This window comes from Misgurnus anguillicaudatus, chromosome 1, assembly GCF_027580225.2.
Source record: "Misgurnus anguillicaudatus chromosome 1, ASM2758022v2, whole genome shotgun sequence".
NCBI lineage: Eukaryota > Metazoa > Chordata > Actinopteri > Cypriniformes > Cobitidae > Misgurnus > Misgurnus anguillicaudatus.
The window spans coordinates 31,360,080-31,479,783 of record NC_073337.2 but is presented as its reverse complement, the minus strand read 5'-3'; the positions used below and the strand labels follow the sequence as shown (position 1 = coordinate 31,479,783).

Below are 119,704 nucleotides of genomic sequence, written 5' to 3'. Positions count from 1 at the left end.
ATTTGTCCAAAACAATGAGAATTTGCTTTTAATTTGTGTACAACTAACTTTATTATGTGGAGGTTGAAAAATGTATTTCTGATCTAAGGAACTCTCTAAAGCCACTAAGAAAAACTGTAAAAATGTACTTCTCCCTGAGAACTATACGTTTTGAACAATGTTTTTTCAATTTTTTTGGTGTATTGTTTACTGACAGTTTGATAGTGTATTTTGATCACTTTGTTTATGATTTGAGAGCAGTGTTTGATTGACCACAGGTAAAATGGGGAGAAAGTTTAATTTTCAGAAGGAGTCGGAGATTTTGCAAATAGTGCTTGAAGAGAAAGTTTTGTGTTTAATGTTTAAAGAAAATGGAGCAAGGTTTTAGAAATGGCGTTTTAGCAATTGAGAAAAACTGTAATATATCAGCGATGTATATTTTATATTTAATCAAATCAATTTATTGTCTAGATTGTTTATCATTACACATTTTCTTTTTACATTCTTTAAATGTTTCTACATTCAGTTAATTAAAAAAAAAAAAATCCAGAAACATCAACTCACCAATAAGAAGAAGTCTGAAATAAGGAGTTTGATCCATTTCTGTGGAAAAAAGAAAATCTCAGATATTCATTTTGTGCAGTTTGTTTTATTTACTAAATAATTATTAATAATTTAATCAATGTCATTTCTGTTTATTACCAGCAGGTATCACTAGTCATGACTCATGGAGTGAAGCTAAGTTTACTCTGCTGTCAAAATATTTTTTTTTTCTCTTATGTGATTCAGGTCTGTTTGTCTGCAGTGTTGTGTCGATCAGTTTAAATCAAATATCAGATCAAAGTATCGTGAGAGTGAAGTCAGTTTACAAATACTTTGATGCACTTTTACTCTTGCGGTACTTTGATGTCATACACTGATCCACATGAAGTCAAAGACTTACAATAATATGACAATGTGTAGCTGTGGTTCTGCACTAAATGATTTCCAGGTGCACCCGCCGCTGGATCTCATGTAGGGTTGGGTGTTGAATTTTTTTGTCAGAATAATTGAATGCAGAAAATGTATTAATATGAATAAAGTTAAGTGTGTTAGGTAACAACATCATCACTCTGTCTATATGAACACAAATGAACACAGTTGAAGAGTAAAGAGTCAACATTTAATTTACTGGATCTCTTCAGTAACTCTTCATCAATTCTTTATAAAGTTTCATAATCATTAAACATTAAAACACAATCCTTATAAAACACTGTTATATCATAAATATTATTTTAAAGTAAATCAAGTTCTTACTTTTGAGTTTGTGTGTTTCTCTCCTGAATCTTCTGTTTCTCTTTCTGTGTGTTCATCAGTATGTCATTATATTATATCTGTGAATCATTTTCATATTTTACTTCCTTGTAGATGTATTTTTCCACATACCCTTACTTTTGCATGTTTTTACTGTAATGATAAACAACTTAAAGTCACAGAAGTGAGGCACCAGTTCGATTTGCATATTAACATGAGTGTCAGCCACTGTCAGTTGTACATTAACATTAGTATTCACTTCTTTAACTTTAGCACTATAACATTATAAAAGTCAATTTCTTTATTTCAGAGACAATATTGTTGTTTTTAAAATATCGCACTTATTGATCTATCACAGTAAATAATGTTGGTAACTGTTGTAGGATAGATCATCTCAAAAAGTTTATCAGTTAAGCTGTTACAGTGCACAGCATAAATGACAGCCATGCATGCCTCTCCTCTTAATTTTCAAAGAGGGTGTACTCATTTATGCTGTGCACTGTACATGGCATCAGAAGAATGATATAGGACACATATCATATGGTTTTTAATCGTAAATGTTTAATGGTGATTTTTGAAGCTCAACAGCCTTTGGTCCCCATTGAATTTTATTTCATATTCATTGAATATTCAGCAAAACTAGGCCTGATTGGGCTGTTGTTTAATTTATTTTGACCCATGTGACAAATAAGAACAAATTATCATCAAATTATGAGCAATAGCACAAGTAAATACAACAAAACAAACTTGCAAATGAAATAAAATAAAACAAAACAGTGCTGTACAGAATTATTAGATTGATAACACTACTGTACAATACCAGCTTTGCAGACATTTTCAATAGGTCACTGAACTGTGCAAAGTTCCCCCCTGCTAAACGCTCCACCATCATCCCCATACACCAAAGAAAACCAAAATCACAGGATTAAATGACTACAAACCTGTTGCTTTAACATCTGTGGTAATAAAGTCATTTGAAATACTTGTATTGGCATATCTGAAAGACCACCTGCAGTTTGCTTACCGTGCAAACAGGTCCATTGATGATGCAGTTAACATGGGACTGTACTACTGTCACGTTCCTATCTGTGTCCATTGCATGTTTTGAGTTTCACCTTCCTAGATTAGTTGTCCTCTGTTAGTTAGTCATCATCCTCTGTTCATCTGTCTAATTGTCAACACCTGTTTATCCTTAATTATCTAGTTTAGAGCCCTATTTAAGTTGTGCTTGTCTCAGTCTTCCTTGTCCGGTCTCAGTCGTGTTAGTTAGCAAAGTGTGTTCATGCTGTGTTGTGAATTCATCCTGCTTTTGAAAGTAAAGTTTATATGTTATTTGGAAACTACTTGTCTTCTTCTTCTTACCACGCACACGTATGTGACAGAAGACCGGACCAAAAACTGGAATGAAGATGGATATTGCTGCCATCAACATTCACCCTGGAGGTAAAGCAAGACATTCCTCAGAAAGAATCGTCTTTCTCTTCCAGAACGGCAAGAGTCTAGAAGAATATGTGGAGGAGTTTCTAGATATCTGCCACCACACCACTTGCAGTGATCTTACCCTTATGGAGGGGTTCTGGGTTGGACTGGACGAAGAGTTGCGGTTTGTAATACCACAAGCAAATCCAGTATGGTCATTGTCAAGTTACATTAATATTGCTTTGTGTATTACACAATCATCTTTCATCGTCTCCCCCGTAGAAGAATATGACCCAATCGTCCAATCCAACTCAGCACCAGCGAGACAGCCTACCTCAGAACCCGATCCACCACCCATGGCCGCGAAGATATCATGTGAGCCCCCCGCAGACGGAGAAGGACTACCTGCCACGATGAGTAAGCCAGATCCCAATGAGAAGAGGACTGAGGCTACTATCGTACAGGACGAAGAGCCCACTCACCAATCTGACCAGGGATGTGAGGCCGTGACTTCAGTGGCCGAAGGGATTTTGGTGGATATTGAAACTGAGGACTGGCTTATCGACTGGAGCAGTGAGGTCCTGCTTCCCACCCATCTGTATCTGTCTTACCATCACCTAGTTTAGTCAAGTCTCAGTTCACGTCTTTGTTAGATGTCTGCAGCCCGGCGCCCAGTGACGCTGTATCGCCGGCCATGCAACCTACAGCAGCATCTGGATGCGAGGATCCTGCATTCACACCGTCATCCTCTGTTCCCTGCACTCCATCCTGTCCTGTCGACCTATCGACTCAGCCTCAGCTCTTCCCTCTTTCGGTCTCACCCGAGACCCGCAGCCTTGTGGCGTCACCGGGTTCCCTCGTCCTACCGGCTCCCCTTTGGTCACTCGTCACTCTACTTCCACCTCGGACTTGCGAGTCGGCCGCTACGCTCTGCCTCTCCACCCCTCTGGTTACAGCGGGTTCCTCCTTCCCTCCGGGATCACCTCTGTCCTTGGTCTCTCCAGCTCCCCCTCAGTCCTTGGGCACTCTGGCTCCACCTTCAACGCTCATCACCTCGACTTCACCTGGGTCTCCTAAGCCAGAGATGTTGCTTGTCCTCATCGTCTCTCCATCTGCTCACTTGTTCTCCTCCAACTGGTTTCCGTTGGTCGTAGCATGGAGGCCATCCTGCCGTCGTCCTTCACTGCCCGTTCCATGGCTCCTCCCTCCGTCCATTCCTCCATGGCTCATTGCATCTCCCTTACCACCATGGACTTTAATGTTTATCTGCCTGTTTATTTGTGTTTCAGTTTTTTGCCCATTCCTCCTGTGTCCCAGTCCAGCATCTATTCTGTCATCATCTGTCTTCCACAGCGCGAGGTCGCGCTTTGCCGGAGGGGGGCGAACTGTCACGTTCCTATCTGTGTCCATTGCATGTTTTGAGTTTCACCTTCCTAGATTAGTTATCCTCTGTTAGTTAGTCATCATCCTCTGTTCATCTGTCTAATTGTCAACACCTGTTTATCATTAATTATCTAGTTTAGAGCCCTATTTAAGTTGTGCTTGTTTCAGTCTTCCTTGTCCGGTCTCAGTCGTGTTAGTTAGCAAAGTGTGTTCATGCTGTGTTGTGAATTCATCCTGCTTTTGAAAGTAAAGTTTATATGTTATTTGGAAACTACTTGTCTTCTTCTTCTTACCACGCACACGTATGTGACAACTACATCCTGCAACATCTGGACAAACCAGGGATCCTTTTTTATGTGGACTTCAGTTCGGCCGTTAAGACCATCATCCAAACATCTTTCTGTCCAAATTAAACCAGCTCTTTGTGCCCACCTCCACCTGTCATTGGATCATCATCAGCTTCCAGACAGACAGACAACAGCTAGTGAGACTGGAAACATTTTCATCCAACACCCACACGATCAGCACTGAAGCTTCACTGGAGCAGGGATGTGTGCTGTCACCACTGCTCTTCTCCCCCTATACTAATGACTGCCCCTCTAAAGACCCCTCTGTCAAGCTTCTAAAGTTTGCAGATGACACCACACTCATTGGCCTAATCCAGGATGGTGATGAGTCTGCTTACAGACAAAAGGTTAAAGAGCTGGACGTCCGGTGCAGTTACAACAACTTAGAGCTTAACATGCTCAAAACAATGGAAATGACTGTGGACTTCAGGAAAAGACGCGCTACTCTTTCCCCACTCACCATTAGGAATAGCACTGTTACAGCAACGGAGGCCTTCAGGTTCCTGGGCACCACCATTTCACAGCACCTGCAGTGGGAAGCTTACATAGACTTTATTGCCAGAAAAAAACAGCAGAGACTGTACGTTCTTTACCAGCTAAGGAAGTTCAAACCACAAGAGATACTGATACAATTCTACTCATTAGTTATCAAGTTAATCTTCTGTACTTCTAGAAGGGTCTTGTTTATGTAACCCCATTGGAAAATGGTCCTTACGATAAAGAGTTAAATTTTTTGTTTATATCTCTGTTAGTCTGTAACATACAGGACAATCCACCAATCATAGTTAGGTGTAAAACTGAACTCTGTAGATCTGCTTAGCGATAGCTGAGTGAGTTATGAAGGGGAAAATTGTGATTGGTTCAAAAATGTTATTGAAATTGTTAACTTCCAAAATGCTGACATTTTGAAATACAACTTTGATGTGCATTAGTACAAATGTTCACAACAGACTGTGATGAATGTAATAGTGATGTTTGTTCCTGTTTTTGTGCAGGCCAGGTTTTTTGATTGAATTGATTTCTCTTCCGGATGGAGGATGGCCAGCCAACCAGCTTGATTGTTGAAACTTTCAGCAGATCTCTATGTTCAGGCAACTCCTGATAACCAGTGCTGTTGTAGGACAGTATAAAACACAATCTGCAACTTATGGATAATCAATAATTTATTCTAATTGTTTATTTTATTCATTGTTGAGTTAATACAAGTTACGTTTCCAAATGCATTTTACTTGTTGTCTTTAATTCACATTCAGAGTGCACTACAGAGTAAAGATAAAGCGTCAGGTGCATTACGCTGCTCAGTGTCTGTATGAGTGCATGCTACAGAGCGAATAAAGCTCTGTGTCAAACTGTACTTTGCAAGGCTGTGCAGTCGCATACAGTACATGTATATACACAGTGTTCACACATTCACTTCTTTCCCTCATTCAAATGAAGTTTATCTTAATACAAACAAAATGAATTTTAATACTATATATTTCCAGGAAGTCTACACTATTCCTGCATCCCAAAAAAAACACCTTTGGATTTCCTGGAAAAAACACAGGTGGGTAGTGTTGTAGTCAAGACCACCTAAATCAAGACCAAGTCATGACCAAGACAGGCCGAGACCGAGACAAAACCAAGACTTTAAAGGGTCGAGACCAAGTCAAGACCAAGACCAGTGCAAGTCACTGCATTAAAACACTTATGATAAAATGTGGAATATGCATATGATTAGGCACTTCTTGTCTGTGTGTGTGTGTGTGTGTGTGTACCTGGTAATTATCACATTGTGGGGAAAGATAGGAATACCAGTGTTTTTGTGACCTTGTGGGGACATTGTGATGTCCCCATGAGGAAACAAGCTTATAAATCAAACAAAATTATGTTTCTTGAAAATGTTAAGTATTAGAAGGGTTTCTGTGATGGTTGGGGTTAGGGAATGGGGTAGGTAAGGGGAATAGAAAAGAGGGTTCGGACCAAGATGGCCGCCTGAACTGACACGATTTGTCGAGCTCTTCATCACAAAGTTAAATGTGTTAGCCTAAATTGATGTAAACTACAGTTTTACCTGTTTGGTAGTGCTGTATGCTAAGCATAACATCTGTAGTGGTTTTTAAAATCACCTTGGATGGGAGGTAAGAAAAGAAACAGGAAAATGCAGTCATCTTCAAAGCAAGACAGGGACAGTGAAAACACGCTGCTTAGTATTGGTCACGATTACAGTTTAAACGGGACCGAAGGGAATGACCTAGCAGAGATGATTATGGATGAAAAAGAATTCCCGAAGTTACCGGTGACCCCGAGCGAATCACCTGCAGCTAAGAAGAAAACAATGAAGTCAATTAAAACCGCCTCTTCCAATGCTGAAGTTATCGCCACACTCTCTCAGCTTATTAATGAACGGTCTGATTGCATTGAAAAGTTGGTGAGCGGCAATACCGAGAGAATTGATGAGTTGAGTAAGAAAATTGACACCGCTTTTGTTGAAATGAAAGAAATGGAGAATAAGATGTGTAAGATGGAGGGTCGCGTGCTTGCCCTGGAAAAGCCAGTCAAAATGCTCGAACAGCGAATGGATGAGATGGAGTCTTATTCCAGACGATGGAATTTAAGGTTGTATGGTGTCTCTGAAGACAGGGATGAAAACGCGCGTTTGCAAGCCATCAAGATCTGCCAAACTTTACTTCCTGAAGACTCCGGTCGGCTTTCGGAAACGATTGACATCGCTCATCGCCTGGGCAAGAAAAGCGCAGCTGACACCCGTCCACGACCCATCATTATTTGGTTTACATCCCGAATGTTGAGAAACGAAATTTGGAAGCGGGCCAAGACTTCTACCTTTCTACAAGCTAATGGTCTTCTTTTCAAAGAAGACTTCTCCAAAGGAGATCGTGAAAGGCGCTCTAAATTGTGGCCGTTGGTGAAACAGGCACGAGATGCGGGGAAAACGGCATTCTTCGCAGGTGCTCGCGCGTTTATTCACGGCGAAGGAGGAATCAAGATATGATATTTATGCCGTTGATATCCACTATCTAGAACAGGTGATGGTTTTCACGTCTTTTCCCTGTGTGCAATAGTCCATCAGAGATGGTTTAAATTGCTGTTTACTTGAAGTTGCTGTTTTAAGTGCTAACTTTGACAGATCTTGTGTTAAGGCTACTCCTTGTTTTGCACGTGATGTTGCTCGGACAATCAACATTTTTTTCTCGTTTATTCACTGAACTCTGATCTGTTCCTTACTATTTGTTCTGTTCTTGCATGTCCTTATCACTAGTTTCTCTTAATACTAGGGGGTTGAGAGACATTGTTAAAAGGAAAGCTTTATTTTTATTTGCAAAGCAACTTAAAACTGATTTTGTTTTCTTTCAAGAGTCACATTCTGTAACTGGTGATGCAAAATTCTGGAGATCGCAGTGGAACAACGATCTCTGGTTTGGTCATGGTTCTGAGAGATCTGCAGGGGTAACGGCTTTAAAAAATACTTTTTCTGGAAATGTTTTGGAGACATTCTCAGATACTTATGGTCATTTTTTATGTTTACTTATATCTTGGAATAATTTTATCTTTATACTAGTTAATGTTTATGGGTACAACCTTAATTCAGAGAATGACAAACTTTTTGAATCTATAAAAAAGTATAATTTCTGTTTGGTTTCAGAAATATCCACAAGCTTTTTTGATCGTGGGTGGAGATTTTAATATTACTTTAAATGATATGATGGACAGATGGCCCCCTAAGCAGTCAGGTTCTTCATGTTATACTTTAAAAACATTTATGCAAAAATACAATCTTGTAGATATTTGGAGGGAGATGCACCCGAATCAAAAAACTTATACTTGGAGTAATAAAAATGGAATCAGGCAGTCTCGCATAGACTTTTGGCTTCTCACAGACAGCATTCCCAAAGAGAATGTCTTAGTAAATATTCTTGTTACTCCTCTTACTGATCACAAGGCAATCTCTATTAATATTAGATTCTTAACCTCTGTAGCACCATCTCGTAGTTCTTTTTGGAAAATGAACGTTTCTCATTTAAGACATGATTCAGTTAATTTAGAACTCAAGAAAATATATCTATTGGGACTTAGCCCAAAAGGAAGGAGCCTTTGGTAGATATTGGGAACTCCTAAAATATGAAGTCAGTAAATACTTAAGGTCTTATGGTAGTTTGTGTCACAGGTGACGTTTTGTAAGGGCGGAACCAAAAGTGTGGAAGACGGGTTCCGCCCGACGATGGTTCCGCCCGGACGTTTTATTCTAAACACCTGAATTTCCGGGGTTTCCCCGATTACGAAATCAAGCCTGATTTCGCCCAGGTGAGGGTAATCTACACAGCGGTTGCTGATAGGCTGATGAAGAGAAGAGGTAGAGGATATAAAGACCTTTGAAGACATCAAACGGTGTGCTTGTTATGTACTTTGTGTACGCTGTGTTGCTGCTTTGCAGACGCTCTGTGCTGGCCTGATCGTTCCCTTGGGGAAATAAAGGAAGGAAAGACAGCTAGCAAAGGAATATTGGGAAAGTTTCACTCGTGAGTAAGATTCAGAGCAACGGGATTACAGACACAGGAGGCTAATGACAACTAAGAGTGAGTAAACAGCAATTGTGTCTACCGTGTACTACGTTGAAGAGGAGTTGCTTGGTGTGTGTTTTTCTTGTGTTTGAGGTCCCTGGCCCCACCGGAGAGGGAAGCGTGGGCGAGCCGTGGGTTGACCTGAAACACGGATGAGACATTTGGATAGGAAGCGTCGTCTACGAATCGATCAGTGGCCCTGCGGGACAAGAAAGCGTGGGTGAGCCAGAGAAGAAACAAACCACACATCAGGGCCGTGAGTAATACAAAACCTATTCTCAACAGTGACCAAAACATCGCCCAACCATCCTCCCGAGGGAATCGAAGCTGGTGGCTAAGTCCATATTTTATATCACGTGAAGTGTGTACAAGAGTGCTGTGGGTGAGTTTCACTTATTACTTGGTGTTGCGCTGTACTTGCTGTGTGTATGCTGTGCTTGTAGCGACCAAACTGCCGGCCTCGGACGAATCGTGAGATGATTATACCTGTTGTGGCCTGAGTCCTACGAAGAGAGTGCAATTCAGCCTTGGCCCTGGGTGTGTTGGAGAGAGCTTCACTCCTCGATAGAGCGGACAGTGGTGAAGCCCAGTGGTGGATAGGAGTGAGTAATTTTCTGAAGTGCACTGTGCGGATTGAAGGTCATAGTTGTGTGTGTGTGTTCGACCTAACCAACAGAAACTCGTGGTGGCGGAGCCTCAACGAAAGTTTGCCCCAACTCGGGACCCCGGTTGTGGAAACAGGAGGGGGAGTTCGGGAAGCGTTCGGCTCAGTGCCACTGGACCCATCAGTCCCCACGACGCCCGAGAAGCTTGAGCGGACGGGTGAAGGAACACGGTGCACCAACGTTGTAGCGAAAGTCCACTGTCTAAGAGTGAGTACAAAGATTCCCAGTGTTGTGAGTAACATACCTCTGTGTAGTGCTATCGACTTGTGCTTATAGCAATCACTTACCTGTGTCTAAACGAAAGCTCTGTGTGAACAAAGATCCCCAGTGTTGTGAGTAACATACCTCTGTGTAGTGTTATCGACTTGTGCTTACAGCAACCACTTACCTGTACCTCAACGAAGGCTCTATGTGGAACGAAGATCCCCAGTGGTGCGAGTAATTTACCTCCTGTGCAGTGACATCAACCGGTGCTTATAGCAATCACTTACCTGGGCCTGAACGAAAGCTCTGTGTGAATGAAGACCCCCAGTGTTGTGAGTAATTTACCCCCGGTGCAATAATACTGATCTGTGCTTATAACAATCACTTACCTGTGTCTCAACGAAGGCCCTGTAGGAAACGAAGATCCCCAGTGTGGCGAATAACTTACCTCTGTGTAGTGTATTGATCTGTGCCTCCAATGACCACTTACCTGCGCCCCAGCTAAGGCTCTGTCGAGTAAAAGGACCTCCAGTGTTGTGAGTTGTTTCCCAGCATGGCCCACTAACGTTCTCTGCTTCCAGTAGCGGCTGTAGAGCGACGAACCTAAGGCACAGGAGAAAGAGGGAAGATGGAGGACTAGAGTAGCAGTAAGACCACATTGAATCACATTGTGATAACTCGCCTTTTTGATTCTGCCTCCAGGAAGAAGCGGAGCGCGCCACGGATTCTAGGACCAGAGCCCTAAAGGAGCCCCTGTCCCCCAGTCCTTGTCCCAAGTGGCCCTGGAGGCGAGAAGCAGACCCCTTTAGTTTTAAATTGCCCTTTCCCCTTCCCCCCTTTCCTTTTAAATATTTAATAAAGTTCATTTTAACTGTAGTTTACTCGTCTGTCTGGTCATTGGGGTGGTCTTGGGAAACTCCTCGAGGTGGAAGAGTTGAGAGGGGCGTGACCTTTAGTATAGTCGGGTCCTCCCCCGTTGTGTGACATTTGCTTTCCAAACTCAATAGAGCTTCAGAGGAGCAAATTGTGTCTGAAATTACCTCTCTTTCTATGATGCCTCCCGACCTGCTTTTACCTGAAGAGAGCTTGCGATTGAATGAGTTGCATTGCAAATTAGATGAGATTTATGAGTGTAAAGCAGAAGGAGCCTTTGTCAGGTCCAGAGTTAAGTGGTTAGAAAAAGGCGAACAAAATTCTTCCTACTTCTTCAGTCTAGAAAGACAAAGGGGTAATCACAGCACAATTCACCATCTGAATATCAATGGTGTTATTTCTGACGATCATTGTACCATTTCTAATTTCTGTCATAATTTTTTTTCTAATCTTTATAAATCCAACTACTGTGTTGATACTGCCACTTCTTTTTTGGATTCTTTAGTAAATGTACATTCAATTAGTGCTTCAGAGAAAGAAATTTGCAATCAGGATATACTATTAGAAGAGGTTGCTGATGCTATAAAACATCTTAAATTTAACAGATCACCCGGCAACGATGGCATTTCAGCAGAATTCTATCGACAGTTTTCAGATATTCTTGCCCCTTTTCTTTTGAAAGTATTTACTGAGAGCTTTAAAAATCGCAAGCTTCCTCCCACTATGACTCAAGGAATTATTTCCCTTATTCCTAAACAGAAAAGGGATTTGCTCTTTATCGACAACTGGCGCCCAATTAGTTTATTAAATAATGATTATAAAGTCTTGGCTCACATACTTTCTAAAAGATTAAAAAAAGTGCTCAGTTCTATAATAGATGAGGCTCAATCTGGATTCATTAATAATAGGCATATTTCAAATAATATACGTTTAGTTTTAGATGTTTTAGATTACTCTAATTTAATTTCTGATGATAGCTTTCTTCTTTTCTTGGATTTTTATAAAGCGTTTGATACTTTGGAACATACATTTATTTTTCAGTGTCTTGAAAGGTTTGGATTCGGCGATTTCTTTTGTAACGCCATAAAAACTCTATACACAAATGGCAGTAGTTCTGTTATTCTAAAACATGGTGCAACCCATCGTTTTGAAATCTCAAGGGGAATTAGGCAGGGATGTCCCATCTCACCCTACCTTTTTCTTCTTGCAGCTCAGCTTCTCTGTCTTCACATAAAAAACAGTAATCTGAAAGGAATAGATATTGCTGGAAGAGAGGTGATCATCAGTCAGCTTGCTGATGATACAACTCTTTTTCTTAGAAATGCTATGCAGATCCCTCAGGCAATAAATATTATTGAGTCTTTTTCTAAAGCCTCGGGCCTACATTTAAATGTTCATAAATGTGAGCTTTTGGCCATTAAAAGCTGCAATGACCCATTTATTCATGGTATTCCTGTGAAAGAAAAGGTCTGTTATTTAGGAGTTTATATAGTGAAAGACCAAAAAGAAAGGTGTATATTTAATTTTCAACCACTTACGGATAAAATTCAGAAGAGATTAAATCAGTGGCTACAAAGAGATCTCTCTTTGAGAGGTAGGGTACTTCTTACTAAGGCTGAAGGCCTTTCAAGGCTCATTTATGCTGCTCAATCCGTTCACTTGGAGCCAAAGTTGTGTAAAACTATTGACCAGAAACTCTTTAATTTTTTTGTGGAAAAACTTTATTCATTATATCAGAAAATCTGTTGTAATGAACGTTGATGAAAAGGGTGGCCTTAATTTTCTGGATTTTAGTACTTTAAACTATACCTTTAAAATTTCTTGGTTGAAACATTTTAGGAAAAGTCCAGTGTCTTTATGGAACTTTATTCCCAATTATGTTTTTTCTTAGTTTGGTGGCCTTGATTTTCTTCTTCTGTGTAACTATAAAAAGGAAAAATTACCAGCATCACTATCAGCTTTTCATAAACAGGCTCTTTTGGCTTGGTCTCTGATATTCAAGCAAAATTTTTCACCCCATAAGTATTTTATTTGGAATAACTGCAATATTTTGTACAAAAATAAATCTATATTTTTTCAGAATTGGGTTGATAAAAATATTTTGTTAGTTAGCGAATTAATCAATTCTCAAGGGTTTTTATTTTCATATAAGGAATTTCTAGATCATTTTCAGTTTCCTGTTTCTCCCAAAGAATTTTCAATAGTGATGGGTTCAATCCCTTCAGGTGTACTTGCTTTATTGAGAGGTGCTCATTATAATCTTCATCCAGTACCTTTGAATCTGGTTGATACATTTGTTGGAAAATTGTGTTTTTCGTCACCCTACAAAAATAATAACAGATCAATCCGTTCATTATTCCAGCAGGACATTGTTTCTTTGCCATCTGTGACTGCTTATTGGAATAATGTGGTAGAAAATATATGCTGGAAAAAAGTCTGGATGCTTCCACATTTCTATTTCTTAACCAATAAAGTAAAAGAAATTTCCTTTAAAATAATTCATATGCATTACCCTGCAAACCACTACTTAAAACATTTCAAGAAGGACATTTCCTCCAGTTGCTCATTTTGTGACAATTCTGAAGAAACTGTAGTTCACCTTTTTTGGTGTTGTTCATTCACTAAGATATTTTGGCAAGATGTTTTACGATTTATTAGAAAAGAAATTTACAATGAATGTATGTTGTTTTGGAAGGATGTGGCATTAGGTTTTGTGGACTATGATAAATCTAAGAGAAATCAGTATTTTATTATTAATCTGATATTGCTACTTGCAAAGTTCCACATTCATAAATACTTGAGAGCAAAACCTCTTTTTCTTGTTTTTTTGAAAGAGTTTGAAAAATACTTTACTACTATCAGAATGTCTGAGAACAAAAAGCTCTAAAAACTCTATCTGTATGTAATTCCTTTCCTTTCTTTGAGGTCTTATAATTTTATTTATTATTATTTATGATAACACACTTAACCTATACCTCCCCCTAGTTGTTCTATATTGTTTTGTTTTGTTTGTTTTTCATACTCTTGTTGTTATTGTTATAATTTGTCATTTTTGTTATCTGTACATTGTTTTTGAATAAATAAAAAAAAGCAAAAAAAAAAAAAAAGTAGGGGAATAGAATATACAGTTTGTATGGTATAAAATGCATTATGTCTATGGAATGTCCCCACAAATCATGGAAAACCAGAATGTGTGTGTGTGTGTGTGTGTGTGTGTGTGTGTGTGTGCGCGCGCGCGCCATCAGAGAAGTTGATAAAATAATCAAAGGCATTGCGGGAATTTATCTTTGTCTATAAGCAAATAAAAGTGAACAAACACTAAAGAGCTGAAATCAACTTAACCATTTAATCTGAACTGCCTTTCCATGGCTTGCCATCCACTTGCAGGTGTTTTTAGTAAAAAATTTGAAAAATTGTCAATGGGAAAACCTTAAAAAATGCTTAAAGGATAATTCCGGTATTCAACACCCCGAGTCCCACCTCTGGTCTGTCCTGGATGAACTACAGTGATGGACACAGAAACTTTGACAATGGGTCGTGTCTCGACCCCTCGACTCATCTAGAAGCGTCTCCCGACCGCCCCAGAATGGAAGTCAATGGCCATGCACAAACATGTCATCAAAACAACACCAAACGTTAATCTCCAAAACTGTACTACTCACCGAGTGGCCCGTGGTGTTCGTTGACGATTAAAAACAAATATATTGGCGCAATGTATGATTTCAATCCGTGTTATTTGCTATAGTGGAACTATTTTTTCAGATACCTCACAACCGCGTATATACTTCCGCTCTATATTTGAGTCTGAAGCATGAATGAACGTAGTCCAACAAACTGTAATAAAACGGTAGCATACTTTCAAAATCAAGTTTATTTAAAACACTTACACCATCCAATATGTTTTTTCATCAGCAAAACAATAAAGAAGATATTTTTCAGAAACCCCAGTGCTCCGTCATGCAAGTCAACAGATCCGCACACTTTAAGAGCTAAAGCATATATATCCAATACAACAGTAATCCCCCATAACTCCGTGTGACATATTGACGTCTTATGAAGCAAATCAATCAGTTTTTGCAAGAAACTGAACGTTATTTACAACACTATTAGCGTGAATGCCAAAGCAGGAAGCGTGCTTTCCGTTTGAGGTGATCTCTTCCACTAGTGCTGTTGGCTATGGATGTTGGTCTCTCTGCGCCACCTATAGAGCGGGAGCGTGAAGCGCACTTCCTGCTTGGCAAAAGCTCTGCATTAACGCTGTAATATATATATATATATATATATATATATATATATATATATATATATATATATATATATATATATATATATATATATATATATTCGAATCTCAAAACTGAAAATCAAATGTCAACCCACGAATCGAATGTCAGCCCTACAAATATGGGAAAAATTTCTTCTGAAAGTAAACAGACCCTTTTCTGTTTCCCGGCGGCGGAGTGATATATCAGCGAGCAATGCGTCTTCCAAGGGAAGTCAATGGAATTTTACAAAATGCCAAATAAAACACGACAGAAACTGTATTTCGCTACACAACTTGTTTTTAATCATCAACGAACACCACGAACCACTCGGTGAGCAGCACAGTTCCGAAAATGAACGCCAAGTGCTGTCCCAATGACGTGTTTGTGCATGGCCACCGACCTCCACTCTGAAGCAGCCAAGAGACGCCTCCAAACGAGCCAAAAACTCAAGACACGACCCACCGTCAAAACCTCTGTGTCCATCACCGCAGCCCATCCAAAACAAACCAGAAACGAGACCCAAAGCGCCAAACACCGGAATTATCCTTTAAACAATGCCAACATCATATGCCAAACCTGAATACACTGCATAAAATTAATGATAAAAAATAAAGTTGTGATGTGCCATCAGTTGTGGTCTTGACCGGTCTTGAAATAAAATTCCAAGTCTTCTTTGTCTGAGACCGAGACGAGACCGAGTTAAAATGCGGTCGATTCCAAGACGAGACCAAGACCTTTAAAAAGTGGTATTGAGACCGGTCTCGAACTCAGTGGCGGCTCGTGACTTCTCATCCGAGGGGCGCGAATTCAAAATAAGTGTTCGGAGTATCATGTGTGTGGTTCCCTTTTCCAAAATATGTGTCATGGGTGTGGAGAGATCATGTGTGCATCACGTGTTTTGTCAAAATAAGTGCCTGCTGCACTAGCGTCAAAACCGTTTATGATAAAAGAGACGCTCATGTTCCAAAAGGCACTCCCTTAACATTAAACTCTGATTAGGCATGAGATTATGCGAGTATCTGGCAAACATGATCGTCTCTTTTATCATAAACCCTTTGACGCGTCTGCAGCAGGCACTTATTTTGGCATGACACGTGATGCACACACGATCTCTCAAAGCGCAGAACACATATTTTGAAATTACGTACCACACACATGACGGGCAACATACATGTTGTGACGAACTTCGCATCGTGCGCCCTCAGAAAAAGAAGTCACCAGCCGCCACTGCTCGAACTACAACACTACAGGTGGGTCAGTCATGATGTTTCGCTTTATGCAAATTTGTTAACTCACACAATTTTGTGTAGTCTATTATATTATGGAGAAACAAACCTGCAAAATTAAGCATAAATAAATGTAATAAAAGGTAATTAAAGTATTAAATGTCTGAATTAAACAAATACAAGTCACATTACATTTTAATGATTATTTTATATTCATTTAAAAATTGTATTCGTTCATTTATTTTAATATTTTTATGCATTTATTTATTCTAGTTTGTTCAACATTAATGTTTATTTAAAATAAAAATTGAATTGCCTAAATAAATAAATTTATTTAAATAACAACATTTTCTGTACGTTTCACTTCAGACAAATATCAATATTTATCAGTTCCATTTGTGTTAATAACATAAATGCAAGCAAAACATCACTGCCAAATTTAAATGCAAACAAACAATTTTTTTTCATTTCCAAAGTAAAGAAAATCAAGACAACACTAAGCAGTTTATGATGATCGGTTTGGAAAACGAAAGATTAACTTTTCTTTCTCTATTCTTTATAACACCCAACCTGTGAGTGTAATGACATAAAATAAACACAATATTTATAGTTTGGATGAATACGGAAGAGGATTAGGGCCACTGGTGAAAAAAATATTTGAATTCTGAGTTTATTCTCAGAATTCTGACTTTAATCTCAGAATTCTGACTTTAATCTGAGAATTCTGACTTTCTGAGATTAAAATCAGAATTCAAATATTTTTTCACCAGTGGCCCTAATCCTCTTCCGACCGTAGATGGAAGATGTTTAATTTAATATATTATCTTTTAATGGAACAGATATGTCTGTATATTTACCATGTGTGGTTAAATAATTGTCAGCTTTTTCCAAATTATTTACAGTAGATATTTAAACATTATTTTGAGCTTTAATGTTTCAATTCTGGAATTGTGTTTATTGTGGGGGGGTCTTCACGAGCCTTTGGGCCTGTGCTCAGTTTAACCCATTTCGGGTTTTCGCGATCACTCTGTCACACGGACTGGATTCTGGATCGTGGATTGCGGCAGGGATTTGAGGAGTGTTGGGAAACAAACAAGGAGCTTCGCGTCGCGTCGACTGCAGGCCGCTGTGTGTATATATCGCAAAAGCGTTCGTGCAGACCGCGCATTGTTGCGTTATAACACGCGCATTGCAACGCTGAGGACGATATGAACAGCTGATCGTTGCCAAAACCGCGCAATGTCCGTCAAATCCAGCAGCACGCGTTATGTTCACGCTCTGGTCGCAGGATGTAAAATGAATACAACACCACGATATCCTACAATATCGTCCTGAGAGACGGAACCGTCTGCGGCTTTTCTGAAGACTCGAGGCCTGTCATAACGGATTTATCTGTGGCGACAGCTGAGCGACTCCCGCGCGCAGGACGCGACGCGCCGCGTCTCTCTTATTATCGTGGATTTAACCGAATGATCGAGAAGAAATCGTTTCGTTTGAGTCCGGTCACGCCGTGATTTCAGCACCGAAAGTGAGCGCGCATGCAAATGTACGTGTCACCATGGTAACCGCAGCGAATCACCATAGTTACTCCATTGATCATTTAGGCTGTAAGTTACAATCACGTGAACAGATGTCAGTGCGTATTAATGAAGGATAATCTGACTTCTATATGTGTGGAGAGAAGAGTAACGTTAACTCAACTTTTACACAAATACTTCATTACTTATGTAAATGTTTATTCAAATTGTTTCTTTATTTAACACGGTTTTTTTATTTATTGTTCTTGTAATAAGTGTTGACATCATTCGACATCTCAAACCTGAATGTTTGTTCGTCAGGTAAATCTGTGCCATCTCACTTTTGGAAATTATCTTAAAGACCCCCTTTTCCTCCCTATACATTTAGATCATATAATAATAACATAATAAAAAATATACATAACAAAAAATATATAGCTTACACAATATTTGCACTTTCATTGATTTAATAACTATTGTTTGTTTTTTAGGTCTGTACCATGCATCCTCCAGGCAAACAGCTGATGCCCACATAGAGATCTCTGAAGAGAGTCTCTCTGGCTGCAGAGGATGCTGGGAATCTGTCGTGGGCGCAGGAAGTTCCTGGCTGCTTCTCTTGCGCTGGTCTTTATTCCGGCCATCACTTGGCTTTATCTGTCATCTGCAAACTTTACCGGTACGACACCTCTACACACACTCAGTGCAGTACAGACATACATTGAGTCTTACAGATGTGTGACATTATGTGTGGACTCTTCAGTCAAACCGCTGGAGCTTCAGTCGTCGGCACTGATCGGAGCGCTCGGTGAACATCAGTCTTTGGAGCTGAGGCTGCGAGATGCGCAGGACCGGAAACGTGACCTGCAGAGAGAGTTCAGCCCGACATCCAGAACCTCAACCCATAGCAACCGTCACAGCAGCGGTCGTCATGGCAACCAGATACACACCCACTCCACAGAAGAGGGTACGGGTGACAGTGAGGCTAAAAAAGCCGGGAACAGCTCGGACTGCGTGCGTCAGCCTGTGGTGAACAAATGTGAGGTTAGTGTGAGCGCTCGTGCTGTTTATTTGTGGGCTGTTTAACTTTTATTTGCATGATTTATTTGATCAAAAGTGTTTATTTACAGACCATTCATATTGCCATCGTGTGTGCGGGATACAACGCAAGCAGAGATGTGGTCACTTTGGTCAAGTCAGTACTGTTTCACAGGTAAACTAATAATCTGTGATTAGTTAAAGCCTAACCCTAAAATGAATGTGGTGTAAGCTACGGATGTAAGACGACACTAAACGAGTGTAAATGTTTGTCTGTGTATCAGACGAAATCCCCTTCACTTCCACGTCATCACGGACTCCATCGCTCGTAAGATCCTGTCTGATCTCTTTCACACCTGGATGGTCCCGGCCGTTCACGTCAACTTCTACGACGCAGATGAGCTTAAGGTTTGTGTGATGTCATTCATTACTGTTTTATAATAAATCATGCAGTTGTTAGATCGGCGTTGTGTGTTTTTCAGTCCGAGGTGTCCTGGATCCCTAACAAGCATTATTCTGGCATCCACGGCCTGATGAAGCTGGTGCTGACCAAGACGTTGCCCTCCGACCTGCAGAAGGTCATCGTGTTGGACACCGACATCACGTTTGCCACCGATATAGCCGAGCTGTGGGTCGTCTTCCACAAGTTCAAAGGTGCTACTGAATGAAAAATGTTGATGATGGACAGAAATGTTTATTTTATTAATATTGTCAGATATTGTGAATGATTTTCCTTACACTGTAAAACATTATATCAAATCAACATATATTTATTATTATTTATCAGAATCAGAAGAGCTTTTATTGACAGGTTTACACATATGAGGATTTGTTTTGGTGACAGAGTCCTTTGAAGCTGCATTGAAACTGTAAACTGTTGAGGTCCACTAAAGTCCTAAAAAAAACTTCATTTCTTCTCGACTGAGCAAAGAAAGATGCTTTGAATGAAAGCATCTACTTAATGCATAAGCGTAATAAAGACCAGTGGTCGTATCTCTCACATCAATGATAATAGGTTGTCAAATTAGGTATATATGAAGATGTGAAGGACCTGTGGTGAAACGGTCGGGAGGTCATGAGGTTTGTTTACTGTGCTGCTGACATTATAAGACTGTGAGAGGATTTCAAGCTGTGAGAGATCTGAGATTCATGGACAGGTTTATAGTATTGTGCTGTTAATGTCTAGAAAGAGCGGCTGAGATGTGTTATTAGATGTTTGACTGAAACAGTTTGAGGAATAAATCAGTCTGCATTATTTGATTGATGGACTGAAGCTTTGTTCAGGTATATAACAATTATTTAGATTCTCTTTATAGTGACATTCACACAGATCTATAAGTGATAAAGTGTTACAGAATATATGCTTACACTGTATTTAATATACATTGATTTAGACCGGGTGCTCACTGTAAGTTTGTGTCTCAGGTCAGCAGGTTTTGGGTTTGGTGGAGAATCAGAGCGACTGGTATCTGGGGAACCTCTGGAAGAACCATCGGCCGTGGCCTGCACTGGGACGAGGATTTAACACCGGTGAGTCAAACTGGGTTCTTATTAGAGAAGATTAACTTACATGATGACAGCGGTAACTAGTGAATAATTGAGCTGATGATGGTGTGTGTGTCTGTGTGTGTTTGTGTTTTTTAAAGGTGTGATTCTGCTGCTGTTGGATCGTTTAAGGAAGCTGAAGTGGGAGCAGATGTGGAGATTGACAGCCGAGCGAGAGCTCATGAGCATGTTATCCACATCACTCGCTGATCAGGTGAACACATCATCATTTATTTAAATGATCAATATTCCTTTATTCTGATTATTACTGAGTTAAAACATGACATAAGTACTCTTCACACAGGATTAGTATTATTATATTACAGTGGCTAGTCTTAACAGTGTTTGATATTCAGCTCGTCTTGATTTAATTATTTTATTCATCCGAATGGAAAAACATCCATATCTGAATGAATGGGACACAAGAAGTTCAATATATGTGCGTTAGTAAGACATTACGGCAGATCACGTTGGCCAAAACATGAAATGAACCCCGTTTTCAAAAGATATGGCAGAAAATCACAGACATTTACATTGGGACCGTATTAAATTTCTCAAAGGACCTCAGAGTTTGGTGAAAACAGTAGATAAATTGCTCTGGAATTTTTATGGAGGTCGTCAGAGAAAAACACAGACATGGCCGATTCGGACGGGGTTAAAAACACAGAGGACCTCTGAGAAGCACCATTTTCTGAGAGGTCTCCCTGTAAAACTAATCCTGTCAGAATTTCTTTGATGCATCTGCACTTCTTAAAAAAGAAATGGAAAAATAAATTCCAATTCCAGGCACTCAGTAGGATGCAAAAGTTAAAAAGCCTTTATTGATTATCGAGGGCTAAAACAATAATCACCAACACCCTGATGAAGGCCAGTGGGCAGATACGTGTTGGTGTTTTAATGTTTTAGCCTTCTATAATCAATAAAGGCTTTTTAACTTTTGCATCCTACTGAGTGCCTGGATTTGGAATTTGTTTTTCCATTTCTTTTTTATAAACTATTTACCCTTCCAAGAGCACCAGAGGATACCAGCAGCGCTCCAGCTCCCATTTGTTTAACATCTGCACTTCTGTTGACTTTCTGTTGTTTAAGAAATGAAAACACTTGACACGTTTATAATGAATAAGATAATAGTTGAGTGTGATTATAGTAATTGGTTATAATTTGACATAAGTTTAAATCAGGCATGTGTTAGAAAAGGCCTTTTAATGACAATAAATTGTAGAAATGAACTACTATAATTGATGTGTATGTGTTGACATGTATGTGTAGTGTACGGCTGCTAAAGTAATATTGTGTGTATAGGACATCTTTAACGCAGTGATCAAACAGAACCCATTCCTGGTCTATCAGCTGCCGTGTTTCTGGAACGTTCAGCTGTCGGATCACACGCGCTCAGAGAAGTGTTATAAAGATGTGTCTGATCTCAAGGTGAGTCATGTTATTAGATTTAACACATACTGAACACATGATCTCTACACTATATACACTCTTATGTCAACACTTGTTCAGTTTTAGAGAGTCATCCACAAAATATAGTTTATGCTAATGCTCATTTTTATTTAATGCTCATTTTTTGTCCTCAATGTGACATTTGTGCTGGAAAAAATGATCAAGTAGCTGGGTTTCCATTAAAATGTTAAAAACAAAAACAAACATGAACTATGTGCGTTGCCACAAGTTGTTTGAGTGAATAGCAGTGGTATTGGTAATTTAGTAACCAAAAAATAAATAAAACAACCCAGGAAGGACTGCATTTAGTTATGATTACGCAAGTTATTAATTAACTAGCAGTGCAGCTTGTAATTGCCAAACTCAATGCTGTGCACAGAAGAAGGAATGCAAAGTTTTTGAATCAGGCACGAGCAGCAAGGGCATTAAGACGACATCAAGCCTCATATATTTGAATTGAATTGAATATATGATAAAGACAACGACAGCTGATACAGCTAGACCATCAGTCATGTGGGTTTAATCAGCAAATGTGTTTCAATCTCCCATTATTCGAATTTATGCTTTTTTGCACAAGTCAAAAATCTACAGAGCCCCTAAGGGGACATGGAGCAAAAATGAAATAAAGTTTAGTTTTGCGTGCGCATGTGAAACTATCGCATTTAGTTTCGTGGCACTTCTCTGTTATTGGTCAAACTCTTGATGTGACGTGATGTGTGCACGCAAAACGAAACTTCTGCACATGAAGGTTTCGCGTGAGATCATGAAAGTTTCACGTGAGCACATGGAACTAAACTTTAGATTTTTTTTTGCTCCAATGTCACCTTAGGGGCTCTATAAAAATCACCTCAAGCTTGCGTAATTTTTTTTGCAAATTAAAGGGACAGTAAGCATGGTTTTAAGTGTTTTATTAATCAAAATCAATGTCTTTATTCATAAAGATGTCCTCATTGGTGTCAAATGAATGAACTGACTTTTCTTTGTAAGCTTAGAATTTCTTTTCTTTACTTACATTGAATGGGTAAGTCCAAGGATGTTTCCATGTTGTTGTCACTTGTTTCTTATGCGATACTTCAAAATGTGCATAAAATCAGTGTGATTAAAACCCAGTTAATGTCACTGTATGACTAGTGGTATAAAAAAAGGATTGGTGACATCCTCTGAAAAGCAAAATAATTTTGAAACATTGCTTATTGTTTTATTATGTGTAGGTGATCCACTGGAACTCTCCTAAGAAGCTTCATGTCAAGAACAAACACGTGGAGTTCTTCAGAAATCTCTACCTGACCTTCCTGGAGTATGATGGGAATCTGCTGAGGAGGGAACTCTTCGGGTGTCCCAGCGAAACAGACCACAACTCTGAGACCGTGAGTTTCAGAGGACAACACACACACACACACACACACACACACACACACACACACACACACACACACACACACACACATACAGACGCTTTATAGATGATTGAGTCATCAGCAGTGCAGTGCTGTAATAAATAAGATCAGTATGTTCCTGATATCTCCTCAGCTCCAGAAGACTCTCTCTGAGCTGGATGAAGATGATCCGTGTTATGAGTTTCGTCGGGAGCGCTTCACCGTTCACCGTACACACGTCTATTTCTTGCACTATGACTATGAACCCAGCGCTGATAACACTGATGTGACGCTGGTGGCACAGCTCTCTATGGACAGGTAACAGAACCAACATCTGCATGAGGTTTATATAAATAAAGTCTACTGCTAAAGTCGTGGTGATATTTTGTGTGTCAGACTGCAGATGTTGGAGGCCATCTGTAAGCACTGGGAGGGTCCCATCAGTCTTGCCCTTTACCTATCAGACGCTGAAGCCCAGCAGTTTCTGCGATACGCTCAGGGTTCAGAGGTCCTGATGAGCAGAAGTAACGTCGGATATCACATCGTCTATAAAGAAGGACAGTTTTACCCCGTCAACCTGCTGAGAAACGTTGCTATGGGTCAGGTGAACACACCTTACATGTTCCTGTCAGATATCGACTTCCTGCCCATGTATGGACTGTATGAGTACCTCAGGTGAGGGTCTTCATCGAATAAAACTTCGTATTAATCATTCACGCAGAAGTTAACAGGTTATGAGTCATGAGTAATCGTCTGGTTTGTGTCTCAGGAAATCGGTTGTGCAGCTCGACATGGCGAACACTAAAAAGGCTCTCGTGGTTCCCGCGTTCGAAACGCTTCGGTACAGATTGTCCTTTCCCAAATCTAAAGCTGAGCTCCTGTCACAGCTCGACATGGGCACCCTCTTCACATTCAGGTGATGTTTTATTTCATGAAGTCTTTATAATTGCAGATTGTCTAGCAAGGTGTCTGCCGAGAAACTCTGTAACACATGACTGAGATGTCCATTAACTGTTTTATTTAAAGACATTTTAAAAATCTGTCAATATTCTTGACAGATATCACGTGTGGACGAAAGGTCACGCACCGACTGACTTCGCTAAATGGCGGACGGCCACGACGGCGTATCGCGTGCAGTGGGAGGCTGATTTCGAGCCGTACGTGATGGTCAGGAGAGAAAGTCCCGAGTATGACCGACGATTCGTGGGGTTCGGCTGGAATAAAGTGGCTCATATAATGGAGCTGGATGCACAGGTGAGAGTTTACTATCTAATAAAAACTTAACTCTTACCAGGCCATTGATGAGTTATCTAAAATAACGCTTCACAAAAATCCATTACAAAAATTTAATTATCTCAGATTTTTACTTAAAATTTTGTATTTTTTAAAAAAAAGATAAGATTAAAGTTTTTTTCTGTTCTTTCATTTGACATATTGTATGTATATATTTTAATAGAGGAACATTTTCTGGGTGGCATTAAACTTTCGTAAAAGCATTAAAATGCTGGCACTAGCTGGCAACGCTGGCAGGGAAAGAGTTACAAATATCTAGATTTTAAAATTCCCAGATTTGTTGATTTAAATAAAGAGTATGATATCTCAGAAGTCTTTGGGTACGTATAAAGTGTTAATTTCTGTATTTTCAGGAATATGAGTTTGTGGTTCTTCCCAACGCATACATGATTCACATGCCTCACGCTCCCAGTTTCGACATCACCAAGTTTCGCTCAAACAAACAGTATCGTATGTGTCTGAAGACGCTGAAGGAGGAGTTTCAGCAGAACATGTCTCGCCGTTACGGTTTCGCAGCGCTCAAGTACATGACAGCGGATAACAACAGCTAGCCAAGAAAATCCTGGAATAATTCCATCCCGATGATTCCCAGAAGCGCCGGGCAGCCGTGGAGACTGATGTGAAGTTACGGGTGATTCATGAGGACGCACGGCTCGTGATCAGTCACACATTCATTCAGGGATCTGACGTTTATCACTGGTGTTTGACACCAACACTGGGAATTACACTGCTGACTATGATGAAGATGAACAGATTCTTCAAAAAAAAAAAAAACTTACAGAGTAAAGCAGACTGTTAATTTACATCTGATTTGATGTGTTTCTGGATTGAAGGTTTGATTGTGAAGTAAACAGAGCAGTGTTAGGATGAATGTTGTGTGTTGTACAGTAGATGAATTGTGTGTTTATTCTCAGCAGTGTAATAAACAAAGATCTGGACTGACAATAATAACTAATGAGAGGCCAAAGCAAACACTTCATAGACGCTTATAAGACCATCATTCATCAAAGACTAACACACTGATCTTTTCTTCATGATGTGTAAATGATGCTTTTGTTATTGAGAGAATGTGTTTGTTTGACAGTATGGGTTGACTATGGTGATGTGTTGGTGTCATTTGTTATTATCACTAAGTAAAGTTAAAGGCAGATTTACAACACTGACAACGCATCACACATCTGATGTTTGCTCTCTTTCACCTTAATGATATCATATTTTTGTCTCTAAAGCATTCCTAACAGACATTTAACAGATGTTTTAGAGATGTTTATGAGTGTGAGTGTTTTTAAAGTGTTTAATTTCTGCAACATTGGTTTCTTAACTGAATTCCATAAATTATTGTTTTCATATTTCTTTCTAACAAGTCCCAAAACAAACCGAGCCAATGGCTGCTATTATCTTTGCAGCTGGGATACAAGACGATCAGTATTTCAACATCCAAAAATGTACAGTTACACAAAAACAATGTTTATCAGATATTTGTGCCATGAGCCTGAAAGATTTTGTTTTATTATACTGAAGAGATAGATGATCAGATAAACAGAAAGACTAACTACTACTGATCTTCAGCACTTTATTCAGCTCTCATTATTTCTGAGGTTTTTCAGAGATTGTATGCAGTGTTGGGTGTAACTAGTTACTGTAATTTAATAACTTTTTCCCTATTACTCTTATTTTTCCTGTAATTTAATTCCAGTTACTTCTGATGTAATTGAAGTTAATACTGTGTATGGATGTAGATCAATGATATATATAATACAATAGTGGATTTAACATTAGGGGCAGTTTTCCGGACAGGGATTAGACTAGTCCTAGACTAAAATAAATATAAGAGCTATCCAAACTGAAAAAAGCTTGCACTGACATATCTTAAAATACATCAGTGCCCTTTGTCGCAAACAGGTATTGTTTTTAGTAAGGCATGTTTGTTATATAGTTATATTTCATAATTAAACTCTAGTCCTGTCTTAAGATTGTTTGGGAAACCACCCCTTTAGACTTAGACTTTTTATGTAACCTTTTCACTTTAAAGGGGTCATATCATGAAAATCAATTTTTTTCCATGTTTACGTGCTATAATTGGGTCCCCAGTGCTTCAATCAACCTAGAAAATGTGAAAAAGATCAACCCAGTAACTTAGTTTTGTAAACCATTCTCTGCAAGCATGTGAAAAAATAGATCATTAAAATGTGGCTCCCCTTGTGATGTCAGAAGGGGATCTTATTATAATAATACTACCCCTTAATCTGTACCATCCAACCATGGCACTGACATTTAGCGCAGAGTTCAGCTCATTTGCATTTTAAAGGACACACCCAAAAATGATCTATGGGCTATTTTCATCTAAAACTTCACATACTGACTCTGGGGACACCAAAGATTTATTTGACATCTTAAAAAAGTCTTGTAAAATCTCTCTTTTAAATTCTTTGGTGAGATAAAAGAATAGTGGTAACACAATACTAGTGTAGTTTACAATTCTCACTATTAACTGTTTGGTTATTAGCATTAATATTACTGCGATATTGGCTGCTTATTACCAGGTATTAATGTCTGATTCTGCAAAACCTTCTACATTCTTAATCCTACCCAATTCCAACCAATACTTAAACTTAACAACTTCTTTACTAAGTATTTAGGACTTTATTGAGGCAAAACTAGTTCAAAGTGAGTTAATAGTGAGAATTGGATCTTAAAAAGTGTGACCAGAATAATTTATGTAGTTTTATATAATTTACTCGAGTCGTTTCAAGCCGATGTATAATCTACTAAATAGGATTTAGAAAGTCATTAGCAATAATTAACTAAATATTTTTTGGAGAAAATAATTTGTACAGTAATCTAATTTTCCCCTACAACACTTCTCTGTTATTGTTCCAGTTTTGTTGGACTAACTCATTAGCATTTATACAAATTACTATTTTTTGTATATATACATATTATTTTATATAATCCCTGCAGACAAAAATTATTACAAGTTTCTGAAAGATGTTCTACTGCAGAGCTTCTTCTGTGTTTGGTAAAAAAAAGCATAAATAGAATACAAATTTATTATACATCTACACAGTTGATAAATATATATGATTGATATGTATTTGATATGTATGTCTATGTATTTTGCCTTTTTGAGTCAGGTTGTCATCGCTGTGAGCACGTGACTCTCGCGTGCCCTTTAAGTGTGACGTCACCGGCAGCGCACGGGGTGTTCCCGATGCGCCGCGTCGCCAGCTGACGGAAGTGAGGAGCGTTTGTGTCGTCTGTGAGGTTCCTGCGCTCCGCTCGTGTCATGAGATCAGCGCGTTTATTATGGCCGCCGTACCGGGTTTGTGTCATAATGACCGGAGCGACGACGACACCACCGCCGAACCCGACGAGTCTCTGCAGCCCATGCTGAAGGCCATCGCGGACGAGCGGAACCGCCTGAACGTCAGACAGGATCTCAGCGGACTGGGTCAGTACATCAGCTGTCTTCTGTCAAAAAACACAATCATCAATAATAAACATCAATGAAACGTCACGATAATGTGACGGGACCGAACCGCTATCGGCCGCTTTTGTTTTCAGTATAGGTCCTTTTATGACGTCATTGTACATGATTAGCGCCGCCGCGCTCTCTCTGCCCTGACGTCATAGCCGTCTGTTCTTGTTTGAACGTTAGAACTCATTTATCTGTCTGTCTGTCTCTCTATATATCTGTCTATCTGACTGTCTCTGTCTGTTTGTCTCTCAGTCTTTTGTCTTTGTTTGTTTTTTATCCTCTTGTCTGTCTCTCTGTCTATTTGTTTATCTCTCTTGTATGTGTCTGTTTGCTTGTTTGTTTGTTTGCTTGTTTGTTTGTTTGTTTGTTTGTTTGTTTGTTTGTTTGTTTGTTTGTTTGTTTGTCTGTCTGAGGTTGACCTCCAGTCAGGTTGTGTTCAGAGGTCACAGGTTAAATAGCTGTTCTAGATTAAGCTGTTGTGATAAGAGGTCACATGTATGTAAGAGTAGTGACAGGACAGCAGTATACACCATGATCGGTTTCTCCAGGGGTGTATTCCAGTGAAACCCTAAACTTTCGGTTGATTAACCCAAAACCTGCTTACCCTGATCATGTTGGTTTTAGGGGCACCTGTCACCTGATAAGGGTTAGTTCAATCAACCTCCTACTAGTAAACGAGAGTTAATGCTCACACACAGGGAATACATGAAAACATTTTCAGATTTTTTTCATACCCGGGTATAACCAGTTTACTGTAATATCCACCAGCAGGTCTGTGATCACTCGAGCTCTGTACAAGATCACCTCATTTAAATATGACTTCATCATTTCTGTGGGACAATAAGACGTCTGACATTGATCTGACTCTGTTAAGACATCTTGTGACTTTGTTAGGTTTATAATCACACATATGTCACTTTATAAACTCATAAACTCATGTCTAGTGACTCACTCTTCTTCATTTATATTCATCTCATTCAACAACACACAAGCTCTTTTCTATCTTATTTCATTGGTCTATAGTCATGTGATGTGATGTAGGGCTGTGCAAAAATATCGATATTTAAAAAAAAAAATTCAAATCCCTCTGTTTGCGTCAAACAACCTCCTCTGCCGCTGCTGTAGTCACTGTCCAGTTGTCTGCCATATACGGCCAATGTCTCAGAAGTTAGAGGTAGTGAGAAAATGTCAGAAGGCTACGTTTACATTAATGCATATATCCTTTAAAACGCGTTACTTTTGCTACGTTTACGCCTTTCATCTACACTACACCACCGTTTTCGACCCTCATGAACGGATTCATTCGTAAACGCTGCAGACCCTGTTTTAGTTTGAGAAGTCAGACGTTGCTCTGAGTGTAAATGAACGTAGACGGAGTCTTATGTAAACAAACAGCGGATGTTAATGTGACAGCGCATCATTTTCAAAGTAAAAATTATTTTTATTCAGGTAAATGGAGGTTTGCAACTGAGGTTTTGCCAAAAATAGTAAACATCTACCAACCAGCTATTATAAACGCTATATCTGATTGTTTTAACATGTATCATAGATAATGTCTGTTTTATATTTATGTTTGAGTGTTGTTGGGTTTGAATATTGTTGTAATGTTGTTTATGTTGTGTTTAAATTTAGTTACCTTATTACGAAAGATATTTTAAACGCCATATAGGGCGTTGTAAAGGTCAATATGAAGGGATAATTGTAATGGGTCAGACATTATTTTCGAGTTCAATTTAACTTTTGTTTGCTACTATAAAAAGAATTTCGTTTCATATAATTTGTCTCTTAATTTTAATCAATGTGTAAATTAATAAAAACAATACAATCAATGTCATATTAATATTTAATGCTCGTTTAGCCGATTGCGCTTTTTGCTATTTCTGTGATGCTAGTGGAGGACGTGCACGAACCTCGCACACTTTTAAAAATTAATGTCATATTAATTTTAAATTAATTGATCGCACACCGAACAGCGAAGGGTAAGGGAAGTTAAGTTATTTGGTGTTTTTCTGAAGAATACAGTCAGTTTGTACTAAAATTTTCAAATGGACTATAAGATCATAAATATGAACTGCGAACAAGGAACTATTATAAATATAACAGTGTGAAATGGCTGAAAAGGAACTCCCTACATTAAAGCAATAAGCATTTGCTGAAATTTATTTTGCTTCAAGTTCGATACTGTTTAGTACTGTTCACTTGAATGCTTCCTTTTTAAATCATAAAAACCTTTTTGTTTGGTTTAACATCAACATTAACCTATTAATCATATTCATATGTTGTAGGGGGGACCTAGAACAATATAAGACTTTCCCAAACACATTTTTATAGGTTCAAAAATAGTCTCTGTTGTAGTTGCCGGCAAATGATCCAGGTATGAATTTTATGTCAGCCCTGATGTGATGTGATGTGAGGGTCTTTATGTGCCTCTCTTTCATGTTTTGCCCCTCATGAATATTTAATTCTCTGTGCGGCACTGATAAGTTTGACTCTCTAGGTCAAACAAGAGCTACCACAATGAATAAAACAATCTGCAGGGTTACTTTTTTGATATAGTCTACTGCTTTACTTGTTGATTTGATTTTACTTGTTAATTATGTTAATATTAAAATTCAGGCTATTAATGGAATGTGCAACACACCACCAGTAAAACCTGCCAAATATTAATGAGCTGATTTAATTACTTTCAATCTATTGGTTGGTATATCAGCTATAGCAAGAAAAAGGCCAAAATAACAAAGTGATAGTTTAAAAGAAAGATACTGAGTGATATAATGTCAGCTGTATAAAGTTTCTCTATAAGATACATAAATACTTGAAATCTGTAATAAATATATTCCATCATTAGATGTTGAACTGTTAAATGGATCCAATTTATGTTCAGTAAAATAAATTTAATAAAGCAATATTATACCACAGGGCTGTTGAATGCTTTATTCTGATTGGCTGAGAAAGGTGTTGATTATGTTTTGACCTGACCTGTCAAATGTCTTAAAATAACCACCAGATCGATGTCTGTGTTGACCGTGGTGTAGGAGGAGTGATTGACTCCGGTCCTTTGAATTATTTAAAAATAATGCACACCCGCGCTGTAACTCCGCTTCATGTCGTGCCGCATTACCACTGTGAGTGTGCATTATTTTCAAATAAGTCAAAGGACCTTCAGCATTTATTCCTAACATAAACTAGCATACCTCAATGCAAGTGTTTTTTTCTTATTTTATGTATGATTTAAATGACAAATGTTCAAATAAGTGGGCATGTGACAAATATTGAAATTGGCTAGTTGTTGGTTAAAATCAATATCAGCAAATTACATTTATATATTTCTCTATATATGTGCATCCCTACATAAGAGGAAATGATTGTGTAAGTTTTCAGCTGTAGAAGAAGTGAAAGTTTGATGAACATCATCAGGACTTGGAGTGAAGGTTTGTGGTGTGAGCGATGTGTTTCTCTTTAGAGGAAAACTAAATTAACGTCATGTTTGGCCTGATCATTCATTGTTTCTTCTTATGAAAGTTGTTGTAGTTAATTTTCCAAACCAGGCTGACCTTTCACATGTCTAGTGAGTTAGTTAATCTGTCTGGAGACATCAGAATAATCTTCCTCTTTGTCATTGTGGATGTGAAAGTCGTGATCAATCTTGTGTGTTTTATTGAAAATCAAAGAAATCAAATGTCAAGAGATTATTTACACTGTTGACAATGTAAATTCATCCTCGTGTCAAATCTTTGAAGGAACTTCATCAACTTTTCACATAAACACAGTGAGTTAATATGTTTCTCATACAAACACCTGTACGGCTTCTCATGAAGAGACTGCAGAAACCATCATAATATTAAATTATTACTCGACCTGTATGGAAATAATCTATATAAAAATTCTTCACAAATGATTTTGTTTTATGGTCCAGAATACTAAAAATAACAGCATCACTGTTTCCAAACAACATTGTTAAGTTTATTTTTGGATGAAGTGTTTCTCAGTATGAAATGAGTCGAGTGGTCTGTCATCTCTTTATACGTACTCAACTTTACAAATAAAAACAAGAGAAATATCTGATTCTCACTTCCTGGTTTATGTTACTTTTTAACTATAAAAATTGTGCAAATACAGCCGTTGTGCCTTTAGATGATAAATGTAATTGATGCATTTGCTATATCATGATTAATGTTTTTGAAAATACATATATGTGTGTGTATATTTTACAATGTACGTATATATTTAAACTGTAAGATGTTTGTTAACATGCCACTAACTGTGTTTTTAGTTTAGTATTGCATGACATTATTACCATTTACACAAATCAGCATTATAGACACACTTTTCTCTCATAATAAAAACAATCAATAAATAAATAGTAAAAAAGATGTAGGGCAGACTTGTGTTTATCCATCAAATTGAATTAGCGAATATAAAAGTGAGCTGTGATATGATTGGCTAATAATGTCTGTATGACTTTGATTACATCAACAAAATTAACTTCAGTGAAGATCATTTTACACTAAAAACATTATTATTAAATCATCAGATTATTATTTCGGTTGTCCTTCATTGAGATGTTTTGGTTTGTTTTAGGTTGCTTTAAGGATGACCGTATAGTCTTCTGGACGTGGATGTTCTCCGTATACTTCATGGAGAAATGGTCTCCTCGTCAGGATGATATGCTCTTCTATGTGAGACGCAAGCTCGCGTACGTCAGTGAAGACAACACTGAAGGGAAGAAGGTAAGATGAAGTTTAAGTCAATTAAAAGACATTTAAAATTTTGAGGAAAAATTATATGATGTCACCGGAAGTTGTTTTGAGATCTTCTGTGTTTTGTTTCATTCAGGCTTTTTCATATTCATTAAACATGTTTTTATATTGAGTATTTGAGCACTTGTTAGATCCCAAGGAAAAAAACGATCTATCTATCTATATCTATACATCTTTAGTTGGCCACATATAAATCACTAATGTTTTAGTAGATGTCAAAAACAATTAAAAGCATGACAAATATTTTTCAATTTTTTGCTCTAAGACGTTGTATTCTGAAGCAATAAGTCACATGACAGTAATTGGCTCAGATATATATATTGGGAAAGACCGAGTGCTCATTAGCAAGATGCTGCCGTCTGAACAACTCATTGAAATGAATGGGAATGCTAACAAATAGCTCGGTCCAGACGCTAATCACAGATCAATAAATATCCACAGTGAAGGTGAGATGATCCTCAAAAACAAACTGATCCCAGCACAGCAAACACGAGTTCTTGTGTCTGATTTCTGTCATCTTTCTTGTATGTTAAGGTGGAGGTTGAGGTTTACAGAAGAGACTCCAAAAAACTTCCAGGTCTGGGAGATCCCGACATCGACTGGGAGGAGAGCGTTTATCTCAACCTCATCCTGCAGAAAGTAAGAAGACTCTTCATCAGTATCATCTCTGGTGCATTATAATCGTATCTGATTTATCATCCTCCCCTAAGCTGCATTATTGGTGTAATTTGTCTAAAGTGTTGATGTAGTTTATAGTGTTTTTTGTTATCCTCAGTTGGACTATGTGGTGACATGTGCAGTGTGCACACGCTCAGATGCAGGAGACATCCACATCCACAAGAAAAAGTCTCAGGTAAACAACATATGATGTGTGCATTGATCTGATTGTGCAACTTGGTCATTCTCTGACATAACTGCATTAGAAAAAGTACATCTGAGACATTTTAAACTTTCTATCAGAAATACATCGCTGTCAACACGTCACGCTGCATTAATGCGTTATTAATGCGTTATTAATGCGTTATTAATGCGTTATTAATGCGTTATTAATGCGTTATTAATGCGTTATTAATGCGTTATTAATGCGTTATTAATGTGTTATTAATGTGAATTTAAACAGCATATCTTTATTTTGCAGCAAGTGTTTGCGTCTCCAAGCAAACACCCCATGGACAGCAAAGGTGAAGAGTCCAAAATGAGCTACCCCAACATCTTCTTCATGATCGACAACTTTGAGGAGGTAACCCCTAAACCCCTCACTAAATCCTCAAATCACATAAAGCAAAGATTGAGTAACGGGAGACTCGTGGTCACAGGTCAAAGTATCGTCATGTGTGTCTGAAACAACAGATCTGTGATCAGATTAGAGTCTGTATTGAAGTGTTAGCTCAGCAGTATTTTGTATCTTTCACAGAGATATGTTTCTGTAATGTTTACACACGGGTTAAAGCAATAGTTCAGATATTTGTGCTTTTTGGAGCTTAAATATTTTGGATCCTATATGAGAAGATAACATGATGACATTTTAATATAAAATTCATTTAAAATTTTGTTAAATGTCTGTGTAAGAGTGAATTATGAGAGATGCAGTTAAACTATTCATTTAACTCTTGTCCTAAAGAGACCATCTGTATTTCTCTAAGTGCACTTAATAATATCAGTCAGTGGACCTCAAACAGGCCATATTACACCTAATCTGAAGATATGTTATGGAAATATGTTTTAGTTTTAAGTATTTGCAGTGCATATATGCTTATACACACATTTATAGATTGAATGCATGGATATGTGTCTATGTGAAATGATTTCATGTGTTGATTCAGATGATTAAAGTATATACTGACTCATTAATGAACACTTAACAGTATTGATAAAGTCCTGATGAAGTTGAAGTTGATTGTGTGTTTTGAGGAGGTGTTCAGTGATATGACTGTTGGTGAAGGTGAGATGGTTTGTGTTGAGTTGGTGGCCAGTGATAAAAGCAACACTTTTCAGGGCGTCATCTTCCAGGGCTCCATCCGTTACGAGGCCCTCAAGAAGGTTTACGACAACCGGGTACGATAACAGACAACTAAAGTAATGCTGACCACACACATGCTTTTGCATAGGTTACACAATGTTTCTGTTTCAATTACTCAGACTTTAACTCTTAAAACATCAATTGATTTCTTTTGTAAGGTTAAGAAACGCTAGCATCTTAAGTTCCATTGGATAAAATCGAATTGATAAGATGCAATACATCAGGAAGTATTAAAGCACAAATACATCACATGTTCTGTGGCTGACCAATCACATTCATTAGTTCATATGGCTTTAATAGTGACACACACACAAGTCATTAAATGCAGATTTGTCTCGACAGGTAAGCGTAGCCGCTAAGATGGCCCAGCGGATGTCATTTGGTTTCTACAAGTACAACAACATGGAGTTTGTAAGGATGAAGGGTCCTCAGGGCAAAGGTCACGCTGAGATGGCAGTGAGTCGAGTGCCCACCGGAGACACGTCACCCTGCGGGACGGAGGAAGATCAAGATTCACCACTCCACGAGAGAGTCAGTCAAACCATGTTTTATATGTGCATTCACACAAGCAGCTTATATTCCCACACAAATAGATTTACAACTGATGTTTGAGAGAATAACGAAATTAAAGCACATGACTCCATTAAATAAATGCACTGAATTGCAAGAAAAAGTTTTTTTTGGTTAATGTCAAAATTCCCCTGTGGGCAAACCTGTGGCAGGGAACTAAAACTTTATAAAGGTGAAGTGGTTGAGGAATAAACGGGCACTGTTGAGAGACACTTCTCCTCTTGATAATCTTTACAACTTATTGTTCATTGTTTATTTTATACAGCACAGTGTAGACATCGATTACCAGCACTTGACTGGTGAAGGAATGTTGTGGGTTTATAACAAGTTAAACTTGATCAACAATACTTCTGGCACAAAGTTGATTATGACAGCGAACTCGGTTAATAACTGACACTAGTAAACATTAAACTACAGAGTTTTAAAAGTCACATGACCTAAACATTACACCAGCTGACATGAGACTAGTATGATAGAAGCACTAAGGCTGGATTTACTCTGCAGATCTCGATGCCCAATTCAGATTTGAAGCCCAATTCAACCCGCTTACATCATCTTTGTTAAAGCAACTCGTATCTGATATCTGCATTACACTAAACACTTTGCAAAACAATTCAAGGTAGACATACTGACCCAGAAAAGCTTAAACCACAGAGGAGAGGACAAACACAAAATGATTATACAAGATTATATCGCTTTATTTCTGTAACAAAACATAAAACTTTAATATTACTCCACTAAGAGGAGCCGTCGTCCTCCATTGGGCTGCTAGAAGAGTCATGTGATGATCACGGGTGCTGTCCACTTGGGTTGACGTCATTTACCAGCGTCACATTTTTAATGAGGAATGGGAATATCCAATCTGTTCATTTATATTGCGTGTATATCCAATTTATTTCCACATATGAATGAGGTCTGAAACCGATCGACGTCCGTCATTTCCAATCTGTGCCACATGAAGGGGAAAATCGTGCAATGTTAATGTGGCCTTAGTGACCTCATTTGAATTTACACATAATGATAAGAAACATGACACAACTAGCTGCCCATCACAACTGCTGCTGTTGTTGTTTTGAAGCGGTGAGATTCCTTTAAAATAGATTTGGTTTAAAATGCATCTTGTTTGTGTGTCAGGTGACATCATTCAGCACCCCGCCCACCCCAGAGAGAAACAGACCCTCCTTCTTTTCACCATCACTGAGGCGCAAAGTTCCCAGAAACCGAATCGCAGAGATGAAGAAATCTCATTCAGCCAATGACAGCGAGGAGTTTTTCAGGGAGGATGATGATGAAGGTAACCTTACTCAGTCTGTTATTATTCATCAGCATCAGCAGGTTTGGGTTAGTAAAGACATGACTGAGCAGTCCTGACTCTTTAATGTGTTTTAGATGATTGAAAAATGATACTGACTTCTCTGAAGCATATATCCAAATAAATCCTCAAACTGTAATTCTGGCTCCACTACTTTAATTTACTTTTTATAATTTTTACATGATGATAGCATTAAACTGAGATCACTAAAGTCGCATTTACATTGCATGTGGCACAGATCAGATATGACCCAGTAATGTGTAAGCAGGATAATCAGTTTCAAGCTTCACCCTATTCATATGTGGAAATAAATCAGATACATGCATTCGTGTCTGCAATGTAAGCGGACAGATCGAATATTCTCATGTCAAGACGTGTTGTGTGTATTAGATGCTTCTTGAAGACAGGTGGACTCTCCTCCTTGTGAAGACTTTAGTCAGGACAGTCGTTGTTTTATGCTTTGTTTTACACAACATGGATGTCTGACATGTGATTTTCTCTCTCTTCAGATCTTTGCAATGCCACAAACCTGCGCTCTCGATCTCTGTCGGGCACGGGTCGCTCGCTGGTTGGTTCTTGGCTGAAGTTGAACAGAAAGGAGGAATATTTCCTGCTGTATTCTCACCTCACATATGTGACTCTACCCCTACATCGCATCACCACAGGTACGCCAGCGTGAAAGGGATAGTTCACACAAAAAATTTATTTTTTCCTCCTCATGTTGATCTAAACCTATATGAATTTATTTTTTCTGATGAACACAAAAGAAGATATTTTGATAAATGATTGTAGGCACACACCTGATTGTCCACTAGATGCCGCTAAAATTTACACACCACACACGCACACACACACACCACCTTTATATTACAAAATCCTAGACTGTAAAAAAGATGGACGCTAGTCTCCGCTTCCATTGTGAAAAAATGAATGAAGCCACAATATCTTAAAAATGCCCGCTGTCATCTTGACATCATTTGGAGGTAGACTCTGCATTGTGAGGTGGAGCCTCGGTATCAAAGCCCCGCACATTTCCCTGTTTGACTCCATAACAAAACACACATATCAAGTTTTCACACCCCTTCTTAATAACATCTAATAACCAATTTAAACCAAACATAAAAAAGGAACACTTAAAAGTACATAAACATGTAAGAAATAACAAAATAACAGTAAGCATTATTATGCTGCGTTTACACCAGCCGCGGTAGAGGCGTGAAGTGCGAGTGATTTCAATGTTAAGTCAATGTGAAGACGCGTTGACGCACGTCTGGAGGTCTCGCGGATGAGGCGTTTGGCGCGGCGCGGAACACGCGATTCCGCCTCATTTACATGTCTAGTTCACGCAAATGGCGTGAATTGAGCAGCTGGTGCGGAACGCGCGAATGGTGCATTTTGCGCTTGACGCGGATTGCCTGGTAACGCCAGAGTTGAAAAATTTTAACTTTGGCGCAATTTTGCGCCGCATTAACCAATCAGGAGTCACTCATTCAACCTGAAGGAACGCTTAATATTGTCCGTAAGCAGTCACCCGGAGCTATACAACACACGTTCTTATTTCTATAAAGACAGGAATAAAAAGGACCTCACTTGGAAGAGTGTCAGTGAGGACATCGGCAACCTGGTAAGTTGTAATACAGATTTAACTTTTGAGTCACGTGACTTTTATCAACCCGCGCCGTTTATTTTCCCCCTATAGACGGTTTCATTGTAAGCACGTAATACACGTATGGATCCGAACCTTACTTCCGGTTTCATTTTTTTAATGGTCTGACTAGTTGCTAAACTAATCTCTTTAACAAATGCCTCGTCGAAAATAACAAATGTTTTGGTTTCGTAGGTAATCTATGTGTTGTTTTTTGCTTGTTATATAAATAAACTACGTTTAAAGTACTTTGTTGTTATTTATTCTTAGCGGAGTTTACCGGAAGCTACGTGCAGCCGCTTGTTTATGTTGTTACTGCTGAAACGGTCTATAGTAAGGTGACCAAATACAAACCGGTAACTCTGTCGATAAAAGCACAATCAACATCAGTCATCTTGCAAACAGACAACCCCATAGAACTTGCCCCTCCCACAAGAAGCAGATTTTGCCTCTGACACACATCAAATGCTTGCTTTTTCCCCGCGTCTACTTCGCTTTAGACGCGCGAATGCATTTAAGCTGTTCAAGCGGCAAACTAGGCGTGGTAGACGTGATTTTGACGCCTCAAACGCGCCTGTAAAAGCAGCATTAGGAAAAATTTATTTTAGGTTGAAATGTAAGTAGAGATTGTCTTATTTGTCCTATGATGACGTATAGCTGAGTGAAACGGCTTCTAAAATTAAACAAGGTAAAGCTGAACTTGAATTAGTTTATTGAGAACTGATTGAATCATTTGAAGTTGGGTCGTGTTGTTATTTGCTAATCGCTGCATCTTCTCCTGGACCCCGCCCACCTGCCGTACCAAATGACCGGAAGTAAAGAGAGATCGTTTCCAGGAGGGGAGGAGATTTGAGTTTTTGATTAAAGATTATGAGGGCAAATTAATAAAAAAAATACCACAATATTCCAAAACATAAGTTTAAAAGGACTTTAAAGTGTATTTGTTTTTTTTACTTTGGCTCACATTCAATTTGTTTACATGGAGAGGTCAGAGTTTATGACCTTTACTGCAACCAGCCACTGGGGGCCATCAAAATGTTTTGACATCAGTTTTAAAGATGAGTGCATCACTCCTGGATTAAAATTGGGGTTTGTCCACCATAGATGAAACTTCAAAATCTGCTTACATTTGTTTAATTTCGTAGTTTTAATTCTTATTTTAATAATAGTGAAGTTATTATGTGTTTTTGTGTCCAAACACTTAACTGTTAGTATGAGTAATGATTAATACAGTATAATCCATGTTTTGTAGATATTCTGGAGGTGAGACAGAAGCCCATTCTGATGACATAACATTTCCTGACTTGAGAAAACTAAGCTACCAAGTGCCTCCTCACATCAGGCCCTGAGCATCGGTCATCTGATGTCTGGACAAACAACCAAAAACTACAAACTACACAACAGCGTAAGAGAAGAGGATAAGATTAAAGTCCATCAGAAGTGCCTCTTCCACCTCAACATCTGTGTGACCGGCCCAACAGAAAGAAACCTGACGCTGACACAAGAAGGGAAATGTTTATAAGAAACTGAATAAACGAATGTGGTTCTTGTAAATACACCGCTGCTTATATACTCAGTGAAATGGATCGACTCCACCCCCCTCTCTCTCTTAATCCCGCCCCCTTCCCGAGACACTCGTAGGTTTCACGATATTGCCGATTTTGTGCATAGTATATTTTGAAGAAAGGGAAGTTCCTGCAGCTCATAGGCCTTAATACGTCGCTAACCAGCTCATATATAACAAACATCGTCCGTGTGACGACTTTTTTAAACGCTGTGTCCAGCTGTGTCTGTTACTCATTGTGTTTGAGGATCTTTGTCATATCCAGATACTAGTGAAGATGATGTGTTGACTGGAGGAGGATGGACGCCCGCTGTGTGACACTACCATCACAAACACGTCTGATCTTTCATTTCTCTGTGAGTGTTTGTAGAGATGAACATCAGTTTAGATTCATCTGTTGCTATGAACTTTTTGCACTAAAGGGCTTTTGGATTTGAAGATGTATAGCCGACCCAAACTGTCTTGTCAGTATTCATGTTTTATATCTGTGTGTGTGTGTGTGTCAGCTGAATGTATTGATCCGACAGCTTTAATATCCATTTGATATTTGATAGGCAAAGAAGTTGCCAGCCATCCAGCCGTATTTTGAAAGGATTTTACGACTCTGCTTTAGGTTAAGAGCTGTTTTTAAGAAAGCCTGTTTAATCGCTTTACATGCGCTTTTGTATTAATGGTACTTCAGCAAAGTTAATGTGCATGTTGTCATATTTATGTTGATGATATATAGCTACACTTTTCTTGAAAATACACATTCCAAAAAAGTTATTGTTGAAGTAAAACATTGTGCACAATTACTGAAAATGTATTGTGGGATATTGACATGAAGATTGTAAAAATGATTTTTAGTTTCCTACAGTGTGACGTCAAATCCGACCGTCGAAATGATTATCAATTAAAATATTTATTACAGATAATGATTCCCGTTCACACTGCAGATCAATTCGGTTGTCACTTCACTTTCAGATCTTGATTTATGAGGTGACAATCGTTTTAGAAGTAAATTTCTCTGTGTAATTTCTCGAATCGCTCTTGTTTGATGGTTTGATGTTGGTTCTTGTGGTACTGATTGAGGTCAAACACACTTTATGAGTTCTTCAGTCAGGATTATGTGATGGATGTGAAGCTTCATGTTCAGATTCAACAACTTCAGGTCCAACATGAGAAGAAACACAAGAGGGCAGCAACGATTCGCATAAAAAAAATGAGTCAAATCAATGACGAATAAAATCTGTTCTGAAAGTGAGATCTTCACATTATTTAATAAATTACTTGATATTAATACATTTCTTTGGATTGTTTTTGGCAATTAACACTAAGGTGTATTAGTAAATAAATCTGAAATTTTTCAGAGATGAACATAAATATTACAAGAAGTTGATCAATTGTTAAACACAATTTAGCTGAAAATCTGTTTACAAAATTATATAGGTCTATAATCAGCAGATAAAAGCATTTTTCTACTATCAGACATCAGCCGATTGTTTAAAACCAGCAGATGATGGGCTGGAGAAATGGATCAGAACTCATGTGTAATTGTTATGAAGTGACTCACAATGAGTATTGCTTTGGTGCCCACGTAGACCACTGGCATAGTTTGCCCGCAAAAAGTCTGTGAGGTGCCCGCCAAAGCACATTCTATGACTAGTCTCAATTTTTTTATGCATGTTAACATTTTAAATGGGTCATATTATGAAATCTGACTTCATGTGCTATAATGTCCCTTATGAACATTAACCATGGTTTTATTGTGGTAAAAGTGTAGTAACCATGTTTTTTTGGTGTATTTATTACTATCAGCAAATCTATGGTTTTACTACACTAACTATGGTTTAACTATGTTTTTTTGAAAACCATAGATCTCAAAACCATGGTTATTTTGTGGTTACCATGGTTTTACAACAGTAACCATAGTGTTTTGGTTTTAACAGTAGTAAAACCATGGTTAATTTTCATAAGGGTGGGTCCCCAGTGCTTCTATCAACCAGGAAAATGTGAAAAAGATCAACCCAGTTACTTAGTTTTGGTAAACCATTCTCTGCAAGCATGTGAAAAAATAGCTCATTGGGATTTATAATACCGCCCCTTAATCTGCATATGAGCATTTAGTACAAAGAGAAAATTATTGACAGCACAATTGAGTTTCAATTTCAACAAACCACCATTATGGCGATCAGTGTTTGCATTAGCATGATCTCATTTGCATTTTAAAGGAAACACCCAAAAATGGCACATTTTAGCACATACAAAGTGTCAATTTTAAAATGTTAAATTATCTGTGAGCTATTTTGAGCTAAACCTTCACATATGCGCTCTGGGGACACCAAAGATTTTTTTTACATTTTTAAAAAATGTCATTATATGACCCCTTAAAACAATGATAAAACTTAAGTAAAATAAAAAACAAAAAAGTTTAGTACAGACTATATCAAAAAGTAGCCATCCAGATTGTTTTATCCATTGTGATAGCCCTTGCTAACAAAAAGGTTGTAAAGTAAAAATACTTCAATACTTTGAAACATGGAGTAAAAATAAATCAGTATCTACTAGTATCTGTAGATGTCAATTTTATATTGGTGCTTCCCTCCCATAATTTGTACGTTTTTTTACTAACACTATCCAATCAGGCAGTAAATGGTTGATGTCTATTACAATTAAGACAAATATCACAAAACATAAGCTGCATGACATCACCAACAACACTTATTCATGGCTTTTCATTTGATTTATTAGCAGTCATTGAATCTATGGTAGATCTAGTGCCACTTAAACACATAACCCAGAATATAAGGCAGTAAAAAGTTCAAAAAGCAAAACTACTCATTTACACAGATCATCAAGGGCTCATCATGGACATCACACGGTTTGGATGACACAAACTCTTCATCCTGAATAAACATTCAGACAAATACAAAACAACATCTGATCCCTGTAATGATCTTTCATGAGGTTGCAACGTAAATCTTTCCATGCATCATTTTGTTCTTGAAAAAATAAAAACTTAAAGGCAACTGAAGATTTCAGCATGTTTAATGTTTAATACTGAGCACTAAATGACGGCTCTTTATCAACATGTGCAAGTATGGAAACCCGTACACAACACATCCCTTACTTACAGATGAATTAAAAATAAACCATCCCACATAAAACTGTCTGCTCCGTCTTAACCTCGGATAATTCCTTAAATAGCAGCTCAATTAAAACTCCAAGGAATGTTGATAGATCCAGACTCGTGTCTTTGTTATAACAAAAGAGAAACTGATGCGATGAACAGCGTTTACAGTAGGACCACAAGTGATTTCACAGTACGTGAGCCGATTTGTTTCACACTTACAGATGATTAAACTGGACATAAAAGAACGCTTTGAGCTCGGACAGATCGAGTGAACTCGGTTACGCGTGTATAATGTAACCGTGGTCGTGCGAACCAAGTTTAGTCCTAAACGCTTATAAACATGAGCACGGACGCTTCAGGCTTTCTTGTCCTGGAGGATCTGATGAAGCTCGTCTGCGTCCTCTGATGTTTTGACGCGTATGAGCACGGGAACGGGCGTGCTGGGGTTCTTCTCGTCCACGGGAGGGTTTGGCACACACACCACCATCACATTGTTTTTGCCAGTTCGTGAGCAAGGCATGGAGGAGGGCACCATGATGTTCAGCAAGATGTTCCCTGGAAAGGATCAGCAAGATCGGTTTTCACTTCCCATAAGTATAAACACAGAGGAAATAACTCTTCAATAATGTTTCCCAGTCACAGAAAGTGTTGCAAAAATCTCTTTTAAATATTTTGAAGAGAGCAGTAAAAGGAAACACTTAACTTACCCAAGTTGGTATCTGCTCGAACTAACAGCTGAAGTTTGCCATCAGTAACCATCTTCAGATGCAGCGTTCCCACACCCTTTTCTTTAAACTCGCTGTCTTTCTTATAAAACAACTTGCATCTGTGACAAAAACAAACATTTATCAGAGGTCTAGCACATACATGTGAATATTAATGATGTATGTAATAATACAAGCGTGTGATTGGCTGTGTACTTTTTGGAGTAGAAGGCGTCTTTCTCCTTGATCTCTTTAACCACAGGAACAGGGGGCTCGTCTGACTCCTCACCGTTTTCATCTTTAACAGAAAAACACAGTCAATTATTACAAGAAACTGTCGTTAATATAGCAGGAAGAGTCATGTGTGTGCGTATAACTATTAATTTCAAATATTTACATTAATATACTCAATATGAGAAAGTTAAACCTGAACAGAAAACTACATTTACTTATGTGAACAATCATTTCTCATTCAGTGGATAAGTGCCTGGATGGGTTACAAAATACTAAATATATTCTCGTTTTGTTAGCAATAGACAATTTAAGATTATTGTGAATATTTTGATAAATTTACTGCCTCATGGTGCGTTCACACCAAACACGGATAAAGCGTTAAACGCGAGTGATTTACATGTCAAGTCAATGCGATAGACGCAATAGACATCATGTGACACGCATGACACGTTTAGCGTTTAATGTGCGTAATGAGTTGAAAATAAAAAAAAACGTTGGCGAATTTTGGCACTGCGTTATCCAATCAGGAGCTTGTGCTAGTAGTGATGTGATTACGACGCAGGGAGCTAAGGCAGAAATACAAAACAACAATGGAGGACAAAATCATTGTCACTGAATGTGGACACCCGGAACTGTACAATACATCTTTGAACTTTTTGAAAAAACAGGAATATAAGGATCTGGTTAATTGTAAAAAACTCTTAATTTGAGTTACATGTATAGACGGTTTCATCGGACCATGTGCGCTGATGTGCGACACGTCTGGATCCGAACTTTACTTCCGGTTTCGTTTTTTTAATGGTCTGACTAGTTGCTAAACTAATCTCTTGAACAAATGTCCAGGGTTTCCGGCAGCACTTTTCAGTTCAGGCGGCCCACCTAAGCTGGGATACTCTACCACCTTAACTAGGTTGTCCAAAAAAAATTTGCTGCACAAATGCTGTCAAGTGCATCTCAGAGAATGGCGTGGACGCGCTTCAGACCACGAGCGGGCACACGCGCCACATGGCCGAAATGAGAGAAAGACATGATCCGTCACTGTCTGAAGGATAACTAGCCTGTTGATAAAACATTTAATTCATTAATAATCTAGTATGTGTTCATTTTCTGTCATAGTTTCTTCAAAATTGAGTTTTATTTGAGTGTTTTAAATAAAAATATTTTCATCATCCCGCGTACGCCACTTTGATTGCCACGCCCCGGCCACTCCCACCTGCACAACCCTACCACCTTAACTAACACATTTTCTACGGGAAACCCTGAATGTCTCGTCGAAAATAACAAATGTTTTGGTTTCCTAAGTAATCTATGTGTTGTTTTTTGCTTGTTATATAAATAAACTACGTTTAAAGTACTTTGTTGTTATTTATTCTTAACAGAGTTTACCGGAAGTTACGTGCGGAACACGACAGCCGCTTGTTTATGTTGTTACTGCTGAAACCGTCTATACATATCGAGACTACAAGCTAGCTAAAGCTGGCAAATTGAGCGTATTCGCACCTGAATTTCATACACAAAAAGCAATTTAATTCAAAATGTTTAAGTGTCCAATGACGCACGAATAGCGATTTATTCACATCTGGTGTGAACGCACAATCAGGATAAAAACTACGTTTGTAAATGCATGCTTTAGAAATGCACAGATTCTAATATGATACTATTTCTATAAACTGAAGTGTTTATGTTTTCACAGTCATGTTTAACACAACAGCTATTATTAAAAATACAATTAATATAGACATTCCTGCCAAGTTCATTTGCATACGTACTACAACATCCATATAAATTATAAATTACACTTAAATACATAACTAGTATAATCTAAGTAAACATCTCTAGACAAACAGCAGAGATTTCTAAAGTAAAGGTGAGCATTCAGTCAGTGTGGATGTTGCTCATGTACCTGCAGTTTGGCTGTTTCCGGCTGCGCTGACAGAAGTTGAAACCGCAGGAGCAGCTGCTCCGAACGCAGACGTGCCTGACGACGACGATGACGAGAAGGAGAAAGACGGAGCTCCGCTGGACCCGAGCGAGCTGAGGACAGAGCTGTCCACCTTCTGTCCAAACTTAAAGGAGACACCCGGAGGAACGGCAGCACGCGCCTCTGGTTTCTCTGCAGCTGCAGCGTCTTTCCCCTTAAACGAGAAGAGCGAAGGTGCTGCACTGCTGCTGGAATCCCCCGCGACAGAAACTGATGCACCGCTCGACTGAAGCCGCTTCTGTTCCCCTCCAAAAGACGTGCTCTCTCCTGCGCCGTCCGACGTGCCGCTGCCGTATTTCTTGTCGATGCTTGCCAAGTGTCGCTCGTAGTCGCGGAAGATGGGGTTAAGGTCACACAGGGGGTTGTCGTTGACGTGCTTGGTGATCCAGTCGCGCACTGAACAGTTGAGTGCGGTGAGCTGGCGATTGTATTCTTTACTGCCACTGCTGGAGGCGGAGCCATTAGAGGTGACATCACCGTCTGTGGGTTTAGAGCTGATGAATGTTGAGAGACCTGGGGATGAAGAATGAATAAATGTGTACATTTATTAAATTCTCCAACTTGCACAGAAGATGTAAATCTTAGACTGCAGATGCTCAAAACAGACTTGAATTAAAATGAAGTCCAAAAAGAGACGACACAAGATTAGGTATGTATATTGAGAACATCCTGAAGTGTTTTAAAACATTTGTACGAGACTTACCGCTGTTGGTCTTAGCTGGCGTGGATGAGTTAAACCCTGTGAAAGATGGAGCGACTGAAGCCACGCTGCCATTGGTCAGACCGGACAGAGGCTTGAACCCAGCGCCGTTACCAAAGCCAGAGAATGATGGCGTCCCTCCTCCCGGGGTGAGCGAGAAGCCCTTGAAGGCTTTAAAAGCTCCTCCGCTCTCTCCCTATGAGAAAACAACAGAAGTCATGTATGATGACAGAGCGTCAAGAAGCGGCTGTGACGATACATCGTATTCCCCGTTAAAAAGACCCGGCTAAAATCGATTCTGAATCGCAAGGCTCCGATTCTGTGTTTCATGCACAGCTTGTACTACAGCTCTGTGATCAGTAAGAAGTCCTAATCAATCTAAAATCACTATGAGTTTGAGTCGTTTATAATGTGCATTTAAAAAAGCAAACACAATCATTATAAATATTCTTTATTATCATGAAAAGACCTGAAAAGTTTTGAAGAACGGTGATATAAATATTATTTTAGAAATTTCCTGGAATTTACTTCTTCTGTGGCACAAATGACGTTTCTACACGAGAGCGCCCTCTGGCTTTTGGATGTGGTGGCATTTCACCCTAATTCATTCAAATTCATTCATTGAGAAAATGCGCATTTGCATGATTAATCAGCACAGCCCTAGCGTCAAGGGGGCGTCACAGAATGCATGCTGGGAAATCTGAGGGCCGTTACCTCTGAACCTGTATTACGACGCTTGGCCTTCTTGATGGAACGATTCTTTATCACATCTTCACTTGCTAGAGAAAACATTCCTGCCTGAGAACAGAAAACAATCTCATGTTGGCTTTTTTGGAATTTCAAAAATTAAAAAGTCAAGCAGAGATGACGGATTATTCAAAATCACTCCAATTGAGTTCAACTGAGTAAAAGACGTCATGTACGTCTGCGATGACATGAGAATGAATCAAAACACAGAAAAAAAGTTTTCATTGAAAGTATGATCATCACCTCCTCATTTTCATCTTCCTGGTCCCAGTTCCTGTCCGTCAACTCTTTCTCTGCGATCCGCTTGGCCATCACAACTTAACTGTCAAAACAACAACAACAACATGGGATTGGATGAGAACGATTGAAAATTGACATTTGTTGTCATCAACATCAGAACCAACCAATCAATCAATCAATCAATCAATCAAATCACAAACGATTTAACCCTACATTTATTTTAGAGTTATGCTAATTCTAGTCGTAGACTTTATTTAAGAGTTGTATAAAGTTAAAGGTCCCAAAGAATGCATTGTAATAATCTGTTAAATTATTATCTGATATCTACATAAAAGGTTTGTGGGTTTATTAAGTGCAAAAATGATCCAGAGTCAGTTTTACATGTCCATTTAGGATTTGTCTTTATAATGAAATGGTCTATTATTATCTTATTTGAAAGAGTCATGAATAATAATGTTGAGCTCTGCTCTGATTGGCTGTTTCTCCTTCAGTAGCTCTGTGTGTGTGTAAACAGATCTTATGCTTGAGTCTGTATCAGATGAAGATACAGATTTTGATGAATAATTAATTGTTTGGAGATTGTTAATGGACGTTACTTTCTGAGTTATGCAAAACGTAACTTTAACATCAATAGTAGAACTTCAGCCTAAACGGTAGCATATAGCGCTAACTATGATATAGCCTTACCATATAATGCTTACTCAGCAGTCACAACTTTATTTTTAACAACATTGTACATATTTTAATGTTGTGGGTGTACATCTGGAATGTAACGTCACAGTTGGTGTTATGTTGTGATTGGTCTGTTTTTTAGTGGTCTTTTGAGGTTTACATAAGGAGGACACAATCGTAAATGTCATTATCATACAGTTTTACACTGTATGGCACCTTTAAAGTTTTAGAAACACGTTCTTCTCTCTTGATTGCTTGTATCATCAAGGTCATCGCATTAAAGCCCTCTGTCAAGATCACATAATAAATATAATGAAGATAACTGTTGAAATTCACACATGTTTGAGTGATCACGACTCATTTAAGAATCATTTCCGTCACTTTCCATTGAATGACTACCGGCAGATGAACATTAACGACTCGATCGCGATTTATCGCGGTTTGTTTTAATCTTGAATCTTGATATTGGGCATGTGAAACGCTTGGGAATTCTTACACGTTTACATGTTATGATTAAACGCAGGTTATGTTTAAAAAGGCGCGAGTCGCGGGCCGGCACTTCAATAAAGGTAAATATACCGTGACGCGTGACAATGTGTAATTTATCACTGTTAAATATCGTTATAATCGTACCTTACACTTTTTCCCGCCAGCCGCTCGCGCCAAACCAACAGTGTCGAATGTTCGAGTGATGTTCGCGGGATCCTCGCGCATACAGGAAGAGCAGCAGCAGGCCGCGAGTTCACACCGCCATCTTACAAACGGAATATTCGCGCGTCCACATGCAGCATCGCACATGCGCGGAAAGCCGCAACGGACTCTGGGACATGAAGTCCAACGGCAGTTTTTTTAAAGGTGCCTTAATCGTTAATTTTCCTAAAACCTTTCATTTTTTTATAAAGACTTTGTTTCAGAAGACTTTCAGTCATAAAATATGAAATTTATAATTTAAGAAATACAATTTGAATACTTTTATACAGAAATAGGCTAAACTATCTCAGTTCCATAACCAACAGTTTTTTCCCTTATTGGGTTTATTTAAAATGCGACAGCAAAAGAAAAACAAATATATATAAATCATACTATATAGAGTAGATTAGGTAAAATGGGAAATGTGTGTTTTTGGAGACCAGGAGCATGAGCTGGTAGGTGGTTTAAGCGGGTCCTCCCAGCTTGGCAAAGCTGGTCAAGCTGTTGGGTCAGCTGATCTCAGGTAAAAACTTAAAAATTGACCAAAAAAGTAACTTAAAAAGGTGACTAGACCAGCTGGCTACACCTGCAAAACCAGCTACCAAGCTGGGAGACCAGCTAAAACCAGCTCACCAGCTTATGGTGGTTTTAGCTTTTTTCAGTAGCGTATAGTTTTCATTTTTTATTTTATTTATTTATTTATTTATTTTTTGCTGAAGATTTTGCAATATAAAATTCAAAAGAACATACTGCAGCATTAAATCGTGTATCAAAAACAACAATTGTTTGAAATAAATGGAGATCATTTTCGATACCAAAGATATCAAACAAGTATTTTCTTTGATACTTTTTCTTTTAACTTTATCCCTTCCCAATCCAAAGTTAACATAACAAAAAAAAATCATAATAAAATTTCCAAATGTAAAAAGGACAAGGGTAAAAAGTGTGGCTTTTATCATTGATAGTATATTTTAATATACTATCAATGATAAAAGATGGTAACATTTCCAGGTAAGTAGCCTACACATTTTAATTAAATGTACACACCATGCATCCCAATTCACCTGTCCGTTTTAAATAATATTCAAAATAAGAATAAGTATGTCCCAAATGGCCGTATATGTATGTTGAAATGAGTTTCCGGATGGTCTGCTATTTCTAGCCAACATCCTGCACATCCATGTACAGTAAGTAAGTAAACATTAAACATGTAAGTTGATCTGTGTAAGATGCCTCTTAAATGTGCAGGTTAGTGTGGGTGGAGATATTTTGAGTCTTGTGTTCCCTGTAGTGTGCACTAGATTGAAGAACAGGTTGAAGAACAGATGGCTGTGCTCCAATCTATCTGAAACTTGCACTTCTAGAGTCTTGAGCATCTGTTCAGGGTACTGTACGCAGTTTAATGTGTGACATGACATACTGTATCCCACAATGCAATGCAACACACTTTATTTTGACTCTTTCTGTTCCAAATCTAGTCATGATTTATGACCAACATGAATTGAAGGCTAAAGGTTGATGAAATATCAGCATGCATGCTATTTAGTTTGTTAGTTCAGACACGTACAGTAGGAGCAGTAAGTTATGAGTTATTCAGCGATCCCGTGGGCATCAGGGAATTAATGTTTTACAGGCATGGAAAACTTAATTTAACTCTAAAAACGTGAACAAGATACAAGAACAGGCTACCTGAACACATCTAAAGTCTTCTATTGGACAATGCACTGTATGTTGATATTAAAAGTAAACATGGTAATAATGCCACACAGCCTACATGACTGACCTGCACAGAGCTGGCATACAAGCAAATATTTTTTATTGAAATCATTTTACATAATCTATAAAACGTCATGGAAATATTCTGAAATATTTTGTTGGTTGGAAATACAATCACTACAAAATGATTTTCAAAAATCATTATTCAAATGTGACCAAAAGAAAAGAGTGAAAAGAGGTGAAAGCTGAATGTAATAATGGACATCATGGTGCTAGTTCAAAGCTTTGTCAGACTTTTATAAATGTAACAATTATATTTAATAATTAACTGAAGAGAAAGACTGAATAACATTTATAGAAATGATTCATATTCCCAGCAATCCCATTAAGGTGCAGATTTATCAAAAGAGGTCTACATTTGCCATTAAAATAAAGGTTTTATTTGTTCAATGTATGACATTGGTTCACAGACATTTTCTCTAGATCACACATCACTGCACAGAGAACAGCTATTGACATCATCTTTGATTACATGTTAGATAGACAACTTTTTTATTATTACTCTAGAAATAAGCCACTCGGAGCATGTTGTAGTGTACTATAAATAAAGTTGTGAAGTGCACAGAAAAAAAATGATTCATTGATTTTTTTAAGGTAAGTGGTTGCATGCAATTAAATTGTTTTTAGTTATCTTAGCAAAATTTAATTGAGTTTATCTGAGTAAAAATGAGTTAAATTCAGCAATGCTACTATTTTCTAATCATGTTAGTTTTACTTAAATATAGAAATACAAAGTTATTATAATACAGCAACAACACACTGCAAGCTAACTAACTAACTAACACTAAACTGAAACAGAAGATTACATCTTCAATGTAAATTCTTACAAATCAAGTCATTTACACTTAAAGAGTAATGATCTCTGATCAAAAACAACACAATACTCAACACGTCTGCAGAATAGTAACCCAATAAAAAAACAGAAACTCTTTCAAATACTAATATAACAACATATTAAACATGAATAAGTCCCCTCTTTTCTTATCTTAAATTAAAAATGCATAAAATATTTTGATATTTACTCGCAAAGCATGCTGGGAACTGAAAATCCCCACCCATTTTTAGCAAAATAATATTTTTTCAGTAAAACCAAAAACGATATTGTGATGGATTAAATGAACAAATTATTTAATTATGTTAAATTACATTTTAAACAATTTTCAAATAGTATGTATCTTAAACACATGGTTTAGTTTTTTAAATTTTACATATTTCAGATTTCATTTTCAGCATCTTTCATGGCCTTTTAAAAACAAAATCACTTTATTGCGTACAATAGTGGGATTGTGTTTGATTTAGAGTTTTCGTATTTTTTTTATCTCCTAGTATGAATAACAATCATAAAATTGCTTGTAGTTTCAAAAACACTGATATCCCAGCATGCCTCACTTTGGTATGATCACGTGAACACTTGTATTTAAACTTATGATGATTCTTTAAGTCAGATATGAATCAGCAATGCTGGATAAAGTCACGAGGGATAATGATCATTATTTACTGCACTTGACGCGTGTCTTAATAGCTCATTTGTTCGCATGACATATTTAAATGTCAATCAGGCAGCACAGATCGGTGCGAGTGTAATTATGCAGATTTAGTTAACATGCTGTAATTAGTGCAGTGAATGGATTAATGAACAGGGAATTTAATTGGTTACTCTTAATGGAGATGTCTCTCTGTTATTATCTGTCTTTGGCCAACCATTTCAGCACCATAAAGAATTTACTGTACATACTGTAACTATACCTTTTAAAAACACTTATACAGGATTTGACCTTAAATAAGATTAATATTTATCTTAAAGAGAACAGTGATGTAAAGTCATCTAGATACTGTAGTGGTTATTAAAAATAAACTGAAATATTTGAATATGTAAATCTTTGTTCTAGCATGTTTTCATTTTGCACTTTCATTGACACATGGGCCTTAGATCTTTCAGAAATACCAGCTTGTCTAATTAATTAAAGATGCTCATTTATAAGACAACATGTCAGATGCACTTAGAGGGTTTTGCATCCGAGATCTATAGTTGACAGATCAGATCTGTCTGTTTATCTGCTGGAGTGACACGAAGGAAACTCAAATATTGTGTTATTAAAGTCTGAGTGAGATTCAGGAAAGAGATCTCTAATATATGATCACAACAGGAATGTTCAGATCTCAGGCATAAAAGAGACATGAAAGGAGACAACGGCCTTCAGAAGGCATTCACATTTGATGTTTGCAGTAAATATTGAGTAATATTTCTCGTCAACATAATTCAAAAAGTTTTTATTTCATGTTCCTCTGTTTCACAACCCAGTGAGCTGGCAGAATTTTAAGAGCTTTTTCATAAGATAAGCAGCTCAAGTCGCCTTTAAGATTATATTTTTAAGCTTATTTTGGCTAATTTTAAGTCAGCGTTGCTGAAAAAGACAATCCCATAATGCACTGCAATGAAGCAAATGAATGTCAATTATAAATGCACCAATCCTGTATCACGAAATTATGTACGTATAGTCACGTAAATTTGTGAGTCTTTTTCGTGACACTTACACGTTTTCCCTCTTTTTGCGTGAACATGTCACGTATTTCTATTTACGGGTCACTGTCACGTATTTGTTACTCAACTGTTTTGTCCTATTTTTAAACCATTGATGCTTCTATTTAATGTTAGATTTGGTGTTTGCGTTACGATGTCACTTTAAGTATTGGTTTATACCTTTTTTCATGATTTATTTTTTATATTTTATGATTTTTAAACATTGTTGCCTGGCATTAGGGTTAAAGTTGGGTTTGGGTAAGAATGTAATTTTATGTAAACCCTAAACCGAAGCGACAATGGTAAGAAAATAGGACAAAACAGTTGAATAACAAATACGTGACAGTGACATGTAAACAGAAATACGTGTTCACGCAAAAAGGTGGAAAAATGTGTCAGTGTCACGGAAAAGACTTTTACGTGACTATAGAAACATCATTTTGTGATATGAGTTGCATGCACACACAATTCATTAAATATCATTAAGTATTGATAAAAAATATGAGTGTTTTATTAGTGATGAATCAAGACAAAAACTCATGAGGATAGTGTTATATATATATGTTTTATATATATAGTTAAAAATATTACAACAGCTAATTAATGTTTTAAATTTAAAAAAATATTTTTTTGTTCAACAAAGCTGTTTGCTGCATTGTGACATGCCAAATACAACATAAACTGTATGACATTTTAATAAGAATTACCCCAAAAGAATAACGACCCCAAAACACACTCCTGTAAATGCACACTCCCTTTAATACACAACTCAAACAACCTAAACTTAACCTAAAATATTAGCTGAAGAACATTTCATGCTTCAACTACATAATTATTAGCATTACGCCATCTGTGACCCTGTTGGTTTAATATCTGAAAGCATAAGTCATGCATCTGTAGCTATAAGCACTGCTTAATCACATGTTACATAAGACAGACATGACTTAGTATCTAGTATGTTTTTGATGAGTTTAACCTAACAACACATACACGCTTCAACAGAACATACATGTTTACATGAGAGCACTGAATCACATTAACTTACACATCACGTTCACTCTCTCCTGAAAGATGATTGGCTGTCTTGAGGCACGTGTCACACATAACCTACAACTCCTGATTGGACGCCACAGCTGAGAGCGCCTCTTGATGCTCCAATGTCATTGTGCCTTGTGTTTGAGGGACCAGAGGGGCTGATGGGGCAGGTGGTGGATGGGGGGTTGGTGTAGGGCAGTGTGGGATAAAACCCTTGAACGATAAAGCCAAGAAAAAGGAAAGTGTGCTTTTAAACTCCAAACATATCAGGATGAGTGCTCATTTTTATATTGATTCTAATAACAGTACGAGTTTGGGTTCAGGAGGTAAATGTAAACAAAATCAACTTTTTTAGCCAGATTTGACATTAATGAATGATGACAGTGACAAAATATATATCAAAAACTTCAAGTTGCACATATGACCAAAACAATACAAACCCTAGGAGCACTAATAAAAGTCAGTGAAGCGGGGCATATTTGCATCTTAATAGCTGGAGGGATTTGTGTTCATTTAAAGTATGTGGGGGTGAAACAGAGGTCTGGGGAGGGGGGTTCTGTCTATACACAAACCTAATCCCCCCAACACACATTCGCTCATTTATATACAGCAATCAACTATAGTCAACCCATCTACTATTCACCAAGAGAGGACACAACAGACTCCTCATAACCATTCATGACTTTTAAAGAGATAGTTCACCCATAAATGAACATTTTGTCATTTTCTCATAATCATGTTGTTCTGAATTTCTTTATTTTGATGAACACAAAAGATATTTTATAAATGATGATAAGCACACAGTTTGTTATCATTGACTTCCATAGTAGGAAAACAAATATTATGAGAGTATTGTAATAAATGATGAAGAACATATTTTAATAAATGATGGTAAGCACAAAGTTGACGGTACCCAATGAATTCCATCATATTTGTTTTTCCTACTATGGAAGTCAATGATTACAATCAAGCTTATAATTTATCAAAAAATCTTCTTTTGTGTACGTTAGAAAAAAAGAAATGTCATTTTTTGGTGAATTATCCCTTTAATGCACATTAATGAGAGTTTTTTGCTTACACTTTTTATTTGGAGGTTTAGGGTTTTGTCACTTGTAATAAGGCTATTCTTTATAATATTGTTATTACTACCTATATAAAACAAGGACACTGTCACATAAAGTTAGATTTAATTTATTTATTAGATATAAAAATTAATTCTAAGAAAGATTAACTTTAATACCATGCAAACATCGGTAATATAAATACATTAATAAATAGTAGCTCATTGAATACAATAATAGCATTTCTATTTTTGTATAAATTGTAGGCGTCTATAAAAACAAATCTAATTGGACACGAATAATTAAAGCACATTTTTACAATGAACTTTTTCTACACTTTTCTTACTGTTTGATGGGGACGCGCGTAAGACTGAGGAAGCGCGTTCACGTGCCGGAGGAAGGGAGAGTTCTCTTTCACTGTTCCATCCGGGAACTTTCCGAATTAGCATTGACAACCGAAGCGCAACTTTTTCCTCAGGCAAAGTGAAATCAAGCCGCGCACTCGGACAAAATATAGTCCCACGATTTTCAACTCAAAGTCGCGCAAATTGACCCTCGCGTTGAGCATCGCTCAGACACGCGCTCGCGGCGTCGTTTACCGAGCGGATTTGCGTGAGCGTCGACGTCTTTCGCTCGCCTTTTGAGCACTTTTGTTTATACTGGCGTAAAGTGGGTGATGAGTCTCGCGGCCAGTAAAGAAGCGAGAACTTGCTGTGCAGCTCGAGTAGTTCTTTCGATTGTTATTGTTGCTTTTAAAAATATTTGGACTACGCCACAAATAGCGCGGATCGCGTCGAAAGTGGAAGAAAAGTGCTTCTGAAGTCAGAACATGGAGCTACAAGGCCTTCAAGAGGCATTGAAAGTAGAAGTCCAATGTCATCAGGTAAAGAAAATGGCATTATTGTGGGAGCTTTTCTGGGCATTTTAAGGCGACTGTGTGTCGGCAGAGAGAAATCCGACGCGGTTAAATGTTTACATTTGGTTGTAATCGTGAAGCGTTCAGAGCGATATAACGGTAACATTCTTTCGCCTTTATGACGCCATCATTACTTTAAAGGCAGATGCTTAAATGCTCTTTGATGCACTTTCGCGGCCGCGCTGCGATATATTTGCGATTTGGACTAATGATGCGGCGGTTTTGTGTAGCGATCGGGACGAGACTTGAATATTTATGAGCTTCAAACTGACTCGCTGCTTACCGCTTTGTTCCTCCCTCACATCGTAACTTAAAACACTTTACATGTAAGGCATTTACTCTCTTAACTGCGTTCAGAAACTAGTTACACAGATGAAGCAAGACCCACAGGTAATTATTTTTGATTTGAAGCTTTGCCAGCCGGGGCTTTACATCGGGCGAAAAACTTTATCAGCATCAATCTACCGCTGCTTTGTCCTTAGCGTGACTTTGACAAATAACGCAAAGGGTTTTATTCACTTTAGAAAGTGTCCACTTGCTTATTTCCCTTGCTTTTGATCAGAAATGATAGTGGTTTTATATGTGTAATGTATGACTTAGTACAACTTCACGAAAAGCAGAGAGTGACAAACAAGTAAGAAGTAGTGAAATTTCTTAATAAATGGACAGTGATTCATTTTAATTTCACTTCACGAGTGTATGTTTTGCACGTCACGTTTGACTGGAAATGTTTTAAAGTATTAGACGTGATCTGTGGATTGGTGTTTCGTGAGGTTTTTATATTAACAATCAGATATTGCACTTTTGGTAAAGTGTGAAAATGTTAGCGTCCATTTTGAGTTGGTCGATATGTTTCTGGAGAGTTTTGTACATAAAGTTACTCAGTTTATTAGGTTTAAATATTGACATTTATCGTTTCTGGTGATGGCTTTGTACCTTATTGAACATTAACTCGTTTATTGCTAACTTTATTCTGAACTGTGTGTTTCTGAGGAGGTTTATTTCTTGAGCCGGTCACATGACGACGTGGTAGAATTTGATTCGATCTCTGCACTTCCACTTTTTTCTGTACAATCGCGCATCAAACACAAGGTCATCTATCATCTTCTCAATGTTTTATTGGTGATTCGTCTGTTTGTCCTCAGTTTGAAGAACGATGCTCATTTATCATTCCCTTCACTGAATGAGTCGTACTGAACGATAAATATAGCGACTTTAACATCCGCGTTCAGCACCTCGGACAGCGACACGCGGCTGTTTTACAGTCTCTCGCGCATCAAACGTTGCAGTTTGTGTTGATATTGCGATCGTTTGGTGTTTGTTGTGAAGGTTTTCGGTGTTTGGTAGTGGAAGCTTCCATTTTGTGACGAAGGGGTGTCGCTTCCTTCCTAACATGGAGCAAAAGTCTGCAGAGTTTCGGGCTGGGGGGAGGGAGGGAGGGGAGGCCTCATTCATGGCCTTTCTCAAGAGGGGGAAGGGTGCAGAAAAACCAAAGTCAGCATCATCACGCGGCCTTCAAATTCACATCATAAACAGTTGCATTAATAACCATTATAAGAGTTACACGCATTAGTATTCATTACAATACGTGAACAACACCATGTTTTATCAAGCTACAGTAATCTGTAAATGTATAAAGATGTAAAATATACATGTAATATAAATTTTATAGCTATAATTATATAGTCAACACCACAATATTTCAAAGCAGTTGAACAGTTAACTTTAAAGAAAACAAGGAAATATTTAAAGTGCATTTTGTCTTATAACAAAGATTACAGCTCTTCTGGACGATTAATAATCATTCATTATCAATCCCTTACGAAAACTAATCATGGTTTTACTACAGTTAAAACCAAAACACCATGGTTAGTGTAGTAAAATCATGGTTTTGCTCATAGTATTCAATACACCAAAAAAAAAACATGGTTACTACCCTTTTACCACAATAAAACCATGGTTAATTATCGTAAGGGATTGTTAAAGTTTTTTCCTGGGAATGCTTTTATAGTTTTTTAATAGACAGATGTGTGATGGTCTTTAATTTTAAAGCAAAGAAACAAAGTGTTGCAGCGCCTGTATTTGAATCAGATCACATTTGTGTAGGGTTGCAAAATTTTGTGAATTTTCAAGGCTGAAAAGTTTCCATGGGAACTAAGGGGAATATATGGGAATTAATGTGAATAAACTGGGAATTAAAAAAATTGCAGAGTTGCGGAAAGTTAAGTGTAGATAAAGAAATTCAGCATCATTTTGTTTAAAATAACAATATTTTTATGCTGTACATTCCTCAGTCACATGCACACTGTTTACTAAAGGGCCATTGAGGCCACACCCCCTCCATGTACTTGCATTCATCCATAACATGCACACAAAATAATCTCAAAATGTCACTATTATAATAACTATAATAATGTTTATTATGCTGTTGTGTTACTCAATGAAATAATCTATTAAAGTTTTATTTATAATTCAACCAGTCAAGACGTCATTTAAAAAATTTGTATTACCTTGCATGCATGTCTGCTTATGAACAAACACATTTTTATTTATGTCTGTATACATTTCCAAATAATTCCCGTTAAGTTTCCAATTTGGAATATTTCCAAAAATCCCCAGAATAAGCTCCTGTGGAAAGTTTCTGCCTATTTGCAACCCTACATTTGAGTAAATGTTGGAGTATTGTTAAAAGTCAGATCACGAAGTTTAAACCGTACAGATCCACTATTGAGCCAATAGACACAACATTACACAATTTGATATGTATCATTCCTATGAGTTTTGGATAACACTAAGGTGAAACTTTAAATTGCATTAGCACAAATACATTAAAATGGTACTGCAGTTTTGTGTAGTCTAAGTGGAAATATGTTGAATTAAACAGTTCACTAAAACATTGTTTCTGTATCTGTCCTGTTATTTATTATACCAGGCACATTATGGCCCACCATATTTCACTGAAACGTAAATTTTAAATAATGCAGATGAACACAAACCCTCCAGCTTCTGTTAGCTGACAACATTATAAATGTGTAAAGGTTTTGTTAGTAATCTTGTATTTCCCATAGGGTTAAAAGTGCTCTGTCCATATGTATGTCTTTCTTTTCTGGAGAGTTTTTAATACGTGTTGCGTGAGAGTCTTTCTGTATTGTTGTGTGTTATTGCTCTGGGTTGCATCACTGAAACACTCATAAAATCTCTGCTTTGATTTGCTCTGTGCTCAAATATATTTCTCTGTCTTTTTCAAAGCTTGCAACATCTTTCCAAAAATGATCATGGTGTCTGTTTATGTGCACAATGCAAAACAAACATTAGCACAACACTTTTTGTTGTCTCTGTCTAGCACAAGTTGATAACTAAATAAACAGATGTTATTTTTTCATGTTACACATAGTCTTGTGTAGTTTAAAGTAGGGCTGCACTATAAATCGCATGCGATTGTCACGCGCATCTCGTCAGTAATGCCGGTTCCTTGATTAGTAGTAAATCGCCATCATTTTACTACACAGAGCCGTAGTTCACTTACAATCAGGGCAATTTCGCATTAATTATCACGGACGATAATTAATTACTGACGAGATGCGCGTGGTATCGCATGCGATTTATCGTGCAGCCCTAGTTTAAAGGGACGGTTTAACCAAAAGAGTAAAATCTGCTCCAAATCATTTATCTGTAATACACATATTGTGATTAAATAAACCCGGACACATTGAATTTACTTTTTTATTTACTTCAATTGGAGGAAAGTTGTTAACCTAAAAAAAGAAGTAAAGTGAACTAAAACAAGAGCGCATTTAATTTAAAGAGCAACTATCATCCGATTCACGTTTTAAATTTCCTTTGGTGTGTAAGTGTGTATTAGTACATGTTAACAATATGCAAATTGTACAAAACCCAAAGTAAACAATTATGCGAGTTATCATCTCCAAAGTAAATCTCTTTTCTTGGACTACAACAAACACATGGATTGTAGGCAACAGTTTACAGTGCCATTTGTTTGGCCTCAAAGTGCACACAAGTAATGTTTTTAGTAAGACCTGTTTGTTAAAACTAGTTATATTTCCTAATTAAACTAAGGCCTGGCTTAAACTAATCCTTGTCCGCGAAACTGCCCCTTAGTGTTATAAATACTATTAGATCTAAATATTCAGGCACAAAGGATTATGGGTATTCCTTACAACATGTACTGATAATTTTAAGTTTATGTCACTTTAGTGTTTTAGTTTAATTCCTTTTAAACGCTTAAAAGTTAAATGTACTAAGATTTAAGTATATTTCCCAAACTCAAAATATTAATGTTAAATAGTGAATATCTGGGTTAACAGCCAGTGTTGTCCATATAATGAATATGAATGGGCTAGAGAGCATATACTGATGTGTGATTTGAGTTTGACACCCGAGTCCTCATTCACTTTCATTAAACACAGAAGAATGTGTTATTATTGGGTGACCTCTTCCTTTAATAAATGCAGAACCTTGAGAGAAACAAAAGCAGAACACGTTTAGTACGGCTTGCATAAGTTCAATGTATAAGCACAGATGTGAGTTGGCTTGCATGTCTTGGACTGAAAGCAGCTCAGTGTTCTGTCTAAAGTGATTTGTGTATCTCTGTCCTGCAGGCCTTTAAGATTAATACACAAATACAAAAGGAAAAAAAATGACTTAAAAACAGCTCATACGTGTAAGAATAGCTGTCCTGATGTCCAGTGAAGTGGCGTCAGAGGTTCAAGTTTATTATTTGTAAGATACTGACTGTATAGAATATTCAGATATGAATATACGGTATACAGTATAAGAGAGATTGCAGATAATTATACAGCCTCTCATCTGATCTCAAAACGTCCTTCTTTTGATTTATTAGGAGCAGAATATCATGGAGAATGAAGCACTCTTCCTTTCTTTTTAAAGTGCATGCCATCAATTTCTATTGGCAAAATTGATATTTTGTAAAGTTCATTTAGATTTGATTACTGGCCGTATCCAGTGGCAACCACGCTTGATGTTATGGCCAGCGATATCAAGAGTCATACATATCTATCATTTTAACTCCAGAAACTGAATGTGTTTATATAAAGACTCAGAAATATTTCTGTTGAAATCTCCTAAAGCTTTTTAAACAGAAACAAAAGATGGACGGCCAATAAAAGCTTTCTTTAATGAATATAATCGCTTTTTAACATTTTGATCTGCTCTGTTTCATGGCAACGCTGCCTGCGGTAAATAACATCAGCAGCACTTCACTCAGATGCAAAGATGACTTTGACTCGGCTGTTTTTTATGTTTTGTTAACAGATTGCACAAGGTGATGATGTTTATAAGTTGTGTTTTATATAGTTTAGACCGTTCATTCATTTTACTCAACGGGCTTTTAACATGTTTTGCATTAGCTTGTGATCCAGACCAAGCATCTTTGGGATCAATCGTGAGGACAAAAGTGTTGGAAGGTCAATAAAATACAAAACATTCAGATATATTTGTAGTTTAAGAATGTAGGGTGACAGCTTTAAAAGTGTAGTTTTTGTTTCCATGGAAACAAGTTAAGTGCAATCCTTCACTTTGTTTTTTAAATCAATCTATGAAGTTAATTTGACATCATTTGTCAGCCTGTAGGATTCTTGTGGCTCGGGCGTTTGTGATGACATGTACACGTGTAAAAGCAATGCTATAATACTGAACATATTGAAGTATCAACCATTAATCGTTTGCTATTTGCTAGTTGGTAGCTGGTGATGTTGGAGGTGGGACTATTCACTCAAGGGAGAATCTGATTGGACAAAAATTTGTGCAGCACAGGATATGTCAAATATTTCAGGATTTTTTAAAGGATATTTCAAACACGTCGGAGGGGGGATGTGGTGGGCGGTGCTCTGACATGTGGTGCAACGTACTTCCAGCGACCCGAGTTCGAATCCCATACCCCTCTCTCCACCCTCTACTTTCCTGTCGTTTCTGTCTATCAATAAACGGCATTATTGAGGATATTTCAAACAGGTGTGTGCAAATAAATGGATATTGATACAACGATTACATTTCTAACGACACGATGCGTCCGCATTCCTTGACATAACGTCCATCTACGCATTTCTCCCACTTTCGTTTATTTTCATCTGCTAGTGTCAGCAAGTGAGCAAAGTTTATTTTTTCCACAACTACCTCAGTGATTGGTACTGTTGCACATTTTGGCACAAAGTACTGAAAGACTTTGACTGTTGCCTTCATAAGCTTGATTTTGTTTGACATTTTCCCCTCATTATTTATTTTTCTTTATTTAAAAAAAAGTGTATTTCTGTTAATTTGTTCTTGTAAATGTTTTAATTGGGACAGAGATTGTGCGATTTTCAAGGAGTTTAAACGTAATATAAAAATTATTTATAAATTAATCTGTGTTTGATGTATTGGCAAATATTGCATCGTTGGTGGAGAACATCGATATTGTATCGTAATCAAATGTTTACAGACACTCGAGGAAACAACAGATGACCTCAAAAACACATTGATCAAAATTCAACTTGACGTTAATGTGTTATGATGTCATCATCATCATCATCATCATCATCATCATCATTATGATATACAGTTGAGTAATAAAATTGCTGATGAATTCAGTAAATGATTCGCTGAAATGATTCAAGGTTCATCCCATCAGAGTTTAGAGTAAGATCTGTCTTTTTTTTAATTCAAGCTTCTGACAGTGACAGGGTTTCAACACGGTCGCCTTGATGTCAGAAAGTAAGATGCGATCCTGGGGTGCGTTTCCCAAAAGCATCATTGCTAACCTGTTAGCAACTAAGTTGGTTGGCAATGGGAAATTGCATTGCAACCAACAAAGTTGCTAACTTAGTTAGCAACGATGCTTTTGGGAAAGGCACCCCAGGATCAACATTTTTGTTGATCCTGGATCAACGTTTTAATCAAAGATACCCCAACTTACCCATAACTTAAACCCTAACCATTTTAAACCCTCAAATTAGTGTGAAATAATAGTTTGAGTGGTATTTTTAAAAGCTCCTGACCCAATCCTGAACCTAAATCTAACAAACACCCTAATCCTAATCTTGCAATCTTATTGGTTAATGAAAATGTTGGTCCTACTTGGTGAAATCATGTTCACCATTTAGGTCCAGTTGGCACATCTGAGCTAATACAAAATGCCCAGGTGGCTATACATTTCAATTCTCTACAAAGTACACATTAAAGTGCATTAAAAATAATAATAAATAAATATAATTCTATAAGAAAAATAAAATAAATTAAAAAACAGTGTAAAAAAGCATACCAATATATTATATGACCATTGGGTAGATATTTAGTCCATGCCAGGTTCTGTATTTCCAGCTTTAGCAGATGTGTCTGTCCTGCCCCAAGATCATTGAAGAAGGGGGTCCCATATTTTATACAATGTAAAAAGTTTCTCCTTTAATGCTGTTGAAAAAGCTTCATATGGAATAAGGCCTTTGACCGTGTTAATCTATTGTGTTATTGATGGTGCTTGGTCTGTTATCCAACAAACAAGTATGCATTTGCGGGCACAGTGGAGTAGGATTTGAAGAAGGTGGGCCCCTTGGAATTTGGACGGGTATCATTAGTTTTAATAGCCAGTTACATACTTATTCTTAAATGTTTTATATCATTAAGAGTTTTTAAGCTTTAGCTGAAATTAAATCTTTGACATTTGACTCTATGCTTTACGGCTTTCTGTGCTATGAGACGGTAATGATGTAATGAGATTAGAGCACGTTAGATGACCAATAGGATTACTTGATTCGGACTAAAGCTGACACATCCAGCGATGACTTCATTGGCTCTGTTCCAAACACATTTGTGAGCTGTTCACAGAGCTCACCTTATATATGATATGATGATAACAATGATGGACGTCTGTAAAAGTGAACTTTCATCTTTGATTTGTCATTAGATGTGGTTGATTCATTTACATTCATGCATTTGGCAGACGCTTTCATCCAAAGCGACCTTACAAGGTGTATATTTGATCAGTATGTGTTTGAACCCATCAGTATATGATGCAATGCTCCACCACTGACTGATCTATACAGGAACACAGTTATTCATAATTAAACAGTGCTCTTCACATCAGCCGTTGTTATTTATGTTGCAAAGCAATCTTCTGTTAATGTCTAGGTCTATATCTTAGTAATAGAACATTGTCATATGGTAACCATAGCGATAAGAGGCTGTACAATATATTGTTTACGTGCCTTCCAGCTGTGATTATATTTACAATAAAGAACAGCATTGTACCTAATTGGTTAAAACCTCAACCAGCTGTAAACTGAAATATTGTCCAGACTGATTAATTGACCAGGATGCCAATCCTAACATATATTTATATATGTTTTAGCCTATAAAGCATGCCATTGCATTGCACAGAGGCAACCAGGAGAAAGTCTGGAGTAACTTTAACTATCTGCTATTATTAGTTTACTGTAGACTAGTATACAGCTGATGGCCGCTTCCTGATCTTCTTGAGGTGATGTCGCGTCTTTAAGCTCTGGTATCACGGAGCAGGTGTTAATGGCTTACATTGTACTGTAATTCCAAACCCGTGCTGGAGTTTAAAGCTGTCCACGGCCACTTTAAGATCCAATAAGTGCTTGCTGCAATCCATGATCTCATTTCCAGCAGAAGCACTGATTTAGCCTTGAAATGGGCATTTTCGGATTTCTGTGGCTCTTTTGAAATGAAAAGATATTTACTGAACATACTGAAATTTAAAACGTCCTTCTCATTCTACAAATAACATTAAACACATGCTTAAATCTAAAATAAAATTATGAAAACTTAATTTTTCACATTCTGAAACCATTTTCAATCGAATCTGTATGACCAGTTCTGAAGTCAGATTAGTTTAGTTTGTTGATTCCCAGGTCTGATCACAGTCAAGTCTGATGATGGCCTGTACTGTTGCTCCAGGCGTCATTCCTTATCATGTGTATCAAAACTAATCGTTCAGCATCAGATCTTCAGTGAACAGTGCGTCAGCAGTGAAGGAATGCTGGAGGTCGTGGGCTGGTTTTGGGTTTGATTTTTTTTAAAATGGTCGATTCAAAATCGATTCTTAAAGCCCACAAATAATTTTTTTTCCATATTTATTTCCGCAAACATTGAACGTAAGATTAACATTAATCTAATTACTAGTCTTCTCCACTAGATCACCCTCTTTTTTTTCTTGCGCGATGTTACCAAGGAACGAGAGGCAAGCCTGTCGTTCATCCATTCAGTCTTTATTTAATATATTCTAATATAATATAATATTCTATATAATCTATATTCATTGAGTTGAATCAAAAACCGAGTATAAAAATCGACCCGAGAATCGGAATCGAATCGAGAATCGACACCGAACCGTCTTGATAGCTTGCGAATCGAAATCAAATCGATCTGGAACATCTGAATTGATACCCAGCCCTAATGACCAGTCCAGTTTATATAACAATTAATGAACATCAGATGAGTTATCTCGTCAATTAAGAGAAAACATTTGCATAAAAAAAACGTGTTTTTGAAGATTTTTTGTTAATCTGCAATACCCCGATTATCCACTAGATGGCAAATTTATGAAAAAACTGAAGCCAAAACGTTATTTACTCATTTTAAACTCTGTGTATGTTTTGATAATCGTTCTGAATCTGATCTCTAACAAAATTTCTTTACAAAAATCCAATTATTTAAACTTTTTGTTAAAAAAAATATTTTTTAAGAAAAATACCCATATTTAAGATTTTATAAGCAGATAAAAAATATAGATAGGACGAAACATTTCCATTTTGTTTGTTTGAAAGCAGAGGGTCTTTTCTTTCATTTGATATATTTGTATGTTTATATATTTTTAGAAGAAAATGTTCCTGGAAGGCATTTTGTAAAACTTTTGTTTAAATCACAAAAAAATGCTGGCGGGACACTTAAAAAAGGCTGATGGGGAATGATTTAAAGAGACCCAAAAATGAAAATTTGGCTATCACCATCATTCTCTTGGGGACTAACGTTGTCATTTATAAAAATCTCCATTTTTGTTTCATGAAGAAGAAAAATCACATGAGTTTAGAGGATGAGAAAACTAATTTAAATAGTTTTGGGTGAACCCATTCCTCTCATGGTCACATAAACAGCATGAGTTTTCAGAAAGTGAACATTGGCAAGTGTTGTGAAAAATGACTTTTAATAAATGTTTCTGTCTGTAAAATGACTTGGAAGTCAAACTAATAATAATTGTATGTCATTTTGCTTTATTGAGCTTTCATAGCTCCATGATGAAATATTTACAGATTTGTTAACTTCATTGTATTAAAGATCTTGAGCTAGTCTGAATACATCCACTAAAAACCAGCAGGTTAGCATTTATTACAGTGATATGAGAAGTTTTCCGTGTGATCTGCAAAATTGAGTGTTGTGTTGCAGTGGATGTGGATGTGTGAGGTTGCAGGTTCAAATCCTATCATTAATTATAAACGATTTGTTCAATGTCATTACAGCCTTGCATACGTAATGTTCTTCTGCGTTTGACCTGGTGTCGTTTGTGCTTAGTAACCAGAAGGTGGCACGCTTTATATTCATCCTGTACGGATGAAGTGCTGGAGCTATTAATAGCCTGAAGACAGTTAAACAGCCAGGAAAGAGTCAAGAGGGAACTGAAGTCATTTTCTATATTCATGCCCATGATCCATGGGTTCAAGTGTGACTGGAAGCCTTTAGATATTTATTAAAGTCCGATATTAAATGTGTTCTCAGTTTATCACACCACACGTGTTATTAACCACCCAGACAAATTTGAGTGATAAAAAAAGTAAATAAAATAAGTTATCAAAATCTTGGAAAAACAGGCAAGATTATCTGCTCTCAAACGCTGGGGGCGTGTCCATTGTCGGCGCTGAAACCACGCCCATTTGCGGAAAATTAATTTAAATACCGCTACAACCTGAAGGGAGGCTTGCGATCGTGTTAGGGGCGGGGCCATGCTTTTTGGCTCTAGTGTGTCATCGAGCCACCGTTTTAGCCCCGCCCAAATAATCATAAACACAGAAATGGTGAAAAACTGTTTAACAATCTTACTCCACGAGTCAGTACAACATAGTTTAGAGTCTTTGTAACGTGTTTCAGCAATACATTTATAACATTTATGATGGGTCTGAAATGACTTTACACAGACTTTAAAGATACTGAAATATATCCGCATCACAGTGACTCAAGATTTATTATGACACGGTGTGCAGTTTAGCTGGAAATGAAAATGAAATAAGCAGATGGAGTTGTTCAAAAGAAGTAATTTATGGTTTCCATTTTTGAAATTTGAGCTTAAATGATATTGTATAAACCAACTGTAGTGTGATACTCGTGTTTGATCTCCAGTGGGTGGACATCAATGTCTCGTGTATTTGGGCCGGATCTCCTCTCATATGGATCTTGGATCCTTAGAGAATTCCCAGGAAGCAGAGGGATCCGTAGGAATTCTTTAAACCGGTGTAATCCGACCATGTTAACTGGTTAATCAATAAAGGGACATCAGCTGGGCACATTTTCCTCTGTACAGAAAAGTTTCTTAGAGAGCATTATTCTGATCATGTTAAACATTATTATGAAGTATGAGAGTCGTGCTTAGGGTGGCCATTCGTGCCAGTTCCGCCGGACACGTCCCGAACATTTTTCTCCAGAAGTCGTGTAACGGTTGCTTTCCTGAATTTAAACACGAAATATTAAACCTTGATGACGTATGCGGTCGACCAACGCGACTTCCGGAGAACGAACCCGAAAACATGTTTGAGACGTGTCCGGTGGAACTGGCACGAATGGCCACCCTAGTCGTGCTACATCACAGTTGTTTTGTTAATGATTCGCACAAAAGCAAACTAATAATCAAACACACTTTTCTAAAACGTCTGCTCTTATTTATAGCGCTTCAAAATTAGCTAGTGCATTTATTTCGTAATAAAAACTAAATTAGGTGATCATTTTTATTACCAGAGTATTACGATTTTTATACTATTTTTATAGTCAGGTTTACAATTATTACTTTTTTAATTGTTGTTGGTTTAGTTTATTTTCTTAACTCTAATTAATAGCCAATTTTAAAAATGCTAACAAAATTGATATGTGCTTAAAAAATGATTTGACTGAAGTTCACACAAAGCTCAGTTTAAAAGTCGCTTCACAAACACTGTTTAAGACTTATGTCTTTAGTAGGTTGGCAATAAAAAAGAGAGGAAAGATGACAGAGAAGGCCGTCCTTGAGATGTCACTCAAACACACGGACCGCCCATTGTAATGAATGAGGCTGTGATTGGCTCCTGACAAGGTCACTGTAAGAGATGTGTGACAGACAGACAGAAATAACAGACACGTTTATGCACATTTGCTTCCACTGTTTAATGCAAGAAGCTTTGCTTTAACCCCGATCAAACACCTGATCCAACAATAACATCTTTAGGATAACAGGCTGGTGGTTCAATCTAAACTCTGGAGTATAGCAACCCACCATTATAGTTTTTTTTTTTTGAAGAAGAAGAAGAAGTATGAATCTGAATGATCTTGAGCTGTATGGAAAATAAATGCACAGTAGTTTGCTTTGTGTCTGCATCTGCACTTTGACCCTTGAAGGCCATAGACAAGATCCCTTTATAGTGTATGAATGAGGAATAAAGCAGAGGTCCTCTTCATATGTTTGGAAAGTTAAGATCTTATTTCGGTGTAAAGATTAAAAGAGAAATACAGTCCAGTAGAAATCCAATACTGCAGCTATTCAGATCTCTTCCTGTAGCGCCACATCCTGCAGAGTTCAAGCTTTTAAACTCTTGCCTGTTATTATCCAGTAATCCAGAAGGCCTTTATTAGATGCTTTATTCATGTTTGATCGGTCTTCAGCTCGCCTCTCAAAGAATGAAGTAGAAAAAACACTGAAATAACATTCAAGGAGCTCTACGGCTCTTCTTTTGTTTTCTGAGAGCGATCAACTTTCACACGTGTGATATACGTGTAATATATCCTCTGTGCTTCCTGTATAAATACTTGAAGATATCAAATCTAAATAATTCACGACACTGACCATCTAAAGGGCCTTTTTAAAGTTTGATTGTTGCTTTTTAAAACCTAGACTTTATTAAGACTTTGTTTATTGAATGCATTAATAACTTTCCTCCACTCCTGCTGAACAACTAAATAAAAATGTCTATCATACTGGGAATGCAAAACAAGAAATGTTAAGCACACAGCAGCACATTTTGACCCAAAAATGTTTGAGTTTGTTGTTGTACGGCGTGCAGATACGCAGTGGTGAGATTTGTCTGTGATAGTTCAGCAGAGATTGATTTCTCCAGCTGTGGTATCTTGTGCGTGGCATTTCATTTGCTTGCGTGATAAAGTAGCGTTTCAGTGCAGACACGACTCCGCTCCCGCCGTTGTCTCGTCATTGATCTGCTGGTGAATTAAAACAAGAAAACCGTCAGCTTCAAACTCGCTTTCAACGCTCACAAATGACATTTTATCGATTAGATGCACAATGAAAGAAATGAAGATTGAGGATTTGTGATCATTAAGATGTAACGCTCTCAGGCGTTAACGCTTAACAGAATTTGATTTTGGTTGATGAAACCTTCAGTAGTGTGCATTGTATATTATCCACGGGGAAGTTCCTGCTTCAGTATCATTTGAGTTATGCAGCATTTCTGCTATAATGTTGATTGCTACAGAAAAACTGAGTTACAGTAACACGTGAGTGTAAACAGGCCCAGATGTTTACTGGAAGGTAGAAGAAAGAGTTTTATTGTGGATGGATGTAAGATCTGCTCTTTGGTATCCTTGTATCATAATAAAGTGACTTGCTTTATGTCACCATGACAACAAAGAAGATATCACAGCTAGGTTGAATCACACCCGTCTAACTTTAACAGGTATAAGTCATGTAATGTTTCCTGCATGACCACGTTCACTTGCTCTTTGAGTTGTGATTTTTGAACAAAAATTGAGGGACAGAAAACTTTTTAACAGTGTTGACACATAAATCATCTGTGTTAATCTGGAGATATCAGTTTTTACTGGAGCATTTCCACATTATTTCCTCATCCCTTCAGATGTCATGTGTCGTGACTGTGAAAGAATAACATTACAATTAGATAATATCAAATATGTATTAGAAATTATATTCAATTATACATGATAGTTTGAATAAAAAATACACACTTTCCATCTCACACACTGTGCAAATTATTAGTATGTTGTGTCCGGATGGAGGATCATTTTAAACAGCTTGTGTTATGAGCGCTTGCTACCCACAATCCCTTGCGCTACACATAAGAACAGTTTGCAGTGTTATACAAGATCCGTTCATGTTTCCTTACACTGACTGTATCAGGCAGTATTTATGTTGGACTTTGCTCTTTTAAATTATATAATACCTTTATAAGTGTTTATGTGTAGAATTAATGTGACATTAACAGTGCATGATGATGCTCTGAAGTGTTGTTTGCATTTTAATTTTGCCACTTTTCTTTTTATACTTTGGAAATTTCAACTAAGTTGAGGTATTTAATAGAAAACGATAAGCCACCTTTCCGCTGTACAGGAAATTTGGACACGACCGTCAGAGTTCGCCCCCTAGTGGCAGTTGTAATGAAGTGTGTTTATTCGTAAATCTGTGCCACAATGGGATGAAAGCTCATTCCAGTGAAAGAGACTTTAATCTGTGAATATTCACTTTATGGAATTAATAAATGAATACAAATGAATTAAACGATTAACAGCTAAGCATATATGACAAAGACTGACAATATTTTTGGAGAGAACATCTTGAAACATGATTAAAAATAATAATAATAATTAATTAAATTAATAAAATGTATTATCACTTAAGCATTAAGTGTTACTGATAAAGTCAAACAGAAAAGCATGAATAATTGCACCTCACAGTTTTTGATTGGAATACACTGAAATACATTACTTCTGGTCGGCGTATGGCATGCTGTGTTGTTGCAAAGTAATACATTTTTAACGGATCCAATGCTCAAAACGGATCTGAAAATTACGCATCTACAGATGATTGGTACCTCAAGCAGCCCCTTTGTGACGCTCCATAGAGACTTGTGTTTTTTGGCCATCATTTGTCATGTACAACAGAAAAGCTATACAGTAAAAGTTTGAAATACTTATGGTAGATGTTCTTATTATTTATTGTCAGATTTCGCAAAGGATTAATCATCTAATCAAAAACCATCTCAAGAAACAAGTTCATCTTCTCAACAAATCAAAAAAGAATCAATAGATGAATGTGTCAGCGTGTCCAGCTGTATATGTGATAAGACGTGAATCTGTTCTCTCTGCAGGAATGTGTGTAGCTGCTGGTTTAGTTGTTTGTGTTGTGAATCTTATCTGATGGCCGCAGGCTCGCCGACGGGTGACAGGTGGTCTGTGTTTCACCTTTGTGACTTTTATGAGGACACACAGGAACAGCCTGAGGAGAAACTGATTGTATAGCTGATAAACGGCTAGATTCAGATCTCGCTGTAGTTTGCGTGTAATATGTAATATTGTAGTGGCAGAATGATGTAGCTGTGACTAATATTCTAGTGAATCGATGTGAATCGACCTTCAACATGAAAAGCATTGCCCATCTTCAGCCGTGTCATTGCAGCAGACAGGATTGGCTCAGGATTGCCTAATATTCGGCAGGAGGTTCTTACGGTCCGGCTTGAGGCCGTTGGCAAACACAGCATGCGTGCACATAACACTGCCGGCTTATTGAGTTCTCCAGTGGATCACCTCATGTTTAAGGAGCGTGAGCTCAGGTCATCTGGATGAAATCAACTTTACGTCTTCTTCATCTGGCTGTACGTGTGGCATGAGTACTCGAATGTGGAATTGATGATCGATCACGAAAATGATGATCTTGTGGGTTTATTTATTTATTTTTTGTGGTTATGACGCCATTTGGAGGTCAGCGTTACAAGCGCATGTGGTCCATAGTAAAGACTGGTGGTGTGTTGGGCTGCGCAAACCAAATGGCGTATGACGTCATTACCATGATTCAAAAGCAAACAGTCCGCTCCCAAAGTGCACCCGTAGCGGCACCTCGGCCGGTTCCGTGCAATGCTGCACATCTAACATATCAGTCTGGATACAACATACATTTTTTATACAAGGTGCAACTAGTTGCACAATATGCAAGACTTTTGTTTAACTCGTTGTGGATGCTCAACATTATAACAGTGCACTTTAAAACATGTCCAGTCAAAGCAGTCTTTTGCTATCATTTTATCGCCGCTGTATATTTTCTGTGAAGTTATTATTTGCGGCACTGGCCACAAAAGGACTGTCTTGGAGACTGACGGTTAACGGTCCGACCGATAATGCATAAAATCGGCCAATCCAATCCAAAGTCTGTGTCCGGTTGATCGTTGGATTTCTAGTTAATATCCTAAGGCACTGTAAGGGGGCGTGCACACCAAAGCTTTTACACCGGCGGCCGGCGCATGTTTTCAATTGTTTCCAATGGAAGGTCAGCGTTTTTCAAATAAGCCAGCAGCTAGCGGTTTTCTTCCGCGCTAAAAAACTGGCGCTCTGCATTTTTTCTGCGCTCAGTGCTGAACGGCGAGAGTTGAAAAATATTCAATTTTGGGTGAATGTCAGTTCTCACATGGCTGTCCATGCACAGTGGAGGAGAGGTGGGACATTACCACAGCAACCAACCGGCTCACAGCTGAAGTATCAGAGCTACCAAAGCGCTTAGCTGAAGAAAGCTGGCATTCGCCATCCTCCAGGCGTTTTCAGCCGCGTTTAAAAGTTTTGGTGTGCACAACCCCTAAGAACTGGATCTTACGCATTTGCGTCCGTCAAACAGTCGATCAAACCTCTCTCAGGTCTGCAGGTGAGCGCTCGTCCTTCAGTCATTGAGCACAACACAATAAAACAGGAAGCTGAATGTTGACAGGAAAAACGGACTGAATGGAGGGAGTCGAGCAGTTCATTACAGCGCTTTAAAAGTCTTTCATGAGTGTTTGTGTGTCAAAGACCCCCATTCAAAAACCCCATCATCACCAGAACAACTCTCTCCTGCTCGGCATGCTGGGAAATAACTCCTGATGTGTCAGATATATTAGTTTTGGCACGTGATCGTAAAGAAGTGCAGTTTCCACAGACCAGATCAAATATGAACCAATCATTTCCACCCAGTTTAACCCTTTCTATTCTGTTTGTTGTACTGTATGTGGGGGTGACCTTTGAGACAATGAGCTGTGTGAAGCTGAAAGGGGCTTCGGGGTTAAAGGTGGTGTCCAGATGCGAGTTGTGAAGGTGTCTGTGGATTACATTGATCTTTAGAAACAATAAAGCCAGCGCATGCATTGTGAGGGTATTAATGAGTAACGACACAGCAGTAATCTCCTCGCGTGCGGCATTCACACACTTAAAATGACTTTTACTGCACCTGTTCTATGGCTCTGGATCAGGGTTTATTCACGGTTCATGCTGGTCAGCAGCTTTCGCTGTTGTAAACAGAAGAAGGACTTTATCACGCTCTGTGTTGTTCACCACAAATCAGTTGTTTGGCAATAACAGTAAATGCTTATTCGCAGTATGACAAAACAGATGGCAAAACGGTAACTGCCAGAGACTTCCTGCAACAAAACTATTCACAGTAAAGATGGCACCAGAACATTAGCATGATTTCCAGAAGAACAACCTCTTGAATCACAGGCCAAATCTGGAAATGTTTATAACAGTTTCTTTAATAATAATAATGTGTCAAAACACCACGACTGATGGCCATGACAGCAAACAAATCAACAAATGTTCTGAATAAATGTCAGGACTATACCTGAAACAAACCTCATGTGCATATACTGCTATTTATTCTTCATATTTCTTCAGTCCCTTTAAATCACACAAAAAACGATATATATATATATATATATATATATATATATATATATATATATATAGAGAGAGAGAGAGAGAGAGAGAGAGAGAGAGAGAGAGAGAGAGAGAGAGAGAGAGAGAGAGAGAGAGAGAGAGAGACTGCTGTGATGGTGCTGTATTAGCGTTCCTGTTCGACATGCTGATTTGAGAAGAATGTTGAGAAAGCCAGAATTTAGTTTTCATGGAGATCAGCTGCACCCCTCCACCCGCAGTGAATGCGACCGCCGTGCGTGTGTGTGTGTGTCGCATGTTATTGTGATGGGAAGAGTCTCTTGCAGTCTTGTGGTCTCCTCTGCTGCACTGATTGTGACTAATGTTTGTACTAGTAAGGATATAAAAACACTATCTGGGTTTCTATCCAAACGCGAATTGATTTTTTTTCGAAATTCGCAATAAAGAAAACATGAAAATTAGGTGCGTTTCCATCAAGTTGTTTGAGCAAATGACGGTGGTGTTAGTAACCAAAAGTAAATTTAACAAGGCATGCTTAGAAAATGAAGTCAGGACTGCATTTAGTTACAATTTGGCATGTTATAAATTAACTAGCAGTACAGCTTGTAATTGCCAAACTGAATGCTATGCACAGAAGAAAAAAAGCAATTTTTTTATGCAGGCACTAACAGCTAGGGCACTAAGACAATGTTGAGCCCCATATATGATAAAGACAACGACAGCGGAAGTTAGACGATCAGTCACATGGGTTTAATCTTCGCTGTGTCAAAATTTATTTGGCAAATGTGTTTCCATCTCCCATTATTCACATTTACAAGTCATACCTCAAGCTAGATAAAAATTTGTTTGCAAATTAAGGGATTTTTATTAGAAATTTGGCATTTCCATTACTCGTTTTTGCAATATTTCAAAATGCGCATAAAATCAGTGTGATGGAAACTCGGCAAAAAAAAAGGAATAAAAGACAGAATAAATTTATGAAGACAGAAAAAATGGGGGAAAGCACTTTTAAAGAAAGATGATGTTTTGCTTTTATTGGCTGAATAGTTTATATTGCCGAACATTCTGTGAATCCCTTTTAATTCAATGTAGACATGCAGTTGGTTCTTATTAGGTGTTGCATTGAGTCTTAAGTTTTAAAACGATGATCAAAAGACCCCTGTGCCCCTGTGCTCTTTTTCATCATGCTCAATTCATGAATGTTACATCTGCAAATTGTATTGTTGTATAATGGGTGACTTTTATTATATTACATTTTATTGTATTGAAATTTACTATTTGCATTTTTATCTTGCAAAGTTTACACTGAATATTTAAATGTTCACATGATAAAAGACTTTTCTCAGAACACATCATCACGCCTGAATTTGAAATGTGTTTTGAGTCTAAAGGGTTTGATTCTTTCATCATAAACTGAGTGTCTGTGAGAAACAACATTATGAATACAAGTGACTGTCAGGATATATTGACTGTTTACGCTCTGAATGAAGGACTTTTCAATATGTCCTTCATATCTAAGAGACAATCTCTCTCTTTCTCTTTCTCTGTCTCTGAATGTCTCTCTCCCCCTCCCCCAGCTCTCACAAAACCATAAAAGCAGTTCAGAAATGAGAACGAAGTATGAAATATTAAGAGCAGATGTGCTATGAACTCTACTGTGAAAAAAGCAAACAGATTCAGATGATAAAGTCCTGTCTTAAATAAGGTTACGTATTACTAGTGCGGTGTCTTAAACTTAATTCAAGACTATAAAAACTAGTCCCTGAAGTTTAGATTAGAGAATCACAGCGAGCAGACACTTTAGATTTCATCTTTCTTCTATTGGTCTTATAGTTCTGCTGTGAAACATGAATAAGTTTGTACACAAATGGAGTGAAATCACTGATTCAGAATCAGAGCCCTCGGCACATTGAATGTTAATTGTGTGCTGCCGTTTGTGTGTTTTGTTTGATAGAAGCTCGCCGTCAGAAGTTGTCCTGTGGGGACGGCCGCCAAACCCCTCGCCCTCATCAAGCCGCCCAGTCAGAGCATCGCCATCTCCGTGGTGCCGGCCAAGAATCCCGTTACCATGGTGACAGCACACATTAATGGACAAAAGACGTCGAGTTCCGAAGTGCTCCAGACGTCCCCTATCAACCTCCAAACGCCCACCGGACAAAACATCAGCCGCTCACAGGTACAACAATACTAAACAATCACACAACGCTACACAAACATCAGCCACTAACAGGTACAACAGCACCAATCCCACAACGCTACACAAACATCAGGCACTCGCAGGTACAACAATGCTAAACAATCACACAACAATACACAAACATCAGCCGCTCACAGGTACAACAATACTAAACAATCACACAACGCTACACAAACATCAGCCACTAACAGGTACAACAGCAACAATCGCACAACGCTACACAAACATCAGGCACTCGCAGGTACAACAACTCTAAACAATCGCACAAACACTACACCAACATCAGGCGTTTGCAGGTACAACAGCACCAAACAATCACACAACACTACACAAACATCAGCCACTCGCAGGTACAACAGCACCAAACAATCGCACAAACGTCAGGCGCTCGCAGGTACGACAGAGCACAACAATCGCACAAACGCTACACAAACATCAGCCACTAACAGGTACAACAGCACCAAACAATCACACAACACTACACAAACATCAGGCGCTTGCAGGTACAACAGCACCAAACAATCGCACAAACGTCAGGCGCTCGCAGGTACGACAGAGCACAACAATCGCACAAACGCTACACAAACATCAGGCGCTAACTTTCTATGTAATTTCAACATGTCAAGGTATGATTGGCTGTGCAGTGCGATATTATTATACAAGCAATAATACTACTACGAATTATTGTGATGCACAATCGCATAGCCACCAAAACATTAATGTTGTGTTTAGTCAGCAAACGTTTGTGTTTTCATTGTTGCCATTTTAGTCAGTGTTATGAAATGGTGCTCATCTCTCGCTGGTTTGTTTTTGTTTTCAAGCTGAACATGTTGTCTCCTCTGACGGGACTCTCTGCCAGTACAGGACTTTATAAATAATAGCAGAGTACTTCCCAACAGAAAGGACTCTTCATTCGCATGAGTAGTCACCCCCCTCCACCGCTCCTTTCACTCCTCCACCCCCTCCTCTCCTTCCCCTCCCCCTCCTCCTCCTGCCCGGAGCGCCGGGATTGTTTTACTGCCTTTTATGGCTGTATTGTTTCAGAGATTTGAAGCTGTTTTCTGCTCCTCCAGCTGCCCACTGATTCAGACCCTAAAACACCCATCACACGGCAGGAGAACAGCCAATCACAGGCTTTCTGTTGTGTTGGGAACATGGGAGGGGGGCAGACATCTCAGACCACCTGGCTAGTCATGTGGAGCTGGATAATGAGGGGTTTGCGGTCCGGTGTGGATGCCCATGCTAATGGCATTATTATACTTACACAAGCTGTAAGTTTGTCCAGGACGGTTCTGAAGAGAGCTTATGGTGGGGTTCTAACAATGTGTATTAGTTGCTTAGTTGAATGTTTAACAAATTGCAGCGTTTTGAATATTCAACCGTTTTTAAAGTCCCTGTTAAGACAGTCTTAAATATTGTTTTTGCACACATTATAAATGTTAGAACCATATTGCTGAAACACCCCAAAAAGATTGGAGTTCATGGAGTTAGATCGTTATTCTCTTAAAAAAGCACCCCCACTCTGGCCCAAACCATGAAAAGACCTACTTTCACTAAAATGGTTGTTTTTACTAAACCATTTAGAGTATACACATAACTATGGTATCATTAGAGAGAAGATGCTGTGAGCTTCATTTTCCAGGTTTCAACATTAAGTTAAAAATTTAAAAAGTTAGAGAGGCTGAAGTACTTTGGAATAAAACTTTTTTTTCATAACATCTCTTTATTACTAAAAATCTTAATGATAAATATGTGAGTGAAACCTAGAAATGCAATGATGCCAAAGCCACAAGTCTAAGAAAGTTATGTTTCACGTTTGTAGGCCCAAAAAAAAAGGGTTCTTGTAGGGGTTTTTGTAAGCCTTTTCTAAGTGCCAGTCAGCCCCAAAATAAAAGTCTTTTGTTTACATGCAGACACGTTCGTTCTTATTATTATTTATACTTATGTTAGCGTATAAAATGCCGTTTCCACACCAAGAAATAAAACGTCACACAAAGATCGTTGAATTCGTTATCTAATTGGCTATACATTTTGTCTATCAATATTTTCCATGTAGTCATTGGAGGAACAAGAGAGCCAGATGACATCACGGTATTTGACAGAGCTGTTTGGATATTATGTATTAAACTTCCGCCAACTTTTAAAAAACAAAGTTTGACTGCGTGTTTATGTGTTTAGCAAAACCTAAAGTGTAATCTCATATACAGTGTTTATGACGCAAATAGTCCGCAGATTGTATATTATATTCTATTACAAGATCTTAATGCAAAATCTGATGTAAACAACAGGCTATGTATCTATATTTCATGGATTACATTGGATGTATTTTATTAGACGGTTTTCATGGGTTATTCACACAACATCTGAAACGGACTGGATTCGACTTGCTATCGTTATATCAACACAAAGGTAAAAAGTCCCGTTTATATTCTGCATGTTGTCATCTGGACTTTTATCACAAAATTCTACACTCAGGATGCTAGAGCATCTGTATCTCAAAACAGAGACCATACGCTGATGCTAAACCCTTAGATCTTTTAAACGATGTATATTTTATTAATGTTTGTAGACAGTAGGCAATATAGATATTGTTAGCAGCTTTAAAAAGACTAAAAAATCATCCTGCACATGAACTAGTGCACAACGAGAGGTTAAACAGTTTCTTTGTTCAAGATTATTTGGGCGGGGCTAAAACAGTGACTCGATGATGCACTGGAGCTACCGAGCATGGCCACGCCTCTAACCCAATCACAAACATTCATTTAGGTTGTAGCAGTATATGAAAGTTGAGAGAATCGGCAGCTTTCCCGCCAGTGGGTGTGGTTTCCACGCTAACAGAGGACACGCCCCCAGCGTTTGAGACCGCCTGTTTTTCCAAGATTTTAATAACTTGTTTTATTTACTTGGCATTTTTTTCCATAATTTAAATTTCATCGCACATTTTTCTGTGGTGTCCCAAACTCAGAACACATTTAACATCTTACTTTACAGGGACTTTAAATATCAATGTCTGAGTGCTACAACTTTCAAAGTGAGATTTTGTTTGATTTTTACAGTACACAAATTAATGTAAACACAAAAAAGTCAGAATTGCTCAAGTATTCATTTTAAGATTTAAATTTTGACTCCATAAAACTGCAGCTTTGTTGTCTAAAACACCCCTTGCATTTTTGTAAAGATGTCTTGGCGTCTATTTTTACTGGATCCCAGCGGTGAGGTTTCTATTTCAAGCAGAAACTCTAGCAGTTAGTTTCCAGGAATCTCTTGAATCGACTTTATTGCCTATATTGAAACCCAACAATTTTGCGACTCAGAAACTTTGTACTTTGTAAAATATGAAACTGTTAGTGCTTAAAGCCTTTTGAATAATGACGTCAGACTGCCAGCGCAAGGTTAATGCCGGCAAATATTGAATGTCTTTCATTATAAACAGCTGAGTGCCTGCACTAGACATTGAAATGCATCTTCAGTCGACGTTTCTATTTTTGAAGACCCGCATGCCTGCTATGGCCACTTCATTTCCACATCTGAGTAAAATCTCAAATAAAATGATTTTTGTTATGTGCTATATTTGTTATATCAAAACGATGCTCCTGTATAGCTCAGTAGTAGAGCATTGCTTTAACAGAGCAAAACGTCACACATATGTCAACCTTATAATGCTCTGTAAGTCACTTTGGATAAAAGCATCTGACAAATGCATAAATGTAAAATGCAAACGTGTTGTGTAGGATTAAAAAACACAAGATTTTTCAGGTCTTCCCATCAAAAAGTGTATTTATTATAATTATTTTGTATTTGTTAGTTGTTGTAGACAGTAGCAGATTGTCAACGGTGCAGATGTGGCGTGAGACCTCACAGATGTACGTGAATGAGGTTGATGTTTTCATGGTTTGGTGTGCTGCAGTCACGGCAAACATCAAGTGTTAATTGAATCACATACGGTCTCTATGTGAAGAGATCTGAGAACAGTTTTGATGTCATATTGTACTTATTTTTTGCAGTAACAAGTTTTTAGTGCTGTAAAATATCTGATCGCTTGTTACAGTAAATCTCTGAGGTTACCGTGTGGTTCTGCGGTTCAGGGGAGCATTCATTGAAATAAATAGTTTTCCCCCCTCCATTCATCTCCTGCTGAAGACAGCGGGGCAATCAAGTGGATTATTTTAACTGCTTACAGCACCACCATGTGGTGTACATTGTTATCTGATGAGAAAGGAAGAAACCATCATCTTAAAAGATCATCATCTAGATCTCCGGCTGACATTAAACCCAGATAGCCATTATGCAGTCTTACTGTAAATAATCCTCTACTGATTCTGTCTGCAGATTTATGTAGATGTGTAACTGACAGTTTCATTAACCAGCTGTCAGAATGACCTCAAAGCAGCTGTTAACTGCCTCATTGAACCCTAACAGACCACCTGTAACAAGCCTTTAATCCAGAGGTCAAACTTAAAGGTCATGACCCCCACTTGGGGTCATGGATGATTTCTATTAACTGTATCACATTGCTGGTGTTTTACATTTTGTCAACACAAATAAGCTAATGTATAAGAGACAGACATCATTTGACAGTAAAGTAAACTGCGAGAGGACGCACACTTAACTGAGAGAGGCGCACGCTAAACCGCAAGGGGATGCGTGCTAAACCGCAAGGGGATGCGTGCTTAACCGTGGAGTATGTGCGCTAACCCGTAGAGTATGTGCGCTAAACCGCAAGGTACGTGCGTTAAACCGCAAATTACGTGCGCTAAACCGCAAGGCGATGCGCACTTAAGCACAAAGTACGTGCGCTAAACTGCAAAGTACGTGCCCTAAACCGCAAGGGGATGCACGCTAAACTGCAAAGGGTGTGCGCTAGACAGCAAAGGATGTGCGCTAAAGGGATGCACGCTAAACCACAAAATATGTGCGCTAAACTGTGAGGGGATGCGCACTAAACCACAAAGTACGTGCGCTAATCCGCAAAGAATGTGTGCTAAACCGTAGAGTATGTGCACTAAACCGCAAAGTACGTGCGTTAAACCGCAAATTACGTGCGCTAAACCACAAGGGGATGCACACTAAACCACAAAGTACGTGCGCTAAACTGCAAAGTATGTGCGCTAAACCGCGAGGGGATGCACGCTAAACCACAAAGTACGTGCGCTAAACTGCAAAGGATGTGCGCTAAACCGCGAGGGGATGCACGCTAAACCGCAAAGTAGGTTTGTTGTTAATGTTAATATTAAGTTACAGTAAAAAACATTTATTACATTTTAATTACCAAAAAACTAAATGTTTTTGCAAATGTTAAACAAAGTAAACCTTTAAATTTTTCTATTAGATTCTTATGTTCTGTTAATGAGTGTAATTTAACAAATGAACACAATCAGGTTTAAAATGCTATAAAGACATTCAGTTACAACAATTACAATCTCCTGAGGTTGACAATGAACGTTAAGTACTTTATTTTTCTTTTCAGTTTGGGTTTTGTAAAGTACCAAGAATACTACAGTCGTTTCATTGAACCGTTGGCAGGACCTTCAGTCATTCTTTGGTCTATTTTAAAATACTCATAGCACATGTGAATGTACTGACGGGAACTTAACCTCATGCTGTTTAATTCAGATCTTTCACAAAATAATCCAGAATAAAAGGAGCTCAAGGTTACGGCTCAGGCTGCCGGGATTCAGCAATTACTAAAATCACAGCCCTGACAGAGTAAGACATTTCATCTGAGCTGTTGTCATGGGAACAGGCCTGAGGTCTCCTCGCCTCCTCGCGTCAGCCTGCCATCACACAATAAACAGAGATGGAGCTCAAACTGTGGTCTCGTTTCTTTAAGTTATATAAAAACAGGAAACACAGTCAGAGTTCAGCTCATATCTAACTACATAATAAAAGTAGCATTCAGCATGACTCTTAAAGTTACAGATTATACTTAAATACAGGATTTATGATCTCTGATGTGCTTTATCAGATTTGCATCTATCTGTCATAGAGATCAAAAGGCAAACGATGTGGCAAAAACAATGAAGTGGTGATGACCACAGAACATAAAATCCATCATTTTCACTCAACATGTGAAGTAAAACAGGTCCCATATTTTTTCCTCACATTTATTTTATTAAGTTATTTTAAAATGGACTGTGCAAAAATGAAGATCATAAGTTCTCCATCATAAGATTCTGAGATAAAAATTGTATATTATCTTATACTTTATATTATTTTTTATTTTATTTTTTATATTATTTTATTTTTTATATTATTTTATATTTTATATATATATATTTTTTTTATTATTTAATACTTTATATTTATATTTTATATTATTTTATATATTATTTTATAATATTTATTTATTTTTATTTTATATTTTATTTTAAACAATTATGGTTAAAACATTAACTTGATGACATTACAATTGCCTAACCTAAGGGTTATGTGTTTGACTGGTTCAGCTAATATTTGTGGTGTGATGAGTATCTTTCTCATGAAGTTTAACCTTTATTTCTCTCTCTCTCTCTGTGTTGTTCTCTGTCTCTCTCCCTTCACAGATGTTGGGAGCTCTCACTGCGATCCCCATCAAGGTGCCTCACGTGAGCTCTTTGCAGAGGCTGGCGGGACACTCCCCCAGCGTGCTACCTCAGGTATCGCACTATACTTAATAAACTTTTTATGAAATTAAACTTATGCATCGTTTACACGTCACAAACAGCCTCATTTATCTTAGATTTCTGTAGTGTAAAGGAAAAAAACAGTAATTGTATAGCAACTTACAATGAAATGAATGCACATGAGTAGTTAATGCAGATTTTTACTGTTGTTTATGAGTCACTAAGATTTACACTGACATGCCAACTAGTTGAGTAGACAACGAATGAACCAGCAAAAAACACTGTTGGAAGTATCCATACAGACACACATTCATTATTCATTTAACCCAATGCCAAGACCCATATGCTACCGGCTTACATCAGGACTAAACAGCTGGTTTATGTCTCTGTAGGTTAGGCCAAAGACTCTCATTCCAGACAGCCTTCCCCACAGTCCATGTCGAGAGCAGCAGTCCGGCCAGACGCTGGCCGTGTCGCGGGGCATGGCTGTGGTCAGCCCAAAGAGCCAGGGCGCATCTCTGCCAACTGCCAACAGCACCTTCAGGCACGAGAGACTGTCCAACGGGCAAGAGGAGAGTTTGTCATCGCCCACACCCACACCAGGTGCCTCCACCAGCCCCGGGGTGGCATATGCCATCATCTCAGCGGCTTCGCCCGCGGCTCACGGGGTGTCGGGAGTCACCGAGGCCATCAAGGTGCAGCCTCTGATCTTAAGCCCGGACAGCAAGGTTAGAAGATCCCTTATGATGCTCAACTAGATTATGAATGTGTTGGTGAGGCGTTGAAACAAATAAATACAATCATACACACTGTAGGGTTTTATATTAACCTACTTGAACATATGAACAACAAATCATTCATTTAAATATCTTAATGTTTTGATGTACTGTAAGCCATTTCAGGCTTGTGAATGTAATACATCTGATGTGTCTCACTGAAGATTGCTTATAAACCAAGATTCAATGGTTAATCTAAGCATCAAGTCTCCCATAAGCTTAGGTTAGGTTAACAGGAACCGGTTCAGCTGTTGCATCTTGCCAAGCAACACACAAATTTACAGCGTGATTGTACTAAATTATACTAAATATACTTAAATAAAACTGAAGTTATACTAAATGTCACTCCCCTCCAAAAAACACGCAAACCAAAGTTCTTCGTTTACTGATGGATTTATTTGTTTATTTAATTCATCCTTTATCCACCAACAAACTATTTAAAACAGTAGAAAACATAATATAAACAATCTAACAACACAATCAAAAGAGCAAATAAATCAAGAAATAAAGCATCAAAAAATACACAAACATACCTCGCTGGCTGCATACAAACTGAGAGGGAAATGAGTCCAAAACGCAACTTTAAAAGGCACTAATTACTTCAGACTCAGCGGTGTACCGGCATAACCGCGAGTCAACGTCTTGAGTCTCTCTCTCTCAGGTGCATCATAGGCTACAACAATAAATGTGCACATGTAACCCTTGACCCGCATGACCTCACTTCCTATTAGACGAATCAATCATCATCTTCATCATCACCATAATAAATAATAATAATGACAGACATGGGATGCAAAAAGGTAAAACAAATATATCAAAAGGTAAAACAAACAAACAAAACCAATACACTTAAACAAAAGCTAAACTAAATATCAGCATGCATGAAAGAGTTAAATTAGAGGTCTGGCAACAAACATTTATAAAACATTATAAACATATAATCCTGTTTTTACTTCTTCTATATGACTGCTTAAACCAGTTTAAAGAGTAACTAAACCCTAAACCAACTTTTTTAAGTTAATAATCTGTAAAAATGAAGCTTTATTAGTGCTGTTCATTGATTTTAGTAAGTTTTTTGACATTTGGATATTAAGTGTTTCAATACTACATTATATGTTGTAAAAACGTCTGAGTGCTGCCCTCTTCAGGTTGAACGGTGGCTACTGCAGTTGAATTTTCCTATTGGATGTTGGGTCCAAAAAATATCTCGTGATGTAAGCAGGTTCAAGCTCACCACGCCCTTGTTACGATCTCACCACATGCTTGGTACGAGCTTAGTTCGTCCCCTCTATCTCCGTTGGGATCTGCCCACTTTTCTTGCATTTTTCAAATATTGCCAGTGGGTGGAGTCAGGCTCTGACCAGGGGTTTAGTTACGCTTTAATGTGATCTTCAGGTTATCATCATCCAGCCACAGATTCCCAGCAGCTCGCCAGCGTGTCAGACAGATCGTGCTGTAGATGAAGTGACCTCTGAACCCTCGACACCAGCCAAAAACACAGAGGAGGATCCTGAGGTACACTAAAAACAGTCTAGATTGATCACTTTTATAAATAAAGTGTTTGTTTGTGTTGTTGTGTAATTCATGCCAGTAAGATATGAGATCGCATGTTGGTGGTCGACTGAAGCTGAGACTAACTAGTTGAATTAAAGAGAGAAGTTAAAGCCAAAGCATTGCTTAATGTCACTGTTAATGTATTGAATTCTTTCCAATCTACAGAAAATTGCTTTCATGGTATCATTGGGTCTGGTCACTACTGAACATCTGGAGGGTGAGTGATGCTGTCTGTTTGATTTTGTACGAGAGACTCAGTGAGCGTCAGGGGTTTGTGGTTTTCAAAACTAAAATCCATTTTCAATCCAAATCAATTACTACATTTGAATTGAAATGTGAATTGAGATGTGAGACGGGACGCAGATTTATACGTGCATTTGAATTCAACATAAACAACATCATATACACAACACGTGAGATGTTTACAAAAGCATTCATATTAATAATCAATGGCACATATAGAACACAATATTTAAATCACATTAAAATCAGTTATCTTGTTTCTGATATGTACAGATGATGATGATGATGATGATGATGATGATGATGACTTCAGCCTGATGTTGTTAAAGTTTTTAATTATTATTATCAGAGATTCAGAGTAAAAGGCAGGAGAGAAAACGGCGCAGTACAGCAAACCCTGCATACAGTGGCCTGTTTGAACCCGAGGTCTGTCTGTCTGTCATTATTCCTTAAAATTATAATATAGAAATCATTATAAGTTATAATGTTTAAGGTCATTTGTAACCTTTTTGTATTTTCCTTTTAGCGCAAACGTCTCGCCTCACATTTCTTGAGCAGTCCAATGTTTCTGTCTGCGAGAGGTAAATTTCTGCTTCTCTTTACATATAAAGAAACTCTGAATTCAGCGTTTTTATAATATGTATTTTTGCAAAGCAGATTTACAGAAATATTTTGTAGATCTTATTGTTTTACTCAAATGTTTAATTTTAAAATATAAAATCCATCATAACATTATTACTTTTTTAAACAATTGTAATTAACCTAACCCTAACACCTTTTTTGTGTTTTAATCAAGTTAATCCAAACATAGTTCTCAGATTTTTAGATGAAATTCATTTTCTTTTCTAGTCTTTATATAATTAGACTTTCTCACCAATATGGTTGTAGATGCTAAAAAAAGATATCACTTCGGTTTGAAACAAAACTTTATAGGTTACAACCTTTTTTCTCTTTTTCTGGGGTTGAAATCAAATGATTTCCCACACAGTTAGTCAGATTATGTTAAAATGATGAGTGTAATCTTACGCTGCATCTGAAACGGTGTATCGTGATGATACATCTTGAAAAAGGTGATTTATCTACAGCTTTATCATACAAACTCTCGTGTTATTTATAGTATGTGTGGGTGCAGTATAAATATATTTCAGACATCTGCCAGGTTTTCATTATCATGTGACTTGTACTGTTTGTCCTTTGACCTATGAACAATCCTGACAATCATTTATATATGCATGGTTTAATAAGTACATTTATACATTTCTTGGTACCTAAAGATCGCATAAAGAGCTGCCGGGTTCATCGATTTTCAGTATTTTTATTTTATTAATTTTTTTGCCGCCTCCTCAGCTGTCATGGTCTTAATCCCTTCAGAACTGTTTTTATTCGTGTCCCTTATTTTAATTGGTTGATCAGCATTTTTATTGGTTCGTACCACAATACATGCGATGTCCATTCCGGTGGACGCAGGGTCTGAAGGGGTTAAGGGACGTTAAAGCCTCCATCGAATACACACTCAAAACATCCAGCCTAAAGTAGTCTGACATTCGCGTACTGAATTTTGAATACTACTCACCTTGCTTACTGTTTTTCGCCTACTATATAGTACTGAAGTAGGTGATTTTAGATGCAGTGTTAGTGTTAGGAGAAAGTTTATAACACATAATGTTTTATGTACTTGCATATTTACAGATTTTTGTTTATTTTTATTAAAAAAAGTTATGAATTGCAGTTTTAACAAAGATAAATTGTCATCGGTTCTGCTGAAAGTGTGTGCATGTAGTTAAAGTAACAACAAGTTATTGAATAACCAGTGATGTCTGTGTGATGTTTAATATTAATCATTCACTGCTTTAACCTGATAGCAACACTGCTGGTTAACTTTCATAACTCTCTCTGGTGTTTGTAACGGCTACTAACCTACTGTACTGTCTGCTTACCTTTACTCACACGCCAGACTCTGAGGAACTGGGCTGGAAGGTACGTCTCTAACATCACTGCTTATATGTGTGTGTGCTTGCACATGTTTGTGTGTGTGTGTGTGTGTGTGTGTGTGTGTGTGTGTGCATGTTTGTTTGTGCATTCATTTCTGATTTCATTTAGTTTAATTCACGTATCATTGACACTGACCTTGACACCTTACATCTTGATTTACACATTGTTATAAATGGCATTACACATTGTTATGTGTTTAAGTTTTTAAAGGAGATGTATAATGTGATGAGGGTTTAGTTTAGCATGCGTTAAATCTGTCAGTGTGTTTAATTTTAACTCTGTGTGTGCTGTACAGGAGGAGCTGCAGCATGATGATCAGTGTGCAGTCTGTAAACAGGAAGGAGATCTGCAGCCGTGCCACACCTGTACCCGAGCGTACCACCCCGACTGCCTCCAACCACCTCTTAAAACTGCCAACAGGGCCATGTGGATGTGCCCCAAGTGCCAGAAGAAAGTACGTCACCACACACACTTTAACTCATATATATATTTATACATCTGTAAAACTGTACGAGGACATTGAGATGAAGGGAAATAAGAGCGATCTGCTCATCTTCTTTTATTTGTGTAAGGTTTTGAACAAAGAGAACTTAACCTGGCCGCAGAACTTCATTCAGTCGTACGTGACACATAAAGCAGGTAAAGAGCTCACAATCACATCTGGAGTCATTACATCAATGTTTATATGACATCTGCATCAACATTATTCTGCATACAGAGTTGTGAATGTGCTCGTGTTGATGTGATTGTGTGATTATAGTTTGATATGATTGTGTGACGTGATTGTGTGTTGATGTGATTGTGCAGTGAGAGAGGAGGAAAGAAGAAAACTAATGAGAAGAAACAGTGAACTGAAGAAAGAGTGTGAACATCTGAGCGAACACGACCAAAGACTTGGAAAATCTCTATCGGTAAGAATCTTTTGGATTTTAAAGTCTCTGTAAAGTCGATCTGGAAAATTGTTACTAAACACATCATAAAAGTATTGCTGAAACACGTTACAAAAACTAAACTATGTAGTACTGAATTGTGGAGGTAAACAGGTTTTTCAGATTTCTTCTAGGATTAATTGGGTGGAGCTAAAACAGTGACTTGATGATGCACTGGAGCCAGCGCACGTGGCTCCGCCCCTAACATAATTGCGGGCATCCATTCAGTTTAAGAGAGATGGCAGCTTTCCCACGAGTTGGAATATAATATAATATAATCAGGGTTCCCACAGCTCCTTGAAAGTTTGTGAATCTGGGAGGAAAATTTTAGGCCCTGGGAAGTTTTTGAAAATATACATACATAGATACAGGTCATTGAAAGTGCTTGAATCTATTTTATGCAATTTTATTCCCTGTGTAGTGTAGGATAATATTATAAAAAATAGAGACTTTTTAAGCACACATGCTAAACTGCTCACTTTAAATGCTTATATCTTCTGTATGCAAATGTTGGTTCATATCAAAATGCCATTTTGCATAGTTGTGTTTGAAACATGAAAACGTCTTGGCTTACGTATGTAATTGTTGTTCCCTGAGAAGGGAACGAGACGCTGCGTCTCTCTTGTCATACTTCCTGCGTCCCTGTAACGCCGTCTTTGGCAATATTTCAGATAGGTGATATTCTTCCTGACTCCCGCATCATCCTGTCTTTGTAAGCCTCACCATTGGTTGAATTTGATATACACATTCAGACGCACTTACACCTGGAGGCGTCCCCAAAGTGTCACCGCAGTGACGCAGCGCGAGTTCCCTCGAAAGGGAACTGTAACAATGTATCTGTAACCGTGTTCTCCCTTGAAATATGTCCCCACATTTAGTCCTTGAACTTGAAGTTAACTAAGGTGTGGAAACCCTGTATAATATATTTCCCCCATTGTAATTTTGATTCATGCAAAGAGCATTTATTGTGTGATGTTAAAGTGTGTTAGGTGTTTCAACAGAAATGCATGGAGCAGAAAGAGCGTCTCCTGGGTCAACAGCGGGACACCCAGGCCTCTCTGGAGCGCCTCAAGACTCTCATACGCCTCATCCAGCGCGACCAGATGATCCAAGTCACTATGACGGCCACCACGACCACAGGAGCATCACTGCTCTCCCTGCCCTGGATCAAAGCCACGGGCAGCACCAGCACCACAGCGCCATCTGTCGGCCCCTCCGCAGTACTGCACAAAAACGTGCTTCAGCCGCAAGGCCACAACTGACCTAAACGCAGACCTGAGTCTCTACCAGATCACCAAACATAATCCAACAGAGACACGGACTGTGACATCTAACCAACGTGTTTTCTTCTGGTAATGTCTTACAATAAAAAAGGGAAAAAAGTGAAGAAAAAAATTGCAAAAGAAACGTTAAGCGTCTTTGGATTCATAAGTATTTTTTAAAGCCAAACACACACACACAGTGCTCACGAGATTTTTTTTACTCACCATTTTTTAATTTATTATTTTTCTTGGCCTTACTGTATTTACGACTAGATTAAAATGCGGTTGCAGATATATGAAATAAGTATTCTACATAGCTAGAGGCATTTTTAATGCTTTGTGTTTTATACTGGGGGGGGGTTTGGTGTGTGGGCGGGGTCTGTGTGTGGGGTCATTTGCATATTGTGATTGGGAAGGTTACAGTAGTTGTAGTTGTTTTTGGCAAGCGACGTATGAAACGGAGAGCACCGTACGTTGATATATCCCAAAAGATTGTTTGCGTTTTCCGATGAACGACGTTTGCCATAATAATTCAGGTTAAAGCGAGACAGGGAAATTGTGTGTGTACCTACGAGCAGACAAACAAAAAGAAATGACAACAAAAAGAACTTTTCAGTATTAATAGAGTTAAAAGAACAAAGTATTTAAGATAACAACAGAATTTAGTCTTTTTAGTGAAGATTTTAGTATTTTCATGCGATGCCTGTTAATAATTTCAACGAGGACGTATTGGAGGGAGGAGTCGCTGTACATATATATTTATTTTATTTTGGCTGTCCCGACAACAAAAACTTAAGGCCATTTAAGTTCTTTGAGTGCCTGATCTCATATCCAAAAATCTTTGTTTTGTTGTTTTTGCCCCGTATATAAAATATGCCAAAAACAAGAGCGGTTTCATCATATACCGCTAACATCCCGTTTTCACTGAAGTGTCATTCATTTTCATTTTATTATCTTGTATAAACCCACCGCAAGATGCATTATTTATTTATTTTTACTTTCTAGATGATAACACTGCCTAAAGAATACAGCAAAGACTTCATATCAAAATAATGAAATGATTGTTGTTTGGAGATTTGAAGGGTTTGTCTTCCAGCATTAATGCAGAGATAATAACAAAAACACAAAGTCATTAATAGTTTATGTCTGACACGACAGCACTGTTGTTCTTATTAAAGGAAATTAAATATAAAAACAAAAACAAAATGACACCATTATCTGTCTTTAAGGGCTACCAAACCTTTATCAAACTACAGCCGGATTAAAAATCTATATTTGCCTAAAAATTGTCATAAAAATATTGAGATCATTGAACAACTGAGATCATTCAGGTACCACTTGAAGTCTGTGTATATAATCTAATAAAATGCATTACTGTATTAACTCTTTCACCGCCAGCGTTTTTAAAAAAAGTTGCTAACCAGTGCCAGCATTTTTCATGATTTTCACAAAAGTTTAATGCCTTCTTTAAATATATAAACAAACAATATATAAAATGAAAGAACAGACCCTCTGCTTTCAAACAAAAAAAACATTAGTTCTCTTTTTATCACCTCTCAAACATGGGTAGGTTTCTTCAAAAACACCAAATGTTGAGCAAAAAGCTGAGATAATTACATTTTTATGAAGGACTTTTGATAGAGATCAGATTCAGTGCGATTTTTAAAACAACACGGCTCTTTCTCTTTCACGTGAGGCGCTACTTCCAGGTTGTATAAGTTGCGGAAGTCCACCTGGTGGATAATAGCGGAAACCCGGAAATTCTCGTCATTGGCACGGAAGCGTTTTCTCTTAATTGACGAGTTATCTTGTCAATGGCGGGGAAAGAGTTAAAATGGCTTATACGCCTTTATTATAATAAAAGTCCACCATATTTCCAACGCCTCCAGATCTTGAGCAAGAATCATTGAAATTTGGCTGGCCTTGTGATGTCAGAAGGGGATCTTATTATAATAACCCCGCCCCTTAATTTGCAACTATGCAACCACGGTGCTGCGATTTAGTACAGAGAAAGACAGATTAATTTGAACATGTTATAATAAATGATCTGTGGGGTATTTTGAGCTAAAACTTCACATATGTACTCTTGGGACACCAAAGATTTAATTGACATCTTTAAAGTCTTGTGAAATGTCTCCTTTAAAAGGTATGACTTAAGTTTCTAAATAGTTCAGTATAGAGCTACGTCTTTAAGTATAACATCAATGTAAACACTACGGGGCGGTTTCCCGGACAGGGATTAGACTAGTCCTAGACTTAAACACTTTTAAGAGCTTTCCAAACTAAAAACAACTTAAAATATATCAGTGCCCTTTGTTTTACCTCAAAAATGTTTTTAGAAAGGCATGTTTGTTAAAACTAGTTATATTTCCTAATTAAACTAAGGCCTAGTCCTGGATTAAGCTAATTATGGTCCGGGAAACCCCCACTACATGTTTTGTCTTATATTCTCTTATTTTCTGCCCACTTAAATTGGTATAATTTATCCCAGGTCTCACCAAAATATTTTAAATGTAAATATAATGAAAAAAAAATTCCTCTTATAGTTGAGTAGTTTCTATTTTCCTTGTCATTTTTAGTGAGTTTAATCACAAAATACCTTACTATATATCAAAATCATTATCATTGCTTGTCATTAGTTGGACTAAACTGGTCATTGACCCGTAATCTTGAAAACTCCTGCTTTAAAGGCATGAATGTTTTTTTTTTAACTCTAGTTATGTTGTGTAGCAACATGCCAACCCTTATATTGCATTATATATACAGACTTCACCAAAAGTGCTGTTGTTAAAGCCCACAGGTGGTGTCATTCAGGTCCTGTACTATCAGATAAAGATTGTAATTGAGTGCATATCAGACTGTTGTGTCACCTAAATACTGAACAAATTTACATGCATTTTTGCCCATGCAAATAACCCAAAATTGTCTTTTTCCTCCAGTAAAATGTCTACACAAATTAAATGTGATATTTAATAAGATGACTTTTGGTTTTAGAGAACTTTATTATTTCTTTTATTGTGTACCCCACTGGCATTGGTTTGTCCATAAATGTAAGAATGAAGAGTCTCGAGAGTTTCAAACATGTCAGCTTTATATATCAGATCAATATCATTTTCATCCACGTGCCGTCGCCCACGTTCCAGAATTCCTCTCCGGGAGAAACTGTGCTGTGCTTCTACAGATCTATTTTACTACACTCAACACTTCGTTGAACAAAATTTTATTCTTTTATCAATGAACAAATGAGAAAGACAGTGTTTTTTTATTGTTTGCTAATTATGCATTTTGACTTGGCTTATAATATGTGACGTGTACATTTGCAAAAGAGGAGTGAACGTCGAGGGCAAAGCGCTTAAGACAGCATGAGGAGATGTTTAGTCTTCATGATGTCTTCTGAGCGTGTTGACTGTCCAGTGGATGGTACATAGAAAAGTCTGTGTGTGTGTCTTACATATGCCAATGTAGTTTTTACATCATCTTCTGATCTATTAAAGTTGATTGATGGACGTTGATCAATTGTAAAGAGTCTCACCTTTTTGTGCCCATGATTCATAATAAACAAGGAGAAATCCTTGAAAAAGAACTACAATATTCAATGTGTGTATTTATTTCTTTATATGAGATTATATCACTTGTTTACATTTATAACGCCATTCAAGTATCACCATTACTGTAATAATAATATTTGTGCTACTGAACCAAATGATGCACTTATTAAGGAGAACTAATGTTAGTTTATTCTGGTTGACAATAAAAAGGCAACTTTAATCTCATAGACTTGATACTGAGCAACACCTTGACATCCTCTATAAACACCAAAGAACTCATGAAACCATAGCAACCACCAACACAACATCCTAACAACAGCACAACAACAGGTTACAAATCACCCACCTTAGCAACCCATATGGCAAAAAATCCATCTCTCTGGCCAAAAACTATATTTTAGTAAAGTTTAATTAAATGTATTTCTTAATTTCACAGTATATTTAGTTTTAACCATTTCAAAATGCATTTCAGGGGCAACAAATAGATTTCTAATTTTACAGCCCATATGGAAAAAAATTAGTTTATAAAGTATAATTTTACTGTTGAATACGTTTTATGTTTACAAAATTTTCTTCCAGTGTGATGTGAATATAAATGTTTTAAAATATACAAAAAATATAAAAGAAAATATTGGTGAAAAATAGATTTTTGTAAATATATATTTCTAAATATATTTCAGCAATTTTTTGGCCTTTTTTAATATATATTTAAAAATTATATACTATTTAAACTGCTTAACAATATATAAAACAGAGGTGTCAAGTGTTAAATTAATGTCAGGTATGATGCACGTGACAGTAAAACTTTCTTCTTCTCTGTGTAAAGTCTGACACCTCCTGGCTAAGGAGAAAAGTTTAATCTCTTCTGTGGAGTTTAATTCATTTCATTAATTAATGAAACCCATTCATATAATATCTTGTGTACTACATTTTCCTAATTAGGCTAAAGGTGCTTTGCAAGAATAATGCACACCGTAAAGTGCCACAGAAATGCAAATAAATAAATAAATAAATAAAAAGAATATTGCTATATTAACTATCATTTTTAATAAAAATATCTTGGATTCGTGTATTTTACTTTGGTGATATTTTTGATGATGATTATTTATTTCAAAACAATAAAACTATCAGCAGTCTCCCAGCAACACACAAGCGCGCCTCCTCCTGCGCTTCTGATTGGAGGATTCCATGACTGAACGCCAGACGGGCGCGTGACTGATGCAACGTCACTGAAATTAACTTGATATTGTAGTAAAGTTATGGTAACACATAAAGATTTGTGGTTAGGAAGTGCACAACAGATCCAGATGGGAAAAGACCATGAAGAAATTACTTATAACTATAAATAAACTAAGTAAATGTTAATAAGAGTTTATTTATATTAATCTGAAAGCTGTTTTTAAAGATTTATCTCAGCATCAGTCCACTTACAAACACTTCTGATGTACATTACTGCAGTCGGTTCAATTATATTTTCTTGTTATATAATCAGCCACTTAGGATTTTTTTCATCTGTATGTGTTAGCCAGGAATTAAACCCATGACCTTCCAGTTGAGCTCCTGACACATCGTGTACAGTAAGGATCTGATTAAAATGTGTTTTTGTCAGTTCAGAAGTGATTTACTCAAAGCTCTATAGTTATAAAAAAGTCTTAAAAACTGTCCTGCAGATGGCGCTATTGCAATGCCACGTGTGATTGTAGCCCTGTCAGCTTTTTTATCCCTGAAAGATCAGACGGAAGATAAGTGTCCGACCTCTGCTGGGAGACACCGGAAGTGCCGCTTGCGCTCGCGTCTCTCGCGGGCGATCATTGATTTTCGCGCGCTTCTCAAGGTTTTCACGACTTTCACCCGTTTACAGCCTCAGCTGACGTTAATTATGCTTTATATTCACTGTCACCACTCAAAATCATCAATGCATCGCCATCACCCTTACAGGAGTCTTTCTTTAGCATAAATAACTTTTATTCTCTTCAGTTATAAAGCAGTAAATAGATACAATCCATCATTTCAGTGCTTTGAGAACTTGACCTTGTCTTAATACACCTCCGTGAAATAACCATAAATTACAAACTCAACCGTAATAAATCACACCTTCACATCCCAGTTTAAACGTCCAATATCAATCCAGGCCCGACTCCAGCTATGAGATGTAAGGTTGGACGGGTGATGCACCTGACGGGACAGAGTTGTGTGGCATGTTTCAACTAAATTGTAACTATTATTGAACAGGTAAGTTTTGAAGATAAATCAATAACTCTCTGTATCACGTTAGTAAAGCTGGCATGTTCTTGTTTTCTTGTTATCTAGGCAACTATATAGTATGTGAAAATAATAACAATAGAAACCATTATCTGTCTAACATAACATATTATTTGTGTTCTATCTAAAAACATGTTTGATACATAAATGTCAATATATTATTTCCTTGCAACCCATATTGTGGTTTATGCTGTGAACTGGATTTTGTGATGTAATAACATTCAGATAAGAAGTGTGGGACATAAAGAGGTTTTCCTCAGATGAACACTGACATCTCAACATGGAAATGCTAAATAAAGTGATGTAAAACTAACATGAGATGTTTGCAGACGTTGTTTACGACCTTCCTCTAAAAGTGAAACTGCAAATGTGTATTTCTATTCAATGCAAACATTTGTTCAGCAGAAACACCTGATCAAACCTGAACATCACCTGCAAGAAAGCACATCACCTATCTGAAGATCCAGGAACATGACAGAGATAGATGTGATGAACCCAGCAGCATTGTCATCAGATATATCATCAGTATGTTGGGTTTAGTGTGTAAATGTTTAATGCAGTATGTGTTGAGTTGATCTCTGAAACTTGTATTGATTGAAGTTTTACACATCAGTGCTCAGCAGAAACTCATACAACTGACTGCATTTCAGAAACACATTAAGGTCAATTTCTTTGGTGCAACTCTTTCAACCTCTGACCGCTCGGTCACATCCTTCAGTAGCTATATTATAAGAAACAACTAAAGATTGTTTTACAGTAAGACATGAAACATGTTTAAAATTCAATATTAAAAACAACTTTTCTCCTTTCTGTTGTCAGTAAAAATTTTTAGCTTTGTAAATTTGTACAGAATTTTTATTAAACTGACATATTTGCTGTATAGGCTACTATACTTTTCTAATTTTACTACCCATATGGCAAGAAATGTGTTTTATTTATATATATATTTTAAATATAGACCTTTCAGCAGTAACAACATAAACAAACGGCTTTCGTGAAACAAACATAACTTCCTGTGAACTTCGCTAAGAATCAAAACCAATAAAGTCCTTTTAGAGTATTATTTCTGATAGCAAAATAAACACATAGGTTACCTTAGTTCATAAATCATAGCTAAAGCGTATCAAAAACTACACCGAGTTAATGTTACTGTGTAAAATGTGTACTATATAATCTATACAATCTTAACTACAGATCGGCTGCCAAACGTCCCATCACGTCTCTCCTCGTCTTTAGGAAACCAAAACATTTATTTTCAACGAGATATTTCTTCCAGAATTTAGTTTAGTCTATAGACATTAAACAAACAGAGACTGGAAAGTTAAGTTCTGTCCAGACGTGCTAAATACATGTTCATTTTATAAAGTATATTTTTGAATTTAAATATATTTAATTTTTATCTATTCAAACCTGTTATTTAAAAAAAAATAAGTTTTTCTTCCAATGCCACGTGAATATATTTCCATAGTTTGAAATGAAGGGCTAAGCATATATTTAAAATGTTTTAAAATATATTTATTTTTAAAATATATTTCAATAAACATATATATAAAAAGGCAAAAAAGTAAACATTCCAAAATATATTTCAGCAAATATATTGTATATTTTTAAACAAATATATTTAAATATGAATATATATATTTTTGCTGTATGGGTAATATCCATCACACAGTAAACAGTAAGAGAGGTTGTAAGGGAATTATTATTATTTGTTCATTTGCTATTTTACTCAGACATGTTTATAAGTTTTGATGATTGTTTAACTGTAAGAGAGGCTTTAGTTCTTGCTGAATGTCAGATGAATACTGAAGGTAAGCAAAGAAGACAACATTTCAATGTGAAAAGAGATCTTAAGAAGTTTGTGGGTTTGCAAAACGGGAAGTCTGAAATGTTGCGCACAGACAGTTGAACTTTACTTATACTCTTAAAACAGATGGCTTCAAAACAACACAATCACTCTTAGTTTAGGGACAACACACTAACACACACACAAACGCACAAACACACGCACACACACACGCACACACACACACACACACACACACACACACACACACACACACACACACACACAAACACACGCACACGCACACACACACGCACACTCACACGCACACACACACCCCTCTGTGTTATTATTATTGTTGCTTTTATTTTAACACAAAATGACACATAATGTGTTAAATAGCATAAATAACACAACAAATACAGCTCATAGCATGAACGGCATTTCAGGTTATGTTAGATTAAATACATTTATTAGGCTGGGCATGACCACAAGATGCACACGTGTTTGTGAACTTGTGGGTTAACGGCACATAAACACACCCATTAACGCAAACACATATGGGATACTCAGTTAAACACATCATTAGATATTCGATTATCTTGCCACACCAAAAGGTATGCTGTAGACAATAACTACAATGAAATATTACATCCTTAAACATTTGAAATAATCACATGATCTAGATTTTGCATGAATTATTTGTGCACACTCATCTGATCTGAATTAATAAGATCTCAATGCATTTTAGACGTTCTGTGTTTTTGGTTACACGAAAACACTCATTTAAAATCATTTATTGAGTTTGAGACAAGAACAGTTAGAGATATAATATCATACACTTTGTTTTTCAGGATCATTCCTAATATTTTATACATTCAATTGAATTTATTTTGCTTTTTCAGATGTGCAAAAGCATTTGAAGTAAATAAAGTTTCCTCAAGACATCACTACCAATGTTTAACTAAACAACTTATGTAAACTAACTTAACTTTGTTTGATGCAAATATGAAGTGGGTTTGCTCAGGTGAATTTATTGACTTCTCAGTTATTTTATTTGCACCAATCAGCCGCAACATTAAACCCAATGACAGGTGAAGTGAATGACGTTCATTATATCAAATCAATCACATCTTTGGGATCTATTAGATGTGTGTTGTGAACATTCAGAGATTAATTTATTTAGCAGATGCTTTAATGATTTATATATGAAGAAATCCTCAACATTATTACCTCACAGCGGTCTGAATAAAGACTGAATCACTGATGGGCTGAATGATGTGGGCGGGGCTAATTATTCAATACAGGTGACACAGCTTACCAAAATGTCTATATTAAACCCTCAGTTTGGGAGCATTGGAGAAAGATTGTGTGTGTATGTGTGTGTGGATCAAGTGGAAAAAATGTTGAGAAGCTTAAATGAAGAAAATGAGATTTATGGAGTGAATGTGAATTGTTTGTCTAAAGTGAAATAATTTGTGTAAGAGGTAGAGGAGTAGGAGAAAGACTCTCATTGTTTAAAGATCATTTTGAAAGTCTTCTGTCTGGCTGTGAATTTAAGTTCACAACACTCTTAGTCTCTTATTTTAAAATCCTGTGAAGCACATGTTATACCATCTCACATCTCATCTTAGTTTATCTTGAATATGGATTGTAACAACAAAATTATTGTAATTACGAAATGAAAATGTGGTTTTGTTTCTGAATGTTTCAGACTGTTGAAACATTAGAAGAGTTTCAGGATAGATGTCAAAAAGAATATAGAAATTCAGTCTCTGTGTTGTGAAGGACAACGGCTAAAAAATATCATCCTAAAAGATGAGCAGGGATCTCACAGACCTGGAGGGTTGTTGCAAATGAATAATTGTGTATATAATGCAATCATATAACTTGAGAAAGTCATGAGATGAATCACATTTAGTTACTCTTGTGCAGTGATCTCCAACATGATGCCCGCGGGCACGGAGTCCGAGTTGCCTGCCAAAGCACTTTCTATTAATAGTCTCAATATTAATATTTATTACTTTGTTAGCTTGGTTTCTTTTTCTGCATGTTAACATTTGAAACCATGATAAAACATATCAACAAATTAAATGTAAATCAGCTAGTACAAGAAAAGTTTGGAGTAGACTATATGAAAGAAAGTAGTCCTCTATTGTGATGGTCCTTGCTTAAAAGGTTGGAGACCCCTGATCTAATGCAGCTAAAATTTCAATACAAAGTGTAAAAGATTAACTTATAATAGACAAAAACAATACAGACAAACAGAGTTTGGGTCATTGTATAATGGGTGTACTTTGGATAAAGATGAAAATGACCGCGTCTACATTATGAGAGATGGAGTTGTGCTCGTAAAGTTTGCTGTAAACTCATCAGGACAGAAATAACTCTTCTGAGCGGCTCGTGGGTGGAGAAAAGAGATTTACTGGTCCACTGCCAAAGAAAAGACATTCAGATTTGGACGGCTGATATCTTCTCACAGAGAAAGTTGTGTGGAGATGAAGATTATAAATATAACACATCTAAGGCATTTGATGCTAACTTACAGATAATGTGGTATATATATGACACTACTGCACATCTATAACTTCATCTTCAGATCATCTGAACGCTTCTGGTGGATTTCTGTTGAGCTGCTTTGGTGAAACTCGTCAACCACAATAAGGTTATTTAGCCATGCAAGCAATATTGCACTTAAAATACGTCTAATAGCATCCAAACACAGCACAGGTGTCTAGGATCAGTTAATAGATGTCTAACCATAGATCAAAAATAAATAAAATATATGAAAGCAAACAGCTTGTAATCTCTGAGTTTGTTTAAATGATGAAATATCAGACATCTTACAAGATATTTAGACAAAAAATACATCTAACCAAATTCACTTTCACTTAAACGTTTTACTGCGTGCATTACATTTCTGTTGTAACTATTGTACAAAATTTAGAGCAACGGTACAAATATTTTTATCTATTTCTAGAGGTGAATTGAGCCTCAGCAGAATCCAGTTTTCTGTTGTTTTTGTCCGGATCACGTAACGGTTTCTACTGGATCTGTGAGTCTTATCATCTCTTTGGACTGGTGATGGTTGACTGGTTCCTATCATTTATTACTGAAGGTCTTTACTGAAGGGCAAGTAAACATGCTGGTGTGCTGGACTTATCTCTGAATGCTCTGCTATTTAAATAACAAATACAGTAAAATAATAATTCAAACGGCTGTAGATACAGATACACATGAGCAAACACAGTGCAGTGTTTAATATATATGCTCACACCCAAGAGAAGAAAACTCATGTTTTATTTTCATAACATTCTTAGATTGGTTGTTATTTCTTGTCAAATTATTTCTCATCTGGCGGTCTTTATAATACAGCTGAAGTATCTTCTGATCTTCTTGCCCATGCATGTGTGATGTCCATGTGTCACGTGGTTTTAGGAGGATACTGTAAAATGTGTATTTTGCAATATTTGTTTTTCAATGAAACTGCTCAACACCTACAAGAGGATTGAGATGATAGAGTACACGATGATTTACTGTAAAGCTGCTTTGAAATGATGGGTTTGTTAAAATGCTTTAGAAATAAAGACTTAAGGGAAAAGGACAATAATGGGTATGACTGGTTTTCAGAACAGAAGTATGGTGTTATTTTTAATCTGAGTATTTATGAACTGGTTTTTATTTCAACTGTATTGATTGGTCTGATTTGTTGAGTTATATTATAATATGATGCATTGATCCAGCGCTGCAGAAAACCTCATTTATTTTGCTCCAGTTTCATTCAAGCTGATGGATAACTTGAGCCAGTTTCTAAAAACAACTTTTTTTTAATCTGTCTGTTTTTATGTCTTGTTTTGGGAAAGTGTTATACCTTTTATATAGCAACAGTGAGAAGCTATCAGCATGATGTGATTTCACAGACAAGCAGCAGGAACTTTATTGGCCTAACAAGCATCAGTGTGATTGGCTCATTTGGCTGAATTGGGGCGCACCTGTTATATTTCCACAAAATAATGATTAAAAGTGATGCTCTTTTTATGTACTATTAACTAGGGCTGTCACAATTATGAAATTTGGCTGACGATTAATTGTTTAATAAATTGTGACGATTATGATGATTTATTGCCTGTTTATTGCTTTGACATTTAATTCTCAAAAATTGTTTTGTTCATGAAATAATTTTCACAGATTGTTGTGGTTATTTAAATAAAATCTGGCATTAATCTGATACGGTCTCGTTTATACAGGCGCTGCAGCTCCCCCTTGTGTTTTTTAGAGAGAGGTGCAATCATTGCGGTGATCTGAAATCATCGTGATGAGGTCAAACAATTATTTAATAATTGTGACAGCCCTACTATTAACCCAAATAAATACTTAACCTAAACCCTGAAAAATGTCCTCCATTACTCCAGTGTTTTAGTTGAATACATGAATTCTCTCATTCAACAAGATACTTTGAGTTGAATCAATTGTATTTAGGTTATTTCAAATTTCTGGATTTGAACATTTTACTCATCATGCATTGCAGCATGCACAAATGAACTGCTAGTGTTATATGAGTGTTGTTTTGGTGTTTGTAAGGTTTTTCACCTGTAAATATCTGGGCTACAAAAAGTGTGAAGACAAACAAAATGAAATAAAGCTAAAGACAGAGGCCCGGTTATTGAGTGAAACCCAGTTAATGTTCATTATTGGTATCTCCCTATCAAGTGAGGGTTCAGCACAGCAAAGAAGAAAAACACTTGACCGTTACTTGTTTGTTTAACAAAGCAAAAGTGACATTTTTATAGTTAAAGTTAAATCAACTCATCTGTGCTTAATGGGTGTAGACCTGCTGTATATAAGATCTTATCAAAGTTTAGGTTTATGTTAGTGGCATTCAATTTTGAAGATATTTAATTCTGCTTGATTTTGAAATTATGAATGAGCAAAACTGTGAACAAAGGTGCTTGAATCAGCAGATGATGAATTGTTCTTGAGGAGGTTGTCTGTGTCCGGCTCGGACATGAAAGTGACTGCAGACAGATTGATGCTCGTTCTGCACATTCATTTAAAGCCGTGTCTTCCGGAAACCAGCAAGCTTGTGTTACTGACTGTCATGCTAACAGAGTTTTCAAAGAACTTCAATCACATCTCAGATGATGACTGAGATACAAGGATACTGAGATCATTTTATAAAGCAGTACAGATTTGAGAACTTGATATAAAAGTTACTGATTTCATAAAAAAATCACAGTCGATAATCCCTCAACAATCCACTTCATAAACTGAATTCTGTCTGGGTCTGCTAAATAGATATTTATTAGCAAGTTTTCATATAGCAAAGTATTCAATTATCTAATTCATGTCAAACACTTTCAGGCAATATTTTCATTAAATAATAGCTTTAATAATGAATTAATTGACTTTGCACAAATCATAAGTATCATCAAGGCGTCTGTCTGCAGCGGAGTCGATCTCAAAGTTTCAGAATGTAACATACATATGCAGATGTGGTGCATCTTTTATTAACCTTATATATAAAAAGATTCACATGACTCAATGACACATAATTATGTAATTTTGTTTTGGAGAGTTTATCAGGTTGTTTCAGACATAAATTCCTCTGGCAACAGTAATCTCATTCTTCTGATGGTGGTTTTATGGGTGTTAGTTCATAAACAGTCATCTTATTAACGGATTGACTGTGCTGTGTTTGTTGTCGCATCAAAACGACTGGATGCGGTGATGATAACAGACGATACCAGTTACAGGAACCGACGATAAGGATGTGAATAATGCTCGTCTTTGTCTGAATTTCCCCGCCTCTCCATCTCTCTTCTCATTTTAACTGAAACGAGACATTTGTAGATTGATTGATTTGAAGTCTAGATCCAAATAAACTGCTAACATATGCAACAAATTTATTAAACGTGATGCGGGCCAAAAGCCCACAGGGATCTCCTCTTGAGACGTCAAGAAATATTTCATTGGTCAGCAGCCGTAATCATTTTCCTGCTGTTTCTGAATCTGGAATGATGAATGTAAGTCAAGGTGACACATTAATGAAAACATGCATCACAAATGAATCTGGCTGCCTGTTACATTTAACATTTTTACATGTTGCTGGTTCAGCTGTATTGATATTTAGATCGTTCTTCGCTGTGTGCTGGTTGTGTCACAAGACTGAATAGGTTCAGATCTGGGTTGTCCTTTCTTACTACAGACAGGATGATTTGTCTCGTTTCTTTTTGCTTTTGGAAAGTCAACACTCATAGAGATGCTGAAAGCACAAGTACATTAAATGTAAGAATGTAAAAGACTCTGAGATTGAAGGTTTCTGGTTTCTTGTTGCGTGACATATGCTAGTATATTTTTGGTCTCAACCTCATGGAAATTTCTTCTCAAAGTTTTCCAGAAAACACAAGGTTGTCTCCAGCAGTCTTACAGGAGGTTTAGTTTAAGTAAATGTGTGTTAAGAAAAACACGCATTAATTTTTATGCCTCTCAAAAACCTTCCAGGGTTGCCAGGTCATTGCATAATAAAGCAACTCAATGGCCAATCAACACTACCCAAAAATTCCAATGACCCTATAGGCCAAAGACTCAAATATGACACTCCCCTATCGAAAATACATATTTAAATATAAACTTTTATGCGTTACACACACAAAACAACCTGCGGTAAGTGTTTACAAGTATACCAATTTTACATGGAGATCTTGACTGATGGTCTTTGACCCCTGTGTAGATTTATAGATGTGACCTGCACCACTATACTGATTAAATTGCTTTAAAGCTTTATTTGCACTATTGCATAATTTTTTTACAACCTTTACAATAAAATATGGTGTGCGTGTGTTAACCAAATGTTGATTTGATGTAGAGGTTAACCTTGTAAGGAAATGTCCCATAATTCTGGGATAAATATCTGACACCAGACACACACCACAAACCCTCCCCACCCCCTGAACACACATACAAGATTTCATTATTACAATAAATCAAGAAAAATTCTCTCTTTAAGTGAATTGTGTAAAGGATTGATGTGTTATCATTGGATATTAACTACTAGTCAACATTTTGAAGTGGATCAAAAAAGTGAATCAAAGTTGTCCTAAGACAAGAACAAATATTGGGTATTGGTATTAAGACAACTTTTATGAAAGGTTTTGATCCACTTTAAATGTTGACTAGTATACTTAAATCTGCAAAATAATATATTCTGGGTGCAGTATTCAGGGGTAGTGGAAGTGTACTTAAATGTTTATTAAAATATTGCCAAAATGTAACAATTGTAAAATTAAGACTACATTTATGATTTATTCTCTTTTTGTGGGTGAAATGTGATCTGGATATTTTTAATAAGCACCACCTCATATTTCTGAGTTTTTTTTTACTACATTCCAAATATGGTAAAAATGAAGTAACTTGCTCTCGGTTTACTTTCACTTTTATATTCAAAAACAAGATGATATACATCAAAGTTTTATAATTTTCACAAAATGCATCTTTTAAAATGAACGTCAACTCAACTTTAAGGGTGTCTGGCACACGCAGACAGACAGATGCACACACACACGCACACACACGCACAGACAGACAGACAGACACTTAAGTGAACCCCCCCCCGCTGTGTTGTGCAATAAAATGTACTAAGAAACAAGGAGATTTGCTGTCTGCATAGGTTCCTTTGAATGCAAATCATTTCCCACTTTGAAAGAAACAGGATTTGATCCATCTTGTAAGATACGGTGTGTGCTTCCGCCTCTATGCTTCAATCTCCAGAGATGACTTGAGTTTTTTGCACATTTACATTTTAATAGTTTTTAAGACCGCTATCATTGTATGTGTATGGCCCCAGCAGTTACAAGACGGTCATTTTAGAAAGATATCGGTTTAAAAATCAGTATTTGAAAAGCAGATTTTTAATTAAATTTCCACACTGATAAAGTGTGAAGGGTTCAAGCTAGCTCAGAATTTGTCACCACAGCAGGCAACGATTCATGAGTGCCAGTCACTTAAAGCGCTTTGTAGTTTAATCCAACACGAGAAGAGGTTTGGCCGCTACGCCATGCGCTATACTTAGAAAGTGTGCTCATGCGCACCTGTTACAGTGTTGTCAACGTGTGTACATCTCCAATGCAGGCCGCTGCCGGGAGTCGTTTATTGATTCATGGGAAAACAAATCTTGTTTAAAAATAAACGCACTTGAAAGGTTTATTTACAGCGATGCCACAGAAGAACCATTTCCTCAAAGAAACATTTTCACCACAAAAAGCTTGTGAGCTGCGCTGATCCACACAACGGAGACACATCAGTAGTGTTTCCTAACTGCATGACTGTTGTGTGGCTTTCTGTTGTTTGCTGTATGGGACTTTTTTCAGGTTTTCAGGTTGTCCAGAGTTATAAACCAGCACACAGATGAAAATCCAACACTTTATCCCATCAATAAAGTTTCCTCAACTAACAGGCCCATGTGTCAATCATAGCCATAATCCAAATACTACTCCAACAAATAATGGCCTGAAGGGAATCTTCCAGGAAAATGAGATGCAAAAATAGACTTAAAATATCAAACTACTACACAAAGCTACAGTGTAAAATAATACATGTACATCTGTTATCTGCACCATCACTATCAGTGTTGGGATAACGCGTGACAAGTAACGTGCATAACATAATAATATTATTTTTCTGAAGTAACGAGTAAAGTAACACATTACTTTTAAATGTACACATTAATATTTTAGTTACTTTTTAAAAAAAAAGTAATGCAAGTTACTTTTTAGTTTAATTATTTTGATTATGTACTGAATTAAACTAAACATAACTCTGGCAGGCCAGAGCTCGACACTTTTGTGATGAAATATGCAATTTCTGAATGCAGAACTTTTCTGTCATAAAAACACCTGCAAGGTCTGAAAGAAATCAAGCCTCAGCCAAGAAAAAGTAATGCAAAAGTAACTAAAAAGTAAATTAAAAGTAACATAAGCATTACTTTCATGAAAAGTAACTAAGTATCACAATTAGTTACTTTTTTATGTAACTTAATATTGTAATGCATTACATTTAAAAGTAACTTTCCCCAACAGTAATCACTAATACATGGAGATATCATTCAGAATGTAATAGGGGTGAATTGTTCGGTCAACAATTAATTTTATATTTAAAGTGACACCATGTAATTTTTCAACCTTCATAATAAATTTTCAAGACCCTTGTGATAGTACATCGACTTTAAATAGGTTAAATGACATGTCTACCATAGCCTGACGGGGTCTGTATCACTTTTACTCGTATTTTAAAACTTAGGGTTTCTGGTAGTAACCAGAGCACCAAAAAAAAAACAACTACAAAATTCGACTGCTTTACGGCATACGTCACTTCCTCCACACAATTTGTTTTTAACGTGAATTTTGCTGGAGGCTACTTAAGGAGTGTAGAGAGCAACTTATAGCATGTGACTCTGTGGCACAGTTTTAGTGTCACGGACCATTTCTCTATGTGAGAAACAATTTTCACACAAAAGAGAGAAAAAACGAGCGCCATTGCGGAAAATCCTGGTGGCGAGGGAGAGAGAGACGATGCAACAATATTTGTTTGGAAAAAGGCAAGGAAATATTTCTGGTCGTTTCTCAATTTGAAGGCTGCAGCCTCCGGAGGTCAAATATGCAGGCTGAATACGTCATCAAGCCTGGTTTATTAAGGTAAACTGAGCATTACATTCGCAAGTCATAAGCATACTGCAACAATTTACGATTAACTAAGTATAATAGTCAACTTTATAATTGTTAATATTGTGAAATAAGAGAGTCTTATGAGAGTCTTATGAGTTCCTCATCAGAAAGTTGTAACATGACTGCGTTTCTCCCTGTTGTCTCAAAATGTTGATCGTTTAGCGTTTTAAATGTTTAGTTTTTAGTTTAGTTTTAAGGTTGGCTAGTTCCTTTCCTTTGCAACAGTGCTGCGGCGCTTGTGGCCTCTAGGGGCGCTAGGCGTGAAAAATACGTGTCTAGCACCCCCTAGTGGCCAAAAAGTTTCATGGTGTGCCTTTAAAAATCGAATGAATTGTGAGTTATATAGCGAATACGATGGATAATTAAAAAAATAAATATAAATCTTAAATTAGTAGCATCTGCGACATAAAGTGTGCCCTCACTTCAGTGGCACAGAGGATTACGTCACTAATCTTCAATTCGCAGCGTGCCTGTTTGCTGTCATTTGAATAAACGCAGCAGACGGTGCACAAATGGAGGGAAACAAAGGAGAAATTTGCTATGCACCAGCCAACATGAGATCAAAGGTTTGGGATTACTTCGGTTTTCACAAAGACATTGTAAATCTGAGTTAAAATACTTTGGAAATACAACAAACCTTAGCAAACATCTCTGCAGATGCCATGTCATTAAGATATACTATCTGCTTTAGGGTCAGACGTTTACACACTTCTCCTTTACACACTTTGCTGTATTTCCTAGATGTTCAGGAAATGTATGCAATGTTTACAATAAAAGCTTACGGTGCATTGAATATATGTAGAAGTAGTATTATTTTTCTTGGTTTACTTGCTTTAATGTATTTTGATTAAGCTATTAAAACTGAAGTCCTGAATCAAGTTATTGAAAATCTATAAAATGGTCACGAATTTCCCAAATATTTATTTTATTTGCTCAGATGCAGATGTACACTAAAATTTACAGAACAGAACTGTTAATAATTGAATCGAATTTCATTGTGAATCGATTTGAATTGAATTGTTCTGATTAGCAAAAATCATATTTGGATCGAATCGGAAACCTTTTGAATCGTGAATCGTTCGCTGTCTACCCAAAGATTCACGATGTGATTATTGCATTTGGTTTGTCAAGTTGGTTATTCATAAACTAGATGTTGGGTAACAAGATGGTATGGTGAGGAGGATCTTTTCTGCATTGATCTTCAGTGGGTTTGCCATGTAGGCAACATTTTTATACAAAACATACAACATATCATAGCTATCCTTCCGAAAGCTTGTATGTCCAAATTCACTCATTTTCAAGAAACAGAATAAACACTACTTTTTTAATGATTACACACTCTGTTGTCTAAGTTGACAAGCACTTTTTTATTTATGTTATATTTGCAAAACCCACTGACAAACATAAAGAGTGACCAATAATAATGAGTTATGACAAAAAAACAATGAAATTCACAAAATATGGAGATAGGTTTTGGAAGGATATGCAAAAATACAAATGATTGTGCTGTTCTCTTAATCTGAGTTATGAGTCATACAGTATATAATAATTATTCACATACTGCTTTTCAGTTTACATCTTGAATCAATTGTTTTATTTTTACACTAGTTTTCATCATCGCTCTTGAAATGTAAGATACTATAATCAACTACATTCACAAACTAAGAGAAACAAAATACATGAGCTATAAAAGAGATGCTTATTGATCGGCAAACACAGAAATATTCAATATCATGTGACAAACTTTCATTCTCTGTGGTATAAGAAAAGGGTTTAAGTTTCAGCTCGGCATCCTGCTGGAGACGACAAACCAAGGACGAGCGAAAGGTAAGAAGTAAAGCTGGAGATAAAAGCCTGAGAAGTGTTGTGGTGTAGATGTCTCCTCTATAGGCACAGGACCTTATCTCTAAACCTCACTTAATAATCAGTAATCAAGACTTCATAAACTTCTGCTCAATGTCAATGTCCTGGACCCGTGAATCATGTGCATTTACACCATAAATTCAAATTAGTTTGAGAATATTTGTAAAGATCTTTGTGCTGCTGAGGAAGTCAAAGCAGAGCATAAAAACATAAAACGACAGCTATCTTTTGAAGCCGTACCGCAAAGTTTGTGTTAACGAAAACATCCGCGTTCCTCTGGTTAATTATCAACATTTTATTTGCCGCTGTTACTGAAGAGTCCCGTAATGTCAGGACACCTGAGGTCCTGCTGATCTTTTCATCACCCTTACATACTGTAAAATATTTCACTATAGTATAGATGCAACACTAAAACCTGAATTTACATCTTCTGACATTTAGTTAATACAAATAAGTTATCAGATTAACCCACACACCCTTTAGTATGTTTAATTATAGAAATGGATTAACCAATAGTGTGAAGTACATTGAAAACTTTCTCTTGACATCAGATCAGCAGGTCGATGCTTTGATATGAGTGAAAACAGGACACTGCTGGTAGACCGTCATGAAGGCACTAACCTATCTATGGTAATTAAAACACTAGTTTTACATTAAACAATTTAGCTCGTAACTGTTCATTTAACACAAACTAATGCAGTATATATTGTACTGTAGGTTCCCTTGCTGGAAGATGTATTCTGTGGTTGATGAAAACAAGACAGATTGTTGTAATCACTGAAATTGGGTAAAGATCAGACTGAGAAGTGAATAAAGGTCATGACGCTTGATGAATCCAGATTTATTCTATTGCAAATGTGAATGTCAGAAGTGTCTGAAGTGATGTCTGTGTTAATGTGATGATGTGGAGATGCTTTCATTAGTCAAGTCTAAGTTCACTCATGTTATTAATGCTCCACCTGATATCCTCCATCTTTTCTGACAGACGCCTTAAAATGAAAGACTTGTCAACTTGTAAATGCAGATACAATGTCTGGATTGAGTTTTTATTACAATATCACCCACAACTATCTCAGTATCAGGACACAAAGGTCTTTTCGATGTATACGTGGACAACACGTGGATACAGATACTCTTACTCCTGTAAATGCAGCAATAATTGTTTTTTCTCCCATGTGTGTTTTGCATTATTTTACATCACTATTTTTTTCTAGTATCAGATGTCTCTTCTGTACAGTAATGTTTTAAGGTTATTCCCTTCTTAAGGTTTGTGTGATTTAGAGATTGAGTTTAATGTTAGTATGTATCATCATCTCTCCAGGATATGTCTGAGCAGCCCTTTACTGATAACAAAATTTGCTTATAAAATGAGATAAGATAAAAAATGAACAATGAAGTTTGTTTTTCAAATAACTTCATCACTGAAAAACTTTATCAGGATAAACACACAGAAACAAGGTCACATATAGCAGAAACATGCAAGAGCAAACCAGTACTCAACTTCCTCACAAGAGGGAAATTCAGGAACAATCGAAGCGTTGTTTTAGACACCTGACTGTCTGTCTTTGTGTGTGTGTGTGTGTGTGTCTCGCTGAGACGTCTGTAGATCTACAGCAGATGTTTGTTCATTTTGACTGTGCAAGTCAGAATATCTACAATACAAAACCCTTTATAACGCTTCTCTCTTATGAGCCCTTGCACGCCATCTTACACCTTCAGATTTGATGTCATTTTTTCTGGTAAAATGTTTCATCATAAATTATGCTATTTTCTAGTTTTCTAATTGTATTAAGTTTAAATTCATTTCTGTCTCCAAAATTAAGATTTTGCATAATTTTTCTGATCACAACAAAAATCTTTAAATCTAAATAAAATATGCATCCAGTGTGACTTATGAATGGGGAGCATTTATAGGAGTCTTTACAACTAGAGATTGTATTGAGAAAGTTTGGACATGTTAACAGAATTAAAGCCCAGCAATGGTAAGTTACAATAAAATGTCAGTAATCTACTGTCAGTTCAAAAACAATGCAAGTTTAGTGTCAGTTTCGCTTTCATTATATTTATTATATTTATTTATTGCACGGCTCTCTAAAATGTTTGATTCTGATTGGTTATCACATTCCAAGGTTCATTCTTGTAAGATAAACTCTCAAAACTAACACACGGTAACCCGGATGCTGCAAATCATTTTGACAGGTGCAGTTTAATATTACACAAATTTAATAACACATCCGGCAGTATATTTACAAATGATTAAACCAGATAGTGTGTTTGTGACATTTGGACGTCTTGTCTCATCTTAAAACCGAAAGTAAACTGGTTTTACTCACGGAAGGTCTGCATTCGTTACAAAATAGCAAATAAAATATTTTTAATCAATATTTAATGAGGTTAATAGCAGTGTAATAAGCTAGATAATATACAAGACCCTCCGCTTCGTGTCCTGATCACACTGTCAGGGATTATTTCTGCGATAAATTTCACAAGACTTTAAGATGTCAAATAAATGTGTCCCCAGATGGTTTTTGGGTGTGTCCTTTAAAATGCAAATGAGCTGATCTCTGCACTAAATGTCAGTGCCGTGGTTGGATAGTGCATATTTAGGGGCGGTATTATTATAATAAGATCCCCTTCTGACATCACAAGGGGAGACAAATTTCAATTATTCTTTTATTCGCATGCTTGTAGAGAATGGTTTACAAAACTAAGTTACTGGGTTGATCTTTTTCACATTTTCTAGTTTGATAGAAGCACTGGGGACCCAATTATAGCACTTAAACATGGAAAAAGTCATTTTTATGATATGTCCTCTTTAAATATGTTGCGTCTTTTAAATGTGTTCAGTGCGGTTAGCTTGTTGTAAAGCTAATAATAAAATGTAGCTTTAGTGTGATTTACAATGAGTTGCTTATATGGCACAGCGCAATTTCAAATGACTTTCTTCTAGATTTGTATCTGCATCCATTTTGTTCAATAGCCATGTTACATTTGTCAAAATGCTTGTAAAAAATGATCATAGTGCAAAATATTTCACGTTTTTTCTCAGTGAGGTGCATATATAGTGACAGGCCTGTATGACAGTGATATATGAAGGCTGTCTCGTGCGCTGTATAGATCTCCTCCAGAGGCTGAGGAGACGCCGTCCTCCGTGTGGCACGGAGACTTTTCATCCACGCTTGGCCACTTTCCACCTCCAGCGGATCCCACCAGACGTCAGCACAAATATCCTCTGCTCTCCTGTTACAACCTTTGCTCTGACCTAAATCTGATCTCTTGATGATAAAAATAGACTTGAAGGAAGTCAGGGAAGTCCTTGTTTACCTTCAGAAGATCTCCACTTCCTCAATGTCATTTATTAAAGCAACAGGTCACTTTAAAACAACCCTTCTGTGATCATTTTTAACACGTATGCTGCATGGGACGTTTGGAAATGGTGAATGAAAGGATTTTTATTTTTGCGTGAACTGTCTCTTTAACTGCGGAAATTGAGGTCATTGCAAATTGAAGATGGTTTATCACGTCTTTTAATTCCCAGATAAAATCTGACAGGCCAATCGCCTCTGTGCCTAGAGACAGGAAGCACTACTGTTACCAAGGTTACAGGAACAGACTTTCAGAATGAGACCGGCCACATCACGTTTCCTCTCGTTGTTTTGGAGTTTGGTGTCTGCGAGCGTACAGATCTTCATTATTAACTGTAGGGGTCCTGTCATTGGCGTGTTTGGCATGATGGGAAAACATTGAGGCAGCTACCCGTGAACCAATGTACCTTCCAGACAGACCTGCTGCCATTCTTATAGTAACATCCAGCTCATGCATGAACACCACATCATACAATGTTTTTATTATTATTATTATTATTATTATTATTATTATTATTATTATTATTATTATTATTATTTAATAGTTGTTATTATTATTATTATTATTATTATTATTATCATTATTATTATGATTTATTTCATTTTCGTTTCTGTACCCTTTCATTTTAAAGAGGATATGTGTCTCGATTTGAATTTGTAAAACAAATGTTTATTGGCAAGATGTGTCTCCAGCTGGATTATTTACTAATATATTTTGTCTGCATTTTACATTACAAAACACCTGAATTTGAAACTATAAGAACGCAGTATTTATGCATTAGAGAAATTTCTGAAAACTTCATTGCAAAACCTAAACACAACTCCCAGACTTTTCTGTCATGGTGGAGATGTGATCAATGCATCTATTTTTACTTTAAAGTTATGTAAAGGCAGTCGCAAACTAAAAATACAAGCAGACGTGAGAGTCCCACAGGTCAGAGATCAGTTCTTCTGTACAGTATATGCACAGCAGGATCTTTGAATATGAGATTGTTTACTACAATTATTTTTTTTAAATAAGAGAAATTACTGAGCAAAAGAAACTTTGTACTTTTTGTTTCAACAAGCAAAGAGACAGCTGTATTATTATTATTATTATTATTTATTATTATTATTATTTAATAGTTATTATCATTATCATTATCATTATCATTATCATTATCATTATCATCATCATCATCATCATTTAATATTTATTATTATTTTTTTTTTATTTAAGTATTATTATTGACACTCACCCTTATTAATCCTATAGACCAGTGGTTCTCAAACTGGCGGCTGTGGACTGTGCCGAGGGGCCCCAGTTTTATGACATTTAAATGCATTATCATAAATTCTGTGTAATTAAACCTCAGACAAACAAGGCTACTAACCAACAGCACTACATTGTATAAGTTCATTCACATTTTATGTTTTGTAATAAATTTTCTTTAGAGGGGCCACGAATGGCACAAGGAGGACCACCGTACACAAGTGGCCACGTGCTGAAAAAGTTTGAGAACCGCTGTTATAGATCCGATATAGTCCACATATGCACTTTTAGACAAAATAAACTTTGTTTAAATGTGATTTTTGCATAAAATAATTTCTAAGATGTCTGATATTCCATCATGTCAGCAAAGTCAACAGTGAATACAATGTATTTGGTTTGATTTGTTGTTTTTTTTCATTTGTTTTGGGCTATATAGTTAGACGTTTGGATGGCTTTTCAACGCAATATTGCTTGCTGGGTAACCTTGCAATTAAATTTCATATCACATCACTTTACTGGTATCACTACAATCCCACGAGTATCATAACATCCAGTCAGATGACATCTTGTGTCTGGGACCGAAGACAATGCAGCCTAACAAGATATAAAATAAATCCAAATCTTTTAAAACAACTTTTCAACACTCTTAAAAAGAATAAGACTGAATGTCCTGAAGGATGAAATGAGTATGAGACGGTGATAGCAGAAGTTAATTACAGACTAATGAAGTCATTAATAGAAGCTGCCAGCAGATCATTGGGTTAAATAATCCTATTTCATCAGTTCACAGGACAGGACAAATCTGCCAAAGTGTCTGAATCAAACTAACTAAACTTACTGTCCAGGAACACGTCAAAACACACAAATTCAGTTCCTATCAATATTTAACTAATCACATACTGTAGTTACTTGCTACTGTTTGTGAGACACTGTGTACTTGAACGATGTATATTTAAAGATAAACAAACCAAACAAGAAATGCAAGTATTCAAAGAGAGAGTATATATTTGTTTAACACATATGGTTTGGAAAACACATGAAGGTTCTTACCAGTGAGAAAACATGACGTTCAGCACAAATGTGTGATAAATCAGTCACATCTAGAGAAATGTTTTAGCTACACTTTCAGATGTATACCTTTTTAAAAAGGTCCTAATTTATACCATTAAGGTAGTTCCTCAAAGGTACCAAATATATCTCTAATATGCACCCTGTACATTTTGAAGGCTTGTATGTTTGCCAGCAGTTTCATCTTAAGTACATTTTGAAAGCAGTCCATACAATACTGAGAACAAGACAACAGAGGAGGAAATCTGACTCTCTGTTCCTCATAATCACGTGTTTTACACTTCATCAGGTGTTTGAGACAAGAGCTTGTATTGCATATAATGCATAATTTGATATAATTCAGCCCAATATTAAAAAAACCTCAACAAAAGACAGCATATGAACTGATTTAATAATCCAGACAATAATACTTTTAAAAATTGTAAGAACTTAAGCAAAAACACAAAATGATTTTTATAACACTTTGAGCTGAATAAGTTCTGAATGTTGATGGGTTATGTCTAATGTTAACATTTATTTTTAATTCATATGAAGCAACAGTTTGAGTTTAAAAGCATCTTGTAAATACCTAAATGTATTTAAAAGCAGTGCGTCATTTTTATTTCATCATTATTAAATATTATTTTATTATAATACTTTGAGCTCATATTAACTGAGAAACTCAATTGTGTCTTACTGAATATCATTAGTCATTAAAAGGTAAAACATACAATAGGCTATAAAGCGGTTATTTACAGTATCTAAAACACATTTTTTCCCAAGAGTTTTCAACAATATTTGTGTACTACATTTGAACAATGCATGTTGATAAACAATCCTAATCTGAGGAGAATTCCTACATATTTTACGAGTTGGCTAAATCATATAATACAAAGTGAATCATGCAAAAACGCATTACCTTTTGCCCCTGTGAAGTGATGTTTGGGGCAGGGTTAAGGCAAATCATACAAATTAATATGAATTAACCACTTCATAAAATGAGTATGAATTTCCATGAGATAACGTTGGATAAACACAGGCACAGAATGAATGTTAAGGTGAGTGATACAGACATGCACACACACGTTGGGTTTCCATGTTTTGTGGGGGCATTTGTAATTTTTTTTACTGTACAAACTGTATATTCTATTCCTCTACCCCAAACCATCAAAGAAAAATCTGCTCTTCACGTTTTCAATAAACATAATTCTGTTTGATTTAAAATTTTCTTTCCACATGGGGACCTCAAAATGTCCCCACAAGGTCAAAATATACTCCTATCTTTGTTGGGGACAATTGGTCCCCCCAACGTGATAATTACCCCCCCCCCCACACACACACAATCAAACACAATGTCACCTTTTCTTTTATTTGTCCAATCAGCAGCTCTCCTATAATGTAGGTGGAGTCTGTGAATTGAATCATCCTCTGTGTTCAGGACGCAGGCAGTGACCTGCAATCCTATAATGCATCCCTAGACTAAATGACAGACTGTCTCGGTAAACCTTATTGTGATCTATTTCACAGCAACATAAACAATCACTGCAGAGACAGTCACCTTGATAGAGTTCACCTGATGCTAGATACCTGACGTACCCGTGTGCACGAGTGAAGAATAGTAATGTCATTGTTTAGATTGATATTCACCAATCTATAAAATTGTAAAAAAGTAACCTTTCTTTCTCTGAGACACAACATCTTTCTCATGCATGACAGTGATCTGATAAAATAATGATCAAAATTCAGCTTTATTTCTATTAATTTATTTCTACTGAAGGTATTTGCACTGTAAAATATAAATGCTACAAGTATGAAATTCACCAACAAGCGAATACAGTTTTTTATTTGATGACATGATGTAACGCAGGCTCCTCCTTTTCAGAATCATTGCTGTATTTCAAGGCAGTGTGTAAACTAGTTTAAACCATGAAGGTCATGAACACATTCAAGCATGTTAATGAGTCTAATGAAAGCCAGTGGATGTATTTGTGTATTTTGTAGTTTAAAAATAAATGTATAGAAGAGTTGAAGAACCTTTTGCATTACTGATAGATTGAAGAAAGATGTGTTTGACTGTCTATGTCTTGATTTATGATGTAATTGAACTGAAGGGTTAAAGAAGGAAACCAATATATGCAAAAATGCACTGTGGTTTATTAGAAAATTATATTTTGAAATGATGCATTCATTTTCTTTAACTTTGACCTTTAAATAAATAAACTTGCATATAACTAAACCCTATGCAGCACACACTGAGCAGTTTTCCCCTATTGCTGCTCCCGGATTTACTCCATGGGAAAAGAAATCTATTGCTATTTTGGGTTTTCCACGTCACCCTTTTTAACTTGGCCACGAAATTCCACCCGCCCAGTCAGTGAAGCATTTAAGAGATTTACAGACACGTGCATAGTATCTGCAATATTTTTGTATTTTGTACTGTTTACAAAGTGACGTCATAGGGTGAGTAGTTTAAATCCACAGGTGACATTACTTGGTCAAATGAGTTTTTTGAGCGCAAACTCATTTTGGCGTCAAGTTTGACAAAGAAATAGTTACGGTGTGTTTACATCTTTCTAGACACTGGATGGATTAGGTGCGCGTTCTCGTATTCATTATACGCTAATTATGTATATTCATAGACAGCCCGCGGAGGGCGGAAAGGAAGAAGGGAGGGCGTCGCTGTTTAAAATGCTGGGAATGTGACAGCCAGTCGACCAGACCGCCAGCCTCGGCTCGGAGAGGGAATGAAGAGACACCTCCGCGGGGAAAATGCGCGCGGCAGCAGCAGCGAAGTGACGCGTTACGCGCCGCTCCACAAGTGCTCGGACCCGATCGCCCTTTTGAGGGGACAAACATGACCGTGGTGCCCGGGGAGAACGTCGACGAGACCGTGGCGTTGACAGCCCTATCCCAAGATGTTTACGACCCCGAGCGCGCGGGTCAGGAGTGCTGCGAGCGGGTGGTTATCAACATCTCCGGGTTGCGCTTTGAGACGCAGCTGAAAACCCTGGCGCAGTTCCCGTCCACCTTACTCGGGGACCCCAGAAAACGAATGCGCTTCTTTGATCCGCTGAGGAACGAGTATTTCTTCGACAGGAACCGACCCAGCTTTGATGCCATCCTTTACTACTATCAGTCCGGGGGGAGGTTAAGGAGACCCGTCAATGTGCCCGTGGACATCTTCATGGAGGAGATTAAATTCTACGAGTTGGGAGAGGAGGTCATTGAGAATTTTAAGGAGGACGAGGGGTTCATCAAGGAGGAAGAGCGACCTTTGCCGGAAAACGAGTTCCAGCGTCAGGTCTGGCTTTTGTTCGAGTACCCAGAGAGTTCTGGACCCGCGAGGGGGATCGCAATAGTCTCGGTGCTCGTCATTTTAATATCCATCGTCATCTTTTGTTTGGAGACTTTACCAGAGTTTAGGGATGAGGGGAAAATGCACGAGGAGCAGCTCGCCATCAACGGAACCGTAAGTTCAAAGAAGCCAAATCCCTTCACGGACCCGTTTTTTATCGTGGAGACCCTCTGCATCATTTGGTTCTCATTTGAGTTGCTGGTGAGGTTCCTTGCGTGCCCGAGCAAGCCCGCCTTTTTCAAGAACATTATGAACACCATCGACATCGTGGCGATCATACCCTACTTCATAACCCTGGGTCTGGAGCTGGCAGAGCACCAGGGCAACGGGCAGCAGGCCATGTCTCTGGCCATCCTGAGGGTCATTCGCCTGGTGCGGGTGTTCCGCATCTTTAAGCTCTCCAGACACTCCAAGGGTCTCCAGATCCTGGGGAAGACCCTGCAAGCGAGCATGCGGGAATTAGGTCTGCTGATATTCTTTCTCTTTATCGGGGTCATACTCTTCTCCAGCGCCGTGTATTTCGCCGAGACGGACGACCCCGACTCGGGGTTCAGCAGCATCCCCGATGCCTTCTGGTGGGCGGTGGTTTCCATGACAACCGTGGGCTACGGAGACATGTGCCCGGTCACCATCGGGGGCAAGATCGTGGGCTCTTTATGCGCCATCGCCGGCGTGCTCACCATCGCGCTCCCGGTGCCCGTCATAGTGTCCAACTTCAATTACTTTTACCACAGAGAGACCGAGCACGAGGAGCAGTTACAGTACACGCACGTGACGTGCGGTCAGCAGCAGCAGCCTTCCTATGGCGAGTTCCAAAGGAGCGACAGCAAACAGTCCATGTCCAAATCGGAGTACCTGGACTCGGAGGACGGAGATTCGGTCAAGTACACCAACTGCAGCCCCCATAAAGCATGCACGGGAAAACTCACCGATGTGTGAACGCGGACATTTACGCGCCCAAAGAACGCATCTTTCTCCGTGCGCGCATCCTTATCATTGCTCGGCTCGGGCAGATGTCTGTGAGGAACACAGCTTCATCTGAAAAACAAAACTGTGCGATTATTTTTTAACTGTGCGATTATTTTCTTAACTGTCTTCCGTTGTTGTGATCGTCGAAGCGCGTGGCGTAGAGTAGGACGCAGTAGCTGTATAGCCGCACAAAAGTATAGAGAACGTAAATTATTATATTTATTAGATGCAAGCCCGATGAAATCAAGCTGAAGCACTTTGCTCGTGTTCTCATTCGTTAGTTTTACGCATTTCGGTAATGAAGTTTACGTACATTACGCTTTTTGAGAGAGACAGTAGGACCAATATCGATATTTTAATTTTAAATTAAATATTGAGGACAGTTGAAATGCAATCTAATTTGAAAATAAATAATTAATTAATACCCCCCCAGACTCCTTCCAGCTAATTCCAGTTGTTTTAGTGGCCGTAACAGGTACATTTGAGATGCGCATATCTCCAGAAAAGCTTTATAATTTCAAACATCACATTCTCACTCATATTAGACGTCTGAAACATTGAAATTTAACTTTACAGGTCATTGCATCTTCTTGCTTTTTTTTGCAAAAGCAACATTTGTGTAAGCTTTATATGATCAACAGATGTGCAGTGATGGAATGAATAAGCAAGCTGCACATTCAGATAGATTTTTAAAATCTAATAGCGCCACCTAGTGATCATAGATGGTAGCTGCAGCCAGAAGGATGTGTTTCCATAGCAACCTTCCAGACGGTTCTCGAGACATCAGGCATTACATTGTTCTCTAAATTCATTTGTTTAAATAAAACATGGTTGCCTCATAAATAGAACGCATTTAAAAATAAATTGATATATTTGGCAACCAAAAAATCCGTCTTGTGCAACCCTTCACAGATGATCAAATACACCGTAATAGTTTGACAAAATTATT

At 37.3% G+C, this 119,704-nt stretch overlaps 5 protein-coding genes across 20 annotated transcripts in view; 4 read left to right on the top strand and 1 right to left on the bottom strand.

Moving 5' to 3' along the window:
* The first annotated feature begins 17,271 nt into the window (after window positions 1-17,271).
* On the top strand, window positions 17,272-25,983 carry large1 (LARGE xylosyl- and glucuronyltransferase 1). Of its 4 annotated transcripts, none has more exons than XM_055191240.2 (15): window positions 17,272-17,741; window positions 18,222-18,406; window positions 18,491-18,771; window positions 18,858-18,940; window positions 19,050-19,173; window positions 19,248-19,419; window positions 20,191-20,295; window positions 20,412-20,524; window positions 21,613-21,738; window positions 22,971-23,126; window positions 23,290-23,453; window positions 23,532-23,810; window positions 23,905-24,051; window positions 24,194-24,389; window positions 24,782-25,983. In XM_055191240.2, exons 2-15 carry the CDS (start codon window positions 18,301-18,303, stop codon window positions 24,977-24,979), a joined length of 2,250 nt encoding a protein of 749 aa, XP_055047215.2. In that variant the 5' UTR covers window positions 17,272-17,741; window positions 18,222-18,300; the 3' UTR covers window positions 24,980-25,983. The 4 variants fall into 4 exon arrangements, with proteins under 4 accessions (XP_055047215.2, XP_055047216.2, XP_055047217.2 ...); XM_055191241.2 differs by having other exon boundaries at window positions 17,272-17,759; XM_055191242.2 differs by lacking the exon at window positions 17,272-17,741 and adding an exon at window positions 17,828-17,940.
* Window positions 25,984-27,604: 1,621 nt separating this feature from the next.
* kiaa0930 lies at window positions 27,605-40,659 on the top strand. The gene is made up of 10 exons (XM_055191034.2): window positions 27,605-27,879; window positions 32,488-32,636; window positions 33,201-33,305; window positions 33,442-33,519; window positions 33,805-33,906; window positions 34,581-34,721; window positions 35,029-35,217; window positions 36,391-36,550; window positions 37,078-37,233; window positions 39,466-40,659. The coding sequence occupies exons 1-10, from the start codon at window positions 27,735-27,737 to the stop codon at window positions 39,504-39,506; spliced, it is 1,266 nt and encodes a 421-aa protein (XP_055047009.1). The 5' UTR covers window positions 27,605-27,734; the 3' UTR covers window positions 39,507-40,659.
* Window positions 40,660-42,786: 2,127 nt separating this feature from the next.
* nup50 (nucleoporin 50) lies at window positions 42,787-53,178 on the bottom strand. 10 transcript variants are annotated; one of them, XM_055190942.2, is made up of 8 exons: window positions 53,166-53,178; window positions 47,499-47,579; window positions 47,223-47,306; window positions 46,512-46,704; window positions 45,731-46,321; window positions 43,810-43,891; window positions 43,597-43,715; window positions 42,787-43,444 (listed from the first exon to the last, which is right to left on the bottom strand). In XM_055190942.2, exons 2-8 carry the CDS (start codon window positions 47,565-47,567, stop codon window positions 43,245-43,247), a joined length of 1,338 nt encoding a protein of 445 aa, XP_055046917.2. In that variant the 5' UTR covers window positions 47,568-47,579; window positions 53,166-53,178; the 3' UTR covers window positions 42,787-43,244. The 10 variants fall into 10 exon arrangements, with proteins under 10 accessions (XP_055046917.2, XP_055046915.2, XP_055046916.2 ...); XM_055190940.2 differs by lacking the exon at window positions 53,166-53,178 and adding an exon at window positions 48,801-48,961 and having other exon boundaries at window positions 47,499-47,577; XM_055190941.2 differs by lacking the exon at window positions 53,166-53,178 and adding an exon at window positions 48,806-48,959 and having other exon boundaries at window positions 47,499-47,577.
* A 2,582-nt stretch (window positions 53,179-55,760) lies between these two features.
* On the top strand, window positions 55,761-93,180 carry phf21b (PHD finger protein 21B). 3 transcript variants are annotated; one of them, XM_055191035.2, is made up of 13 exons: window positions 55,761-56,133; window positions 75,989-76,210; window positions 82,774-82,866; window positions 83,226-83,561; window positions 85,005-85,124; window positions 85,329-85,380; window positions 85,756-85,832; window positions 85,933-85,987; window positions 87,361-87,383; window positions 87,694-87,852; window positions 87,971-88,037; window positions 88,206-88,309; window positions 89,329-93,180. In XM_055191035.2, exons 1-13 carry the CDS (start codon window positions 56,080-56,082, stop codon window positions 89,587-89,589), a joined length of 1,623 nt encoding a protein of 540 aa, XP_055047010.2. In that variant the 5' UTR covers window positions 55,761-56,079; the 3' UTR covers window positions 89,590-93,180. The 3 variants fall into 3 exon arrangements, with proteins under 3 accessions (XP_055047010.2, XP_073725885.1, XP_073725891.1); XM_073869784.1 differs by having other exon boundaries at window positions 89,317-93,180; XM_073869790.1 differs by lacking the exon at window positions 55,761-56,133 and adding an exon at window positions 56,348-56,556 and having other exon boundaries at window positions 89,317-93,180.
* Window positions 93,181-116,917: 23,737 nt separating this feature from the next.
* LOC129431662 (shaker-related potassium channel tsha2-like) overlaps window positions 116,918-119,704 on the top strand; it is a 12,542-nt gene continuing 9,755 nt past the window's right edge. For both annotated transcript variants that reach the window (XM_055189620.2, XM_073869780.1), the window contains exon 1: window positions 116,918-119,704. This exon is cut by the window's right edge. In XM_055189620.2, coding sequence (XP_055045595.1) covers window positions 117,286-118,725 — 1,440 coding nt within the window. In that variant the 5' untranslated portion in view covers window positions 116,918-117,285 and the 3' untranslated portion in view covers window positions 118,726-119,704.

Excerpts from the sequence above, each read along its gene's own strand:
- kiaa0930 (XM_055191034.2), top strand. The coding sequence starts at position 27,735 with ATGGCCGCCGTACCGGGTTTGTGTCATAATGACCGGAGCGACGACGAC. Across the intron at positions 32,637-33,200 it reads ACAACACTGAAGGGAAGAAG|GTGGAGGTTGAGGTTTACAG; the intron begins GTAAGATGAAGT and ends TTGTATGTTAAG. Across the intron at positions 33,306-33,441 it reads TCAACCTCATCCTGCAGAAA|TTGGACTATGTGGTGACATG; the intron begins GTAAGAAGACTC and ends TGTTATCCTCAG.
- phf21b (XM_073869784.1), top strand. The coding sequence starts at position 56,080 with ATGGAGCTACAAGGCCTTCAAGAGGCATTGAAAGTAGAAGTCCAATGT. Across the intron at positions 85,381-85,755 it reads CACTACTGAACATCTGGAGG|AGATTCAGAGTAAAAGGCAG; the intron begins GTGAGTGATGCT and ends TATTATTATCAG. Across the intron at positions 88,310-89,316 it reads GACTTGGAAAATCTCTATCG|GTGTTTCAACAGAAATGCAT; the intron begins GTAAGAATCTTT and ends AAAGTGTGTTAG.
- large1 (XM_055191240.2), top strand. The coding sequence starts at position 18,301 with ATGCTGGGAATCTGTCGTGGGCGCAGGAAGTTCCTGGCTGCTTCTCTT. Across the intron at positions 18,941-19,049 it reads AAGTCAGTACTGTTTCACAG|ACGAAATCCCCTTCACTTCC; the intron begins GTAAACTAATAA and ends TCTGTGTATCAG. Across the intron at positions 19,420-20,190 it reads CGTCTTCCACAAGTTCAAAG|GTCAGCAGGTTTTGGGTTTG; the intron begins GTGCTACTGAAT and ends TTTGTGTCTCAG.
- nup50 (XM_055190939.2), bottom strand. The coding sequence starts at position 48,881 with ATGCGCGAGGATCCCGCGAACATCACTCGAACATTCGACACTGTTGGT. Across the intron at positions 46,705-47,222 it reads GTCGTAATACAGGTTCAGAG|GGAGAGAGCGGAGGAGCTTT; the intron begins GTAACGGCCCTC and ends GTTTTCTCATAG. Across the intron at positions 46,322-46,511 it reads GCCAGCTAAGACCAACAGCG|GTCTCTCAACATTCATCAGC; the intron begins GTAAGTCTCGTA and ends CTTCATCCCCAG.